The sequence below is a fragment of the Anomaloglossus baeobatrachus genome, chromosome 2 (genome assembly GCF_048569485.1).
Source record: "Anomaloglossus baeobatrachus isolate aAnoBae1 chromosome 2, aAnoBae1.hap1, whole genome shotgun sequence".
Lineage (NCBI taxonomy): Eukaryota > Metazoa > Chordata > Amphibia > Anura > Aromobatidae > Anomaloglossus > Anomaloglossus baeobatrachus.
Genome location: NC_134354.1, coordinates 22,040,180 through 22,142,799, shown reverse-complemented (window position 1 = coordinate 22,142,799; position 102,620 = coordinate 22,040,180). Strand labels below are relative to the sequence as shown.

The window sequence follows — 102,620 nt, the reverse complement described above, 5'->3', positions numbered from 1 at the left end:
CAGAGGCCGCTGAAACCGAGGTTCGGAGGTTGAGGGTGGCCAGCTGACATTGGGGCTTGGAGGTGAAGGGGGGCCCGCTGACACAGGGAATTGAAGGTGGAGGGGGGTCTGCTGAAAACGAGGCTCGGCGGTGAAGGGAGGACTGCTGACATTTGGGCTAAGAGGTGGAGGGGTTCTACTGACACAGAGGCACAGAGGTGGAGGGGGTCCCGCTGACACTGGGTCTCGGAAGTGAAGGAGGGCCCGGTGAAACCAGGGCTCAGAGGAGGAGTGGGGTCGTCTGACACTGAGGCTCAGAGGAGGAGGGAAGCCCGCTGACACCGGAGCTCAGAGATGGAGGGGAGCCCACTTGCAACGGCGCCTACTTTAGCTGGATGTATTGCAGCACAGAGACGCAACCTTTCCCCGCTCTACTGTACATGGTGCTGGCCAATTAGGAGCAGGCAGGTGACGTCAATGTGCTCGTCACAAGCACGACGAGTGCTGGCACCACCAGGTATAGAATAGGGCACCTGCGCAGCGTGGGCATAGGAAGGTGAGAAGAATCATTTGTTATTTTTAAATATGTTGAAGAGCAGAAGGGGCATTTTATCATGTAGAGGCCCAGGATGAGGCGGTATAAATAACATGGTAGCATGGTAGTGCCCGCTCATCACTAGTTACCAGTACTGAGCACCCGAGCATGGTAGTGCCCGCTCATCACTAGTTACCAGTGCTGAGCACCCGAGCATGGTAGTGCCCGCTCATCACTAGTTACAAGTACTGAGCACCCGAGCATGGTAGTGCCCGCTCATCACTAGTTACCAGTACTGAGCACCCGAGCATGGTAGTGCCCGCTCATCACTAGTTGCAAGTACTGAGCACCCGAGCATGGTAGTTCCCGCTCATCACTAGTTACGAGTACAGAGCACCCGAGCATGATAGTGCCCGCTCATCACTAGTTACTAGTACTGAGCACCCGAGCATGGTAGTGCCCGCTCATCACTAGTTACAAGTACAGAGCACCTGAGCATGGTAGTGCCCGCTCATCACTAGTTACCAGTACTGAGCACCCGAGCATGGTAGTGCCCCGCTCATCACTAGTTACCAGTACTGAGCACCCGAGCATGGTAGTGCTCGCTCATCACTAGTTACCAGTACTGAGCACCCGAGCATGGTAGTGCCCGCTCATCACTAGTTACCAGTACTGAGCACCGGAGCATGGTAGTGCCCGCTCATCACGAGTTACTAGTACTGAGCACCGGAGCATGGTAGTGCCCGCTCATCACTAGTTACCAGTACTGAGCACCCCGAGCATGGTAGTGCCCGCTCATCACTAGTTACCAGTACTGAGCACCGGAGCATGGTAGTGCCCGCTCATCACTAGTTACTAGTACTGAGCACCCGAGCATGGTAGTGCCCGCTCATCACTAGTTACCAGTACTGAGCACCCGAGCATGGTAGTGCCCGCTCATCACTAGTTGCTAGCACTGAGCACCCGAGTATGGTAGTGCCCGCTCATCACTAGTTACCAGTACTGAGCACCCGAGCATGGTAGTGCCCGCTCATCACTAGTTACCAGTACTGAGCACCCGAGCATGGTAGTGCCCGCTCATCACTAGTTACCAGTACTGAGCACCCGAGCATGGTAGTGCCCGCTCATCACTAGTTACCAGTACTGAGCACCCAAGCATGGTAGTGCCCACTCATCACTAGTTACCAGTACTGAGCACCCGAGCATGGTAGTGCCCGCTCATCACTAGTTACGAGTACAGAGCACCCGAGCATGGTAGTGCCCGCTCATCACTAGTTATGAGTACAGAGCACCCGAGCATGGTAGTGCCCGCTCATCACTAGTTACCTGTACTGAGCACCCGAGCATGGTAGTGCCCGCTCATCACTAGTTACGAGTACTGAGCACCCGAGCATGGTAGTGCCCGCTCATCACTAGTTACTAGTACTGAGCACCCGAGCATGGTAGTGCCCGCTCATCACTAGTTACCAGTACTGAGCACCCGAGCATGGTAGTGCCCGCTCATCACTAGTTACTAGTACTGAGCACCCGAGCATGGTAGTGCCCGCTCATCACTAGTTACCAGTACTGAGCACCTGAGCATAGTAGTGCCCGCTCATCACTAGTTACCAGTACTGAGCACCTGAGCATAGTAGTGCCCGCTCATCACTAGTTACCAGTACTGAGCACCCGAGCATGGTAGTGTCCGCTCATCACTAGTCACAAGTACAGAGCACCCGAGCATGGTAGTGGCCCGCTCATCACTAGTTACCAGTACTGAGCACCTGAGCATGGTAGTGCCCGCTCATCACTAGTTACCAGTACTGAGCACCTGAGCATGGTAGTGTCCGCTCATCACTAGTCACAAGTACAGAGCACCCGAGCATGGTAGTGCCCGCTCATCACTAGTTACCAGTACTGAGCACCCGAGCATGGTAGTGCCCGCTCATCACTAGTTATGAGTACAGAGCACCCGAGCATGGTAGTGCCCGCTCATTCACTAGTTACGAGTACTGAGCCCCCGAGCATGATAGTGCCCGCTCATCACTAGTTATGAGTACAGAGCACCCGAGCATGGTAGTGCCCGCTCATCACTAGTTACCAGTACTGAGCACCCGAGCATGGTAGTGCCCGCTCATCACTAGTTACCAGTACTGAGCACCTGAGCATGGTAGTGTCCGCTCATCACTAATCACAAGTACAGAGCACCCGAGCATGGTAGTGCCCACTCATCACTAGTTACGAATACAGAGCACCCGAGCATGGTAGTGCCCACTCATCACTAGTTACGAATACAGAGCACCCGAGCATGGTAGTGCCCACTCATCACTAGTTACGATTACAGAGCACCCGAGCATGGTAGTGCCCACTCATCACTAGTTACGAATACAGAGCACCCGAGCATGGTAGTGCCCACTCATCACTAGTTACGAGTACAGAGCACCAGAGCATGGTAGTGCCCGCTCATCACTAGTTACGAGTACAGAGCACCCGAGCATGGTAGTGCCCGCTCATCACTAGTTACCAGTACTGAGCACCCGAGCATGGTAGTGCCCGCTCATCACTATTTATCATGCTATAGTAAGCTTTGAGTACTGAGCACCTGAGCATGGTAGTGCCCGCTCATCACTAGTTATCAGTACTGAGCACCCAAGCATGGTAGTGCCCGCTCATCACTAGTTACCAGTACTGAGCACCCGAGCATGGTAGTGCCCGCTCATCACTAGTTACCAGTACTGAGCACCTGAGCATGGTAGTGCCCACTCATCACTTGTTACGAGTACAGAGCACCCGAGCATGGTAGTGCCCACTCATCACTAGTTACGAGTACTGAGCACCTGAGCATGGTAGTGCCCGCTCATCACTAGTTACCAGTACTGAGCACCCGAGCATGGTAGTGCCCGCTCATCACTAGTTACCAGTACTGAGCACCCGAACATGGTAGTGCCCGCTCATCACTAGTTACCAGTACTGAGCACCCGAGCATGGTAGTGCCCGCTCATCACTAGTTACCAGTACTGAGCACCCGAGCATGGTAGTGCCCGCTCATCACTAGTTACCAGTACTGAGCACCCGAGCATGGTAGCGCCCACTCATCACTGGTTACGAGTACAGAGCACCTGAGCATGGTAGTGCCCGCTCATCACTAGTTACCAGTACTGAGCACCTGAGCATGGTAGTGCCCACTCATCACTAGTTACGAGTACAGAGCACCTGAGCATGGTAGTGCCCGCTCATCACTAGTTACGAGTACAGAGCACCTGAGCATGGTAGTGCCCACTCATCACTAGTTACGAGTACAGAGCACCCGAGCATGGTAGTGCCCGCTCATCACTAGTTACCAGTACTGAGCACCTGAGCATGGTAGTGCCCGCTCATCACTAGTTACCAGTACTGAGCACCTGAGCATGGTAGTGTCCGCTCATCACTAGTTACCAGTACTGAGCACCTGAGCATGGTAGTGTCCGCTCATCACTAGTTACCAGTACTGAGCACCCGAGCATGGTAGTGCCCACTCATCACTAGTTACGAGTACAGAGCACCCGAGCATGGTAGTGCCTGCTCATCACTAGTTACCAGTAATGAGCACCTGAGCATGGTAGTGCCCACTCATCACTAGTTACGAGTACTGAGCACCTGAGCATGGTAGTGTCCGCTCATCACTAGTTACCAGTACTGAGCACCTGAGCATGGTAGTGCCCACTCATCACTAGTTACGAGTACAGAGCACCCGAGCATGGTAGTGCCCGCTCATCACTAGTTACCAGTACTGAGCACCCGAGCATGGTAGTGCCCGCTCATCACTAGTTACCAGTACTGAGCACCCGAGCATGGTAGTGCCCGCTCATCACTAGTTACCAGTACTGAGCACCCGAGCATGGTAGTGCCCACTCATCACTAGTTACGAGTACAGAGCACCCGAGCATGGTAGTGCCCACTCATCACTAGTTACGAGTACTGAGCACCTGAGCATGGTAGTGCCCACTCATCACTTGTTACGAGTACAGAGCACCCGAGCATGGTAGTGCCCGCTCATCACTAGTTACCAGTACTGAGCACCCGAGCATGGTAGTGCCCGCTCATCACTAGTTACCAGTACTGAACACTCGAGCATGGTAGTGCCCACTCATCACTAGTTACGAGTACTGAGCACCTGAGCATGGTAGTGCCCGCTCATCACTATTTACCAGTACTGAGCACCCGAGCATGGTAGTGCCCGCTCATCACTAGTTACCAGTACTGAGCACCCGAGCATGGTAGTGCCCGCTCATCACTAGTTACCAGTACTGAGCACCCGAGCATGGTAGTGCCCGCTCATCACTAGTTACCAGTACTGAGCACCCGAGCATGGTAGTGCCCGCTCATCACTAGTTACCAGTACCAAGCACCTGAGCATGGTAGTGCCGCTCATCACTAGTTACCAGTACTGAGCACCTGAGCATGGTAGTGCCTGCTCATCACTAGTTACCAGTACTGAGCACCTGAGCATGGTAGTGCCCACTCATCACTAGTTACGAGTACAGAGCACCTGAGCATGGTAGTGCCCAGTCATCACTAGTTACCAGTACTGAGCACCTGAGCATGGTAGTGCCCACTCATCACTAGTTACGAGTACAGAGCACCTGAGCATGGTAGTGCCCACTCATCACTAGTTACGAGTACAGAGCACCTGAGCATGGTAGTGCCCACTCATCACTAGTTACGAGTACAGAGCACCTGAGCATGGTAGTGCCCACTCATCACTAGTTACGAGTACAAAGCACCTGAGCATGGTAGTGCCCACTCATCACTAGTTACGAGTACAGAGCACCCGAGCATGGTAGTGCCCGCTCATCACTAGTTACGAGTACAGAGCACCCAAGCATGGTAGTGCCCGCTCATCACTAATTACCAGTACTGAGCACCCGAGCATGGTAGTGCCCGCTCATCACTAGTTACGAGTACAGAGCACCCGAGCATGGTAGTGCCCGCTCATCACTATTTATCATGATATAGTAAGATTTGAGTACTGAGCACCCGAGCATGGTAGTGCCCGCTCATCACTAGTTACGAGTACTGAGCACCTGAGCATGGTAGTGCCCGCTCATCACTAGTTACAAGTACAGAGCACCCGAGCATGGTAGTGCCCGCTCATCACTAATTACCAGTACTGAGCACCCGAGCATGGTAGTGCCCGCTCATCACTAGTTACGAGTACAGAGCACCCGAGCATGGTAGTGCCCGCTCATCACTATTTATCATGATATAGTAAGCTTTGAGTACTGAGCACCCGAGCATGGTAGTGCCCGCTCATCACTAGTTACGAGTACTGAGCACCTGAGCATAGTAGTGCCCGCTCATCACTAGTTACGAGTACAGAGCACCCGAGCATGGTAGTGCCCACTCATCACTAGTTACGAGTACAGAGCACCTGAGGATGGTAGTGCCCGCTCATCACTAGTTATGAGTACTGAGCACCCGAGCATGGTAGTGCCCGCTCATCACTAGTTACCAGTACTGAGCACCCGAGCATGGTAGTGCCCGCTCATCACTAGTTACGAGTACAGAGCACCCGAGCATGGTAGTGCTCGCTCATCACTAGTTACGAGTACAGAGCACCCGAGCATGGTAGTGCCCGCTAATCACTAGTTACGAGTACAGAGCACCCGAGCATGGTAGTGCCCACTCATCACTAGTTACGAATACAGAGCACCCAAGCATGGTAGTGCCCACTCATCACTAGTTACGAGTACAGAGCACCCGAGCATGGTAGTGCCCGCTCATCACTAGTTACGAGTACAGAGCACCCGAGCATGGTAGTGCCCGCTCATCACTAGTTACCAGTACTGAGCACCCGAGCATGGTAGTGCCCGCTCATCACTAGTTACCAGTACTGAGCACCTGAGCATGGTAGTGCCCACTCATCACTGGTTACGAGTACAGAACACCTGAGCATGGTAGTGCCCACTCATCACTAGTTACCAGTACTGAGCACCTGAGCATGGTAGTGCCCACTCATCACTAGTTACGAGTACAGAGCACCTGAGCATGGTAGTGCCCGCTCATCACTAGTTACCAGTACAGAGCACCTGAGCATGGTAGTGCCCACTCATCACTAGTTACGAGTACTGAGCACCTGAGCATGGTAGTGTCCGCTCATCATTAGTTACCAGTACTGAGCACCCGAGCATGGTAGTGCCCGCTCATCACTAGTTACCAGTACTGAGCACCCGAGCATTGTAGTGCCCGCTCATCACTAGTTACCAGTACAGAGCACCCGAGCATGGTAGTGCCCGCTCATCACTAGTTACCAGTACAGAGCACCCGAGCATGGTAGTGTCCGCTCATCACTAGTTATCAGTACTGAGCACCCGAGCATGGTAGTGCCCGCTCATCACTAATTACCAGTACTGAGCACCCGAGTATGGTAGTGCCCGCTCATCACTAGTTACCAGTACAGAGCACCTGAGCATGGTAGTGCCCGCTCATCAGTAGTTACCAGTACTGAGCACCCGAGCATGGTAGTGCCCGCTCATCACTAGTTACGAGTACAGAGCACCCGAGCATGGTAGTGCCCACTCATCACTAGTTACGAATACAGTGCACCCGAGCATGGTAGTGCCCACTCATCACTAGTTACGAGTACAGAGCACCCGAGCATGGTAGTGCCCGCTCATCACTAGTTACGAGTACAGAGCACCCGAGCATGGTAGTGCCCGCTCATCACTAGTTACCAGTACTGAGCACCCGAGCATGGTAGTGCCCGCTCATCACTAGTTACCAGTACTGAGCACCTGAGCATGGTAGTGCCCGCTCATCACTAGTTACCAGTACTGAGCACCCAAGCATGGTAGTGCCCACTCATCACTAGTTACGAGTACAGAGCACCCGAGCATGGTAGTGCCCGCTCATCACTAGTTACAAGTACTGAGCACCTGAGCATGGTAGTGCCCACTCATCACTTGTTACGAGTACAGAGCACCCGAGCATGGTAGTGCCCACTCATCACTAGTTACGAGTACTGAGCACCTGAGCATGGTAGTGCCCGCTCATCACTAGTTACCAGTACTGAGCACCCGAGCATGGTAGTGCCCGCTCATCACTAGTTACCAGTACTGAGCACCCGAGCATGGTAGTGCCCGCTCATCACTAGTTACCAGTACTGAGCACCCGAGCATGGTAGTGCCCATTCATCACTGGTTAAGAGTACAGAGCACCTGAGCATGGTAGTGCCCACTCATCACTAGTTACCAGTACTGAGCACCTGAGCATGGTAGTGCCCACTCATCACTAGTTACGAGTACAGAGCACCTGAGCATGGTAGTGCCCGCTCATCACTAGTTACGAGTACAGAGCACCTGAGCATGGTAGTGCCCACTCATCACTAGTTACGAGTACTGAGCACCTGAGCATGGTAGTGCCCACTCATCACTAGTTACGAGTACAGAGCACCTGAGCATGGTAGTGCCCGCTCATCACTAGTTACGAGTACAGAGCACCTGAGCATGGTAGTGCCCACTCATCACTAGTTACGAGTACTGAGCACCTGAGCATGGTAGTGTCCGCTCATCACTAGTTACCAGTACTGAGCACCCGAGCATGGTAGTGCCCGCTCATCACTAGTTACCAGTACTGAGCACCCGAGCATGGTAGTGCCCGCTCATCACTAGTTACCAGTACTGAGCACCCGAGCATGGTAGTGCCCGCTCATCACTAGTTACCAGTACTGAGCACCCGAGCATGGTAGTGTCCGCTCATCACTAGTTACCAGTACTGAGCACCCGAGCATGGTAGTGCCCGCTCATCACTAGTTACCAGTACTTAGCACCCGAGCATGGTAGTGCCCGCTCATCACTAGTTACGAGTACAGAGCACCCGAGCATGGTAGGGCTTGCTCCTCACTAGTTACCAGTACAGAGCACCCGAGCATGGTAGTGCCCGCTCATCACTAGTTACCAGTACTTAGCACCCGAGCATGGTAGTGCACGCTCATCACTAGTTACCAGTACAGAGCACTCGAGCATAGTAGTGCCCGCTCATCACTAGTTACCAGTACTGAGCACCCGAGCATGGTAGTGCCCGCTCATCACTAGTTACCAGTACCAAGCACCTGAGCATGGTAGTGCCGCTCATCACTAGTTACCAGTACTGAGCACCCGAGCATGGTAGTGCCCACTCATCACTGGTTACGAGTACAGAGCACCTGAGCATGGTAGTGCCCACTCATCACTAGTTACCAGTTCTGAGCACCTGAGCATGGTAGTGCCCACTTATCACTAGTTACAAGTACAGAGCACCTGAGCATGGTAGTGCCCACTCATCACTAGTTACGAGTACAGAGCACCTGAGCATGGTAGTGCCCACTCATCACTAGTTACGAGTACAGAGCACCTGAGCATGGTAGTGCCCACTCATCACTAGTTACGAGTACAGAGCACCCGAGCATGATAGTGCCCGCTCATCACTAGTTACGAGTACAGAGCACCCGAGCATGGTAGTGCCCGCTCATCACTAATTACCAGTACTGAGCACCCGAGCATGGTAGTGCCCGCTCATCACTAGTTACAAGTACAGAGCACCCGAGCATGGTAGTGCCCGCTCATCACTAATTACCAGTACTGAGCACCCGAGCATGGTAGTGCACGCTCATCACTAGTTACCAGTACAGAGCACTCGAGCATAGTAGTGCCCGCTCATCACTAGTTACAAGTACAGAGCACCCGAGCATGGTAGTGCCCGCTCATCACTAATTACCAGTACTGAGCACCCGAGCATGGTAGTGCCCGCTCATCACTAGTTACCAGTACTGAGCAACCGAGCATGGTAGTGCCCGCTCATCACTAGTTACCAGTACTGAGCCCCCGAGCATGGTAGTGCCCGCTCATCACTAATTACCAGTACTGAGCACCCGAGCATGGTAGTGCCCGCTCATCACTAGTTACCAGTACAGAGCACCCGAGCATGGTAGTGCCCGCTCATCACTAGTTACGAGTACTGAGCACCTGAGCATGGTAGGGCTTGCTCCTCACTAGTTACCAGTACAGAGCACCCGAGCATGGTAGTGCCCGCTCATCACTAGTTACCAGTACTTAGCACCCGAGCATGGTAGTGCCCGCTCATCACTAGTTACCAGTACTGAGCACCCGAGCATGGTAGTGTCCGCTCATCACTAGTTACCAGTACTGAGCACCCGAGCATGGTAGGGCTTGCTCCTCACTAGTTACCAGTACAGAGCACCCGAGCATGGTAGTGCCCGCTCATCACTAGTTACCAGTACTTAGCACCCGAGCATGGTAGTGCCCGCTCATCACTAGTTACGAGTACAGAGCACCCGAGCATGGTAGGGCTTGCTCCTCACTAGTTACCAGTACAGAGCACCCGAGCATGGTAGTGCCCGCTCATCACTAGTTACCAGTACTTAGCACCCGAGCATGGTAGTGCCCGCTCATCACTAGTTACGAGTACTGGGCACCCGAGCATGGTAGTGCACGCTCATCACTAGTTACCAGCACCAAGCACCTGAGCATGGTAGTGCCCGCTCATCACTAGTTACCAGTACTGAGCACCCGAGCATGGTAGTGCCCTCTCATCACTAGTTACCAGCACCAAGCACCTGAGCATGGTAGTGCCCGCTCATCACTAGTTACCAGTACTGAGCACCCGAGCATGGTAGTGCCCACTCATCACTGGTTACGAGTACAGAGCACCTGAGCATGGTAGTGCCCACTCATCACTAGTTACCAGTACTGAGCACCTGAGCATGGTAGTGCCCACTCATCACTAGTTACAAGTACAGAGCACCTGAGCATGGTAGTGCCCACTCATCACTAGTTACGAGTACAGAGCACCTGAGCATGGTAGTGCCCACTCATCACTAGTTACGAGTACAGAGCACCTGAGCATGGTAGTGCCCACTCATCACTAGTTACGAGTACAGAGCACCCGAGCATGATAGTGCCCGCTCATCACTAGTTACGAGTACAGAGCACCCGAGCATGGTAGTGCCCGCTCATCACTAATTACCAGTACTGAGCACCCGAGAATGGTAGTGCCCGCTCATCACTAGTTACAAGTACAGAGCACCCGAGCATGGTAGTGCCCGCTCATCACTAATTACCAGTACTGAGCACCCGAGCATGGTAGTGCACGCTCATCACTAGTTACCAGTACAGAGCACTCGAGCATAGTAGTGCCCGCTCATCACTAGTTACAAGTACAGAGCACCCGAGCATGGTAGTGCCCGCTCATCACTAATTACCAGTACTGAGCACCCGAGCATGGTAGTGCCCGCTCATCACTAGTTACCAGTACTGAGCAACCGAGCATGGTAGTGCCCGCTCATCACTAGTTACCAGTACTGAGCCCCCGAGCATGGTAGTGCCCGCTCATCACCAATTACCAGTACTGAGCACCCGAGCATGGTAGTGCCCGCTCATCACTAGTTACCAGTACAGAGCACCCGAGCATGGTAGTGCCCGCTCATCACTAGTTACGAGTACTGAGCACCTGAGCATGGTAGGGCTTGCTCCTCACTAGTTACCAGTACAGAGCACCCGAGCATGGTAGTGCCCGCTCATCACTAGTTACCAGTACTTAGCACCCGAGCATGGTAGTGCCCGCTCATCACTAGTTACGAGTACAGAGCACCCGAGCATGGTAGGGCTTGCTCCTCACTAGTTACCAGTACAGAGCACCCGAGCATGGTAGTGCCCGCTCATCACTAGTTACCAGTACTTAGCACCCGAGCATGGTAGTGCCCACTCATCACTAGTTACGAGTACAGAGCACCCGAGCATGGTAGTGTCCGCTCATCACTAGTTACCAGTACAGAGCACCCGAGCATGGTAGTGTCCGCTCATCACTAGTTATCAGTACTGAGCACCCGAGCATGGTAGTGCCCGCTCATCACTAATTACCAGTACTGAGCACCCGAGTATGGTAGTGCTCGCTCATCACTAGTTACGAGTACAGAGCACCCGAGCATGGTAGTGCCCACTCATCACTAGTTACGAATACAGAGCACCCGAGCATGGTAGTGCCCACTCATCACTAGTTACGAGTACAGAGCACCCGAGCATGGTAGTGCCCGCTCATCACTAGTTACCAGTACTGAGCACCCGAGCATGGTAGTGCCTGCTCATCACTAGTTACCAGTACTGAGCACCCAAGCATGGTAGTGCCCACTCATCACTAGTTCCGAGTACAGAGCACCCGAGCATGGTAGTGCCCGCTCATCACTAGTTACAAGTACTGAGCACCTGAGCATGGTAGTGCCCACTCATCACTTGTTACGAGTACAGAGCACCCGAGCATGGTAGTGCCCACTCATCACTAGTTACGAGTACTGAGCACCTGAGCATGGTAGTGCCCGCTCATCACTAGTTACCAGTACTGAGCACCTGAGCATGGTAGTGCCCGCTCATCACTAGTTACCAGTACTGAGCACCTGAGCATGGTAGTGCCCGCTCATCACTAGTTACCAGTACTGAGCACCCGAGCATGGTAGTGCCCGCTCATCACTAGTTACCAGTACTGAGCACCCGAGCATGGTAGTGCCCGCTCATCACTAGTTACCAGTACTGAGCACCCGAGCATGGTAGTGCCCGCTCATCACTAGTTACCAGTACTGAGCACCCGAGCATGGTAGTGCCCGCTCATCACTAGTTACCAGTACTGAGCACCCGAGCATGGTAGTGCCCGCTCATCACTAGTTACCAGTACTGAGCACCCGAGCATGCTAGTGCCCATTCATCACTGGTTAAGAGTACAGAGCACCTGAGCATGGTAGTGCCCACTCATCACTAGTTACCAGTACTGAGCACCTGAGCATGGTAGTGCCCACTCATCACTAGTTACGAGTACAGAGCACCTGAGCATGGTAGTGCCCGCTCATCACTAGTTACGAGTACAGAGCACCTGAGCATGGTAGTGTCCGCTCATCACTAGTTACCAGTACTGAGCACCCGAGCATGGTAGTGCCCACTCATCACTAGTTACGAGTACTGAGCACCTGAGCATGGTAGTGTCCGCTCATCACTAGTTACCAGTACTGAGCACCCGAGCATGGTAGTGCCCGCTCATCACTAGTTACCAGTACTGAGCACCCGAGCATGGTAGTGCCCGCTCATCACTAGTTACCAGTACAGAGCACCCGAGCATGGTAGTGCCCGCTCATCACTAGTTACCAGTACTGAGCACCCGAGCATGGTAGTGTCCGCTCATCACTAGTTACCAGTACTGAGCACCCGAGCATGGTAGTGCCCGCTCATCACTAGTTACCAGTACTGAGCACCCGAGCATGGTAGTGCCCGCTCATCACTAGTTACCAGTACAGAGCACCCGAGCATGGTAGTGCCCGCTCATCACTAGATAGCAGTACTGAGCACCCGAGCATGGTAGTGCCCGCTCATCACTAGTTACCAGTACTGAGCACCTGAGCATGGTAGTGCCCACTCATCACTGGTTACGAGTACAGAGCACCTGAGCATAGTAGTGCCCACTCATCACTACTTACCAGTACTGAGCACCTGAGCATGGTAGTGCCCACTCATCATTAGTTACGAGTACAGAGCACCTGAGCATGGTAGTGCCCGCTCATCACTAGTTACGAGTACAGAGCACCTGAGCATGGTAGTGCCCACTCATCACTAGTTACCAGTACTGAGCACCTGAGCATGGTAGTGCCCACTCATCACTAGTTACGAGTACAGAGCACCTGAGCATGGTAGTGCCCACTCATCACTAGTTACGAGTACAGAGCACCTGAGCATGGTAATGCCCACTCAGCACTAGTTACGAGTACAGAGCACCTGAGCATGGTAGTGCCCACTCATCACTAGTTACCAGTACTGAGCACCTGAGCATGGTAGTGCCCGCTCATCACTAGTTACGAGTACAGAGCACCTGAGCATGGTAGTGCCCACTCATCACTAGTTACCAGTATAGAGCACCCGAGCATGGTAGTGCCCGCTCATCACTAGTTACGAGTACAGAGCACCTGAGCATGGTAGTGCCCACTCATCACTAGTTACCAGTACTGAGCACCTGAGCATGGTAGTGCCCACTCATCACTAGTTACAAGTACAGAGCACCTGAGCATGGTAGTGCCCACTCATCACTAGTTACGAGTACAGAGCACCTGAGCATGGTAGTGCCCACTCATCACTAGTTACGAGTACAGAGCACCCGAGCATGGTAGTGCCCGCTCATCACTAGTTACAAGTACAGAGCACCCGAGCATGGTAGTGCCCGCTCATCACTAATTACCAGTACTGAGCACCCGAGCATGGTAGTGCCCGCTCATCACTAGTTACCAGTACAGAGCACCCGAGCATAGTAGTGCCCGCTCATCACTAGTTACAAGTACAGAGCACCCGAGCATGGTAGTGCCCGCTCATCACTAATTACCAGTACTGAGCACCCGAGCATGGTAGTGCCCGCTCATCACTAGTTACCAGTACTGAGCAACCGAGCATGGTAGTGCCCGCTCATCACTAGTTACCAGTACTGAGCCCCCGAGCATGGTAGTGCCCGCTCATCACTAATTACCAGTACTGAGCACCCGAGCATGGTAGTGCCCGCTCATCACTAGTTACCAGTACAGAGCACCCGAGCATGGTAGTGCCCGCTCATCACTAGTTACCAGTACTTAGCACCCGAGCATGGTAGTGCCCACTCATCACTAGTTACGAGTACAGAGCACCCGAGCATGGTAGTGCCCACTCATCACTAGTTACGAGTACAGAGCACCCGAGCATGGTAGTGCTCGCTCATCACTAGTTACGAGTACAGAGCACCCAAGCATGGTAGTGCCCGCTCATCACTAGTTACGAGTACAGAGCATCCGAGCATGGTAGTGCCCGCTCATCATTAATTACCAGTACTGAGCACCCAAGCATGGTAGTGCCCGCTCATCACTAGTTACGAGTACAGAGCACCCGAGCATGGTAGTGCCCGCTCATCACTATTTATCATGATATAGTAAGCTTTGAGTACTGAGCACCCGAGCATGGTAGTGCCCGCTCATCACTAGTTACGAGTACTGAGCACCTGAGCATGGTAGTGCCCGCTCATCACTAGTTACCAGTACTGAGCACCCGAGCATGGTAGTGCCCGCTCATCACTAGTTACGAGTACAGAGCACCCGAGCATGGTAGTGCCCACTCATCACTAGTTACGAGTACAGAGCACCCGAGCATGGTAGTGCCCACTCATCACTAGTTACGAGTACAGAGCACCCGAGCATGGTAGTGCCCGCTCATCACTAGTTACGAGTACAGAGCACCCGAGCATGGTAGTGCCCGCTCATCACTAGTTACGAGTACTGAGCACCCGAGCATGGTAGTGCCCGCTCATCACTAGTTACGAATACAGAGCACCCGAGCATGGTAGTGCCCGCTCATCACTAGTCACGAGTACAGAGCACCCGACCATGGTAGTGCCCGCTCATCACTAGTTACTAGTACTGAGCACCCGAGCATGGTAGTGCCCGCTCATCACTAGTTACCAGTACTGAGCACCCAAGCATGGTAGTGCCCGCTTATCACTAGTTACCAGTACTGAGCACCCGAGCATGGTAGTGCCCACTCATCACTAGTTACGAGTACAGAGCACCTGAGCATGGTAGTGCCCACTCATCACTAGTTACCAGTACTGAGCACCTGAGCATGGTAGTGCCCGCTCATCACTAGTTACGAGTACAGAGCACCTGAGCATGGTAGTGCCCACTCATCACTAGTTACCAGTACTGAGCACCTGAGCATGGTAGTGCCCACTCATCACTAGTTACGAGTACAGAGCACCTGAGCATGGTAATGCCCAGTCATCACTAGTTACCAGTACTGAGCACCTGAGCATGGTAGTGCCCACTCATCACTAGTTACGAGTACAGAGCACCTGAGCATGGTAATGCCCAGTCATCACTAGTTACCAGTACTGAGCACCTGAGCATGGTAGTGCCCACTCATCACTAGTTACGAGTACAGAGCACCTGAGCATGGTAGTGCCCACTCATCACTAGTTACGAGTACAGAGCACCTGAGCATGGTAGTGCCCACTCATCACTAGTTACGAGTACAGAGCACCTGAGCATGGTAGTGCCCACTCATCACTAGTTACGAGTACAGAGCACCCGAGCATGGTAGTGCCCGCTCATCACTAGTTACGAGTACAGAGCACCCAAGCATGGTAGTGCCCGCTCATCACTAGTTACAAGTACAGAGCACCCGAGCATGGTAGTGCCCGCTCATCACTAATTTCCAATACTGAGCACCCGAGCATGGTAGTGCCCGCTCATCACTAGTTACGAGTACAGAGCACCCGAGCATGGTAGTGCCCGCTCATCACTATTTATCATGATATAGTAAGCTTTGAGTACTGAGCACCCGAGCATGGTAGTGCCCGCTCATCACTAGTTACGAGTACAGAGCACCTGAGCATGGTAATGCCCAGTCATCACTAGTTACCAGTACTGAGCACCTGAGCATGGTAGTGCCCACTCATCACTAGTTACGAGTACAGAGCACCTGAGCATGGTAGTGCCCACTCATCACTAGTTACGAGTACAGAGCACCTGAGCATGGTAGTGCCCACTCATCACTAGTTACGAGTACAGAGCACCTGAGCATGGTAGTGCCCACTCATCACTAGTTACGAGTACAGAGCACCCGAGCATGGTAGTGCCCGCTCATCACTAGTTACGAGTACAGAGCACCCAAGCATGGTAGTGCCCGCTCATCACTAGTTACAAGTACAGAGCACCCGAGCATGGTAGTGCCCGCTCATCACTAATTTCCAATACTGAGCACCCGAGCATGGTAGTGCCCGCTCATCACTAGTTACGAGTACAGAGCACCCGAGCATGGTAGTGCCCGCTCATCACTATTTATCATGATATAGTAAGCTTTGAGTACTGAGCACCCGAGCATGGTAGTGCCCGCTCATCACTAGTTACGAGTACTGAGCACCTGAGCATGGTAGTGCCCGCTCATCACTAGTTACGAGTACAGAGCACCCGAGCATGGTAGTGCCCACTCATCACTAGTTACCAGTACAGAGCACCCGAGCATGGTAGTGCCCACTCATCACTAGTTACCAGTACTGAGCACCCGAGCATGGTAGTGCCCACTCATCACTAGTTACCAGTACAGAGCACCCGAGCATGGTAGTGCCCGCTCATCACTAGTTACCAGTACTGAGCACCCGAGCATGGTAGTGCCCACTCATCACTAGTTACGAGTACAGAGCACCCGAGCATGGTAGTGCCCACTCATCACTAGTTACGAGTACAGAGCACCCGAGCATGGTAGTACTCGCTCATCACTAGTTACCAGTACTGAGCACCCGAGCATGGTAGTGCCCGCTCATCACTAGTTACGAGTACAGAGCACCCAAGCATGGTAGTGCCCGCTCATCACTAGTTACGAGTACAGAGCACCCGAGCATGGTAGTGCCCGCTCATCACTAGTTACCAGTACTGAGCACCCAAGCATGGTAGTGCCCGCTCATCACTAATTACCAGTACTGAGCACCCAAGCATGGTAGTGCCCGCTCATCACTAGTTATGAGTACAGAGCACCTGAGCATGGTAGTGCCCGCTCATCACTATTTATCATGATATAGTAAGCTTTGAGTACTGAGCACCCGAGCATGGTAGTGCCCGCTCATCACTAGTTACGAGTACTGAGCACCTGAGCATGGTAGTGCCCGCTCATCACTAGTTACGAGTACAGAGCACCCGAGCATGGTAGTGCTTGCTCCTCACTAGTTACCAGTACAGAGCACCCGAACATGGTAGTGCCCACTCATCACTACTTACAAGTACAGAGCACCTGAGCATGGTAGTGCCCACTCATCACTAGTTACGAGTACAGAGCACCTGAGCATGGTAGTGCCCACTCATCACTAGTTACGAGTACAGAGCACCCGAGCATGGTAGTGCCCGCTCATCACTAGTTACGAGTACAGAGCACCCGAGCATTGTAGTGCCCGCTCATCACTAATTACCAGTACTGAGCACCCGAGCATGGTAGTGCCCGCTCATCACTAGTTACAAGTACAGAGCACCCGAGCATGGTAGTGCCCGCTCATCACTAATTACCAGTACTGAGCACCCGAGCATGGTAGTGCCCGCTCATCACTAGTTACCAGTACAGAGCACCCGAGCATAGTAGTGCCCCCTCATCACTAGTTACAAGTACAGAGCACCCGAGCATGGTAGTGCCCGCTCATCACTAATTACCAGTACTGAGCACCCGAGCATGGTAGTGCCCGCTCATCACTAGTTACAAGTACAGAGCACCCGAGCATGGTAGTGCCCGCTCATCACTAGTTACCAGTACTGAGCACCCGAGCATGGTAGTGCCCGCTCATCACTAGTTACCAGTACTGAGCCCCCGAGCATGGTAGTGCCCGCTCATCACTAATTACCAGTACTGAGCACTCGAGCATGGTAGTGCCCGCTCATCACTAGTTACCAGTACAGAGCACCCGAGCATGGTAGTGCCCGCTCATCACTAGTTACGAGTACTGAGCACCTGAGCATGGTAGTGCCCGCTCATCACTAGTTACGAGTACAGAGCACCCGAGCATGGTAGTGCTTGCTCCTCACTAGTTACCAGTACAGAGCACCCGAGCATGGTAGTGCCCGCTCATCACTAGTTACCAGTACTGAGCACCCGAGCATGGTAGTGCCCACTCATCACTAGTTACGAGTACAGAGCACCCGAGCATGGTAGTGCCCACTCATCACTAGTTACGAGTACAGAGCACCCGAGCATGGTAGTGCTCGCTCATCACTAGTTACGAGTACAGAGCACCCAAGCATGGTAGTGCCCGCTCATCACTAGTTACGAGTACAGAGCACCCGAGCATGGTAGTGCCCGCTCATCACAATTACCAGTACTGAGCACCCAAGCATGGTAGTGCCCGCTCATCACTAGTTACGAGTACAGAGCACCCGAGCATGGTAGTGCCCGCTCATCACTATTTATCATGATATAGTAAGCTTTGAGTACTGAGCACCCGAGCATGGTAGTGCCCGCTCATCACTAGTTACGAGTACTGAGCACCTGGGCATGGTAGTGCCCGCTCATCACTAGTTACCAGTACTGAGCACCCGAGCATGGTAGTGCCCACTCATCACTAGTTACGAGTACAGAGCACCTGAGCATGGTAGTGCCCACTCATCACTAGTTACGAGTACAGAGCACCCGAGCATGGTAGTGCCCGCTCATCACTAGTTACGAGTACAGAGCACCCGAGCATGGTAGTGCCCGCTCATCACTAGTTACGAGTACTGAGCACCCGAGCATGGTAGTGCCCGCTCATCACTAGTTACGAATACAGAGCACCCGAGCATGGTAGTGCCCGCTCATCACTAGTCACGAGTACAGAGCACCCGACCATGGTAGTGCCCGCTCATCACTAGTTACTAGTACTGAGCACCCGAGCATGGTAGTGCCCGCTCATCACTAGTTACCAGTACTGAGCACCCGAGCATGGTAGTGCCCACTCATCACTAGTTACGAGTACAGAGCACCCGAGCATGGTAGTGCCCACTCATCACTAGTTACGAGTACTGAGCACCTGAGCATGGTAGTGCCCACTCATCACTTGTTATGAGTACAGAGCACCCGAGCATGGTAGTGCCCACTCATCACTAGTTACGAGTACTGAGCACCTGAGCATGGTAGTGCCTGCTCATCACTAGTTACGACTACAGAGCACCCGAGCATGGTAGTGCCCGCTCATCACTAGTTACCAGTACTGAGCACCCGAGCATGGTAGTGCCCGCTCATCACTAGTTATCAGTACTGAGCACCCGAGCATGGTAGTGCCCGCTCATCACTAGTTACCAGTACTGAGCACCCGAGCATGGTAGTGCCCGCTCATCATTAGCTACCAGTACTGAGCACCCGAGCATGGTAGTGCCCGCTCATCACTAGTTACCAGTACTGAGCACCCGAGCATGGTAGTGCCCGCTCATCACTAGTTACCAGTACCAAGCACCTGAGCATGGTAGTGCCCGCTCATCACTAGTTACCAGTACTGAGCACCCGAGCATGGTAGTGCCCACTCATCACTGGTTACGAGTACAGAGCACCTGAGCATGGTAGTGCCCACTCATCACTAGTTACCAGTACTGAGCACCTGAGCATGGTAGTGCCCGCTCATCACTAGTTACGAGTACAGAGCACCTGAGCATGGTAGTGCCCACTCATCACTAGTTACCAGTACTGAGCACCTGAGCATGGTAGTGCCCACTCATCACTAGTTACGAGTACAGAGCACCTGAGCATGGTAGTGCCCAGTCATCACTAGTTACCAGTACTGAGCACCTGAGCATGGTAGTGCCCACTCATCACTAGTTACGAGTACAGAGCACCTGAGCATGGTAGTGCCCGCTCATCACTAGTTACGAGTACAGAGCACCTGAGCATGGTAGTGCCCACTCATCACTAGTTACGAGTACAGAGCACCTGAGCATGGTAGTGCCCACTCATCACTAGTTACGAGTACAGAGCACCTGAGCATGGTAGTGCCCACTCATCACTAGTTACGAGTACAGAGCACCCGAGCATGGTAGTGCCCGCTCATCACTAGTTACGAGTACAGAGCACCCAAGCATGTTAGTGCCCGCTCATCACTAGTTACAAGTACAGAGCACCCGAGCATGGTAGTGCCCGCTCATCACTAATTTCCAATACTGAGCACCCGAGCATGGTAGTGCCCGCTCATCACTAGTTACGAGTACAGAGCACCCGAGCATGGAAGTGCCCGCTCATCACTATTTATCATGATATAGTAAGCTTTGAGTACTGAGCACTTGAGCATGGTAGTGCCCGCTCATCACTAGTTACGAGTACTGAGCACCTGAGCATGGAAGTGCCCGCTCATCACTAGTTACGAGTACAGAGCACCCGAGCATGGTAGTGCCCGCTCATCACTAGTTACCAGTACTGAGCACCCGAGCATGGTAGTGCCCACTCATCACTAGTTACCAGTACAGAGCACCCGAGCATGGTAGTGCCCGCTCATCACTAGTTACCAGTACTGAGCACCCGAGCATGGTAGTGCCCACTCATCACTAGTTACGAGTACAGAGCACCCGAGCATGGTAGTGCCCACTCATCACTAGTTACGAGTACAGAGCACCCGAGCATGGTAGTACTCGCTCATCACTAGTTACCAGTACTGAGCACCCGAGCATGGTAGTGCCCGCTCATCACTAGTTACGAGTACAGAGCACCCAAGCATGGTAGTGCCCGCTCATCACTAGTTACGAGTACAGAGCACCCGAGCATGGTAGTGCCCGCTCATCACTAGTTACCAGTACTGAGCACCCGAGCATGGTAGTGCCCGCTCATCACTAGTTACGAGTACAGAGCACCCAAGCATGGTAGTGCCCGCTCATCACTAGTTACGAGTACAGAGCACCCGAGCATGGTAGTGCCCACTCATCACTAGTTACCAGTACAGAGCACCCGAGCATGGTAGTGCCCGCTCATCACTAGTTACCAGTACTGAGCACCCGAGCATGGTAGTGCCCACTCATCACTAGTTACGAGTACAGAGCACCCGAGCATGGTAGTGCCCACTCATCACTAGTTACGAGTACAGAGCACCCGAGCATGGTAGTACTCGCTCATCACTAGTTACCAGTACTGAGCACCCGAGCATGGTAGTGCCCGCTCATCACTAGTTACGAGTACAGAGCACCCAAGCATGGTAGTGCCCGCTCATCACTAGTTACGAGTACAGAGCACCCGAGCATGGTAGTGCCCGCTCATCACTAGTTACCAGTACTGAGCACCCGAGCATGGTAGTGCCCGCTCATCACTAATTACCAGTACTGAGCACCCAAGCATGGTAGTGCCCGCTCATCACTAGTTACGAGTACAGAGCACCTGAGCATGGTAGTGCCCGCTCATCACTATTTATCATGATATAGTAAGCTTTGAGTACTGAGCACCCGAGCATGGTAGTGCCCGCTCATCACTAGTTACGAGTACTGAGCACCTGAGCATGGTAGTGCCCGCTCATCACTAGTTACGAGTACAGAGCACCCGAGCATGGTAGTGCTTGCTCCTCACTAGTTACCAGTACAGAGCACCCGAGCATGGTAGTGCCCACTCATCACTAGTTACCAGTACTGAGCACCCGAGCATGGTAGTGCCCACTCATCACTAGTTACGAGTACAGAGCACCCGAGCATGGTAGTGCCCACTCATCACTAGTTACGAGTACAGAGCACCCGAGCATGGTACTACTCGCTCATCACTAGTTACCAGTACTGAGCACCCGAGCATGGTAGTGCCCGCTCATCACTAGTTACGAGTACAGAGCACCCAAGCATGGTAGTGCCCGCTCATCACTAGTTACGAGTACAGAGCACCCGAGCATGGTAGTGCCCGCTCATCACTAGTTACCAGTACTGAGCACCCGAGCATGGTAGTGCCCGCTCATCACTAATTACCAGTACTGAGCACCCAAGTATGGTAGTGCCCGCTCATCACTAGTTACGAGTACAGAGCACCTGAGCATGGTAGTGCCCGCTCATCACTATTTATCATGATATAGTAAGCTTTGAGTACTGAGCACCCGAGCATGGTAGTGCCCGCTCATCACTAGTTACCAGTACTGAGCACCCGAGCATGGTAGCGCCCGCTCATCACTAGTTACCAGTACTGAGCACCCGAGCATGGCAGTGCCCGCTCATCACTAGTTACGAGTACTGAGCACCTGAGCATGGTAGTGCCCGCTCATCACTAGTTACCAGTACTGAGCACCCGAGCATGGTAGTGCCCGCTAATCACTAGTTACGAGTACAGAGCACCCGAGCATGGTAGTGCCCACTCATCACTAGTTACGAGTACAGAGCACCCGAGCATGGTAGTGCCCACTCATCACTAGTTACGAGTACAGAGCACCCGAGCATGGTAGTGCCCGCTCATCACTAGTTACTAGTACTGAGCACCCGAGCATGGTAGTGCCCGCTCATCACTAGTTAACAGTACTGAGCACCCAACCATGGTAGTGCCCGCTCATCACTAGTTACCAGTACTGAGCACCCGAGCATGGTAGTGCCCACTCATCACTAGTTACGAGTACAGAGCACCCGAGCATGGTAGTGCCCACTCATCACTAGTTACGAGTACTGAGCACCTGAGCATGGTAGTGCCCACTCATCACTTGTTACGAGTACAGAGCACCCGAGCATGGTAGTGCCCACTCATCACTAGTTACGAGTACTGAGCACCTGAGCATGGTAGTGCCCGCTCATCACTAATTACCAGTACTGAGCACCCGAGCATGGTAGTGCCCACTCATCACTGGTTACGAGTACAGAGCACCTGAGCATGGTAGTGCCCACTCATCACTAGTTACCAGTACTGAGCACCTGAGCATGGTAGTGCCCGCTCATCACTAGTTACGAGTACAGAGCACCTGAGCATGGTAGTGCCCACTCATCACTAGTTACCAGTACTGAGCACCTGAGCATGGTAGTGCCCACTCATCACTAGTTACGAGTACAGAGCACCTGAGCATGGTAGTGCCCAGTCATCACTAGTTACCAGTACTGAGCACCTGAGCATGGTAGTGCCCACTCATCACTAGTTACGAGTACAGAGCACCTGAGCATGGTAGTGCCCGCTCATCACTAGTTACGAGTACTGAGCACCTGAGCATGGTAGTGCCCGCTCATCACTAGTTACGAGTACTGAGCCCCCGAGCATGGTTGTGCCTGCTCATCACTAGTTACCAGTACTGAGCACCTGAGCATGGTAGTGCCCGCTCATCACTAGTTACGAGTACAGAGCACCCGAGCATGGTAGTGCCCGCTCATCACTAGTTACCAGTACTGAGCACCCGAGCATGGTAGTGCCCGCTCATCACTAGTTACGAGTACTGAGCCCCCGAGCATGGTAGTGCCCGCTCATCACTAGTTACCAGTACTGAGCACCCGAGCATGGTTGCGCTTGCTCATCACTAGTTACGAGTACAGAGCACCCGAGCATGGTAGTGCCCGCTCATCACTAGTTACGAGTACAGAGCACCCGAGCATGGTAGTGCCCGCTCATCACTAATTACGAGTACAGAGCACCCGAGCATGGTAGTGCCCGCTCATCACTAGTTACCAGTACTGAGCACCCGAGCATGGTAGTGCCCGCTCATCACTAGTTACCAGTACTGAGCACCCGAGCATGGTAGTGCCCACTCATCACTAGTTACCAGTACTGAGCACCCGAGCATGGTAGTGCCCGCTCATCACTAGTTACCAGTACTGAGCACCTGAGCATGGTAGTGCCCGCTCATCACTAGTTACCAGTACTGAGCACCTGAGCATGGTAGTGCCCGCTCATCACTAGTTACGAGTACTGAGCACCCGAGCATGGTAGTGCTCGCTCATCACTAGCTACCAGTACTGAGCTCCCGAGCATGGTAGTGCCCGCTCATCACTAGTTACCAGTACTGAGCACCCGAGCATGGTAGTGCCCACTCATCACTAGTTACCAGTACTGAGCACCCGAGCATGGTAGTGCCCACTCATCACTAGTTACCAGTACTGAGCACCCGAGCATGGTAGTGCCCGCTCATCACTAGTTACCAGTACTGAGCACCTGAGCATGGTAGTGCCCGCTCATCACTAGTTACCAGTACTGAGCACCTGAGCATGGTAGTGCCCGCTCATCACTAGTTACGAGTACTGAGCACCCGAGCATGGTAGTGCTCGCTCATCACTAGCTACCAGTACTGAGCTCCCGAGCATGGTAGTGCCCGCTCATCACTAGTTACGAGTACTGAGCACCCGAGCATGGTAGTGCCCGCTCATCACTAGTTACCAGTACTGAGCACCTGAGCATGGTAGTGCCCACTCATCACTAGTTACCAGTACTGAGCACCTGAGCATGGTAGTGCCCGCTCATCACTATTTATCATGATATAATAAGCTCTTTAGCCCCCAGTGTTATCTCTTTAGCCTTTCATTGAGCTACTGTATTTTGTAATACTTTTTCTGTGTGCTTTATACACCACTTTTTGAGCCATTTTTGTAGCACCATGTCTTTGGATTTTATTCATGTGTTTGGTGCAGTTTCTATACGATATCCTCTTAGGTGAGTGGCGGTATTATCCTTGTGTATCCTGGGGATGATGATTTTATGTCGTTTTCTCTGTACACATCATTTTGATTCCAATTTTGCTGTTAATCTTATTTCCGCGATCCGTCCTTATCTTATTTTATTCTCCCAGGCAGTGCTTCTGTGAGCATTATCAGATTAGGACGGTCCCTGTACATCATCCGCACATACCTGGTATTATAATGTATATATAATAAATCTGCTGTAAATTCCGAACGTTTCACATTAGACTTTATATTGTTCTTTTTCCACGTTTCTCACCCATCTGCACAGTCACCTGTCATATATTATAATCACTGAGGAATCCTGTGGACAATATTTTATACAGGTTATGAAGCCGATAAGTGACTGTGATATTCCTTATCTTAAACTCAGCTGCTGCAGAACCTCATTTTTTAAATAGAACTGGACAAAAATGATTTTAGTTTTTGTTAAAGGGGCGGCTACGTGCAAACGTTCTGTGGCCAAAATATTTGTGCCCATGAATGATGAGAGAATCATTTTCAATTCACTTTTGGTGCTGATTAATTTTGATCTCAATTGGGAAAAACTGCAGTTAAAAAATGCACCAAGTGAATGAGGGTTTAAAAAGCTCATGTTACGTGACAGTCCCCCGGTCCACTAAACTTTTTGGTGCTCTTCTTCAGGCTTTGCAAGTAGCCCCGCGTGCTCCCAAGTGATGAACTTACTAGGTCTATGTTAGGGTTTCCAAGACTCACACCGTGGTATTAAGACGTTTTGTTTGTCTTTTGTCTCCTGATTGAATTCCTTGCTGCCTGTGTAGCGCCCTATGGGGCAGGCGGTTAAGCCTACTCGTCGCCAGATCGTTTTGGGTCAATCAGGTGTTGTCACGGGGTGGCCTTACCCGCCTCCGTTGACCTAAGGCGTACAGTTAAATTGTGGAGGATGGAAGCGGGGTATTTGGAAAAGAGTTTGTCGTAACGCCACCTGTGGTATGCGGCCAGGGAGTAGCCGCCGCTGCCGGGTTCCTCTCCGGGGCAGGTGTTAAGGCAGCCGGGATGGTGTCGCTCCTCACAGGCCAAGCGGGCCCTGGTGGATGATGAGGATTCTAATGGCCGTTGGCGCCTAAGTGCTGGGCGGTGGCGTCGGTAAGGACGAGCCAACACAGTCTCTACGGGTTCAGAGTGTAGTTTACTTACAGCCCGGTCACACTGGTTACTGCCGTGATGGGCTCAGGTCGATCCCGAATCTGTGGGAGGTCAGAACCAGTGCGGTAGTCTGTGGCCCTTCCTCACTGCGCTTTGTAGTGCGGGTACCTATGGCTTGTAGCACTAAGAGTCCCTTCCATACTAGTTAGAGTACTGTTCCCTATGCCAGTAGCGTGGATTCCCTTGAGTCTGACCGTGATCGAGGCCCCGGAATCCTAGGTGCCACCTGGCTCTGGAAACTTGTGTGGTCGGAGAAGCATGGAACTCCTCCATCCGGCAGAATCTGGTGATGTAACGTGGAATTACACCAACCTAGGGTGCTGCACCCTGAACAGCGCTGGCCCCAGGAGAACTGACACGGTATCCTCCTCAGTGCCCGTTAAACTCCTATGTCCCATAGGAGGTACCGGGAAAGACGTCCACTCACTGTCACTCCTTCTGGAGAACTCCCAGAAAATTGGTAAACTGTGTGTGGGACTCCTAACTCCCCTTGGTGGCCGCTCCTCCCCCTACCCAGGTCCTAAACTAGTGGATTGGGGCCCCTGTTGTGATGGCATCCTGTAAATGCCACACACCGTTGGAAACCCATTTTATACCCAACCCTAGCCCAGTGGGGAAGGGTCAACCCATGTGTGTTTGTGGTTGTGAGTGATGAAACCGGTACTGACCTTCCTTTGCATCCATGATCAGTACCACACCCTGAGTGGGGTGTAGTATGCTGTGGCGACCTGAGCCTCAGGGGCACCAAACCCGCAGCTTCAAGTTCCACTTTTACCTACTTTCCTGAGGTTTCCACTATTGCAGAACCTGCCTGCCTTTTCGAGGACGTCTTCTTAGCCGTCTGCGGCTTCCATGGTATTCAGACTTTCTAGTTTCTCCAGAGTTGTGTCTGCTACCTGTCTGCACTTTCCAGGATGTGGCTGCCTGTGACTTCCAGTTCCACAGTTACCTACCTGCCTGCGGTTTCCAGTATCGCATGTGTCGCGGGCGGGGGGTGCGCTGCTCGACCGCGCTTGCAGCTCGGGTCCGGCTGCTGCTGCTGCTGCTGCTCGGTGGCTCGAGCGCTGGGCCAGATCCGGGGACTCGAGCGGCGCTCCTCGCCCGTGAGTGAAAGGGGCCGTCTGTCGGGGTTTGGGATGTCGGTTTGTGACGCCACCCACGGTATGTGGTGAGGTTGGGACACCACCGCTGCTCTGTACGGGGATCCCGGGAGCGATGACAGGGAGCAGCTGGGATGTTTCTCTCCCCTCCGTGGGTAGGGGGATTTTTGGTAGTCCCGGGGCTTACAGTTGTTGACTGTAAGGTGGATTGCGGGGCTTGGCCGGGTGCAGGGTCACGGGGGCAGCGCAGTGCCAGACGGCACGGTGGTACTTACTCAGCCAGTAACGTACACGGAGTCTCTGGTAAAACAAACGGCTGGATGGACGAGTCCCACAGACGGCTGCGGCGGTCACTCCCGGTAGGTTGGCGGTAACTGTCTCTCCCTGCACCGGTGTTGCGTTCTCGGCCCCGATGGCTTCCCACCGGTAACCCGCTCCCCAGCGGTATATTTGCCGGAGGAGCCCCTTTTGCCCGCAGGCGCTGGCCCTGGGAACTCTAGCTGTGGCGGTAGCTGTATTTCCCTTCACGGTTGAGCGGTTGCCTTTAGTCGGGTCTTTACTGCTGGGAAACCCCGGAGGTTCCCATCGCTGACGGATTTGACCGGTTTAACGGCGACTCCAAGCCTGGTCGGGGTCCGCAGGCCCTGCCGAATGGTGCTGGCTTCTCTTCGCTCCCCGGTCCGGTACCGGCGGGCCACCGCCCATCCCCGGTCCTTACGGTTGTGCGTCAATCGGCCTCGCCTGCAGACGGTCACCGATGTCTGCCAACCTTGCTGTTTCTGTGCCCGGGCCACGTACCCGGACACGGCCAGTCAGCTCCTCCACTACTACTTCCTCAACTCCACTCCAAACTCAACTCCAAACTGATCTGAACTCTTTTCCCGCCTCCAGGACTGTGAACCCCTCGGTGGGAGGAGCCAACCGCCTGGCTCCACCTCACCTGGTGTGGACATCAGCCCCTGGAGGGAGGCAACAAGGATTTGTGTGTGCGGCTGATGTGCCTAACCGGGGTGTGGGGTGTGTTGTTGCAGTACCTGTGACGTCCTGGCTTGTCCAGGGCACCACACATGACCTACCTGCGCCGGTTTTCAGGAGGTCCTCCTTGCTATCTGCAGCTTCCAGTTCCATAGTTACCTAAGTTAAAAAAGAAGTAAAAAACCATCTCACCTGTTTATGTACTTCCAATCAAAACCCAAAGATAAGTCGAATCCAAAAAAGCGATCCAACACTATAAAAGGGTAATTTTCTTAGTACATTAAAAAATGAGTACAAGAGGAGTAACATAGTAACATACAGGTGGGAAAATATGGGCACAAGCTTTGAAATAGTGATGTTCCACTCTTAAACCACAGTAATATACCCCATCTGGTCATAGGTTGGCACCATGGGAGGCCTAGTGTCCTAGTGCTTGGGATGAGTGGATGACTGTGTACTATAGGGACCCCCCAATCGACCCCAACTCTTGATTTCCAGGCTCAGATTCCACGACAGTCACCTCCTTACTTGGTAATTTTGTGTCCCCTGATGTTAGGGCCAGGTGGACGGGCAGACCCAGGAGGTGGATCCACTGGGCCGAACACCTCACTGAAGGCAAGGGGTCCGGTAGCCGGAGCACTACAGGTAGCAGGACAGTCCGTTCGAAGGAGTGGAGTGTAGAAGTCCCTGGGACCACGGAGTCACCGAAGGTAGTCCAGGTGACGGAGCTCAGGTTCGGAGGCCGAGATGTTGTCAGGCAGAGTCCGGAACCGACGGAGCGAGAAGACGGGTCACCACAGGGATCAGCGATGGTATGGACTGACGGGATGGCGGACAGTCACCGTTCGGGGTTCGGGAGTCGACAGGACCGGATGGCGAGGCAGGAGCGGCTCTAGGAGAGAGATAGGTAAGTATACCGCAAGACACAAGGAGACCTGACTCCTAGCTTAGCAAAACACGAAGAACAGGCCCCGCCCACTTGGAAAGGATCCCCCTATATACCCAGTACCTGATCCTTCAATATCCTGTTGGAGGACACTGGCCCTTTAAGAGAGGGTCAATGACCGCGCGCGCGCCCTAATGCGCATGCGCGAGGCCCGGGCGCCAGAAGCCAGAGGAGGGAGTGGTGAGTAGGAAGCAGGAGAGCCGGGCTGAGGCCGAGTAGCCGACGGGCGCCGGGAGCGGGGAGCGGGCTGCCTGGGGACCGCAGGCGATGGGGCAGGAAGGCTGTGGAGCGGGGGGCCGGGAAGCCTGGCACGGGAGCGGCGGAGCGTGACCTGAGAGCGGGGAAGCGTGGCAGGGGAGCCGGTAAGCAAGGCAGAGGGGCCGGGGAGCATGGCAGGGGAGCCGGGGAGCCTAGCAGGGGAGCCGGGGAGCGTGACACCTGAACTCACTTCCAACTGGAGACATCATGGACTTTGTTTTGGTGAGGTTTCCGAAAGACAAACCATGTGCAGGAGTTACAATAGCCCGTAATTTTATCTTTCAAGTTTGGCAAGTAGAATCAATCGGCTAAACAATCGATGGTCTTCTTAACACCCAGGTGCCCAATGGTCATCATGCAGCAGTCTCAGGCCCATCTTCCAGAACAGAGTAGGAAGCACCAAGTGTCTTCAAACCTCCATTTTGACCCTTAGCCTCCTGATACAGAAGTTTATTTCTCATAACTAAGAACTCTAAAAGGCGAATGAGCAAATCCGATTCTTGTGTTCCTTTCATGTCTCCGGCTCCTTTTCATGGACCATCCATCTACTCCTACAGAAGGATCTTCCTGTTGAATAGTGAAAGTCCGGATCCGCGAGGTTTCAAAGGTGCCCGAGTGCTGGGATCTGTGCCCGTGATTCTATATGTTTGATCTGGATCCGGCACTGGAGAAATTAAAAAAATAAAGGAAAAATAAGGAAAATAGTGCTTTACCGAGGCTGTAACAGCTCTGGCAGCCACTCCCGGGGCCGCTCATTATTGCTCATCCATATGCACTGCATTCCCCGCCTACCAGCCTGGCGTCAGTGATTGGCTGCAGTCAGACGCACCCCCAGCCTGTGTGACAATGTCTGCCTGCAACCACTCACAGGTGCTGTCTGCGGGTCAGTATAGTGGTATAAAAATAAATAAAATATTTGGTGCAGGGTCCCCTGCATTATGATACCTAGCACAGATAATGCATACAGCTACAGGCTGCAGCCCCTAGCCATACACTTATCTTGAACCACATGCGTTTTTTTTTTTATCATTTAACTAAATAATTTTGATACCCAGCCAAGGCAGACAGCTGGGGACTGGTATTCTCATACTGGGGAGGTCCATGCTTATTGGACTGCCCCCAGCCTAAAAATAGCAGCCTGCAGCCACACAGGATTGTCGCATTCAGTAGATATGACAAGCCCAATACTTTACCCAGCTCTTCGAGATTGCCCTGGTGTGGTGAAAATCGGGGTAATAGCAGGAGTTAATAACAGCCTACAGCTGCCACTATGCACTAGATTAGTAATGGGAAGTGTCTATGTGACCCCCTCCATTACTAATCTGTAAGTGAAAATAAATGAACACAAACACCAAAAAAATGCTTTATTTGAAATAAAATACAAAAAACCCACCCTCTTTCACACCTTTATTAACCCCCAAAAAACCCCTGCAGGTCTGATGTAATCCACACAAGGTCCCATGATGACCTGTTACATTTGAGTCACAGCGCGCAATCATGGAACATGTCCACAAGCAGTAATTGCAGGTAGAGAATGAGCCGCGATCAACAGTGTTGTCACTCAGGTTAGTTGCAGTCATAGCAAAAGGAGGACCGTGGGAACCTTTCTGCTGTGACCACGCCTAACCTGAGTGATGTCACCACTGACTGCGGCTCATTCTCTGCCGGAAGCTCACAGCGGGCAGTCATGTTCTATGGTACTCAATGTGACTCAGATGTAGCAGAACTGAATCATCGTGGGACCTCAATTGGACTACGCCGCACCTGCAGGTGTGTTTTGGGGGGTTAATAAAGTGGTGAAAGAGGGTGTTTTTTTGTATTTTATTCCAAATAAAGGATTTTTTTTCGGTGTTTGTGTTTATTTACTTTCATTTACAGAATAGTGATGGGGGGGTCTCATAGACCCTCCTAATTACTAATCTAGTGGTAGCTGTCAGCTATTATTAACCCCTGCTATTACCCCGGATTGCTAGCACACCAGGGCAATCGGGAAGAGCCATCTAATGGATGCGACAATCCCAGGCAGCTGCAGGCTGCTATTTTTAGGATGGGGTTCGGCCTAATAACCATAGACCTCCCCAGTTTGAGAATACCAGCCCCCAGCTGTGGGGCGTTATCTTGGCTGGGTATCAACATTGGGGGGAACTGCACTTAGTTCTTTAAAAATTATTTATTTAAATAAAAAAAAAAAGCCGAATGCGGTTCCTCTTATTTTGATACACAGCCAAGATGAGCGCACGGCTGAGCTGCAGCCTGTAGCCGTAGACTTTATCTATGCTGGGTATATAATAATAATTCGGGGGGACCCCACGCCAATTTTTTAATGTATTTATTTTTACACATCGAAAATGACCTGAAAACAGCTCCTGTGATTGAAGCAGTCAGCTAACACTCAGTGTGGGGGCGCATCTGACTGCAACCAATCACAGGCGCCAGTGGGCGGGGAAAGCAGTGAATATTCAATGAGGGTTAATTATCGTCCCCGAAAGTGAATGATCGGCTTGGAAGCAGTGCACCACCATAATGGATGCCCGGTAATTAAAGCGCTCGAGCTCCTATCCCTCTATCCATTTTACCAACATTTTTAATCACTGGTTTCTGGTCCCCATAGACTTTTATGGGGATCAGAATCCAGACCAGATTTTAAAAACCAAATAACACAGACATTGCCGGTCTACCGAGTGGCCTGGGCTCTTATACAGTGTGTCCATCCATATCCTGTCCACCGCCATTAACTTGAGAACGGCAGCAGCTATAGTCATAGAAGTGGTGTCTAGGTATAGTAAAGAAGCCATGCGCTACGCAATGAAACCACCTATAGCGCCACCTGATGGAAAACAACGGACTTAGCATTTTTATCTCGAAAACGGAATGAGATAGAGAAAAAAAGTGAATTACAAAGTTGTAGGGCATCATCAATTTAATACGAATCGACACCTTGCATCCAGAAATGCTATGATATGAAACCCATGACGCCTGCAAAACATTGAATGCTGGTCACGCATATGGAACTCATTTAACTTTGATGGTCACAGTGTCCCCGGTCAGCTGCAATGCACATCTGGGCTCTGCACAGCATACTGTATCTTGCTGCAATGCACATCTGGCCTCTGCACAGCATACTGTATCTTGCTGCACGTTGTGCTATATGGTAGGTGACACGTTTGCACAAGCATCTGTGATACGTGGTCGTAGGTCCTGCAGTGTTGGTGGAGGGGTCACATACACCTGCTGTTTGATGTGACCTCACAGAAAGAAGTCCAATGGGGTCAGGTCAGTTGAGCGGAGGCCACTCCATGCAGCCACCATACCCAATGACTTGTAGGAAGGTCTCCATGAGGTATCGCTTCACGTCCGCAGCCTTGTGAGTGTTACACGTTCTAATCATAGCATTTCTGTATGCAAGGTGTCGATTTGTATTGAATTGATGATGTCCTGCAACTTTGTAATTCACTTTTTTTCTCTATCTTGTTCCATTTTCGAGATAAAAATGCTAACTCCGTTGTTCTCCACCAGGTGGCGCTATAGGTGGTTTCATTGTGTAACGCATGGCTACTTTACTATACCTAGACACCACTTCTATGCCTATAGCTGCCGCCGTTCTCAAGTTAATTTTGAGTTTTTCAAGGAGAATTTGGAGAGTTTTTGCTCCATTTTCACTCCAAAAATGTATTAAAAAAACCCTGTGTGCAAATACCATTCACCTAAAATTAAAAATTGTGAAATTGCCGGCGATATTATACAAAATTACTGTTTTGCTGCAATTCCGCTTAAGTTATGGAAACAAACCACGCTGATTTATAGAACCTAGAAGTGTAAATACATCTGATTCCGGCCACGTTTTCGCCGCTCGGTCCGTACAATCACTGGAGGACATGTCTTTTCCGCAGCCTTCTAACGATATCTCTTTGCAGCCGCCATGGTTTTTTATTTTCCGCGGCTCAGTCCCCCACAGCGAGTGAGGGTAAAATCTCTTTACAAATAATTAGAAAACCTAATGTGGCATAAGCTCATTATTCTCCTGTAAATACGCCCGCCGGTGATGTAACCTGGTTAATATGGTGTTAATGGCTCTCGTCTGCACAGTGACTGATGATGGGAGTTGTAGCATTTGTGCAGGGCGGATGATCAGACTGGGGTCACCAATCATTAAATGCACTGGAGGGACTGGGAGGAAATTTTTGTAATATATAAGTAAAAAAAAAGTCACTTAAAGGGATTGTCTGGTTTGGATAAATAAGTATGAAGGGGACCTGTGCTATATCTGTGCAAGTGTAATACGTCATTTCTCCTGTGGTGGCGCTGCACAGAAATTACTCACTTGCTGCCAGGTTCCCTTACTGGTAGTAGCAGCATCAGTACACAATATTCTCAAGCACCATCTCAGCTCAGTGATTGGCTGCGGCAGTCACATGTGCTGATGTGATGTCATCATTGCAGGACAGTAAACAAACACTGTCAGGGAACACTAAAGCTTCAGGACATTTTATAGGTAAGTAACAAATGATTATTTTTGTCATTTCTCCTATTGTGTTTTTTTTTATTCCGTTTAACTTAGAAAACACTTTTTTACCTTGAACTCGAAAACCCCTTTAAATATCCCACACTTTGACAAAATACAAGCTAGAGATTGTCCAAAGTAGAGGACGCCTTAAAGGGTTATCATACTTTCAATAACTTTTTATAACAAGTTATCCTATGTGAGTACATGAGGAATAACACTATTTCCGTTTTTTATAAGACTGGTATCCTGCATTTTGACCCATTTTCCCCCTCTCTAGTTTCTATCTCTAATGGATTGAGACTAGCTTCTATGATATCTCCCATACACAGCACACTTAGAGGGATTCCTACGCTTCATTTACAAAAAGAGATGTGGCAGCATCATGGAGGACACTATATAGCAGTACTGAGCATTGTAGATGTGAATCTAGCAATGGAGTTTATGGGAGAGACTTGTTAGAAGGCTCAGCACTAGTGATGGGTGGATCTGCAGATTTTTTGGGGTTAATAAAGTGGTGAAAGAGGGTGTTTTTTTGCATTTTTATTTCAAATAAAAGATTTTTTTGGTGTTTGTGTTTATTTACTTTCACTTACAGATTAGTAATGGTGGGGTCTTATAGACCCTCCCCATTACTAATCTAAGACTTGGTGGCAGCTGTGGGCTGTTATACCAATTAAATTATCCTGATTGCCACCGCACCAGGGCAATCGTGAAGAGCCAGGTAAAGTTCTGGGACTGTTGCATCTAATGGTTGTGACAATTCCCGGCAGGTTGCTATTATTAGGCTGGGGGGGGTGGCCCGATAAGTATAGATCACCCCAGCCTGAGAATACTAGCCCCCAGTTGTCAAGCTTTATCATGGCTGGGTACCATAATTGGGGAGGACCGCACGCCGTTTTTAAAAATTATTTATTTAAATAATTAAAAATAAATAATTAAATAATTTTGTTACACAGGCAAGATAGGCGCATGGCTGGGGGCTGCAGCCTGTAACCGTGGGTGTTATCTGTGCCGGGTATCATAATACAGGGGAACCCTATGCCAAATATTTTATTTATTTATTTTTATACCACGATATTGACACGCAGGCAGTGCCTGTGATTGATTGCAGTCAGACGTTGTCACACGTGCTGGGGGGGCGACTCTGACTGCAACGAATCCCAGACAGCAGGTCGGCCGGTGGTCAGGGAAAGCAGTGCATATCGATGAGCAATAATTAGCAGCCCAGGAAGTGAAGGAAAGGCCGAGGGAGAAGTCTACAGCCGCAACGGTAAGTTAAAGCGCTCGCGTCATTCTTATTTTCTTTCTTTTTCCTATCTTTTTTTTATTTCCCGGAGTGCCGGATACAGATCAACGCCTGGAATCCTGGGACCGGCACTAGGGTACATTTGAAACTGCGTAAATCCGGATTTTTACATTCCTGCTCCGCCCATCACTATTCAGCACAATCTTTTTATGCCTCCCTCTGCTTGTTTCCTTACCCTGCTCCTTTCTCCACCTCCCCTTCCTTTCTCCATAGCGTATAATGGACTGGGTCTCATGATACCACACCTTTGCTTGTTTGTTTCCTTACCTTGCTCCATTCTCCACCTCCCCTTCCTTTTATATAGCATATAATGGACTGGGTCTCATGTTATCACACCTCTGCTTGTTTCCTTACCCTGCTCCATTCTCCACCTCCCCTTCCTTTTATATAGCATATAATGGACTGGGTCTCATGATACCACACCTCTGCTTGTTTCCTTACCCTGCTCCTTTCTCCACCTCCCCTTCCTTCTATATAGCATATAATGGACTGAGTCTCATGATACCACACCTTTGCTTGTTTGTTTCCTTACCCTGCTCCTTTCTCCACCTCCCCTTCCTTTTCTATAGCGTATAATGGACTGGGTCTCATGATACCACACCTCTGCTTGTTTCCTTACCCTGCTCCTTTCTCCACCTCCCCTTCCATTTCTATAGTGTATAATGGACTGAGTCTCATGATATCACACCTCTGCTTGTTTCCTTACCCTGCTCCTTTCTCCACCTCCCTTTCCTTTTATATAGCGTATAATGGACTGGGTCTCATGATACCACACCTCTGCTTGTTTCCTTACCCTGCTCCTTTCTCCACCTCCCTTTCCTTTTATATAACGTATAATGGACTGGGTCTCATGATACCACACCTCTGCTTGTTTCCTTACCCTGCTCCTTTCTCCACCTCCCCTTTTTTTATATAGCGTATAATGGACTGGGTCTCATGATACCACACTTCTGCTTGTTTCCTTACCCTGCTCCTTTCTCCACCTCCCCTTCCTTTTAAATAGTGTATAATGGACTGGGTCTCATGATACCACACCTCTGCTTGTTTCCTTACCCTGCTCCTTTCTCCACCTCCCCTTCCTTCTATATAGCGTATAATGGACTGAGTCTCATGATACCACACCTTTGCTTGTTTGTTTCCTTACCCTGCTCCTTTCTCCACCTCCCCTTCCTTTTCTATAGCGTATAATGGACTGGGTCTCATGATACCACACCTCTGCTTGTTTCCTTACCCTGCTCCTTTCTCCACCTCCCCTTCCATTTCTATAGTGTATAATGGACTGAGTCTCATGATATCACACCTCTGCTTGTTTCCTTACCCTGCTCCTTTCTCCACCTCCCTTTCCTTTTATATAGCGTATAATGGACTGAGTCTCATGATACCACACCTCTGCTTGTTTCCTTACCCTGCTCCTTTCTCCACCTCCCTTTCCTTTTATATAACGTATAATGGACTGGGTCTCATGATACCACACCTCTGCTTGTTTCCTTACCCTGCTCCTTTCTCCACCTCCCCTTTTTTTTTATATAGCGTATAATGGACTGGGTCTCAAGATATCACACCTCTGCTTGTTTCCTTACCCTGCTCCTTTCTCCACCTCCCCTTCCTTTTATATAGCATATAATGGACTGGGTCTCATGTTACCACACCTCTGCTTGTTTCCTTACCCTGCTCCTTTCTCCACCTCCCCTTTTTTTATATAGTGTATAATGGACTTGGTCCATTAAACCACACCTCTGCTTGTTTCCTTACCCTGCTCCTTTCTCCACCTCCCTTTTTTTTATATAGTGTATAATGGACTGGGTCTCATGATACCACACCTTTGCTTGTTTCCTTACCCTGCTCCTTTCTCCACCTCCCCTTCCTTTTCTATAGCGTATAATGGACTGGGTCTCATGATACCACACCTCTGCTTGTTTCCTTACCCTGCTCCTTTCTCCACCTCTCCTTCCTTATATATAGCGTATAATGGACTGGGTCTCATGATACCACACCTCTGCTTGTTTCCTTACCCTGCTTCTTTCTCTACCTCTCCTTACTTTCTCCATAGAGTATAATGGAATGGTTCTCATAATACCACAATGAACTGGCAATCTGTCTTGTCCGAACAAGTTTGAGAAGCAGGTAGGACAGTAAGAAGTTGTCACACGGCTCTAAACTTACCAGGTGTCATGGTGTCTTCTGACACGGTTCACACTACAGAGTCTTAGACGACACCTGGTGCTCTTTGAGTTGCTCAGTTAGAGCCGCGCATCGACCAGTTGTGAGTTTACTGGGGGTCGGTCTAGCAAGAGTCAATTCCTGATGGCTTGAGAATTGCTGGTTAGGTGACGGGGTTCTGGAGACCTATAACAGCCGCCTTTGCCCTCTAGAAGATGGTGGAACCTGTTCCTCCATGGTGATAACTGCTTATGCGATTCCGGTCATTGTGCATGGTGATCCAACTTCTGGTGTACTGATGTATGCAAATCTGGTGTGTTCTGGAAATACTTTTGTCTTTTATAATTTCCTCCCTTTTCTTTATTTCCTCCTGAGCACATTTTGTCAATATCTCTGTGAGTTTGAGTTTTGGTTCCTCCCTGTCTGCCTTTTGTGTGGAAATAACCACTCCAGTCCCGACTCTCTCCTGGGGGTATAGTATAGACCAGGGCTATTCAGGAGTTAGGGCTACGCTGGTGGTCCAGACCTCTCCACCATCAGGCGTACCTCTGGGATAAGGGATAGTTAGGGACTCCCCTAGTTTGTTGGACAGTTTACTCCCGTTCCCATTTCTACGTCACCCATCGTGACTTTTGAGAAAGAATCAGATATCTCTGATAAGATATATTGCACAGTTTCTTATATCCACTTGTACTATTGATTTTTGCTGCTTGTTTAATAGTACAGTTCCTATTAAAACCTTGACAGGAAAAAAAAAAGTGAGTACACCTAAAAACGAATGGATTGAGACTAACTGCTATGATATTTCCCATCCACAGCATGTTACTGTCACTGAGGGGTGGTGACCGTCCAATGGTGGACCTACTGGACCGTGCACCGGACTCTCCTAAAGGAGCAACCAGCAGTGAACCCCTATACAGGGACTGTGTGGTTCTCCAACAGAGGGCCTAAATGCACGGCAGCCAGGGACCGGAAGTTGTAGTCTCTACGGGCGGGTATAGTCACCCAGATGGCACAGGCGAGATGGCACTGAGGCTATGGCGCAGGTGAGGCATCACAGCAGGGAGGGCTCAGGGCGACAGAGCAGGGATGGCTCAGGCGTGGCATCACAGCAGGGATGGCTCAGGTGTAGTGTCACAGCAGGGATGGTCAAGCGTGGCATCACAGCAGGGATGGCTCAAGCGTGGCATCACAGCAGGGATGGCTCAGATGTGGTGTGGCGCCCCTGAGGCTTCACCTCCATTAGGATGTAGTACTTATCCTGAGTCCAAGGAAGGTCGGTACTGGTTTCCACTCACACATACATACAGTAACAGTTGGGTGCCCTCCCCAATGGGGACCGGGCCAGGGTCGGATCACAGTAGGGGGTCACTACAGTTGCGGGTTTACAGGACGCCACCGCACCAGGGGTTCCCCGATCCACTGGAACCGGGGACTCCGGGTCAGGTAGGAGCCTCCACCAGGGGGAGTTAGGAGCACACAGTGTGAAGAGCAGGTTGACCTGGTGAGAGCAGTGAACTGGCTGGTGGCAGCGGCTGGGGGCAACAGCTCAGAAACACAACACAACTACAACAAAGGGAGAACAGCTTCAGACACAGAGCAGAGCGGACGTGCCACAAGCAGCTCTGTGCGCCAAGGCGTTCAACACGGTTGCTGGGTAGAAGCAGGCGGCTGCTTCCACAGCTGCTGTCGGGATACAGAATCAGCTGCAGCTGCTGTCGGGATACAGAACCCTAGGACAGGCATATTTCACGTTGTCTACCAACTCTGCAAGGGTCGCGGGGAACGGTTAGAAAAGCCTCCAGACCCGTCCCACCGAGTCTGCAGCCAAACAGCATATAGGATCCGGGGCTGAGGTCCTTGACTGGCCCCACATCGGAACCGCTCTATCAGCATACAGGACGGGACACTTTACTGACACCGGGATCCTCAAGTGCTTCATGCCACGGGGGTCCGATACTTAGCGCATCAAAGGAGGAAGGGCCCATAGGCTGACACACACACTGGACTTGACCTTCCACCGATTCGGGATTGGCTGGAGCCCATTGTGGCAGAGACCGGTACTCTGGGGCAGCACCTGAACTACCTGTGAGTAAAAACACTAGGAACCGCAGCCCCTGTCTCTGCCTCTCCTTTACCGGCGCCGGCGCCCAGCGCTGTGGCACTGACGGAAACTACCACCACCCACGTCGTCCTCCATCATCCCCCCCGGGGTAATCCCTCTCCACCTGTGGGGAGAGACACCATCCCGGATGCGACCCTCACCATCAGCCCCGGAGAGCATCACCCGCAGCGGCGGCCCATCTCTGGCCACGGACCACAGGTGGCGTCACGATCCTAAAAAGACTTTCCTAACCGTCACTACCACCCCCATCCTCCATTCCTGGCTCCTGTCCACCGCCTTCCCTCTCTCCTGTACGTCACCTCGGGGTCACAAAATCGGGCCAGGCCAGCCCGTGACATCGCAGAGGATCTGCACCCCCGGCCCGGTGACGTGTCGGGTGAAAACCCCTTGACCCCGATGTGTTACAGTGGCATCACAGCAGGGATGGTTCAGATGTGGTGTCACAGCAGGGATGGCTCTAGGGCGAGACAGAGGTTAGGAACAGGTAACTGGAGCAAAGGTACAACACAGTAACGCACAGAGACCTGACAACTAGCAACGCAGTAGCAGCAACGTTGCTCAGGCGCCTCCTGCCTGTCAGTGAAGACAGTCTTAAATATCTTTAGGGTAATAGATGACCTCAGGTATTGCTTAAGGGTAATAGGACACCGTCCCTTTAAGAAAGGGGCGTGGCCGCGCGCGCCCTATGGACACTTACTGAAGCCCTGCATGTGGCCTGGAAGCAGGAAGAGGTTGCAGCAGACCCCGGGACAAGAGTGGAGGGAATGGAGCTGCTGGATGGGTGAGAGGGAGGAGGCCTCTGCCGTGGTCTGAGAGCAGAGGCGCATGCAGATACCACGCTGGGACCGGACGCTGCAGAGCATCTGGACGGGTGAGAGGGAGGACGACCCCGCTGTGGTCTGAGAGCGGGGAGGCGTGGAGATTCCACCCTGTGTCCAGATGCTGCAGAGCTTCTGGACAGGTGAGAGGGGGGACGCCTCTGCCAGAGTCCGAGAGCGGGGGCATGCTTGGACGTCATGCTAGGACTGGCTACACAGCACACTTAGTGGGATATCTGCTCTTCATTCTTTTGAAGCACAGAAAGAGAAGCGGCAGCAAAAAGGAGGACATTATGCAGCAGCACTGAGCAGTGTAGATGTGAATCCAGCACTGGAGTGAGGTGAGAGACTTGTTAGGAGGCTCAGCATGATTTATTTTATGTCTCCCTCTGCTTGTTTCTTCACCCTGCTCCTTTTTCTTTCTCTCCTTTAAATTCCCATAGTATGTAATGGACTGGGTCACATGATACCACAGTACACTACCAGACATGACAGATGTGAGCTGTTTTTGCAGAATGTATGATGTTTAGGAGACAGAAGTAGTAGCTTATAAGTGGAGAAAGAATCAGAAATCTACAATAAAATACATTACAAAGTTTTGTATATCCACCCATTTTATTCCACAAATACTAGAGGCAGAATGATCACGTAAATCCTCTTTTCCTATTTTTATTTTTTAGTTATTTTTTTTTTCATCCTTAGAAGATAAGATGCTGGGAAATCTTGCAGCTGAAGATACAGTAATGCCCCCACCCGTCTTCCTCCCACTGCTGCAGGCCTCCTCCTCCTCAGCTGTTGCTCGCCTGCCTGTGTATCAGCTCGTCCCTGGCGCCCCTCTGGCACTTCTCTTTCTGATCATCTCTGCGCCTCTTCATGTCAGACAATGATGGATTCTTGGTCACAGATGCCATTGACGTGCTGCATCTGCTGGAGAGCGCGGCCCAGGAGTGCAGACACCTCCAGCCTCCAGCCGCTCTCCAGCCATTTATTAATAGGCCTTATAAAAGCATATGTAGCACAATCTCACTTGAACACATTGGAAGCTATTTTTAAAGGGACAGTGCACCTTTTTTTTTTTTTGTTAAATTCAACAATCCATATGAGAGCTGATGCCCTGATCACGATTATTGAAACTGCTCTGATTAGTCAGACGTTTCTTATGGACATCGTGGCCTTAATTCTGCCTTATTTCCAACTAGCTGTAGTACTTGAGCGTTGCCCGGGATAGTAACTGTCTCTTTGTCTCTCTCCCAGTCTGTCTGTCTGTGTTTGTGTGTCTGTCTCTGTGTGTGTCTGTCTGTGTGGCTCTGTCTGTGTGTCTGTCTCTTTCCCTGTCTGTCTGTGTGTCTGTCTCTTTCCCTGTCTGTCTGTCAGTCTCTATCCATGTCTGTCTGTCTGTGTCTATCTCTCTGTCTGTCTCTGTATCAGTCTCTCTACCTGTCTCTCTGTCTCTGTTTGTCTCGTTCCAGGACTGTCTCTTTCCCCATCTGTCTCTTTTCCCCTCTGTCTCTTTTTCCCCGTCTGTCTCTTTCCCCGTCTGTCTCTTTCCCCGTCTGTCTCTTTCCCCGTCTGTCTCTTTCCCCGTCTGTCTCTTTCCCCGTCTGTCTCTTTCCCCGTCTGTCTCTTTTCCCCTCTGTCTCTTTCCCCGTCTGTCTCTTTCCCTGTCTGTCTCTTTCCCCGTCTGTCTCTTTTCCCCTCTGTCTCTTTTCCCGTCTGTCTCTTTCCCCATCTGTCTCTTTTCCCCCCTCTCTCTTCCCCCCCTGTCTCTTTTCCCTCTGTCTCTTTCCCTGTTTACCTACCTCTGTCTGTTTCTTTGACTGTCTCTCTCTCTGTCTCTTTCCCTGTCTGTCAGTCTCTGTCTGTGCCTATATCTCTGTTGCTCTCTGGCTCTCTCTATCCGTCTCTCCACCGACATCTTATTACCTCACACATAAGCTTCTTATACTAACAATTTATTTTGTTCCTATAGCAACCACTCACAGCTGCTATTAATAAGCTGTAGATCCTATCTCCATTGACTTCAATGGAGACAGTTTTTTAGAGAGGAACTGTAAAACGTAGGGTTAAATTTTCTTGTCAAAACATAGTCTACTGTTAGGTCCAGAAATATTTGGACAGTGACACAAGTTTTGTTATTTTTGCTGTTTACAAAAACATGTTCAGAAATACAATTATATATATATAATATGGGCTGAAAGTGCACACTCCCAGCTGCAATATGAGAGTTTTCACATCCAAATCGGAGAAAGGGTTTAGGAATCATAGCTCTGTAATGCATAGCCTCCTCTTTTTCAAGGGACCAAAAGTAATTGGACAAGGGACTCTAAGGGCTGCAATTAACTCTGAAGGCGTCTCCCTCGTTAACCTGTAATCAATGAAGTAGTTAAAAGGTTTGGGGTTGATTACAGGTGTGTGGTTTTGCATTTGGAAGCTGTTGCTGTGACCAGACAACATGCGGTCTAAGGAACTCTCAATTAAGGTGAAGCAGAACATCCTGAGGCTGAAAAAAAAGAAAAAATCCATCAGAGAGATAGCAGACATGCTTGGAGTAGCAAAATCAACAGTCGGGTACATTCTGAGAAAAAAGGAATTGACTGGTGAGCTTGGGAACTCAAAAAGGCCTGGGCGTCCACGGATGACAACAGTGGTGGATGATCGCCGCATACTTTCTTTGGTGAAGAAGAACCCGTTCACAACATCAACTGAAGTCCAGAACACTCTCAGTGAAGTAGGTGTATCTGTCTCTAAGTCACCAGTAAAGAGAAGACTCCATGAAAGTAAATACAAAGGGTTCACATCTAGATGCAAACCATTCATCAATTCCAAAAATAGACAGGCCAGAGTTACATTTGCTGAAAAACACCTCATGAAGCCAGCTCAGTTCTGGAAAAGTATTCTATGGACAGATGAGACCAAGATCAACATGTACCAGAATGATGGGAAGAAAAAAGTGTGGAGAAGAAAGGGAACGGCACATGATCCAAGGCACACCACATCCTCTGTAAAACATGGTGGAGGCAACGTGATGGCATGGGCATGCATGGCTTTCAATGGCACTGGGTCACTTGTGTTTATTGATGACATAACAGCAGACAAGAGTAGCCGGATGAATTCTGAAGTGTACCGGGATATACTTTCAGCCCAGATTCAGCCAAATGCCGCAAAGTTGATCGGACGGCGCTTCATAGTACAGATGGACAATGACCCCAAGCATACAGCCAAAGCTACCCAGGAGTTCATGAGCGCAAAAAAGTGGAACATTCTGCAATGGCCAAGTCAATCACCAGATCTTAACCCAATTGAGCATGCATTTCACTTGCTCAAATCCAGACTTAAGACGGAAAGACCCACAAACAAGCAAGACCTGAAGGCTGCGGCTGTAAAGGCCTGGCAATGCATTAAGAAGGAGGAAACCCAGCGTTTGGTGATGTCCATGGGTTCCAGACTTATGGCAGTGATTGCCTCCAAAGGATTCGCAACAAAATATTGAAAATAAAAATATTTTGTTTGGGTTTGGTTTATTTGTCCAATTACTTTTGACCTCCTAAAATGTGGAGTGTTTGTAAAGAAATGTGACAATTCCTACAATTTCTATCAGATATTTTTGTTCAAACCTTCAAATTAAACGTTACAATCTGCACTTGAATTCTGTTGTAGAGGTTTCATTTCAAATCAAATGTGGTGGCATGCAGAGCCCAACTCGCCAAAATTGTGTCACTGGCCAAAGATTTCTGGACCTAACTGTATGATGTTCCCTGAGTCACATGGGGTGTCTGTGCAAAATTTCGTGATTGTAAATGTGATGGTGCGGATTCCTTTAGCGGACATACATACATACACTGTACCACCATGCCAGAAGTTGTTTAAAATTAGCCTCCAACAGTCTAGAACTAACCGAAGTTTTATGTGCCAGCAGTAAAATTTTATCTCTTTGTGAGTCTTACAGGGCATAAGGACATTTTTGTACAAGAATATAACTACTATAATACTGCCCCCTATGTACAAGAATATAACTACTATAATACCGCCCCTATATACAAGAATATAACTACTATAATACTGCCCCCTATATACAAGAATATAACTACTATAATACTGCTCCTATGTACAAGAATATAATTCCAATAATACTGCCCCTATGTACAAGAATATAACTACTATAATACCGCCCCTATATACAAGAATATAACTACTATAATACTGCCCCCTATATACAAGAATATAACTACTATAATACTACCCCTATGTACAAGAATATAACTACTATAATACTGCCCCCTATGTAAAAGAATATAACTACTATAATACTGCTCCTATGTACAAGAATATAACTACTATAATACTGTCCCCTATGTAAAAGAATATAACTACTATAATACTGCTCCTATGTACAAGAATATAACTACTATAATACCGCCCCTATATACAAGAATATAACTACTGTAATACTGCCCCCTACTATATATACAAGAATATAACTACTATAATACTGCCCCCTATATACAAGAATATAACTACTATAATACTACCCCTATGTACAAGAATATAACTACTATAATACTGCCCCCTATGTACAAGAATATAACTACTATAATACTGCCCCCTATGTAAAAGAATATAACTACTATAATACTGCTCCTATGTACAAGAATATAACTACTATAATACTGTCCCCTATGTAAAAGAATATAACTACTATAATACTGCTCCTATGTACAAGAATATAACTACTATAATACCGCCCCTATATACAAGAATATAACTACTATAATACTGCCCCCTACTGTATATACAAGAATATAACTACTATAATACTGCCCCTTATATACAAGAATATAACTACTATAATACTACCCCTATGTACAAGAATATAACTACTATAATACTGCCCCTATGTACAAGAATATAACTACTATAATACTGCCCCCTATGTACAAGAATATAACTACTATAATACTGCTCCTATGTACAAGAATATAACTACTATAATACTGCCCCTATGTACAAGAATATAACTACTATAATACTGCCCCTATGTACAAGAATATAACTACTATAATACTGCCCCTATGTACAAGAATATAACTACTATAATACTGCCCCTATGTACAAGAATATAACTACTATAATACTGCCCCTATGTACAAGAATATAACTACTATAATACTGCTCCTATGTACAAGAATATAACTACTATAATACTGCGCCCTATGTACAAGAATATAACTACTATAATACTGCCCCTATGTACAAGAATATAACTACTATAATACTGCCCCTATGTACAAGAATATAACTACTAAAATACTGCCCCTATGTACAAGAATATAACTACTATAATACTGCCCCTATGTACAAGAATATAACTACTATAATACTGCCCCTATGTACAAGAATATAACTACTATAATACTGCCCCTATGTACAAGAATATAACTACTATAATACTGCCCCCTATGTACAAGAATATAACTACTATAATACTGCCCCATATGTACAAGGATATAACTACTATAATACTGCTCCTATGTACAAGAATATAACTACTATAATACTGCTCCTATGTACAAGAATATGACTACTATAATACTGCTCCTATGTACAAGAATATAACTACTATAATACTGTCCCTATATAGAAGAATATAACTACTATAATACTGCTCACTATGTACAAGAATATAACTACTATAATACTGCTCCTATGTACAAGAATATAACTACTATAATACTGCCCCCTATGTACAAGAATATAACTACTATAATACTGCCCCCTATATACAAGAATATAACTACTATAATACTGCTCCTATGTACAAGAATATAACTACTATAATACTGCCCCCTATGTACAAGAATATAACTACTATAATACTGCCCCCTATATACAAGAATATAACTACTATAATACTGCCCCTATGTACAAGAATATAACTACTATAATACTGCCCCCTATATACAAGAATATAACTGCTATAATACTGCTATCCCCTTTAGACTTGCGGTGACTGGTAGCGTATAATGTACAGCTGATGCGTACACGTTACATTTTAGGATTAAACACTTCCTTTATAGTTTCTCGTTGTGACACTAATTACATGATCACTGAATTATAATTTATGCACCAAGAGAGGATGGAGGCGCCTCTGGGCGATGAAGGGATCTTGGCAGCTGTGGAACTGACGTGTGATGTGGTTCATTGCTTAAATGTTCCCGCAAACCGCATACGCCCGATCCGGAGGAGACGACATCCAGTGCCATTCTGTGTCTGCGTGATTTGCATTGTGAAGAGGAGACTGCTCCTGGACATATTTTCTCATGACATGATTCTTTGAAGGAAGGAACAAATTTCCATTAAATAATACAGAAACCTTGTATCAAAGTGGAACTAAACATAAAAATAAAAACCAATGAGGCCGCCATGTTGTTTGCTATGGTAGCCGTCGTCCTGCTCTTCTTGCTACATGTCTTGAATGTCTTCTTATACTGTTTTAATGGAAAGGATCTAGAACAAGTCTGTGCAGTTTAGAGACGCAGTCTGTTGTATAGCAGCTATGACAACATTGTATCTCTATATATTCAAATAGTACAAAACAAAAGAGGTAAGCAATAGGCACAACTTAAGAATAACTTTCACCAGAGAGTCTGGGACACCACACCTCACAGACCAACATAGAATAAGCTATAGCTGGCATGGGAAGAAGGATTCCACCAGCATAAAAAAATCCCCGGTTACACTTTAAATAGTTCCTGTAGTTTCAGACAATTTGAATCCTGTTTCATCGAAAACGTGATCGATATTAAACAATCTGCAACTCATTTATTTATGAATAATGTCTTAATCCCGGAAAATCCCTCCAGTCTGGGCCACTAGGCGCTTCTTTTCTGTGTAGCTTGCTTTACACTGTCTGATGTCAAGTGTAATCTGTTTCAAGCAGCAAAGACACAGATTAATTACAGGGAGTGCGGGGGGGGTCTTTGTCTCTCAACAGGAAATTGGGGAAGGACTTTATGTCTCTATAGGAAGTTGGGGCAAGTTATTGTCTACAGGAAGTGGGATCAGGTCTTTATATCTCTGCAGGAAGTGGGGGCTGGTCTTTGTATCTCTGCAGGAAGTGAGGCCTGGTCTTTGTATCTCTGCAGGAAGTGGGGACTGGTCTTTATATCTCTGCAGGAAGTGGGGACTGGTCTTTGTATCTCTGCAGGAAGTGGGGACTGGTCTTTGTATCTCTGCAGGAAGTGGGGGCTGGTCTTTGTATCTCTGCAGGAAGTGGGGGTGGGTCTTTGTATCTCTGCAGGAAGTGGGGCCTGATCTTTATATCTCTGCAGAAAGTGGGGGCTGGTCTTTGTATCTCTGCAGGAAGTGAGGGCTGGTCTTTATATCTCTGTAGGAAGTGTGTGCAGGTTTTTCTATTTCTGCAGGAAGTGAGGGCTGGTCTTTATATCTCTGTAGGAAGTGGGGGCGGGTCTTTGTATCTCTGCAGGAAGTGGGGCCTGATCTTTATATCTCTGCAGAAAGTGGGGGCTGGTCTTTGTATCTCTGCAGGAAGTGGGGGTGGTCTTTATATCTCTGCAGGCAGTGGGGGCTGGTCTTTGTATCTCTGCAGGAAGTGGGGGCTGGTCTTTATATCTCTGCAGGAAGTGGGGGCGGGTCTTTGTATCTCTGCAGGAAGTGGGGACTGGTCTTTATATCTCTGAAGGAAGTCGGGACTGGTCTTTGTATCTCTGTAGGAAGTGGGGGCTGGTCTTTATATCTCTGCAGGAAGTGAGGGCAGGTCTTTCTATCTCTGCAGGAAGTGGGGGTGGGTCTTTGTATCTCTGCAGGAAGTGAGGCCTGGTCTTTGTATCTCTGTAGAAAGTGGGGGCTGGTCTTTGTATCTCTGCAGGAAGTGGGGGCTGGTCTTTGTATCTCTGCAGGAAGTGGGGACTGGTCTTTGTATCTCTGCAGGAAGTGGGGGCAGGTCTTTGTATCTCTGCAGGAAGTGGGGGCAGGTCTTTGTATCTCTGCAGGAAGTGGGGGCGGGTTTTTCTACTTCTGCAGGAAGTGAGGACTGTTCTTTATATCTCTGCAGGAAGTGGGGGCTGGTCTTTGTATCTCTGCAGGAAGTAAGGTCTGGTCCTTGTATCTCTGCAGTAAGTGAGGGCTGTTCTTTGTATCTCTGCAGGAAGTGGGGACTGGTTTTTGTATCTCTGCAGGAAGTGGGGGCTGGTCTTTGTATTTCTGCAGGAAGTGGGGGCTGGTCTTTGTATTTCTGCAGGAAGTGGGGGCTGGTCTTTGTAATTCTGCAGGAAGTGGGGGCTGGTCTTTGTATCGCTGCAGGAAGTGGGGGGCTGGTCTTTGTATTTCTGCAGGAAGTGGGGGCTGGTCTTTCTATCTCTGCAGGAAGTGGGAGCTGGTCTTTCTATCTGTGCAGGAAGTGGGGGCTGGTCTTTGTATCTCTGCAGGAAGTGGGGCTGGTCTTTGTATCTCTGCAGGAAGTGGGTCAGGTCTTTGTATCTCTGCAGAAAGTGGGGGCTGGTCTTTGTATCTCTGCAGGAAGTGGGGGCTGGTCTTTGTATCTCTGCAGGAAGTGGGGGCTGGTCTTTGTATCTCTGCAGGAAGTGGGGCTGGTCTTTGTATCTCTGCAGGAAGTGGGGGCTGGTCTTTGTATTTCTGCAGGAAGTGAGGACTGTTCTTTGTATCTCTGCAGGAAGTGGGGGCTGGTCTTTGTATCTCTGCAGGAAGTGGGAGCTGGTCTTTGTATCTCTGCAGGAAGTGGGGGAGGAGTTGTCTTTCATCTCCAGTTCTCCTGTATATTGCATTGCATACAGATATCTCGGCATCAGACCCTCACTTCTGGGCAGTCACAGTATAATGGCAGGTGCAGTGCATGCTGGGAAGTGATTACCGATTAAGGGGAGCCGCCTATTCAGAAAGTGTTAATGGCAGGATGCAGGGCATGTCATTCCGGATCGCTGCAAAAAGTAGCAGCAAAATCAGAAACGTTTTGCGTTATTCGGTGATGAACCTGCTGGAGGACAGAGGACACATGTGTGACTCCTGGGGATCACTGGACCAGAGATTGGACCTCTATTCAGACTGAATGTGCGGAGGAAAGGAGAAACTGCTGAAAATTCAGCTTCCAGTCTGTGGGGGTCTCTGAGGCTGAGGGTCTCGCTCTATATTTGCATTTTTTCCATCCTTTTCTGATTATTTGATAATGTCTATATTTTGGGTTGTTTGTTCTCGCGGTGGCAGGAATCGCTCGCTCGCGGCCCCCGATCTGTAAGCGGCGGCGCAGGAGACGCAGCACGTAGCGGCTTAATGGAGCAGAAAGTCATTTGTTTTTGTAAATAACCTCCAGGTGTGACTGACAGCTTCACTGGGAGACGCCGTCCTATCACAAGCCGGAGTCCTGAGCGGCCCCGGGAGGATTCTGTCTCCATGGAAACACTAATCTGAAGGTTCCATATTTACCCATCATTCATGTCCTTAGGAAGTAAAGATTGCTTCTCTGATACCAAATATATATTATATACACACATACCTAGGCGAGGTAGGCACTCCCATATCACAATATACACCTCAGCTGCTGCAGAACCTCATAATACACACCTCAGCTACTGCAGAACCTCATCATACACACCTCAGCTGCTGCAGAACCTCATAATACACATCTCAGCTGCTGCACAACCTCATAATACACTCCTCAGCTGCTGCAGAACCTCATAATACACACCTCAGCTGCTGCAGAACCTCATAATACACACCTCAGCTGCTGCAGAACCTCATTATACACATCTCAGCTACTGCAGAACCTCATTATACACACCTCAGCTGCTGCAGAACCTCATAATACACTCCTCAGCTGCTGCAGAACCTCATAATACACACCTCAGCTGCTGCAGAACCTAATACGCACCTCAGCTGCTGCAGAACCTCATAATACACACCTCAGCTGCTGCAGAACCTCATTATACACATCTCAGCTACTGCAGAACCTCATTATACACACCTCAGCTGCTGCAGAACCTCATAGTACATACCTCAGCTGCTGCAGAACATCATAATACACTCCTCAGCTGCTGCAGAACCTCATAATACACACCTCAGCTGCTGCAGAACCTCTTTATACACATCTCAGCTACTGCAGAAGCTCATAATACACACCTCAGCTGCTGCAGAACCTCAAAATGCACACCTCAGCTGCTGCAGAACTGCATAATATACACCTCATCTGCTACAGAGCCTCATAATACCCACCTCAGCTGCTGCAGAACCTCATAATACACATCTAAGCTGCTGCATAATGTAATAAAACACAACTCAGAGGCTGCACCCTCATAATACACACCTCAGCTGCTGCATAACCTCATTATATACACCTCAGCTGCTGCAAAACATCATAATACAAACCACAGCTTCTGCAGAACCTCATAAAACACACCTCATCTGCTGCATAACTGCATAATACACACCTCATCTGCTACAGAACCTCATCATACACACCTCAGCTGCTGCAGAATCTCATAGTACACACCTCAGCTGCTGCATAATGTCATATAACACAATTTAGCTGCTGCATAACCTCATAATGGGCACCTCAACTGCTGCAGAACCTCATAATACACACTTCAACTGCTGCAGAACCTCATAATACACACCTCATCTACTGCAGAATGTGATAAAACACACCTCAGCTGCTGCAGAACCTCATAATACACACCTCAGCTGCTGCATAATGTCATAAAACACATCTCAGCTGCTGCAGAATGTCATAAAACACAACTTAGGTACTGCAGAACCGAATAATTCGCACCTCAACTGCTGCAGAACCTCATAAAATACACTTCAGCTGCTGCAGAACATCATAACACACAAGTTAGCTGCTGCAAAACACTATGACACATAAATTAGCAGCTGCATTGTTCAAAAAACACATCAGCTGCGGCAGAACCTTATTATACACACCTCAGCTGCTGCAGAACCTCATAAAACACTCCTCTGCTGCTGCATAACATCATTACACACAATTCAGCTGCTGCATAACATCATTACACACAACTCAGCTGCTGCAGAACATCATAGCACACAAATTTGCTGCTACATTGCACAAAAAACACCTCAGCTGCTGCAGAACCTCATAATACAAACCTCAGCAGCTGCAGAACCTCACAATACACCTCAGTTGCTGCAGAGTGGTAACAACAATAGGTTGATATCTAGCCCAAACATATACTTGTATATACTAGTCAGGTAATGCAGGGACATTCTAAAAGGGGACATAAAGGGCAGGACACTTGGTGAGCCACACACAATGCCATTTATGTTGGACACGCCCTAAAGCTATGGGATTGGATTAACAAATAGGGACCCCTCAATTTGTCCCACCATAAAATCAATACAACCCTCCTAAGCAAATGCAGACCCCAAATCAGATCCCTCTTAATAACAGATCTTAGACCCTTTAAAGAAATGCAAACACTGGACCCCCTAAAAACAGACCAAGACACTCCAAACAGATGTAGCCCCCAGACCCTTGAATATAGTATCCAGTCTAGACCACCAATATAAATCCAGACCTAAAAAAACCCCAATGTCTAGAATCTCGTTTGTGAATGCAAACCCACTAAATATAGACCCCAGACCTCTGAATAAATACAGAACGTCTGCAGGTTACATCTTGTATTGGAGTGGATTTAGTTTCATTTGATGCTGAAAGGGTTAAGGACTTTTTCCTCTCCTTAATCACAGCTGCAGCATCTTATGATCATGCCCTTCTGCTACATTTAGCCACTCCTGGCTTTACTCCATGCCGGTTATAGATCTTCTATACTGACTACTTTAAAGGAGCCTGTCTCTGGAAAAGCTGAGGTGTTCATTTTAGTTGCAGCTGTGAAGTATCCTGATGGAGAAGCCGAGGAGTGCTATTTGTTGTGTCTTTCCCCACCTGTTTGTCTTACCTTTCTTATGTTGTCTTATTGCAGAAGTGAGACTAGTGTCTCGCTGGCCTACACACTAGTCAGGGCCTAGGCAGGTGATGGCGCATGGGGGAAGGAGCTCAGGGATTTCTTCATGTAATTTACAACATTAACCCTGATAAACCTGCAAATTTGCGTTCCACTGGTGGGCGACATTATGTCCCAGCAACACTCTGGCCTAATATTCCAAGTATAAGGATGTTTCTGTTATGTAAATGCTGATTTATTTGTTTTCTGCCTTTGTAAACTGAGCGCTGACATTTCCATGTGCGACTAACAGAGTGAATATTGGCGGTGAGATCTCACAGTCCCGAGACGTTATATAAAAGGTCACTATTAAAAACGAAGACGAACTTGACATTAAAGTATTGATTTATGATAACGAATGGGAGACTTATGCAGAAGGTATACTTGTATAAACGATTCACATCCAGAGCTGTATTCACAATTGAGCTTGAATCAGTCAGCAAGAGGCTAGTAGACAATTTGGCATTTGGTGTAGTGTCCAATGCCTGTAATCATACATCACTCCAGCACCGCATGTTCTGTACAGACCCTGAACCAGCCGGGGCAGCTGCAAAAAGCAATGTAAACCAGAAGCTAGCAGAATTGTGAATGCAGCTCTGGATGAATATCTGCTATAAAGAGTTCAAAATCAGTATAAGATGTAAGACATGGCTGAGCCAAGGATTATAGCCACTTGCTCTGATTGACAGAAAGGATCCAGAACAGGAGAAGCTCCTTTACACGGCATGTTTAGAGGGGTTAGGCTGGTGACGGTGTAAGACCTGTTAACATTTATATATATATATATATATATATATATATATATATATATATATATATATATAAATAGGTTAAAAGACTGTTTGGTGGACTTCCTTGTGTTATGCTGCCACCTGCTGTCAAAACAGAGAACAGCGGGCAAAAGTCCTGCTGCTCAAGTGACTTGATTGAGTCTGGAACAGGAGGAGGAGGAGTCTACATGTGGCTGTCTTGCAGAGAGGAGTGTGCTGGAGTGGGCTGTAAGATAGAAGGCCTCAGTCTGCCCTGTTTTTCCGAGGTCCAAGTACCTTAGAGTGTTGCGTGGTGTCCCCCCCAAGACACAGATCCAAAGAGGCTGGATGTGGAGCGAGGGGCCAGACAGCACGTGCAACTTACAGACCCAGGACAAAGACTGAACTTTAGAGGTGTCTGCGGCAGAATACGGGCCCCAACGGTGACGAGGTACCAGACGCTGAAACCTGCAGTTAAGTGTGCACACTACTTTTAGTTAGGGACAGATAGGAAAAGACTCTGCACTGTGTTATACGAGTAAGGTAACAAGGACCCTGCGTTTTTTTGTTTAACAAGGATTTCTGTGTTTTGCTTTTGGGAGTACAATCTGAGGCTTCCCACCCTTGACAAGTTATTCAAAGTAGTTGTATGTATATTGCATTTCCTTTTCATTTGCTTTTCCTCCACCTGTGTTGTGCAATACATTATTAAATTTGCATTGATTAACCCCCGTGGTTCCGTGCAGTCCTTGCGTATCCCGTTACCTGCAGATTATTACATTTGGCGTAGTCGGCAGGATACGCAGGCTGGTACGGAACAATGGACGGACAGGGGGGTGTCGCTGATGGAGGTGTACTAATACAACCTGATGAGGGAATACCAGCAAGGCAGCTGTCCCTGGGGGCTATGCTGACCCATATACCAAAATTTACTGGCAACAATGCACCTCTCCATGACTGGGCGCAGAGAGTGAGGGGCATGTTGAGAGTAGCAGGAGTGACTGCAGACAATAAAGGGGAGATACTGTTGATTGCCCTTGAAGGCCATGCTCAAGAGACTATTTTATTGCGCCCTGAGAGTGAACGAAAGACGTTAGAGCAGGTGGTGAAGATTCTTGAGAGAGTGTATGGCGGGAAACCAGAAGCAGGAGATTTACAGGCGCAACTGTTCTACAGGCTGCAGGGTGAAGAAGAAGGTCTGCCACAGTATGCAAATGCACTCCAGAGAATAATGAGACAGATGCTTACAGCAGAGCCAGAGCTAGCACAAACCCCCGGTTATGCTGACCGTACCCTGCGAGATCAATTCCTCCGCGGATTACATAACCCCAAGATCAAAGGTGCCCTCCGTGAACGGCTCAGGGTAGAAAAAAAATTAACTTTCCAGGAGATATTGGAAGAAGCAGTCTCCCGCACACAAACTGAAAATTGCGACCCGCAGAACGCCTTGGGTGAAGTTTGTATGCATAAGGTAGTCCCGGGTGAGAAAAACCGAGAACCGAGCCAACTTGAGGCTAAAGTGGATCAGTTACAAGAGACTGTTACTGCTCTACAGGAGTTGCTGAAGAATATGCAAGCCCCGGCGTCAGAAGTAGGAACTACAGCACCGCGGCCAAATACCCGCACGCATACCTATCAAGAAGAGAGGGGACAGATCGAGCAGAGACGACCGAGACCCGCTGGAGACTACCAGTGTTGGAACTGTGGAAATCGGAACCATTTATTCCGACACTGTCCGGAGAGGAAGACGCCTCAAGAAAGACCGCCGTTAAACTAGTGCCTCCCTCCATGGATGGGCACATGGCGGGGAGACCAACTGAGCTTAGAGAAAACCAACGCCCTGGAGATATAGCAGCCAGCACGCCGACAATCACGGCCGAATTTGAAGGGAAAGAAGTAAGATGCCTGATGGATACTGGGTCCCAAGTGACCACCATGCCAGAACAGTTCTTCTACCAACATTTTGGACAAACTGTATCCATTGACAAAGGGGCACATATCAAACTGAGGGCTGCAAACAATCTTCCCATTCCGGTTGTAGGGGTCGTGTGGATGAACATACGTGCCTGTGGCCAGAACTTAGGCAAAAAAGGGATTGTGTTAACGGAGGGCCGGTACGACAGAGAGGTGCCAGCTATCGTGGGCATGAACGTCCTGAAAGAATGAGACCAGTTGCTCTTCAACAAGGGGGGCTGTGATTACTGGAAGACGACAGTTGCTAACAGGCCTGCCCAAAAGGTCTTCCAACACCTTATCTGTGCCCGAGGACTGTGGAAGAATGGTGGGAGCCGCTACCCGGTGGGGAGGGTTCGAGTCCCAAGACAGACAACAATTACTCTACCTCCAAATCGTGAGACAGTCCTCACCTTGCCAGTCGGGGCCCACCGTACACTCGAGGGGATGGAGGTGTTGGTGGAGCCTTACCGTGGTGAAGAGAACGGAGACGAACCGTTGGTGGCTCGCACTTTAGCAACAGTAAGAAATGGAAGGGTCCCTTTCCGCTGCGTGAACACCGGTGAACAGGCCTACACCTTGACCTCGGGAGTTGTTCTGGCCCATGTCTACCTGGCACCTGAAAAGGTGGCGGCCGCAGAATCGATTGAATTGCAGCCCATGGCAGGGGAAGCCTGGACTTGGGCTGTTTCTATGGAAAGAAAAGAGAAACCCACTGATCAATGGAACAGTCGCGTCATCTTAGGGCAGATGGGAGTGGACCTGAGCCCCTTCGATTCGGAGCAAGCCCAAGCCATAGAAGACTTTATTTGGGAGAATCAAGCCACGTTCTCCCGTCACACAGAAGATTTCGGCTGTACTGACAAGATTCAGCACGAAATACCCACAGGAGATGCCCCACCGATCAGGGAAAGGTACAGGCAAATACCCCCAAAGTACTACCAAGAGGTAAAAGAGCTTTTGGCGCAGATGCTGAAGAGCGGGGTGGTAAGAGAAAGTCAGAGTCCATGGGCTGCCCCAATCGTGCTGGTCAAGAAAAAGGATGGGTCTACCCGCTTCTGTGTTGACTACCGCAAGCTTAATGGATGCACGGTTCGTGATTTCTACCCTCTGCCCCGGATAGAGGAGTCCCTGTCGGCGTTGGGAAAGGCACGTTACTTCTCCTCCCTCGATCTGGCCAGCGGATATTGGCAGGTCCCTGTGGCAGAGAAAGACAAGGCCAAGACCGCATTTATTGTACCCATGGGACTCTTCGAGTTCAATCGCATGCCGTTTGGACTAAATAATGCCCCAGGAACGTTTCAGCGCCTCATGGAAAGTTGCCTTGGAGACATGAACTTCGAGGCCACATTGATTTACCTGGACGACACAGTAGTGTATTCTGCAACCTTTGAGAAACATCTAGAAAACCTGGGCCAAGTGTTTCAGCGGTTACGGGCCCATGGGCTTAAACTAAAACCAAAAAAATGCCGGATCTTTCAGGAAGAGATTGAATATCTCGGACACAAGGTGTCGGAAGCCGGCATACAGCCCTCCGATGGGAAAGTGAGAGCAGTGCTACAATGGCCCACACCCAGCACAGTGCGGGAGGTTCGAGCTTTCCTGGGGCTAGCCGGATATTACCGTCGCTTTATCAAAGATTTTGCGAAGGAGGCAGAACCTTTGCACGAATTGCTCCGAGGGACTGCAAAAGGACTAAAAGCACAGAAAATTTGCTGGGGACCAAGACAAGCAGAAGCCTTACACCGATTGAAAGAGGCCTTGGTCAGCGTCCCTGTGCTTGCCTATGCAGACTATAACCTCCCCTTTCGGTTGTATACAGACGCGAGCCTCTACGGCCTGGGTGCAGTACTGGCCCAGGTACAGAATGGTACTGAACGGGTGATTGCATATGGAAGTCGGACGTTGCGGGAAGCCGAGCGCAATCCCGAGAATTACAGTTCCTTTCAGCTGGAGTTACTGGCACTAGTATGGGCAATAACCGAAAGGTTCTCGGAATATCTCATGGGAGCTCAAATTGAAGTCTATACGGATAATAATCCCCTGGCTCACATCTCCACCACCAAACTGGGAGCAATGGAACAGAGGTGGCTGGCACGACTCTCCAGATACAATTATCATGTGCAGTACCGCTCTAAGCATGAAAATCAGAATGCGGATGCCCTTTCTCGTGTTACCACCGAAGCCCCAGTGGGGGAGAGATGAACAGTTGGAGGAAGACGAAATTCCGGACTTCAGTAAATTCACTGCTCAATTGGTAGAGGCTCGTATGCTGGAAATTACGTCGGGCACGACATCACGCCTGCTTGGCCAAACCAGAGAGGAATGGGTGAAAATTCAGTCATCTGACCCAGAACTGCTTCAAGTGAAAGAGTGGGTGATCCAGCAGCGCAAGCCTAGAAAGGAAATACGGGCCACGCTGTCGCACGTGGCCCTCCAGATTCTCAGCCAGTGGGATAAGCTGTCGGTGCAAGAAGGGATGCTGTATCGGAAGGTGCACCTAGCTACAGAGTTGGAAGTTCGGTGGCAAGTAGTGATACCCCAGAAGATGGCAGTACCACTGGCCCGAAAGGCGCATGAGAAGGGAGCCCATTTCGGACCGGACAAGACTTACCAGTGGTTGCAAAGAATAGTATACTGTCCTCAGATGCTTCGGGCAGTAGAGAAGGCCTGTAAACTGTGCCGTTCCTGCGAGTTAAGTAAGGCTCCTCCACAGCAAGCATCAGTACAGACTATTGTAACCAAAGAGCCGTTGGAAGTACTCATGTTCGATTATCTGAAGATTGGCCACTCCCACCAGGGCTATCAGTTCTGCCTTGTGATGACAGATCACTTCTCCAAATTTGCGGTGGTGACACCCACCAGAGATCAGACGGCTGAATCAGCTGCTCGAGCCATCAGTGATGACTTTATCCGGGTGTACGGCTGCCCCAAAAGAATATATTCCGACCAAGGGGCTTGCTTTCAGGGCAGTGTCATGAGAGAGCTGCAAAGGATTTACGGAATGCAGAAGTCAAGGACTACGCCTTATCATCCACAGGGCAACGGAGCCTGCGAGAGATTTAACCGGACCCTCCTACAAATGCTACGCACGTTGGATGATGATCGTAAGAATCACTGGCCCGGCTATCTCGCAGAACTCGTGTGGGCGTACAATAATCGTGTCCACTCCACCACTGGGTACACCCCATACGTGCTACTGTTTGGAAGAGCCGGAAGAGGCATAGAAGAGCTCAACCTGGCTCCCCCCGAGATCAGTGAAGGTCAGAGCGTAGGTTCCTGGGTAGACTGTCACCGTCGGCGGCTGGAGACTATCCATCGAATTGTCACCAAGCGGTTGCAAGAAAAGACACACCCGCAGCGGAAACCTGTGTGTGAAGCCCCGTTCGTGCCAGGAGACCGAGTACTAGTTGCAGAGAAACACCCGAGACACAAGTTGAGCGAGCGCTGGAAAACAGAACCGTACATTGTGATCAGAAGAATCTCGCCCCATGGATCAGTATACGAAGTGAGAGTCGAGCGAAGAGGCGACACCCTCATCCTGCATCGTAATATGCTGAGGCCATGCTATTCAGAAGACAGGACCAGACAAAGTACCTCGGAGACGGTGCCCGTGCCTGTTCCTGTTACCTTTGAAGAGGGCTCTGACGATGAAGAATGGTGGCGGGCCCCGACCAACCCAGCAGACTGGGAGAGATCCACACCCCCATCCGTTCAAGACACAGGTGCCACCCCTGCAGAGCAGGAGTCACTAATCTCCAGAGATGGGGACGGGAATACTGTACTCCCTGATACGGCGCCGACGTCTGGCGAGTTAGCTGTGGTGCCACGCCGGACTGAGCGGGCTAATGCTGGTATTCCCCCTGATCGGTACTTGGCAGATGAATTTGTGTGTTCTGTCACTGAATCCTGTTTTACGACATTGGCTCCCAAGCAACAGGTTGTGAAGCAGGGCAGGAGTTGCCACCGTGTGCCCCTTTGCAGAGTGCCTCAGGAGTGTATCAGCCGGGACGGCCGAGGTTAAAGAGGGGGGGAAATGTAAGACCTGTTAACATTTATATATATATATATATATATATATATATAGGTTAAAAGACTGTTTGGTGGACTTCCTTGTGTTATGCTGCCACCTGCTGTCAAAACAGAGAACAGCGGGAAAAAGTTCTGCTGCTCAAGTGACTTGATTGAGTCTGGAACAGGAGGAGGAGGAGTCTACATGTGGCTGTTTGGCAGAGAGGAGTGTGCTGGAGTGGGCTGTAAGATAGAAGGCCTCAGTCTGCCCTGTTTTTCCGAGGTCCAAGTACCTTAGAGTGTTGCGTGGTGTCCCCCCCAAGACACAGATCCAAAGAGGCTGGATGTGGAGCGAGGAGCCAGACAGCACGTGCAAATTACAAAATTACAGATCCAAAGAGGCTGGATGTGGAGCGAGGAGCCAGGCAGCACGTGCAAGTTACAGACCCGGGACAAAGACTGAACTTTAGAGGTGTCTGCGGCGGAATACGGGCCCCAACGGTGACGAGGTACCCCACGCTGAAACCTGCAGTTAAGTGTGCACACTACTTTTAGTTAGGGACAGATAGGAAAAGACTCTGCATTGTGTTATACGAGTAAGGTAACAAGGACCCTGCGTTTTTTTTGTTTAACAAGGATTTCTGTGTTTTGCTTTTGGGAGTACAATCTGAGGCTTCCCACCCTTGACAAGTTATTCAAAGTAGTTGTATGTATATTGCATTTCCTTTTCATTTGCTTTTCCTCAACCTGTGTTGTGCAATACATTATTAAATTTGCATTGATTAACCCCCGTGGTTCCGTGCAGTCCTTGCGTATCCCGTTACCTGCAGGTTATTACATTGGTCTCATAAATTTTATAACATAGGTCCTTCCACGTCTGCTACTTCATCCAATGGTTGATTCCCTATGATAGAGCTCAGAGTGGCGCGTGGTCTGAGGTGGGAATCAGGTGATTGGTAAATATTTTACATGTTGCCTAAATGTTAATATCCCTGGTGGTCTAGGGTGGTTCCATTACAATATCACAGGTGATCTAGGGTAGTCGAGTGGGTAATGATAATCTTCCAGGTAGTTTATAGTGGTTAGTGAGGTAATGATAATATCCTGGTGGTCTAGGGTGCTTGATTAGTTAATGATAATATTGTGGTGATCTAGGATGGTTGATTAGGTAATGATAATACTCTGGTGGTCTAGGGTGGTAGATTAGGTAATGATAATATCCTGGTGGTCTAGGGTGGTTGATTAGGTAATGATAATATCCTGGTGGTCTAGGGTGCTTGATTAGGTAATGATAATATCCTGGTGGTCTAGAGAGGTTGATTAGGTAATGATAATATCCTTGGTGGTCTAGGGTGGTTGATTAGGTAATGATAATATCCTGGTGGTCTAGGGTGGTTGATTAGGTAATGATAATATCCTGGTGGTCTAGGGTGGTTGATTAGGTAATGATAATATCCTGGTGGTCTAGGGTGGTTGATTAGGTAATGATAATGTCCTGGTGGTCTAGGGTGGTTGATTAGGTAATGATAATATCCTGGTGGTCTAGGGTGGTTGATTAGGTAATGATAATATCCTGGTGGTCTAGGGTGGTTGATTAGGTAATGATAATATCCTGGTGGTCTAGGGTGGTTGATTAGGTAATGATAATATCAAGGTGGTCTAGGGTAGTTGATTAGGTAATGATAATATCCTGGTGGTCTAGGGTGGTTGATTAGGTAATGATAATATCAAGGTGGTCTAGGGTAGTTGATTAGGTAATGATAATATCCTGGTGGTCTAGGGTGGTTGATTAGGTAATGATAATATCCTGGTGGTCTAGGGTGGTTGATTAGGTAATGATAATATCCTGGTGGTCTAGGGTGGTAGATTAGGTAATGACAATATCCTGGTGGTCTAGGGTGGTTGATTAGGTAATGATAATATCCTGGTGGTCTAGGGTGGTTGATTAGGTAATGATAATATCCTGGTGGTCTAGGGTGGTAGATTAGGTAATGACAATATCCTGGTGGTCTAGGGTGGTTGATTAGGTAATGATAATATCCTGGTGGTCTAGGGTGGTTGATTAGGTAATAATAATGTCCTGGTGGTCTAGGGTGGTTGATTAGGTAATGATAATATCCTGGTGGTCTAGGGTGGTTGATTAGGTAATGATAATGTCCTGGTGGTCTAGGGTGGTTGATTAGGTAATGATAATATCCTGGTGGTCTAGGGTGGTTGATTAGGTAATGATAATATCCTGGTGGTCTAGGGTGGTTGATTAGGTAATGATAATATCCTGGTGGTCTAGGGTGGTTGATTAGGTAATGATAATATCAAGGTGGTCTAGGGTAGTTGATTAGGTAATGATAATATCCTGGTGGTCTAGGGTGGTTGATTAGGTAATGATAATATCAAGGTGGTCTAGGGTAGTTGATTAGGTAATGATAATATCCTGGTGGTCTAGGGTGGTTGATTAGGTAATGATAATATCCTGGTGGTCTAGGGTGGTTGATTAGGTAATGATAATATCCTGGTGGTCTAGGGTGGTAGATTAGGTAATGACAATATCCTGGTGGTCTAGGGTGGTTGATTAGGTAATGATAATATCCTGGTGGTCTAGGGTGGTTGATTAGGTAATGATAATATCCTGGTGGTCTAGGGTGGTAGATTAGGTAATGACAATATCCTGGTGGTCTAGGGTGGTTGATTAGGTAATGATAATATCCTGGTGGTCTAGGGTGGTTGATTAGGTAATGATAATATCCTGGTGGTCTAGGGTGGTAGATTAGGTAATGACAATATCCTGGTGGTCTAGGGTGGTTGATTAGGTAATGATAATATCCTGGTGGTCTAGGGTGGTTGATTAGGTAATAATAATGTCCTGGTGGTCTAGGGTGGTTGATTAGGTAATGATAATATCCTGGTGGTCTAGGGTGGTTGATTAGGTAATGATAATATCCTGGTGGTCTAGGGTGGTTGATTAGGTAATGATAATGTCCTGGTGGTCTAGGGTGGTTGATTAGGTAATGATAATATCCTGGTGGTTTAGGGTGGTTGATTAGGTAATGATAATATCCTGGTGGTCTAGGGTGGTTGATTAGGTAATGATAATATCCTGGTGGTCTAGGGTGGTTGATTAGGTAATGATAATATCAAGGTGGTCTAGGGTAGTTGATTAGGTAATGATAATATCCTGGTGGTCTAGGGTGGTTGATTAGGTAATGATAATATCAAGGTGGTCTAGGGTGGTTGATTAGGTAATGATAATATCCTGGTGGTCTAGGGTGGTTGATTAGGTAATGATAATATCCTGGTGGTCTAGGGTGGTAGATTAGGTAATGATAATATTCTGGTGGTCTAGGGTGGTAGATTAGGTAATGATAATATCCTGGTGTTCTAAGGTGGTAGATTAGGTAATGATAATATCGTGGTGGTCTAGGGTGGTTGATTAGGTAATGATAATATCCTGGTGTTCTAAGGTGGTAGATTAGGTAATGATAATATCGTGGTGGTCTAGGGTGGTAGATTAGGTAATGATAATATCCTGGTGGTCTAGGATGGTAGATTAGGTAATGATAATATCCTGGTGGTCTAGGGTGGTTGATTAGGTAATGATAATATCCTGGTGGTCTAGGGAGGTTGATTAGGTAATGATAATATCCTGGTGGTCTAGGGTAGTTGATTAGGTAATGATAATATCCTGGTGGTCTAGGGTGGTTGATTAGGTAATGATAATATCCTGGTGGTCTAGGGTGGTAGATTAGGTAATGATAATATTCTGGTGGTCTAGGGTGGTTGATTAGGTAATGATAATACTCTGGTGGTCTAGGGTGGTAGATTAGGTAATGATAATATCCTGGTGGTCTAGGGTGGTTGATTAGGTAATGATAATATCCTGGTGGTCTAGGGTGCTTGATTAGGTAATGATAATATCCTGGTGGTCTAGAGAGGTTGATTAGGTAATGATAATATCCTTGGTGGTCTAGGGTGGTTGATTAGGTAATGATAATATCCTGGTGGTCTAGGGTGGTTGATTAGGTAATGATAATATCCTGGTGGTCTAGGGTGGTTGATTAGGTAATGATAATATCCTGGTGGTCTAGGGTGGTTGATTAGGTAATGATAATGTCCTGGTGCTCTAGGGTGGTTGATTAGGTAATGATAATATCCTGGTGGTCTAGGGTGGTTGATTAGGTAATGATAATATCCTGGTGGTCTAGGGTGGTTGATTAGGTAATGATAATATCCTGGTGGTCTAGGGTGGTTGATTAGGTAATGATAATATCAAGGTGGTCTAGGGTAGTTGATTAGGTAATGATAATATCCTGGTGGTCTAGGGTGGTTGATTAGGTAATGATAATATCAAGGTGGTCTAGGGTAGTTGATTAGGTAATGATAATATCCTGGTGGTCTAGGGTGGTTGATTAGGTAATGATAATATCCTGGTGGTCTAGGGTGGTTGATTAGGTAATGATAATATCCTGGTGGTCTAGGGTGGTAGATTAGGTAATGACAATATCCTGGTGGTCTAGGGTGGTTGATTAGGTAATGATAATATCCTGGTGGTCTAGGGTGGTTGATTAGGTAATGATAATATCCTGGTGGTCTAGGGTGGTAGATTAGGTAATGACAATATCCTGGTGGTCTAGGGTGGTTGATTAGGTAATGATAATATCCTGGTGGTCTAGGGTGGTTGATTAGGTAATAATAATGTCCTGGTGGTCTAGGGTGGTTGATTAGGTAATGATAATATCCTGGTGGTCTAGGGTGGTTGATTAGGTAATGATAATGTCCTGGTGGTCTAGGGTGGTTGATTAGGTAATGATAATATCCTGGTGGTCTAGGGTGGTTGATTAGGTAATGATAATATCCTGGTGGTCTAGGGTGGTTGATTAGGTAATGATAATATCCTGGTGGTCTAGGGTGGTTGATTAGGTAATGATAATATCAAGGTGGTCTAGGGTAGTTGATTAGGTAATGATAATATCCCGGTGGTCTAGGGTGGTTGATTAGGTAATGATAATATCAAGGTGGTCTAGGGTAGTTGATTAGGTAATGATAATATCCTGGTGGTCTAGGGTGGTTGATTAGGTAATGATAATATCCTGGTGGTCTAGGGTGGTTGATTAGGTAATGATAATATCCTGGTGGTCTAGGGTGGTAGATTAGGTAATGACAATATCCTGGTGGTCTAGGGTGGTTGATTAGGTAATGATAATATCCTGGTGGTCTAGGGTGGTTGATTAGGTAATGATAATATCCTGGTGGTCTAGGGTGGTAGATTAGGTAATGACAATATCCTGGTGGTCTAGGGTGGTTGATTAGGTAATGATAATATCCTGGTGGTCTAGGGTGGTTGATTAGGTAATGATAATATCCTGGTGGTCTAGGGTGGTAGATTAGGTAATGACAATATCCTGGTGGTCTAGGGTGGTTGATTAGGTAATGATAATATCCTGGTGGTCTAGGGTGGTTGATTAGGTAATAATAATGTCCTGGTGGTCTAGGGTGGTTGATTAGGTAATGATAATATCCTGGTGGTCTAGGGTGGTTGATTAGGTAATGATAATATCCTGGTGGTCTAGGGTGGTTGATTAGGTAATGATAATGTCCTGGTGGTCTAGGGTGGTTGATTAGGTAATGATAATATCCTGGTGGTTTAGGGTGGTTGATTAGGTAATGATAATATCCTGGTGGTCTAGGGTGGTTGATTAGGTAATGATAATATCCTGGTGGTCTAGGGTGGTTGATTAGGTAATGATAATATCAAGGTGGTCTAGGGTAGTTGATTAGGTAATGATAATATCCTGGTGGTCTAGGGTGGTTGATTAGGTAATGATAATATCAAGGTGGTCTAGGGTGGTTGATTAGGTAATGATAATATCCTGGTGGTCTAGGGTGGTTGATTAGGTAATGATAATATCCTGGTGGTCTAGGGTGGTAGATTAGGTAATGATAATATTCTGGTGGTCTAGGGTGGTAGATTAGGTAATGATAATATCCTGGTGTTCTAAGGTGGTAGATTAGGTAATGATAATATCGTGGTGGTCTAGGGTGGTTGATTAGGTAATGATAATATCCTGGTGTTCTAAGGTGGTAGATTAGGTAATGATAATATCGTGGTGGTCTAGGGTGGTAGATTAGGTAATGATAATATCCTGGTGGTCTAGGATGGTAGATTAGGTAATGATAATATCCTGGTGGTCTAGGGTGGTTGATTAGGTAATGATAATATCCTGGTGGTCTAGGGAGGTTGATTAGGTAATGATAATATCCCTGGTGGTCTAGGGAGGTTGATTAAATAATAATATCCCGGTGGTCCAGATGGTTGACTAGGTAATAATATTATTCCTGGTGGTCTAGGGAGGTTCATTAAATAATAATAATGTTCCTGGTGGTCTAGGGTGGTTGATTTGGTAATAATATTATCACATATGGTTTAGGGTGGTTTGCTTGGTAATGATAATATCCATGGTGGTCTTGAGTGGTCAAGTTGGTAATATAAATCCAGGTGGTCTGGAGTGGTTGAGTATAATGATGACACTCATGGTGGTCTAGACAAGTACGCAGATTAGGTGTCACGGGTGTGTCACGCGTGAGACAGTCCTGTGGTGTCCGGCTGTAGAAGGTCGCAGCTTTTATCTATACAAGCTGCTCCCTGACTTTCCCTTTTTCCCTGCTTAGGGTTTATCTCTTTCCTTTTAGGACCCTTCTAATTTCCTCACCTTTTCAGCTGTTAATCATCAGCACTTCCCTTGGTGTCTTTATATACCCTCATTCCCCCTTGCTCTGTGCTAGTGATATGTATAATGTCTTTAACAAGTCTTCAGTGCAAGCAGGCGGCTTGCATTCATCTGGAGAAACTTTGTTGTTGCAGTTCCTCTCCCTGAGTCATCTGGAGATAAGTTATTAATTTTCTTACCCCTGTGTATTTCCCTCCCTCTGTCTTTAGAGCTTAGTGGGGTTGACTAAGCACTCGTCCCATCCGCTCCCAACCTAGGGCCTATTTCAGGGTCAGGTATCCTGCTCGGCTCATAGGTGCAGATGGCAATGAGGGATCCCAGGGTCCAGCGGTAGGTTTGGTCAGGGGTCACATCTTCCCCTTCCCTAGACACAGGGTTTCCCTTCCCTTTCACCATTCGCTTGGTACTTCCCTGTAACTAGCGGGACATTAGGAGAATATATTGTCCCTGGTGGGCTCGGCTGCTAAAGGGCTTTAACACCATAGGGACAACTCTGGACCGGTAACTGTAATCAACATACGACTCCTAATCATACCAACAGAAAAACTTAGACCCCCCCGAAATATTAACATAAACTCCTTCATTACCAAGGACCACCAGGGTTTCATTAACCCTTTATATATTAGCAGCCGCTGGATTTGGAGGACCCTTTAAAGTGCATAAATGCAGAGTGAATATATCTAGTATATTAGAGATGCAATCATCTGGAATGTGTTTGGAACAGAAACACAACAGCGCTCGTCCCCGGGAGGAAATGTATCACTTAATAAACCTAATAGATGTCACCGAGTCCAAACTGCAAACTCATCCTCCAACACTGCAACAAATGGAAACCCATTCCCGAGACACAAACACCTGACACCAGAACATAGAACACACAGCTACAGATAATGACGACATCACTCCCCGATACAGCGCCCCCCAACAAGAGAGAGCGAGAAGCCGTGACATAGGACCTGACACCATATATTCTAATGATATAACAGCTCCCAATGTCATCAACTAACAGAACAAAAACAATAACTACTATAATACTGCCCCTATGTACAAGAATATAACTACTATAATACTGCCCCTATGTACAAGAATATAACTACTATAATACTGCCCCTATGTACAAGAATATAACTACTATAATACTGCCCCCTATGTACAAGAATATGACTACTATAATACTGCTCCTATATACAAGAATATAACTACTATAATACTGCCCCTATGTATAGGAATATAACTACTATAATACTGCCCCTTATATACAAGAATATAACTACTATAATACTGCTCCTATGTACAAGAATATAACTACTATAATACTGCTCCTATGTACAAGAATATAACTACTATAATACTGCCCCTATGTACAAGAATATAACTACTATAATACTGCTCCTATGTACAAGAATATAACTACTATAATACTGCTTCTATGTACAAGAATATAACTACTGTAATACTGCCCCCTATGTACAAGAATAGAACTAGTATAATACTGCCTCTATGTACAAGAATAGAACTAGTATAATACTGCTCCTATGTACAAGAATAGAACTAGTATAATACTGCTCCTATATACAAGAATATAACTACTATAATACTGCCCCCTATGTACAAGAATAGAACTAGTATAATACTGCCTCTATGTACAAGAATAGAACTAGTATAATACTGCTCCTATATACAAGAATATAACTACTATAATACTGCCCCCTATGTACAAGAATATAACTACTATAATACTGCTCCTATGTACAAGAATATAACTACTATAATACTGCCCCTATGTACAAGAATATAACTACTATAATACTGCCCCTATGTACAAGAATATAACTACTATAATACTGCCCCTAAATACAAGAATATAACTACTATAATACTGCCCCCTATGTACAAGAATATAACTACTATAATACTGCTCCTATGTACAAGAATATAACTACTAGAATACTGCCCCCTATGTAGAAGAATATAACTACTATAATACTGCCCCTATGTACAAGAATATAACTACTATAATACTGCCCCTATATACAAGAATATAACTACTATGATACTGCTCCTATGTACAAGAATATAACTACTATAATACTGCCCCTATGTACAAGAATATAACTACTATAATACTGCCTCCTATATACAAGAATATAACTACTATAATACTGCCCCTATATACAAGAATATAACTACTATGATACTGCTCCTATGTACAAGAATATAACTACTATAATACTGCCCCTATGTACAAGAATATAACTACTATAATACTGCTCCCTATGTAGAAGAATATAACTACTATAATACTGCCCCCTATATACAAGAATATAACTACTATAATACTGCCCCATGTACAAGAATATATCTATTATAATACAGTGTTATTGGTATGAATCATTCTCTCCTCGTTGCTCAGTGTTCGGTATACTCGGTCACCCCGGGGCGTGTTTGCTGGGTTATTACTTTACCTATGTATTCAGCTCATTACCGCGCTCTGCTATGTTCTTCTGGTTACAATTTGATTATTTTGCGGCATTACATATTTCATCAGGTGGCGGTTTTGCTGGAGGAAACATAGAAACGTCTTGTACCATTTGTGTTTGTATTTACATATGTTGTGAGGGATGCGGTGGTACTGGTGGCCCCCGCTCGTGTTTTGGGTCTTGTCTTTTCTATTTCTGCGCTTTTTTCCTCCTCCTGCGGCGGGGAGCTGCTCCTTCCCGGCTGTGATCACTTATCCTGAGCCTGTTATCTTCAGTCTTACAAATCCTCCTTAATGCCGGTGACCGGATCCGTGCATATCTTTATCCGACCTTACAGCAAAACGTGCGCAAATGTTCTACAAAGAAAATGCGTTTGTTTCTCTCTGTTCTCTTTGTTTTTTTCTCCAGTGTCATCTTCTAAGTTGGTGCGCCATTACTCCTTGTAGGTTTCAGAGAAGAAGAACCTTGTTTTTGCTCCAGCTCTTATTATTTGTGACATGTTCTGCCTATTTCCTATTTATTACATGGTTTTATGTGCGGCTTAACAGTAGTTGGAGGAAGGGGGGTGGCATTAAGATGGTGGGTAATTATAATACCGACATACAGAGACAAAATATCGCTACCATATAAAGCCTAAATAATATTACTACCACATAGTGCCAAAATTTTACTACTATATGAGGGCAGTACAAAAATACGGTTGTGTATGTTCAGATGTTGGGAGTTGTGGCTGGGTCCTTTTCCGATATCATACAATCAACAGAGTGAGAGATGATTGAACAACCCAAGAACATTTATTCCAAGCAAATCAAACGGTCCATAACATAATCCACCATACAGAGGGTAAAAATAGTCCAGAAACACGAATATAGTCCAGTAAGCGATAAATGTCCAGGTCTCTCTGGGGAGCCGCAGCTACTGCCCCAGAGGATGACTCGTCCTGCTTCTCTTGAAGTTTTCAAACAGACTCACTAAGGCCAGAGTCACACTTATGTATGACTCGGCGAGTCTCGCATCGGGATCACCCGGGTCGGCTGCACACTCTCGGACAGGAGCTTCTCAGTTGCATGTATTTCTATGCAGTAAACCAGCTCCTGCCCGAGAGTGTGCGGCCGGCCCGGGTAATCCCGATGCGAGACTCACCGAGTCATACGCAAGTGTGACTCTGGCCTTATTCTTCAGGTAAGTAGAGAGTTTAGGTGGATCCCAGGCCTCCCTCCCCCAGACCTAGGGACAGAAACACTACAGGGGGTGATTACCTACAGACTATACAATGTACACACAAGCAATACAGAGAATAGACAGTGAACCACGCCTAAAATACGAACCTACACAACATGATACACAACCCCCCATATTCCACCATCACAGGAGTGTTGCCTTGTGTATACATTTCCTGTCTGCAGGTTAATCACCCCCTGCAGTGCTTCTGTCCCTAGGTCTGGGAGAGGGGGGCCTGGAATACACCCAACCTCTCTACTTACCTGGGAGATTATTCAGTCTGTCTGAGGACAAGAGACTAGCAGGACAATTTATCCTCTGTGGGAGAAGCTGAGGCTACAGGCAGCACCCCAGAGAGACCTTGAGAAACCCCGATTTTCCTGCAAAAGGACTGGTGGTGGATTGTTCAGTCATCTCTCGCTCTGTTGATTGTGTGATATTGGAGAAGGACCCTGTGACACTGCCAAGATACTACTTCCATACAAAGCCCACATACATCTGCAGGGGATACATGGCAACCTTGGCAGCTACTCGAGCTTCACTAGGTGCCGCAGCTACATTGCAGCGCAATACAAGTGAATGACACTGTATTGTGACTGCACCAAACAAGCTCAACTGCAGCTGATTTTTTTTGCTTCCCGCAGTGCCCTCATGGTTCCAGTATGACCCCATTCACTTTTACAGCGCGGCCATACAGCAGCAACTTTGTGCCATAGGGTGGCCAAAAATTGAGAACAATATAAAGATAAGCAATTCAATTTGCAATGCCCTGACCGTTCATCTAGTCCGTGTGTGAGAGGACTCATGATGAGGGGCACACAACAAAGGGAAAACCAGGGAAGTGCAGCGGAAGGCTCTGGTGATAGGTAAAGGGAAGCTGGGTCACCTCCTAACACTCACCTGAGTCCGATCCCTGCACTCCCCAGCGTCCCTAGACGTGTCCTTCCCCCATGCACCATCACATGCTTAGGCCCTTGCTACTGGAATCATAGAATCATAGAATGGTAGAGTTGGAAGGTGCCCACAGGGTCATCTGGTCCAACCCCCTGCTCACAGCAGGATTCCCTGTCCAGCCTCTGTTTGAAGACTTTCATTGAAAGGGAACTCACTACCTCCCATGGTCACCTATTCCACTCATTGAAAACCCTCAGTGTCAAAAAGTTTTTTCTAATATCTAATCTGTGTCTCCTCCCCATTGCTTCTAGTCTTTACTTGTGCAAATGAGAATAGGGCTGATCCCTCTACAGCCCTAAAGATATTTGTAGACAGCTATTACGTCTCCTTTTGGGTGAGGGAAGACACAATAAATAGCACTCCTCAACTACTTCAGCAGGAAACTTCCCAGCTGCAACTGAAAGGAACACCTCAGCTTCTCCAGAGACAGGCTCCTTCAAAGTGCTAAGTATAGAAAATCTATAACTGGCATGGAGTGAAGCTAGGAGTGGGTAAATATAGCGGAAGGGAGTGATGATGACATACTGCAGCTGTGACTAAGGCTATGAGTAATCTCAGCCAGAAGGGAAAAAGTACTTAACCCTTGCAGCATCAACTTATTTGCCACTGCTTTTTACTTCCGTTTCTTCAAAAAGATGGACATTGCTTGACGAATTTTTGCACTAAATAAAAATGACTAATTTTTTTTTCCCCTCTTACCATTTTTGTGCCTTTTAAGATTAAAAAAAAAATTTGCATGATCCCTTAAAATGTGGCGCGTTTGTCTAAATCCTGTGTTTGTTGAGTCCAAGACTGATTTTGTATTCCTTTATGGCACTGGATAACAACGGCACAAATGTTGTCGACATTTCAAAAAGTTGCAAATTGTGATTTAGGGTAAAATATCTGGATTATCAAAATCCTTCCCATAATATTGAGAAAAATAACTGATGAAACCGAGTAAAGTTACCGTAAAAAAGACACAAATTAAATAATGAGCAAACATAAGTCATTTTTTTGTATCCAGAAATAAAATCAAAACACAAAAGCAATGCTGAAGCAAGATGAATGTCTAACATCTAAACTGTAGGGTTGAAATGGACTTTATATTGTTGCTCGTTATTTTTCACGCTTTAAATAGATCTGTTAACGGTTCACAAATGATTGACTTTTTGTATACATACCGTGTTTTCCTGAAAATAAGACCGGGCAATTCGAAAAAGCCGGTTAAAACTCTGTGATTGTCAGATATCATGAATAAGACAATCCTGGGCGGCTGCAGGCTGCTTTTTTTTAGGCTGGGGGTGCCCAATAAGCATGGGTCTCCCCAGACTGAGAATACCAGCCTCCAGCTGTCGGCTTTATCATGACTGGATATCAAAATTGGAGGGACCACATGCTGTTTTTTTTTTATTCATTTAAATGAATAATAAAAAAAAATAAATAAATATATATAAAAAAATATATATATAAATATATATATATATATATATATATATATATATAAATAATAATAAAAAAAAAAAAGCCGCATGTGATTCCTCTTATTTTGATACACAGTCAAGATAAGCGCACGGCTGGGGGCTGCAGCCTGTAGCTGTATGCTTTATCTGTGCTGGGTATCATAATATGGGAGGACCCTACACCAATTGTTTTATTTATTTATTTTTATTGTATGATAGACCCGCAGACAGGGGCTGTGATTGGAAGCTTCAGACGCTGTCACTCAGCGTGGGGGTGCATCTGGCTGCAACCAATCACAGATGCCGGTGGGCGGGGAAAGCAGTGCATATGCAATGAAGGATAATGAGCGACCAGGAAGTAGTTACAGCCAAACCGGCTTATTTTCTTTATTTTTCCTTTTTTTAATTACTTCCTGAGTTGTCGAATTTGGATCATTAACCGGAATTCCCTGAGAATCGCGGGCCCGGGTCCGGCACTTGGGAAGTTTGAAACCGCGCGGATCCGGACTCTTACAGTCCGGGTCCACCCACCACTATTAAGGAGCAAACATAAAAGTCCCTATTTTTTCTCCAGAAAAAAATAAAATAAAATAATGATGAATGTCTAAAATCTACACTTACGGGTTAAAAAAGTTTTTATATTTTTGTTTGTTATTTTTTATGTTTTAAGTAGATTTGTTAAGTGTTCCCAAATGATTTTTTTTTTTATTTATACAGTGTACCCACCCATATTCTGTCCACCGCTATTAACTTGAGAACGGCGGCAGCTATAGGCATAGAAGTGGTGTCTAGGTATAGTAAAGTAGCCATGCGCTACGCAATGAAACCACCTATAGCGCCACCTGGTGGAAAACAACGGAATTAGCATTTTTATCTCGAAAACGGAACGAGATAGAGAAAAAAAGTTAATTACAAAGTTCTAGGGCATCATCAATTCAATACAAATCGACACCTTGCATACAGAAATGCTATGATTAGAACGTGTAAAACTCACAAGGCTGCGGACGTGAAGCGATACCTCATGGAGACCTTCCTACAAGTCATTGGGTATGGGGCTGTGTGGAGTGGCCTCCACGCTCACCTGACCTGACCCCATTGGACTTCTTTCTGTGAGGTCACATCAAACAGCGGGTGTATGCGACCCCTCCACCAACATTGCAGGACCTACGACGACGTATCACAGATGCTTGTGCAAATGTGTCACCTACCATATTGCCGAACGTGCAGCAAGATACAGTATGCTGTGCAGAGGCCAGATGTGCATTGCAGCTAGATACAGTATGCTGTGCAGAGCCCAGATGTGCATTGCAGCTGACGGGGGCCACTTTGTGCATCAAAGTTAAATGAGCGCCACATGCCTGACCAGCATTCACTGTTTGGGGGGGTCATGGGCTTCATATCATAGCATTTCTGTATGCAAGGTGTCGATTCATATTGAATTGGTAATGACCTACAACTTTGTAATTCACTTTTTTCTCTATCTCGTTCCGTTTTCAAGAAAAAAATGTTAACTCCATTGTTTTCCACCAGGTGGCGCTATAGGTGGTTTCATTGCGTAGCGCATGACTACTACTACTATACCTAGACACCACTTCTATGCCTATAGCTGCCGCCGTTCTCAAGTTAATGGCGGTGGACAGGATACAGGTGGACACATTGTAGACATATCAATTGTAATTGACCATCCGGTCTTGGACAGCCCCACCCATGGGGAACGAGTGTACATAACCGAGGCGGCCATTGTGCCTCCATAACGATGGCTGCACTGTCGTTACAAAAAGCCACAGGGCCCCCATAATTACAGCTCTGGTGCCCTGGTATTAGCAGGCATTAGAGGCTTTGTAGTATTTGTGATCTGCGCCGAAACGATTTGCTGCTAATCAAATTTTTGAAAAAAATTGAACAAGGTCGACACGTTTCGGATTTCAAAAGATTTGCTCAATTCTACGGGGAAGAAAACACCGGCTGTATCGTCCTGGGCATCCGTTTTATCTCGGCGATGGGTCCCCTCTTATATTTGTACACCACTGATCGGACCATAATGCCCGAGAAGGTAAAAGGAACGGCGGCTTTGATGACATTTATCCACCATCATCCACAGGCATTGTCATGTTTCCGCCCAATAGTTAAACTACGGGACGTATTGTCTTATCCTCGTCCGTTATTGTGTACAATCAAAACCTCAGAGTGATGGGGCCACAGGGGCACATACATCTCTACAGCCCGGGCGGTGAGCGGCTTCCGGCTCCTATTCTCTTATATATTGCTTCAACATTCAGTAAAAATAACTACACTACAAGCGCACAACATATTTTAGATCTAGTACACGAAGGGTTACTCCACAGGACAAGGAATAATGCCGCCAACAGGACTCACCAACTCTGCAAAGACACTCACACAATGGAAATCCATAAACAGTGTGATACTTATAGTATACAGGGAAATATCACTAATAGCATTCTTATATCTAGTGGGGCAGTATTATAGTAATAATTATATTCTTGTACATAGGGGCAATATTATAGTAGTTATATTCTTGTAGGGGGCAGTATTATAGTAGTTATATTCTTGTACATAGAGGCAGTATTATAGTAGTTATATTCTTGTACATAGGGGGCAATATTATAGTAGTTATATTCTTGTACATAGGAGCAGTATTATAGTAGTTATATTCTTGTACATAGGAGCAGTATTATAGTAGTTATATTCTTGTACATAGGGGCAGTATTATAGTAGTCATATTCTTGTATATAGGAGGCAGTATTATAGTAGTTATATTCTTGTACATAGGGGCAGTATTATAGTAATTATTTTCTTGTACATAGGGGCAGTATTATAGTAGTTATATTTTTGTACATAGGGGCAGTATTATAGTAGTTATATTCTTGTACATAGGAGCAGTATTATAGTAGTTATATTCTTGTACATAGGAGCAGTATTATAGTAGTTATATTCTTGTACATAGGGGGCAGTATTATAGTAGTTATATTCTTGTATATAGGAGCAGTATTATAGTAGTTATATTCTTGTACATAGGAGCAGTATTATAGTAGTTATATTCTTGTACATAGGAGCAGTATTATAGTGGTTATATTCTTGTACATAGGAGCAGTATTATAGTGGTTATATTCTTGTACATAGGGGGCAATATTATAGTAGTTATATTCCTGTACATAGGGGCAGTAGTATAGTAGTTATATTCTTGTATATAGGGGCAGTATTATAGTAGTTATACTCTTGTATATAGGAGCAGTATTATAGTAGTTATATTCTTGTACATAGGAGCAGTATTATAGTAGTTATAATCTTGTACATAGGGGCAGTATTATAGTAGTTATATTCTTGTACATAGGGGCAGTATTATAGTAGTTATATTCTTGTACATAGGGGCAGTATTATAGTAGTTATAATCTTGTACATAGGGGCAGTATTATAGTAGTTATATTCCTGTACATAGTAGCAGTATTATAGTAGTTATATTCTTGTACATAGGGGCAGTATTATAGTAGTTATATTCTTGTACATAGGGGCAGTATTATAGTAGTTATAATCTTGTACATAGGGGCAGTATTATAGTAGTTATATTCTTGTACATAGGAGCAGTATTATAGTAGTTATATTCTTGTACACAGGAGCAGTATTATAGTAGTTATATTCTTGTTCATAGGGGCAGTATTATAGTAGTTATATTCTTGTACATAGAGGCAGTATTATAGTAGTTATATTCTTGTACATATGAGGCAGTATTATAGTAGATATTCTTGTACATAGGAGCAGTATTATAGTAGTTATATTCCTGTATATAGGGGTAGTATTATAGTATTTATATTCTTGTACATAGGGGCAGTATTATAGTATTTATATTCTTGTACATAGGAGCAGTATTATAGTAGTTATATTCTTGTACATAGGGGCAGTATTATAGTATTTATATTCTTGTACATAGGAGCAGTATTATAGTAGTTATATTCTTGTACATAGGGGCAGTATTATAGTATTTATATTCTTGTACATAGGGGCAGCATTATAGTAGTTATATTCTTGTACATAGAGGCAGTATTATAGTAGATATCCTTGTACATAGGAGCAGTATTATAGTAGTTATATTCCTGTATATAGGGGTAGTATTATAGTATTTATATTCTTGTACATAGGGGCAGTATTATAGTATTTATATTCTTGTACATAGGAGCAGTATTATAGTAGTTATATTCTTGTACATAGGGGCAGTATTATAGTAGTTATATCCTTGTATATAGGGGGCAGTATTATAGTAGTTATATTCTTGTATATAGGGGGCAGTATTATAGTAGTTATATTCTTGTACATAGGGTAGTATTATAGTAGTTATATTCTTGTACATAGGGGCAGTATTATAGTAGATATTCTTGTACATAGGAGCAGTATTATAGTAGTTATATTCTTGTACATAGGGGCAGTATTATAGTAGTTATATTCTTGTGCATAGGGGCAGTATTATAGTAGTTTTATTCTTGTACATAGGGGCAGTATTATAGTAGTTATATTCTTGTACATAGGGGCAGTATTATAGTAGTTATATTCCTGGATATAGGAGCAGTATTATAGTAGTTATATTCTTGTACATAGGGGGCAGTATTATAGTAGTTATATTCTTGTACATAGGGGCAGTATTATAGTAGTTATATTCTTGTACATAGGAGCAGTATTATAGTAGTTATATTCTTGTATAGGGGCAGTATTATAGTAGTTATATTCTTGTACATAGGGGGCAGTATTATAGTAGTTATATTCCTGGATATAGGAGCAGTATTACAGTAATTATCCGGTGGCCTCCTGTGCTGTGGTTCGTTTTCCTTTCCACTGCACCACAGTCAGGTCCAGTTGCTGTCCTGGTTCTGAACACTTTGCCTCTGTGCGGACACTTTGTGTGTTCACTTTCTATCAAGTGTTTCCTATGATATAATGTGGACTCCTCTATCTTCCAGCTATTTAAACCGTCCCGTGGCTTCCATTACTCGCTGGTGATTTTTCTCAGGTGGACCTCTCTGGGATCTACAGTCTGTTTGTACAGTTTTTCTCTGGGAAGACTTTTACTTTGTTTTTCCTTATTTTACTCTGCACCTTCCCCGGATTCTTTAGGAGGTATGAGGAACCATCGATGGCCGCTTAGCAAGTGAAGGTCTGAGTATCCTAATATAATGCCGAATGATGGTAAAGTTGCTCCAGGCAGCTATAAAGCACTGGAAATACTTTGTGATGTACACAGCACGCTGGCGGCCATGTTGGTGCTAGCCCCTTCGGAGGTAATAATATATTTAATAATTGTTAAATACATAACTATAATAGAATGTATAACAAGCGATCATGAGAGAGTGATTCCAGGACGTCCGGTTTATTTACTGATGTGTCTGTAATCTTCCATTAATGGGTTTAGTTTTGCATAATCCAAACACAATTCCACTTTTTCTTCTTTAGGAAGAGCTGGCTTTTATTATGGAGTTTGCATGACTAATATAAAAAGGATATAATAATGCAAGTGAAGATATTTTATAATATCGAGGATCATTTTGTGATGATTGCAGCATTCCAAGCACAAGTATTAAGCATAGAGAAGCTCAGCAATGTAAGCGCTTTAGTACAGCTATGTAAACAGTGTTATAGAGTTGAGCAGCACGGACCGGAGGTGATGATGCAGCGGAGCTGGACTTTCCATAGCACTAGGTTTACCAGGACTGAGCTGGAAAGTATCAGTTGGTTGCTGCATTGCAGAAAGGAGTTTAAGGTAAGATAATTAGACTCGTGGCTGGAGTAGAGTCAAGTAGATGATGAGGCAAAATGCTGGAAAAGGCATGTGATAGCAAGGTGCTGTAGTTCCCGAATACTCAGGCAGTGCACAGCTGCCTGAGCCATAGGTGGTAACATCAGAGGTGCCTGCCAAGTTATTCTAGTAACCTGGCACGGACTAGCACAGAGGGAAGCCGGGCATTGGAGCTGGGACGGCGCAAAATAAACAGTAAAGGGCACTTTACACGCAGTGATATCGCTAACAAGGGTACCCGCCCCCGTCGGTTATGTGTCACGGGCAAATCGATGCCCATGGCGCACAACATTGCTTACACCCATCACACATACTTACCTGCCTAGCGACGTCGCTGTGGCAAACTGCCTCCTTTCTAAGGGGGCGGTTCGTTCGGCGTCACTAAGCGGCTGCCCAATAGAAGCGGAGGGGTGGAGATGTGCGGAACGTAACATCCCGCCCACCTCCTTACTTCCTCGTTGCGGGCGGCCGCAGGTAAGGAGAGGTTCCTCGTTCCTGCGGTGTCACACGTAGTGATGTGTGCTGCCGCAGGAACGACGAACAACATCATACCTGCAACAGCAACGATAATCGGGAAAGGAACGACGTGTCAACCATCAACGATTAGGTAAGTAATTTTGATCGTTAACGGTCGTTCCTGCGTTTCACACGCAACGACGTCGCTTACGAGGCCGGATGTGCGTCACGAATTCCGTAAACCCAACGACATCTCGTTAGCGATGTCGTTGCGTATAAAGCGGCCTTAATACGTCTATAACGTCCATGTGTCCTCACATTCTCCTTCTCCTCTTCCCCAGCAAGGATGTCGGTTCCCTCACCTGTCCAGGCATCCTGCGGCAGTGGTCCTGTCCCCGTCCCATACTGCACCTTACGGAGCATCTGTACTCCTGACAGGCTCCAGGCCTCTGCCCGTAGAGCGCACCCGCTGTCACGCCCCCTTTCTTAAAGGGCCAGTGTCCTCCTAACCAGAAGTGCCTTCCTGATTAGCTGGGAGGTTGCAGGTATTTAAGGCAGCCCTGCCCTATGAGAGTTGCCTGGGCAATGAGTTAGACTCATTGCTGTAGTCAGGTTCCTCAGCACAGCATTGCTGCCGCTGTCTCATTGTGGTAGCTCTGTTACTTATACCTGTTTCTACTAGAGTGCTGCTGCCGTTACGCAAACCTACCGCTGGAGTGACCGCTTCACTGGCCGCCATTACCTATCCTGCCACTGCTGCCGCAAGCTGCCACGTCGGCCACCTGCCCTGCTGCCGCAAGCATCTCCACCAGCTGCTGCTGTACCATCCATGCGTCCATCCATCGATCTATCCATTGTGGACGGAACCTCGACACCAGATTCCGGAACCTATTACCAGAGACTGCTGCTCCCGTACCCCTGGGGCCAGCCGACGCAACAACAGTCTTCCCGAGTGGCACCCGGACGCATACCTGCAGCGCAACACTTCCACCATCAGGGGCTCTGGAGAAGACCAGGCGCAGATCCGTAGTCCTGCCCCTCTGTGTTCTCTGTGTGTTGCGGCCCAGTGGGTTCACTAAATCTCTGTTCGCCCGGTAAGCATCACAACGTCGAGGTGTTTCCTGCCACTGGATTTATATCAGAGTGTTTTCATCCACTGACGGTCAGCAAAAATCCTGAAAATAAGAGAAAAACTGAGATACAAACATTATTATAATAGAAGAGTTTGCCTTATACCGGTGGCTTCTAAGACCGCCTTCACACTGCGTCTTGCTCAGTGGTCCCATCAGGGCTTTCGGCCAAACCACCCACAAAACGGGATTTGGATGGGGCCATTGAATACAACGGTGCAGGAGTCACCATGTTCTCTGTTGTGCACCATTTTTGCCGGTTTACGCTTACTAGAGGTAGTAGACTGCATCTGGGTGCCCGCCTCCAGTAAGCGTATACCCCTAAAACTGGTCCACGACAGAGCACTCGGGGACTCCTTCTGCACCATTGTATTCAGTGGCCCCGTCGACATATATGTCCAAATCCCGTTTTGAAGGGGGTTCGGATGGAAGCCCTGACGGGACCAGTGAATGTGGGACAAGACGCAGTGTGAAAGCGGTCTCACCTGTGGCTGTCCTGTTTTTGTAAATCTGCTCTGTGTATATTCTGACAGCGAGAAGTTGTACACTACCAAAGACTGTGTAATTATTTGTTGATTGCTATGTACAGAAACACTCTCACATTTTCACTCCTGTTTAACGGAAAATGGTAAGACCTACTAAGGGGAGACGATGTGCCCACACCCAACGGGTTCCTGTACAGACTACAAAGACCCCATCCGAACCATTAAAAACCTGACTCCTTAAAAAGCCATAGAGGAGTTTATTGTACCTGCTAAAAGGACCAGAGTTGAGGCCGCAACACACTACTTATGAGGGTAGAGGAAGGTGCGCAGGAAAATACACAGAACCCAGAGTGAGAGACCACAAACATGCACAAATAAGGTGAAAGGAATAGGTGCTGGGAAGGAAAACAAACACCGTATGTTTCGGTTTATAAGACGCACCCCAAATTTAGATGGAAAAAAAATGGGTCAGTCTTATAATCCGGTGGTGTCTTAACGGAGGGGGGCGGCAACGGTGGTGGAGCGGGGTCACAGGAGGCAGGGGCAGTGATCCAAGTCCAAGATGTTGTCCCAGAAACTGGCGGCGGTGGCAGCTGTGCTTGGGCAGCTGTGCCGATGCTAGAGCGGCTGTGCTGTGGCAGCTGGGGCTGCAGCAGCTGGGGCAGCACCACACCCCCGGTAAACTACATTAGGATCTTAAGACGCACTCCTCATTTTCCTCCCAAATTTTTTAAATGAAAAGTATGGCTTATAATCCGAAAAATACGTTAGATTCACGGAAGGAACTCAACTCTTGTTTATCCAAAGGTATACCCCTAAGCTGAAGGGCTGAAACTCCTAGAAGAAAGTCCACCTAGCGGTATAGCCAGCAAGGAAGAGCAGTGAAAGGAGAACATATAAACCCCAACCCAGAATGTGATAGAACAAACCAAAATGGGAGATTGAGAAAACACCTGGTGTGGAGCGAACCAAGAAAGGAGAACAAAGGTAATAAAAACCATCAGCATTTGTACAGGGAAGAAAAGCCAATCGCTCAGCAGACAGAGGTACCGACCATGCCGCAACAGGTCTCTGAATCAAATCCCCAAGTCAAGGCATGACAGTGATATGCCCCTTTAAATATAGAATTCCCTGTTTTGTTTCAGTCTCAATCCGGTGACCTTTGGTTGTGTGGTCGGTTTCCCTCTCTGTTGGACCACAACCTGTTTTTTTCTCAGTCCAACTTCTGTTACTTATTGCTTTTCTGTTTTATTTCTATTCAGTTGCTTTTCTTGTTTTGTTTGCCCTATCACATCTAGGGAGGGTCTATTTATACTCACCAAGGTATTCCAAGGTTGATGGACGTTTGGAGTCCCAGCTCCTCAGTATAGAATCATTTTAATGTGTTATTGCCTTTGCTTTTCTCTGCAGTTTGCGTATTTCTCTTTCCATCCTTCTCCCCATTCTGTTTCATTTAGGATTTGGAGGCGTTCCACTTATTCCGTAAGTCTCTGTAGGTTTCTTTCACTTTCCTCCATGTTCCCTGTCTGACTCTAGCCCCGTGTCTCATCCTCTTCTTGTATTCACTTCTTTTATGTTTATTGGTGTTTTGTGTTGGTTTATAATTTAGGGAGCAGTTAAGGACACTCAGGGTCAGCCGACATTGAATGGGGGCACCATTATGTAATTTTAGGCTGCCAATCTCCCCAGTCAGGCAGGGACAAAACAGGGTTAGGTTTAGGCTACTACAAGCCTGTATAGCAGGGTTGGGGAACCTCTGGGCCACGATGACTGTTCCTGCGGCCCCTGGGCACATTCCTAGGGACCGCAGTGCTCGGGCGGCAGCCGTGGTCTTACTGGCTGCTGGCTCTTTAAATCCTAATGGTGATGGGAGGGCGCGCACGCTACTCCATGCGCATACCATGAGGTCCTCATGCTGCTCAGGGCTTACCTTGTGGGCGGTGCAAGCAGCGTGAGTTGCGCTCCCGTTCCACAGAAGAAGGGAACCAGCAGCTTCAACGGCCTCCCTGCTGCAAATGCATCCCGGACCTGTACTGTGAGACTCCTGTGGTGTGAGGCTGCAACCAAGTGCTGTGTACCGCCGAGTAGTGTGTGTGCCATCACTCAGTGCTGTGTGCCAGCCTCCAGTGCTGTGTGCCCTGAGTAGTGTGTGCCATCCCACAGTGCTGTGTGCCAAACCCCAGTTCTGTGTGTCCCAAGTAGTGTGTCTGCCCGCTCCCAGTGCTGTGTGCCATCCCCCAGTGCTGTGTACTGCAGAGTAGTGTGTCTGCCATCACTCAGTGCTGTGTATCTCCGAGTAGTATGTGTGCCATCCCACAGTGCTGTGTACCAGCCCCTAGTGCTGTGTACCCCTGAGTAGTGTGTGTGCCAGCTCCAAGTGCTGTGTGCCATCCCCCAGTGCTGTGTGCCGTGAGTAGTGTGTGTGCCATCCCCCAGTGCTGTGTGCCCCGAGTAGTGTGTGTGCCATCCCCCAGTGCTGTGTGCCAGCTCCCAGTGCTGTGTGCCAGCCCCAGTGCTATGTACCCCCTAGTAGTGTGTGTGCCCCCCTCAGTGCTGTGTGCCATCCCCCAGTGCTGTGTGTCATCCCCCAGTGCTGTGTCATCCCCCAGTGCTGTGTGTCATCCCCCAGTGCTGTGTGCCAGCTCCCAGCGCTATGTACCCCCTAGTAGTGTTTGTGCCCCCTCAGTGCTGTGTGCCATCCTCCAGTGCTGTGTGCCAGCTCCCAGTACTGTGCCATCCCCCAGTGATGTGTGCCATTCCCCAGTGCTGTGTGCCCCATCAGTGCTGTGTAACCCCCACAGTTGTCCGGCCCCCCAGTGCTGTTTGTGCCCCGCTAGTGCTGTCCATGCCCCCTTAATGAGGTCTTTGATCCCCTAGTACTGTCCGTGCCACCCTAGTGCTATCTGCACCACCTAATGCTGTCTGTGCCACCACCAGTGTTCTCCATGCTACGGTCAGTGCTGTCTGTGTCCCAGTCGTGTCTGTGCCCTCCTAGTGCTGTCCGTGCTCCTCAGTGCTCTGTACTCCTCAGTGCTGTGTGCCATCCCCCAGAATCTGTGTACTTGCTACTTTTGTCCGTGCCCCCCCCCATAGCTGTCCGTGCCCCCTTGGTGATGTTTATGCTTTCCCAGTGATGTCCGCGCCACCACTAGTGCTGTCTGTGCCCACCAGTGCTGTCTGTGCTCTCCAAATGCTATCCGTGCCTCACACTGATGTATATGCCCCTCCTGTGATATATATGCCCCCAGCATCTCCTGTGATGTGTGTACCCCCAGCGTCTCCTGCAATGTCTATGCCCCCAGCCTCTCTAGACCGAGACAAACCTGGAAAAGCAGTTGTGAGAAACAACATGATCAATATCACCGAACATCACAGCCGCACCAAAGAGAAGCCGCTCCATCCACCACAATAGGGGTGAGTTAATTAATTGTTTGACCAAATACAGCCGGGTAATTTTCAAGTTGATAATTTTCTGTGTCCCCCGAAGGTTCATAGAATAGTCCAAATGGCCCCCGGCAGAAAAAAGGTTCCCCACGCCTGCCTAAGAAGTAACAATGGTATCATGTCCACCATATTATCTGATATCTGACCTTCTGCCTCACAAATCACTAATTAACTTGCATAAATCCAGATTTTGTAAGAAGGCGGTGGAATCATTTTCAAAACTCTTTCAACAATGCTAAAATCCTTTCCATATGACTTTGGCACGTGTAGCACAATGGCCGAGCATATCTTAATCTCGGCTCCTTTCTATGGATGCATTCAGCATGAAAATACTTGTTAATGATCACACGGCGAGTCCTTTATTCATCCGACCGCGACAATCGAGCTCTTTTATTTCTGTGATATATTATTGCTCAGTAAACGAAGAGATATTAACATCACAAATGTCCTCAATATAAGACGGATTTTACTGTCATACAATGTGAGATCATTCCTCTGGAGATTATACTGAGCTACGTAAATCACACAAATGGACAAGGTAAAAATATGTCACATTTAAAGGGGAAGTTCACTTCGTAACACTTAAACCCCATTATAATGAACATGTCACTCAATCTGCGGGTATCAGGAGGTTTCCAGAGCGCCAGTCCGAACTATCAAAGTGGTCAATTAACTAAGTTCCTGCAAATATTTTTTGCGCAATGCTATTCTGCAACTTTTTTGGGAATTTATATACCCTTGTACATCAGAAAACTGGGGTCAAAAAGTTGCAAAATTTTTTGCAACTGGCTTTTTTTTGGGCTAGCCTCAACCATTTTTTTGGAATTGTTCAAAATAGATGCCTTAATCAGAGGTATAAGCTTAAGCCTCTGGACTTTAATGGAAAATTCATACATATGTGTAGAGGGCGTCTTCATACTGTTATAGTTGAAACCAGAAGTTTTCAAACACTATCTATAAAGACACATCTGCAGGTTTTTCCCTCTGCTCTCTATAAAGACACATCTGCAGGTTTTTCCCTCTGCTCTCTATAAAGACACATCTGCAGGTTTTTCCTTCTGCTCTCTATAAAGACACATCTGCAGGTTTTTCCCTCCGCTCTCTATAAAGACACATCTGCAGGTTTTTCCCTCTGCTCTCTATAAAACCACATCTGCAGGTTTTTCCCTCCGCTCTCTATAAAGACACATCTGCAGGTTTTTCTCACTATCTGACATAAAATCAGAATAAACGTTTCCCATTTTAGGTCAATTAGGAACCAAAATTATTTCTATTTGCCAAATGCCAGAATAATAAGAGTGAGAGAGAGAATGTTTTAAGACATTTTTATTACTTTCTGGAAAGTCAAAAGTTTCCATACACTAAGAGTACTATGCCTTTAAACAATATGGGACCACCCATATGATGATGTCATGTCTCTGGAAGCTTCTGATAGGTTTATTGGCAACATCTGAGTTAATTAGAGACACACCTGTGGATGTATTTTACTGCACACCTGAAACACACGGCTTCTTTGTGCAGCATCATAGGAAAGTCCCAAAAAAATCAGCCAAGATCTTAGGAAGAGAATTGTGGACTTGCACAAGTCTGGTTCATCCTTGGGTGCAATTTCCAGATCCCTGAAGGTGCCTCGTTCATCTGTACAAACAATTATATGCAAGTACAAACAAGATGGGAATGTCCAGCCATCATACCGCTCAGGAAGGAGACTGGTTCTGTGTGCCAGAGATGATCGCGCTTTGGTCACACATGTGCATATCAACCCAAGAACAAAAGCAAAAGACCTTGAGAAGATGCTGGCGGAAGCTGGTAAAATTGTGTCATTATCCATAGTGAAACGAGTACTGTATCAACATGGGCTGAAAGACCACTCTGCAGGAAGAAGCCATTACTCAGACAGATTAATGTTTGCAAATGCACACAGGAATAAAGACCTTCATTTTTGGAGACGTGTTCTGTGATGTGATGAAGCTAAAATTGAAATGTTTGGCCATAATGACCATCATTACGCTTGGAGGAAAAAGGGAGAAGCTTTGAAGCCTAAGAACATCATCCTAACTGTGAAACACGGGGGTGGCAGCATCATGTCATGGGGTTGTTTTCCTGCAGGAGGGACTGGTGCAATTCACAAAATAGATGGCATCATGAGGAAAGAAGATTATGTGGCAATACTGAAGAACATCTCAAGACATCAGCCAGGAACTTAAAGCTTGGGCGGAAATGGGTCTTCCAAATGGACACTGACCCGAAGCTACTGCCAAACTGGTTACACAGGGGCTTAAGGAGAACAAAGTCAATGTTTTGGAGTGGCCATCACAAAGCCCTGATCTCAATCCTATTGAAAATGTATGGGCAAAGCTGAAAAGGCCGGAGCGAGCGGCGACCTCCAAACATTGCTCAGCTACACCAGATCTGTCAGGAGGAATCAGCCCCAATTCCACCAACTATTGTGAGAAGCTTCTGGAAGAATCCAAAAAGTTTCCCCCCAAGTCACACAGTGTAAGGGCAATGCCACCAAATACTAATGACCTGGAGGAAACTTTACTGTGCAGAAAGGAATAGAAATGCCTGAAAACATTATCTCGCTCATTATTCTGGCATTTGGCAAATATAAATAATTTTGGTTCCTAATTGACCGAAAACAGGAAAGGTTTATTCTGGTTTCATGTCAGATAGTGAGAAAAACCTGCAGATGTGTCTTTATAGAGAGCGGAGGGAATAACCTGCAGATGTGTCTTTTATAGAGAGTGGAGGGAATAACCTGCAGATGTGTCTGTATAGAGAGCGGAGGGAAACACCTGCAGATGTGTCTTTATAGAGAGCAGAGGGAAAAACCTGCAGATGTGTCTTTATAGAGAGCAGAGGGAAACACCTGCAGATGTGTCTGTATAGAGAGCAGAGGGGAAAACCTGCAGATGTGTCTGTATAGAGAGCAGAGGGAAACACCTGCAGATGTGTCTTTATAGAGAGCAGAGGGAAACACCTGCAGATGTGTCTTTATAGAGAGCAGAGGGAAACACCTGCAGATGTGTCTGTATAGAGAGCAGAGGGGAAAACCTGCAGATGGGTGTTTATAGAGAGCGGAGGGAAAAACATGCAGATGTGTTTTTATAGACCTGCAGATGTGTCTTTATAGAGAGCAGAGGGAATAACCTGCAGTTGTGTCTTTATAGAGCGGAGGGAAACACCTGCAGATGTGTCTGTATAGAGAGTGGAGGGAAAAACCTGCAGATGTGTCTTTATAGAGAGCGGAGGGAAAAACCTGCAGATGTGTCTTTATAGAGAGCGGAGGGAATAACCTGCAGATGTGTCTTTATAGAGAGCGGAGGGAAACACCTGCAGATGTGTCTTTATAGAGAGCGGAGGGAATAACCTGCAGATCTGTCTGTATAGAGAGCAGAGGGAAAAACCTACAGATGTGTCTGTATAGAGAGCGGAGGGAATAACCTGCAGATGTGTCTTTATAGAGCGGAGGGAAACACCTGCAGATGTGTCTTTATAGAGAACAGAGGGAAACACCTGCAGATGTGTCTTTATAGAGAGCGGAGGGAAAAACCTGCAGATGTGTCTTTATAGAGAACAGAGGGAAACACCTGCAGATGTGTCTTTATAGAGAGCGGAGGGAAAAACCTGCAGATGTGTCTTTATAGAGAGCGGAGGGAATAACCTGCAGATGTGTCTTTATAGAGCGGAGGGAAACACCTGCAGATGTATCTTTATAGAGAGCAGAGGGAAACACCTGCAGATGTGTCTTTATAGAGAGCGGAGGGAATAACCTGCAGATCTGTCTGTATAGAGAGCAGAGGGAAAAACCTACAGATGTGTCTGTATAGAGAGCGGAGGGAATAACCTGCAGATGTGTCTTTATAGAGCGGAGGGAAACACCTGCAGATGTGTCTTTATAGAGAACAGAGGGAAACACCTGCAGATGTGTCTTTATAGAGAGCGGAGGGAAAAACCTGCAGATGTGTCTTTATAGAGAGCGGAGGGAAAAACCTGCAGATGTGTCTTTATAGAGAGCGGAGGGAATAACCTGCAGATGTGTCTTTATAGAGAGCGGAGGGAAACACCTGCAGATGTGTCTTTATAGAGAGCAGAGGGAATAACCTGCAGTTGTGTCTTTATAGAGCGGAGGGAAACACCTGCAGATGTGTCTGTATAGAGAGTGGAGGGAAAAACCTGCAGATGTGTCTTTATAGAGAGCGGAGGGAAAAACCTGCAGATGTGTCTTTATAGAGAGCGGAGGGAATAACCTGCAGATGTGTCTTTATAGAGAGCGGAGGGAAACACCTGCAGATGTGTCTTTATAGAGAGCGGAGGGAAAAACCTGCAGATGTGTCTTTATAGAGAGCGGAGGGAATAACCTGCAGATCTGTCTGTATAGAGAGCAGAGGGAAAAACCTACAGATGTGTCTGTATAGAGAGCGGAGGGAATAACCTGCAGATGTGTCTTTATAGAGCGGAGGGAAACACCTGCAGATGTGTCTTTATAGAGAACAGAGGGAAACACCTGCAGATGTGTCTTTATAGAGAGCGGAGGGAAAAACCTGCAGATGTGTCTTTATAGAGAACAGAGGGAAACACCTGCAGATGTGTCTTTATAGAGAGCGGAGGGAAAAACCTGCAGATGTGTCTTTATAGAGAGCGGAGGGAATAACCTGCAGATGTGTCTTTATAGAGCGGAGGGAAACACCTGCAGATGTATCTTTATAGAGAGCAGAGGGAAACACCTGCAGATGTGTCTGTATAGAGAGTGGAGGGAAAAACCTGCAGATGTGTGTTTATAGAGAGTGGAGGGAAAAACCTGCAGATGTGTTTTTATAGACCTGCAGATGTGTCTTTATAGAGAGCAGAGGGAAAAACCTGCAGATAGGTCTTTATAGAGAGTGGAGGGAAAAACCTGCAGATGTGTGTTTATAGAGAGTGGAGGGAAAAACCTGCAGATGTGTTTTTATAGACCTGCAGCTGTGTCTTTATAGAGAGCGGAGGGAAAAACCTGCAGATAGGTCTTTATAGAGAGTGGAGGGAAAAACCTGCAGATGTGTCTTTATAGAGAGCGGAGGGAAAAACCTGCAGATGTGTCTTTATAGAGAGTGGAGGGGAAAACCTGCAGATGTGTCTGTATACAGAGCAGAGGGAAAAACCTGCAGATGTATCTTTATAGAGAGCGGAGGGAAAAACCTGCAGATGTGTCTTTATAGAGAGCGGAGGGAAAAACCTGTAGATGTGTCTTTATAGAGAGCGGAGGGAAAAACCAGCAGATGTGTCTGTATACAGAGCAGAGGGAAAAACCAGCAGATGTGTCTTTATAGAGAGCGGAGGGAAAAACCTGCAGATGTGTCTTTATAGAGAGCGGAGGGAAAAACCTGCAGATGTGTCTTTATAGAGAGCGGAGGGAAAAACCTGCAAATGTGTCTTTATAGAGAGCGGAGGGAAAAACCTGCAAATGTGTCTTTATAGAGAGCAGAGGGAAAAACCTGCAGATGTGTCTTTATAGAGAGCGGAGGGAAAAACCTGCAGATGTGTCTTTATAGAGAGTGGAGGGAAAAACCTGCAGACGAGTCTTTATAGAGAGCGGAGGGAACCTTCTGGTTTGAATTATACTTCTGCTGCTCCTATGAATCTATGTATGTATTGTATTTTAAAGGGAACCTGTCACCAGAAATTTTCCACCTCTGCAGCTCCTGGGCTGCTTTCTAGCAGGTTCCTGTATTTTTTTGTGGCCCCTTTTAAACCAAATTAAATACTTTATAAACTTGTACCTTTTGCTATGTAAATTTTGTAAATCGTCTATGGGGGCGGGCTCTCTGCTGACCGTTGCTGTTCCTCCAGCAGATTTACGCCGCCCCCCAACGCTGAATTTCATATCTCAGGACGCCGCCCCTGGGCGCCCGTGGTCCCTTGCATGCGCTGTGCGACTGTAGCGGGACTGTGCACTATGTGCACGTGTGACCGCTGGTGACGTTTTGCGCAGGCATGAGGTTATGGGCGGCGCTGTGAGTGTCATCAGCAAGTGCCGCCCATAACCTTGTGACCGCACTTTCCTCTCTTCCTCCAGCGTTCTGCGCAAGCGCTTGCTGGCCAGATGACCCGACGTCACCTCTTTCCCATCTTGCCCTGCTGCAGGGTAAGATGGGAAGGAGGTGACGTCGGGTCATTTGGCCGGCGAGCGCTTGCGCAGAACGCTGGAGGCAGTGGGGGAAAGCGCGTCCACGAGATTATGGGCGGGCACTTGCGATGCAATCACAGAGCCGCACATAATCTCACGCTTGTGACACACGTCACCAGCGATCCTGGCGTGGGCGGCACCTCGGGCGCAGGGGGCGGCGTCCTGATGGATGAATTGGAGCGTGGGGGGGACGGCGTCAATGTGCTGGAGGAACAGCAACGGTCAGCAGAGAGCCCGCCCCCATGGACGATTTACAAAATTTACATAGCAAAAGGTACAACTTTATAAAGTATTTAATTTGGTTTAAAAGGGTCCACAAAAAGTATAGGAACCTGCTAGAATGCAGCCCACGAGCTGCAGAGGGGGAAACTTTTAGGTTTCAAGCTAAATTTCTGATGACAGGTTCCCTTTAATATGGGGTTACAGTGGGTGGGGCATGACACACGTAAGAAAGAATCCCAGAGTCAGACCCGCCCCCGCGGACCCTGAACTACTCATAACGCAGCATACAGTGCTCCTTTAACAAAGAGTTAACTCTTGCGCTGATTGATTTCTCCAATTTACAAGGCACAGATATGACGACACGGGGGAACCGCAGAGATCTCTGAACCTGAAGCCATTCACAATGAAACAAAGTTTTCATAGGAAAAGAGAATTGATGCTCTTGGCAGGAAAACACGATGTGAAGGGAGAAATCCACAAGTTTCTGAAGGAAACAAAGAAAAAGCAATCCCTTTGTACGGAGCAGGTCAGTGCGGGCTAATGGCTGGCATCTCCAGGACTGAAACGCACGTTAGGGGACACATTGTATTCTGAACAAAGAGGAAAGTGAAAAGGAAGCTGAAATGTAGATGACGAGAGCGAGAAACTCATTACTGGCATCGGAAGAACAAAAGCCGGGATAATAAGTGTCAGGAGCCCCCACAACTTCAGAACAACTCGTAAATGTCTTATTTGACTTGTAAAATATTCATAAAAGAAGAATAGCTCACAACTAAATGAATGGGCAGAGAGGCTTATCCAAAAATAGCACTCGAGCACCCCGGAGTCCCTGATGTCTGGTGATTTTGTGCCTCAGTCCCTGATGTTCAGAGATTTAGAGGTTCAAGCCAATGGAGCTCTGTAGTTTAGTTCCTCAGTCCCTAAAGTTAATGTCACATAGTGACTACTGGGGTTCTGCCAGGTGCACGGGAACCCCCACCGAGCGCCGCAACACACAGGGTACACGATACAACTGTAGGCCCTGGTGCTAGGGAAAGGGGAGCAGGGTCACCTCCTAAATTCACCTGAGGCTGTTCCCTGCACTCCCTAATGTTCCTATACACGTTCTTTCACCCCACCGCCGATCATGTACCCATTCCTGTCTTTCCCTGGACTCAGCCCTGTATAGTGAGCGTGGCAGTAGGATTGCTAGTCCTGCTCTAGGTTAAAGACACGGAGAGGAATAGACAGACAAGGGTAAAATGAACAGCAATCATACAAAGCACTCCAAACAACAAGAGGTAATAATGAGGAACGGACCAGAGGGGGGAAACTAAAAAGGTCTAAGGAAGAGAAAAACTCAACACAGCTTTCATAAAGCAAATGATCTTGGAGTGGCTTTCTGGTCCATAGCTCACAGGTTCCCTCTAGAGGCAAGTAAAGCAGAAACTATCACCTGTGATTACCTGTGCTAGGAGAGAAGACTTTAGAGCAGAGCTAATTAGCAATCCAGAACAGCTAGCTATAGCTTTCATTCAGAGTTCAGGAGACCAGAGGATCCACTTAAAGAACAAATCTTCACAGCCAGCAGTAATAACCTGAGCAAGTATGTATGAAGTCCTGCGCTGTAATCTCCTGACATCAGAAATAGGAGGGACCACTTTCCATCGTGGTACCCTCATGACAGTCTTGGGCATTTATTGCCTAAATCACTGGTGTCCTGTGGTTAAGAGTGCCTGGCTGTAGTGTCCAGTGGTTTAGAAAAGTGATTGAGAAGTTTACAAGCCTACAAAATCCAATAGTTGAGTTGCCCAGTCCCTGATGTTCAGTGATTGAGTCCTCGAGTCCATGCCTTGCTCTAGTGACCAGTGGTTTCGAGAAGTGGTGGACACATTGAGAAACAGATCTCATGAGTCATAATATCCAATGGTCTGGATCAGTGTGTCCCAAACTCCAGTCCTCACGGCCTCCAACGTGATCATATTTTCAGGATTTTCTTAGTATTGGATGCCTTGATAATGATCCCATAACCTGTTCAATGCTAAGGAAATCGTGAAAACATGACCTGTTGGGGGCTGTGAGGACTGGAGTTTGGGAAATACTGTTCTAGATCTTCTGTCCCTTGTGCCAAGCGATTTGGTGTCCCAGTCCCTAGTGTCCAGTGGTTTAGACAAGTGGTCAAAAGTTTAGATATCCAGCCCATGCAAGCCAATAACTCAGCTCCTCAGTCCTCAAGTGTCAAGTGGTTCATTGCCTTGGTCCCTGATATCCAGAGTTGTAATAACCAGTACCTGATGTGGTGAGGTTTAGAGGCTCATCCCATGAAGTCCCATGGCTAATTACATAAGTCTCTGGTGACCAGGGATTTAGTACCAGTCCCTAGTCACTGATGTCCTGTGCTGTGGTTGAGTACCTATCACTGGTGTCCACAGGTTTTCAGAAATGGTTGAAAGGTTTAATGGTTCAGCCAATGGAATCCAATAGTTTAGCTCCCCAGCAGCTGGTGTCCAGAGATTTAGCATCCTAGTCCATGATGTCCTGGGCTTAAGGGCAGGATATTACGTTTATGTCTGATTCATGTGGGTCCCACCACTAGAATTTCCATCTACTGTACGAGTATATCGGGAACAGGGCCATCAAGGATGGAGAAGTGACTGATATTGGTGACCCAGTCTCTAAGGTTTGGTGTCCAAGTCTCAAGTGTCAAATGGTTTAGTGCATTGGGTATCTAATGATACTTTCCTTCCTCCTCACCATCTTACCAGAACATAGCACCTGCCCCACTGCCTTGGTTATAACGGCTGGAGGGGTTTTATGTGACTGCAGAAATTCAGTTTTTGAAGGAAACAATGGGAAAGAAATCCCTTTGCACAGATTGGCCAGGCCAAGCCGAAGGCTGGTACATCCAGGAGTGAAACGCACGTTAGGGGGTTCCATTGTATATTGGAAAAAGAGGAAAACAAAAAAGAAGCAAAAATGTTGATAAATTGAAACTCATTACTGGTATTGGAATAAAAGATGACTTTTTTTTATAAGGTCAGATGCTCCCACATCTTCAGAAAAAGTCGTTGACCAGTTTGCAATAATTGTGCCCACTTTAGTGCCTATAGTCAGTCCCAGGTACGCCTGTCACGCTAGGTATGGAAAAATACCAAGTGAACCGCAAAAACTGGAGGGGAGGGAAGAGGGAGACAATGTGTCTAGGGGAGAGGGATGATGGTGACCCCTGATGAAACCTTCTGCTGGTCCCTAGCTCCCCTGACGACCCTATGCGCCGAGCAGGATACCTGGCCATGGCTGACCCTGAACTGGACCCTAGGTAATGAATGGGCAGGATGAGCGCTAGTCAGCCCCACTAAGTCCTAAAGAACACACAGGGAAAGAGAGCAAACAACTTATTTCCAAGATGACTTAGGGAGAGGAACAGCAACATACCACAACCTTTCTCCAGATGATTACAAGCCACCTGCTTGCAATCAGGACTGTATAGAAACTTAACTTTATCACCACTAACATACCAAGGGGAAATGCCAGTATATAAAGACACAGAGGGTGATGGGTAATGATTAGTAGTTGAAAGGAAAAGATCTCCGCAGGAACCTAAAGGAGAAAAACTAAACCTAACAGAAGACACACAAAACTCCATTCACACCACAGAGGAGAGGATGGAATATCAAGGAGCAGTTTGTGCAGCCAAACACAGCGACCTTTTGCAGCCGGGCACCATAGGGTTTGTCTATCAACCGTCCCCCACCTGTGACCGCACCCTAGGTACTCACGCAACGTCCCCTTTAGTGTCTTACCCTAAGTTCCCGCTTAGGCAGCGTTGTAGTGTAGGTTTCCCGTGCATGGGTCACACAAAGGACCATTGAACCCTTTATCTCACAAGCACATGTAGTGTAATTTGGAGAAAATATTGATGCAATTTTAGTTTTCCTTTTTACCTCCTCCTAGATTTTGTTTTCTTTTGGCTGAATTATATAAACATACATTTTTAAAAATGAAAAATAATTATATATTGTTATATTTGTTTTACTTTTTTTTTTTTTTTTTTTTTACCCCAGAGCTATCCCTAGTCATAGACCTATAGCTAATCCTAATTCTAACCCCATCCCTAGCCATATAAACTTTTCCCTATCCCTGGCGTTACGGGTGAGTCACGTGTGACAGACAGTCCTGTGGTTTCTGGCAATAGAAGGTCACAGCGTTTGGCTGTGCAGAATTCTCCCTGACTTTTCATTGTTTCTGCTGTCAGTATTCATTGATATAGGCAGCTTTCCTGCTGGATTCATCTCTCCCCCTTTTGTACGCAGTAGGAGCTTGACTTCCACCCAGCTGCTGATCTTCAGCATTCTCTATGTGCTTATATAGTCCTTCCTTTAGACTGGCGCTGGTGATATTCTTCAGTGTATTCAAGCCTTGGTTGCAAGCAGGTGGCTTATACTCCTCTGTGGTATTATTGCAGAAAGCTTTGCTGAACTTCTACCTGTGTCATCTGTGGATAAGTAGTTCATTTTCACCCTGTGCGTCCTCCATAGTGATTAGTGGGGCAGACGAAGAGTTCATCCCATCTGTTCCCTATTTAGGGCCCAGCACCAGGGACACCTAGGGTCAGGTATCCGGCTCAGGCCATAGGTGCGGAACCTATCTAGGGTGGTGAGGGACCCCAAGGACCACCAGTCTTTATATACTGGTATTTCCACTGCGTATGTTGCTGGTGATAGAGTTAAGTTTCTATACAGTCCTGATTGCAGTCGGCTCGTAATCATTTGGAGACAGGTTGTTGTATGTTGCTGTTCTTCTCCCTAAGTCATCTTGGAGATAAGTTGTTTGTTTGCTTTCCCGTTTGTTTTCCGTATGTTCTTCAGGACTTAGTGGGGCTGACTAGCGCTCATCCCACCCGTTCATTACCTAGGGCCCAGTTCAGGGTCAGCCATTGCCAGGTATCCTGCTTGGCGCATAGGTGCGGAACCAATCTATGTTCGGTCAGGGGTCACCATCTGCCCCTTTCCCTAAACACAGGGTTTCCCTTCCCTTCCGCCATGCACTTGGTACGCCATTATACAGAGAGCTTTGTCACTTAGTATGTTGCCTATGCAAAGTGCAGCAGCCGATGATAAATTTGTCGTGTCTGCTGCACTCTGCATAAGGGCTCCGCCACACATCCGTGAAAACCACGTCCGTGAAAAACGGGCCGTTTTTCTGGTCCGTTTTTCGTTTTTTAGGTCCGTTTTTATGGTATGTGTGGCCTGCGTGTGTATCCCGTATGCTAGCCGTATGTGCGTGTGGAATGTCCGTGTGTGCGTGAGTGAAATAACTGACGTGTATGTGTTGTCCGTGTGAAATGTACGTGTGTGATGCAAAATGTCGTTACTACATGTCGGAAGACAGAGTAGCGGGATGAGAATGAACTCGGGTGAACTTCACCCGACTTCATTGTCATGCTGCGGCTCTGTCTTTGTGCCGTGTACTGATTAGCGGTCACCTGTGAAGGATTCACCGGTGACCACTAATCCCCCGAGTGACTGAAGTGTCCCCCCCTCTCTCATACTCACCGTTCCCCGATCACCGGCGCTGCACGGCGTTCACACTGTTCCGGCGGCTTTTTCTAATTTGAAAAAGCCGGCTGCCCATTAATCAATCTCGTATTCCCTGCTTTACCCGCCCACCGGCGGCTGTGATTGGTTGCAGTGAGACACGCCCACCACGCTGAGTGACAGGTGTCACACTGCACCCAATCACAGCAGCCGGTGGGCGTGTCTATACTGTGCAGTAAAATAAATAAATAAATAATTAAAAAAACCGGCGTGCGGTCCCCCCCCATTTTAATACCAGCCAGATAAAGCCATACGGCTGACGGCTGAAGGCTGGTATTCTCAGGATGGGGAGCTCCACGTTATGGGGGGCCCCCCACCCTAACAATATCAGTCAGCAGCCGCCCAGAATTGCCGCATACATTATATGCGACAGTTCTGGGGCTGTACCCGGCTCTTCCCGATTTACCCTGGTGCGTTGGCAAATCGGGGTAATAAGGAGTTATTGGCAGCCCATAGCTGCCAATAATTCCTAGATTAATCATGTCAGGCGTCTATGAGACACCCTCCATGATTAATCTGTAAATTACAGTAAATAAACACACACACCTGAAAAAATCCTTTATTAGAAATCAAAAACACAAAGTCCCTCATTACCAATTTATTAACCCCGACAAACCCTCCATGTCCGGCGTACTCCACAGTCCTCCAGCGTCGCGTCCAGCTCTGCTGCATGGAGGTGACAGGAGCAGCAGAAGACACCGCCGCTCCAGTCACCTCCACGCAGCTAATGAGGTGAGTAGCGCGATCAGCTGCTGTCACTGAGGTTACCCGCGGCCACCGCTGGATCCAGCGGTGGCCGCGAGTTACCTGACTGACAGCTGCTGATCGCGCTACTCACCTCATTAGCTGCGTGGAGGTGACCGGAGCGGCGGTGTCTTCTGCAGCTCCTGTCACCTCCATGCAGCAGAGCTGGACGCGACGCTGGAGGACTGTGGAGTACGCCGGACATGGAGGGTTTGTCGGGGTTAATAAATTGGTAATGAGGGAATTTGTTTGTGTTTTTTATTTCTAATAAAGGATTTTTTTCGGGTGTGTGTGTTTTTTTACTGTAATTTACAGATTAATCATGGAGGGTGTCTCATAGATGCCTGACATGATTAATCTAGGACTTATTGGCAGCTATGGGCTGCCAATAACTCCTTATTACCCCGATTTGCCAACGCACCAGGGCAAATCGGGAAGAGCCGGGTACAGCCCCAGAACTGTCGCATCTAATGTATGCGGCAATTCTGGGCGGCTGCTGACTGATATTGTTAGGGTGGGGGGCTCCCCATAACGTGGGGCTCCCCATCCTGAGAATACCAGCCTTCAGCCGTATGGCTTTATCTGGCTGGTATTAAAATGGGGGGGGACCGCACGCCGTTTTTTTTAATTATTTATTTATTTATTTTACTGCACAGTATAGACACGCCCACCGGCTGCTGTGATTGGGTGCAGTGTGACACCTGTCACTCAGCGTGGTGGGCGTGTCTCACTGCAACCAATCACAGCCGCCGGTGGGCGGGTAAAGCAGGGAATACGAGATTGATTAATGGGCGGCCGGATTTTTCAAAAGAGGAAAAGCCGCCGGAGTTTTTATAACAGCCGTGCAGCGCTGCGCCGGAGATCGGGGAATGGTAAGTATGAGAGAGGGGGGAACTGACCGCCAGACAGCTAGAGGGACAGACAGACATAGAGACCGACCGACGGACTGAGGGAGAGAACGAAACATAAAAAGAAATAAGACTGAAATGACATGAAAAAAGCACAAAACATACAGGGAACAAACAGAGATGCGTCCGTGTCACTCGGACGTGCGCACAGACCCATTGACTTTCATTGGGTCCGTGCTGCGTGTTGCGTGAATAAAACGGACATGCTGGCGTGAGACACGGCCCACAAAACGCATCACGGAGACGGACTCACGGACATAACCAAAAACGCAAGTGTAACCGCTGAGATATAGTAACATTGGTGCACGTTTGGCCGTGTCTCCAGTATACACGGAAACGGACCAAACACGCACGTGTTTCACGGATGTGTGTTTCAAGCCTAAGTAGTATTGAGTAGGGTTTTGCCGACGCTGCTCGTTTGACAGCGGGTGTGCGGCTTATGGGGGTGGAGGGTCACATTTTGCTTCTCAATATGGGGTACTTTTTAGTGATTTGGGCTGCTGATGTACCTCCACCTGTGACAAGTAATAGCTCTGCAGAGTGTTTAGCTAGCAAATATAGAACTCAAAGTCCCGATTCACTGACTTCAAGCAGAGATATTGAAAATGTAAACACTCTATCAGAAAGTTGTGGAACTTTTCATCTATTCAGAGACTGAACTCTATGTACATAAAACCGTAGCCTCCCGGTAAGATCAGATCAGCGGGGAGCCTTGTGTGTGTGCATTATCCCTGACGCCAGATGCAGCCTCTTACATTCCCTCCGCAGGCTGCGCTCTTTCATATCCGCGGATACATAGAACATGAGTCCTTTACTATCGCTCCGTCCTTGCTGCTAGGATCCCTCCAGCTATTCCAGCTCTGAAGCCAAAACACAGAATTATTGATGAATAGCTGAGCTGCGGCCTCCTAATCCTCCGCATTATCCCGTCCATGGCCACGTGCATGTATTATAAGAAAAGGTAAAATCAGGTGAAGAAAACAACTTGTGTCATTACCAAGAACAATGGACTCTAAAACGTCTTTTCTACTTCGTCATTGTGTAAATAAGATGGTTTATATTATCCTAAAGTTTCTCTGCTTTAGACAATGCTATATTATTAGGATTCTCAAAAAAATAAGATATTAGCAGGGAAGTCTCCTCCTAAGACGTCCCAAGACCACTTACAATCTGTGGAAGAACCCTGTTGTCAGGAGTGTGATCTGCGGGGATCTGGGATTAGAAGGTCACAGCGTTGCTCGCAGATCTGCTCGTCGTTTTCCCCTAAGTTTGAGCGTATTTAATTCCATCCAGTACTGAAGGCGTTAAGGTACATTTCTATCCTGCAGTGATCTAACTGATAGTTGTAACCTCAGCTGCAGCCACTCCCTTCTGCTATAAATATCCGATCCTCACTCCTCCCTATGCTGGCTATAGCTCATACCTATGCTGTCCATGTTGAAGGAGTTCGCCCCTGCATAGCTGTGGTGTCGTTTCTGTTGCAGCAGAGAAGTTTCCTGATGAAGAAATCAAGGAGTTGTTTTTGTTGGGTCTTTCCTCTCTCATTTGTCTTACCGTCCTCGTGTTGTTTTGTTGCAGTGGTGAGAGTAGCTTCTCGCTGGCCTTCACTAGTCAGGATGAGTTCAGGGCTAGAAAGAACCTAGACACGTGACGAAGGACCCATCTAGGGATGTTAGGGAGCTCAAAATCTGCCTCAGGTGAGTGTTAGGAGGTGACCCCATTCCTCTCTCCCAGTGCTTTCTGTTGTATTGTTACCCTGATGTTCTGTGTCATGATCTGTGCCTGGCTCAGTCACTGCTGAGCCCATTGCATGAATTTCGTCCCAGGGTTACAGGTCATGGGAGGGGTCTTATTTTAATGTGCCTCGTCCCGGTGGTCAGGCCGCTAAATCTTGGTGCTGCTGTTACTGGAACGGCGCCAGTAATAGTTCCTGCTCTGTAGCACCTGTGTCTGGCTCCCATGAGTATTCCCTGTTGTGAATGTCATCCGAGTGGGTGTTGGTGTGGAGCTCCCTCTGGTGGCCAGGAATGCTAATGAAGCAGAGTCTGAATCTGTGACGCAAACAGGTGTTGGAATTAATTAGGAATCCAGGAAGTCCTATTGCAGACCAGCCTGGTGTATGTAGGTGAGCAGTTTCTGCTTGGCTGCTGAGTTTCTCTGTCAGCAGCCAAGCAGAAACTGCTCATCTATATATACCAGGCTGGTCTGCGATAGGACTTCCTGGATTCCTAATTAATTCCAACACCTGTTTGAGTCACAGATTCAGACTCCGCTTTATTACCATTTATGGCCACCAGAGGGAGCTCCACACCAGCACCCATTTGGATGACATTCACAACAGTTCCCTGATCCATCCTACCTCCCAGATACCGTCCTGAGTTACGACCTCCCCGTACCGCTTGTTTGTTATTCTCCCCCTGACTTCCCGGTTCCGTCCTGTGACTGTCCTGTTCTTCCATTCCCCCTTACCGTTTGTTTGCCCTGCTCCTCCTGACTTCCTGGACCCATCCTGTGACTCTTCTATCCCTGTCTGTAGCTCTTATCTCCCTGCCTCTGACCTTCGGATCCGCTTCTCCCTTCTGACATTGGCGTTACTTCCTGGTTCCCGACCTCTGGCTTACTCCTGACCACGATTTGCTTCTCCCCTGGTATTTACTTGACATCCTGGTATTGACCTGGCCTTCTGACTATTTTTATGTTAGTGCGCCCTCTAGTGGGTTCTCTGCTACTGCATCTAAGGGTAGCTCCTCCAGTTAGCTTCAGTGCCCCCACTAGTGCAGCGTGACATTCCCTTTTTTGCACCACTTGCTGGGAGTCCTCTTGTACCTGGCGTGACACATGCAGTCGCATTGTGACACCTATAGCAAATGATTAATTCTCCTGCAGCTCCCCCACAGGTGACATGAAGTATTGCGCAGCACCCACTGCAACCAATTTTCTGTCTATGTAAGGCGAACATGATGGTGACAGATGCTCTATATACTCTCTGTTCTAATTTGAGTGCCCGACAGCGAATATAGGATGTGGAGAAGATATAGATATGATAGATAAATATAAGTCACAGATAGATATAAAATAGGTAGAAAATAGATATGAGATAGATGATAATAGTGCAGTGCAGTATGATATAATTCTCACCAGACAATCTTCCTCAGTACACACATCTCAGATGATAGATTTTTGCCAATTAAAAGGAGAATCTGCCGCTCTGCAGCACCTGAACGCGACGGGAGACTCTCCGCTTCCTGCAAAGTTCCAGAAAGAATTTTAATAAGTGTTTTAGACATGAAAGAAATGAAGGTCTTTGTAGCTGGAACTTTTATCTGCCGGGCGGGCGCGCAGCGATGAATGATTTTATTTCTACACATTAGTTACGACATTTCTCAGAAGTCGTCCGGATCTCACGTGACACCTGTTTATTTAGGTGGAGAAGACTAAAGAGGAGCAAGCGTCGTGGCCATGTTATTATAAACCAGGAGGAAATGTTGTGCACTCCACAAATGGCATTAAAATATATTTGCCAGAACAGAAGGAATGTATCGCCATATAATTCATTCTTATGAGAATGGGCGGAATTCTTAGAAATTCCACCCAAAAACACTTTTTTTTGGCAGACAGTTAGGTCTCATGTCAGGTTGTGTTGTACTCTTGACTAAAAGGGGTTGTCACTACTAGGACTACTTGTACTCTTGACTTAAAGGGATTGTCACCACTAGGACTACTTGTACTCTTGACTTAAAGGGGTTGTCACCACTAGGACTACTTGTACTCTTGACTTAAAGGGATTGTCACCACTAGGACTACTTGTACTCTTGACTTAAAGGGGTTGTCACCACTAGGACTACTTGTACTCTTGACTTAAAGGGGTTGTCCACTACTAGGACTACTTGTACTATTTACTTAAAGGGGTTGTCACCACTAGGACTACTTGTACTCTTGACTTAAAGGGGTTGTCACCACTAGGACTACTTGTACTCTTGACTTAAAGGGGTTGTCACCACTAGGACTACTTGTACTCTTGACTTAAAGGGGTTGTCACCACTAGGACTACTTGTACTGTTTACTTAAAGGGATTGTCCACTACTAGGACTACTTGTACTCTTGAGTTAAAGGGGTTGTCACCACTATGACTACTTGTACTCTTGACTTAAAGGGATTGTCTACTACTAGGACTACTTGTACTCTTGACTTAAAGGGGTTGTCACTACGAGGACTACTTGTACTCTTGACTTAAAGGGATTGTCCACTACTAGGACTACTTGTACTCTTGACTTAAAGGGATTGTTCACTACTAGGACTACTTGTACTCTTGACTTAAAGGGATTGTCTACTACTAGGACTACTTGTACTCTTGACTGCCATGCCGTGGCTCGCGGTGCCAGGACTCACGTGACATCAAGCCTGGTGTCCAATCAGCTCTGGCTACTGTCTCCTCCCCTGGAGACAGAAGCCTAGAAATGGATGGGGTGTGCATTAGTTATTAGTTTCTTGGAAACAAGTGTACCTGCTGATTCCATTTCTTTTTTTTGCTCTCCACAGGTGGTCCTTGGCTTTAGGACAACTCTTCTGGCAATTTCTTTCACTCCTCTGCCTGAGATCTTGTAAGGAGCAACTGGCCATGGCAGGTTTAAAGTGAAATGCTTTTCTTTTCACTTCTGTATTATGGCCCCCAACAATGCTCACTGGAACCTCCAGTAGTTTAAAAATGATTCTGTAACCAAAGCCATCAGTATGTTTTGCAACAATAAGGTTGTGAAGGTCTTGAGCCAGCTCACTAGTTTTACCCACCATGAGATGTTTCTTGTGTGGCATGTTGGTAATTAGATACTTTTATTTATAGGCCATCGGTTGAACCAGCTGATATTATCTTTCACCAAGTGCTAGGTTAGTTTAGAATTACTGATGAATTTCAGCTGTCTTTTTGCACCTCTCTTATTTCATGTGTTCAATACTTTTTCCCTGTGTCATTTCTCATTATTACACATAACTTAATTTATGGACAATTAAGGTTTGATTTCTTTGCCTGCGTGGATTGGATGGGTTGTTACTGACATGTGGTGAAAAAAAATCATTTCAATAGCATCTTTAGAAATATATTTACTTAGAAAATTTGTGACGTGTTCAATACTTATTTTACCCGCTGTATATGATTCACAGGGTCTATCAGTCACAAGTGTTGGGGGGGTCGACAGTATGCTGCATGAATGGTGGGGTAGTTAGTGAATCTATCAGTGGTCGCACATGCTCTTTACAGCCCCATTAACACAGTGGACATTCATCTCAGGATTGGTAACCCCTATTGATCACATAGATATCCTTTACATATATGTTGTTTATGAGATAACCTTTAGTCATGGGCGAAATTGTTAATGCCCATAAAATTGTTGCAGAAAGTGAAGTGTTTCTCCCAGAAAATTATTGCAATTACATGTTTTGTTATACACATGGTTATTTTTTGTGTGTGTATTAGACCAACATAAAAAAACTGAGAACAGCGAAAATGGACGTAATTTCACACAAAGCCCCAAAAACGAGCAGGACAAAATTGTTCCCACCTTTCCAAAATTGTGTGTAAACAACTTTGTTTCAATCATCTGATGTTCACTCAAATTCACCTGTGGCAAGTAACAGGTGTGGGCAATATGGAAAGCACACCGGAAACCAGATAAAAAGGAGAGAAGTTGACTAAGTCATTGTATTGTGTGTTTTTGAGCCACACTAAGCATGGAGAACAGAAAGAGGAGAAGAGAACTGTCTGAGGACTTGAGAACAAAAATTGTTTAAAAGTATCACCCATCTCCAGAGATCTTGATGTTCCTTTATCTACAGTGAGCAACATAATGGAGACGTTTACAAGCCATGGCACTGTAGCTAATCTATGTGAATGTGGACGGCAGAGAAAAATTGATGAAAAGTTGCAACGCAGGATAGTCCGAATGGTGGATAAGCAGCCCCCAATCAAATTCCAAAGAAATTCAAGCCATCCTGCAGGTTCAGGGGGCATCAGTGTCCAGTGTGAACTATCCATCCACATTTGAATGAAATTAAACGCTATGGAGGAGACCCAGGAGGACTCTACTACTGACACAGAGAAATAAAAAAGCCAAAATGTACATTAGTAACCAAAATCCTTCTGGGAAAGCGTCTTGTGGACAGATGAGACGAAGGTGGAGCTTTTTGGTAAAGCACATCAT

General features: G+C 47.3%; 1 long non-coding RNA gene across 1 annotated transcript; it reads right to left on the bottom strand.

Annotated features, from left to right (window-relative positions):
• Positions 1 to 28,171: 28,171 nt before the first annotated feature.
• On the bottom strand, positions 28,172 to 78,817 carry LOC142281393 (uncharacterized). Its single transcript, XR_012743488.1, has 3 exons — positions 78,720 to 78,817; positions 29,251 to 29,724; positions 28,172 to 28,748 (listed from the first exon to the last, which is right to left on the bottom strand). It is a non-coding gene; the product is annotated as an uncharacterized LOC142281393 (long non-coding RNA).
• Between the last annotated feature and the right edge of the window lie 23,803 nt (positions 78,818 to 102,620).